The following is a 144,179-nucleotide window of genomic DNA, read 5'->3' as shown; positions in this document are numbered from 1 at the left end:
TGCCTATTAAGGCAACAGATGATGTAGAAGCGCGTAGTGTACTATATGTGAATGAGATTGTAAGATTGCATGGAGTTCCAGTAATCATTATCTTGGATAGGGATGCCAAGTTCACTTCGAAGTTTTGGGAAGAACTTCAAGCAGCGTTTGGCCTCACATTGCATCTTAGCACAACATTCCACCCACAGACGGACGGCCAGTCGGAGCATACCATCCAAATCTTAGAGGATATGCTTCAGGTATGTGTGCTTGACTTGGAAGGTAGTTGGGAGGATCACCTTCCACTTATTGAGTTTGCCTACAACAACAGTTATCAGGCAAGCATTGAGATGGCTCTATTTGAGGCGCTATATAGAAGACCTTGTAGGTTTCTAATCTGTTGGACTGAGGTGGGCAAGACACCTGCCTTAGGACCTGACATAGTACTCGAGACTACTGAAAAGATTAAGCTAATCAGACAAAGGTTGCTCACAACTCAGAGCCGACAGAAGAGCTATGCGGATAAGCGGAGGCGACCGTTATCTTTTGAAGTGGGAGACTACGTTTTTCTACGGGTTTTTCCACAAAAGGGATTGATGAGATTCGGGAAAAGTGACAAGTTGTCGCCATGATTCATTGGACCATTTGAGATTCTGGATCATGTAGGAGAGGTTACCTACAGACTTGTTTTGCCACCGCAGATGGATAGAGTTCATAATGTATTTCATATGTCGATGTTACGGAAGTATGAACTGAATCCATCACACGTTTTAGATTAGGTTGATGTGGACATTGACGAGGATGTCTCCTATGAAAAGGGATCAGTGCAGATCCCTAACACACGGCAGAAGGTATTAAGGGACAAGACGACACCGCTAGTAAAGGTTCCTTGGAGACACCATGGAGTCGAGGAGGCTACTTGGGAGCTTGAGCAAGAGGTTCGCTCCAAGTATCTAGAGTTGTTTTCTTCCCTAGGTATGGTTTGATTTCAGGGATAAAATCCTTTTTAAGTTGGGGAGATTGTGATGTTTCCAATTTTTGACATTTTTTATTTTTTCGGAATTTTTGTCGTTGCAAGGGCATTTTCATCTTTTGTTGTTTTAGGTACTGGACATTGCGGAGTGTACCGGTTGTATCCGAGAGTTGGTTGGGGTATTTCATTGAGTTCAAGACTCTTTGAAATACAAGGTTGGTCATTTTCACATTTTTCTGTCTTTCGGGCTGGACGGTCCCATATGGGACCCGTTATCGGAACTGTTGCTTACGGGGATTTTAGCCGGTCCATTAGCATTCCATTAGCATTCCATGTATTTTATTTAATGTATTTTATGTGGTTGTAAATTATTATGTGTATATGTGTAGATATGTTTATGTGTGGAGTAAAATGAGGGTAAAAGAAAAAGGGGAAAATAAAAGAAAAATAAAGTGGGACCTACACCACCTTAAAGAGGCCAAAGAGACCGCAAATGGTCTCACACTTCTCTCTCACTCCCGTAACTTTCTCCCTCACTCCTTCTTTCTTGAATTTTCTTTTTTTCTTTGGCCATAAATCATCAAACCTTGATTTTTCTCTCAATCTTTAGTATTTTTGAGTGCCGTTTACGGCAAATTGAAGCTCACAATGAGATCCATGATGAGATCAAACCTTCATTTGGCCACCACTTGGGGAATCTCTAAATTATAGGGTTTGAGGTGAATAATTGGGGGTTTTGCATAAAATTGAGGTAGGGGTCTCTAATACTCAAATTCTTGTTCCTTTGTGAGTTTTTATACTTTAATTGTTGTCAAACATGATTAAATTGAATTGATTGTTCCTTAGATGATTTAATTGAGTATATGAGGCATGTAATTATAAGTATTTGTTGATTTACTTGGAAAGTATGCTTAATGTGTTAATTTTTTATGCCTATGATACTTAATAAATTGTTAGAAATTTTATGTGGAAGCATGTTAATTGTCTGATAATAATTCTCTCCATTTGCATAGTATTAAAAAGACATGTGATATGCATACAAGTATTGGGGCATGAAAGAAAAGGGAAAGTGTTTTGAAATGAAATTGAAAAGGGGATTTTGGGGAGAAATTTGAGAAAATGGTTTTGAGAAAACCCGATCCCCGCAGAGTCACCAAAGGGCCGGTGTGTTAATGTAACCTAGAGTGAATGAGGGAGATTACCTTAGCGTGGTTAAACTATCTGGGCCCCAAATAACTCTGCGGAGGTACCAAAGGTCAGGGACAGTAACTAATCCTTCTCTCGTGCCGCTACGGAGTCACCAAAGGATGGGTTTATTAATAATTTGTGAAGTGATGGATGTTTTCTGAAAATAGGGAGTGACATGCATGAGATTGCACTCATGGCATGACATTCATTTGTTTTGAACTTGGAAATATATATTGTAATTTACCTCGACTTTGTATGACCCCATTCCCTATTGTCCTATTCATTGTCTGGATTTATGGGGCTACAAGAGGTGTGTCTTAGGCACTACCTACTGAGCAATTTACTCACCCCATTTTACTTAACATTTTTTAGGACCCGGGAAGGAAGTAGTTGATACTGACCCATCTCAAGCATGAGGAAGACTTGCAGTTTATTTTTTTTGTAACTTTTGTATTTTGTCACACTTTTGTAAAGTCTCAAACTATAGGAATGTGTATTTATTTTTTTGCTAACCATGGACGTGTATTTTGACTATGACATTTGATTGTAAATGAAGTAAATTTGAGACTAAGTAAACATTTCATGATGAATGAGAAGGGAACGTTGTATTATAAATCATTAATGATGCCCTTCAACTATGTATCACCATATTTTGTTGCCATGAACTTAGAAATAGGGTGTAACACAGGTTTGGTATAGGTTGAAAGTGTCATAGCACAACCAGGAAACTCATTCCAGTGAGCTGAATCCCAGAAATGCATGTTTCGGCCAACTAACCCTCATCATCAGTTGACCGAAACCCCATGTTCGGCCAACTGAGCCCCCATCTTCAGCCAACCGAAGCTTGTACAATGAAAGTCCTGAGAGCATTCATTTTTCCCCCTCGTTTTAGCCGACCGACCCTATAGGTCAGTTGGCCAATCCTGCTTTGTCAGCCGACCGATGAAGGCCCACCAGCCGGTGGATTATCCCTCTTTTGACCTATTATGCTTGACCAGTACTACAAGATTATTCCTTAAAGTATTTTTGGTTCTTAGATTGACTAGTATCATTGTTGTGGACACAGGAAATAAAGGTATGACCTAGTTGACCTCAGGTTCAGGAAAGGACCCGGTTAACGGTCCGGACCCACGGGTTTAGGTCGTTATAGATCTATTGTGATGCTTCACATGATGGGTTGGGTTGTGTGTTAATGTAGGAGCCTGGAGTAGTGGCTTATGGGTCTCGACAGTTGAAGACTCGCGAGCTTAACTACCCTACTCATGACTTAGAGTTGGCGGCAGTGGTGTTTGCTTTGAAGTGTTGGAGACACTACTTGTATGGTAAAAGATTCGAAGTGTTTTCGGATCACAAAAGTCTTAAGTACCTTTTCTCCTAGAAGGACTTGAACAACAGACAGAGGCGATGGGTTGAATTCTTGGACGACTACAACTTTGATTTGTAGTATCATTCGGGTAAGGCAAATGTGGTAGCTGACGCCTTAAGCCGAAAATCTCAGGGGACTTTGGCTAGTTTAGCCATATGGAAGTGGAAGATGCCTGAAGATTTGGCATAAATGGGATTGTATTACCTTGAAGATGATGATGGCAGTGAGTAAGCATTCTTGTTTAGTCTTGTGGCTCAGCCTACTCTTGTCGGGCAAGTGATTGAGTCACATAGACAGGATCCAGACTTGGTTGTTATTCACACTCTAATTTCTGATGGTGAGTCAGTGAAAGATTAGACCTTACACGCGGATGGAGGCCTATGGTTCATGGGTTTGTCTGTTGTTCCTACGGTTTATCGTGAAGAAGTCTTACGGGAGTTTCACACTTTCTGCTTTGCAGTTCCTCCAGGTGGTACCAAAATATATCACAATCTGAGACGTTAGTATTGGTGGAATGGAATGAAGAAGAACGTTGCACAGTTTATGGCTAAATGCCTTACCTGTCAGCATGTGAAGGCCGAGTACCAGAGACCAGCTAGTTTATTACAGCCCTTGCTGGTAACGCAGTGGAAATAGAAACAAATTTCCATGGATTTTGTGACAGGCCTTCCTAGGTCGCAGTGGGGGAATGAAGCTGAAGGGGTCATTATTGATAGATTAACCAAGATGGCTCACTTTTTGCCTATCAAGGTAACAAATGATGCAGGGGCACTCGGCGTGCTATATGTGAAAGAGATTGTAAGATTACATAGAGTTCCAATGTCTATTATTTCGGATAGGGATGCCAAGTTCACTTTGAAGTTATGGGAAGGACTTCATACAACGTTCGATTCACCATTACATTTTAGTACGGCATTCCATCCACAGACGGACGGCCAGTCCGAGCATACCATCCAGATATTAGAGGATATGCTTCAAACCTGTGTTCTTGATTTGGGAGGTAGTTGGGAGGATCACCTTTCACTTGTTGAGTTTTCCTACAACAACTATTATCAGGCGAGAATTCAGATGGCTCCATTTGAGGCATTGTATGACAGACCTTGTAGGTCTCCAGTTTGTTGGACTGAGGTAGGGGAAACAGCCGCTTTAGGACCTGACATTGTACTGGAGACTGCCGAGGTGATTAAGTTGATCAGGCAAAGGTTGCTCACAGCTCAGAGCCGACAGAAGAGTTATGCAGATAGGCGGAGACGATCGCTATCTTTTGAGGTGGGAGACCATATTTTTCTTCAGGTTTCTCCACGGAAGTAGTTGATGAGGTTCAGGAAGAGTGGCAAGTTATCGCCATGATTCATTGGACCTTTTGAGATCTTGGATAGGGTAAGAGAGGTTGCCTACCGGCTTGCTTTGCCACCACAGTTGGACAGGGTCCACAATGCCTTTCATGTATCGATTTTACGAAAGTATGAGCCAGATCCGTCCCACATTCTTGATTGGGTTGATGTGGTCATTGATAAGGATGTTTCCTACGAGGAGGGACCAGTTTAGATCCTTGACACACAGCAAAAAGTTTTCAGGGACAAGACGAGACTATTAGTAAAGGTTCTTTAGAGGTATTACAGAGTAGAGGAGTCTACTTGGGAGCTTAAATCGGAGGTTCGCTCCAAGTATCCAGCATTGTTTTATTTCTCAGGTATGATTTGATTTCGCGAACGAAATCCTTTTAAGTTGGTGAGATTGTAATGTTCCTGAATTTTGTCATTTTCTAATTTTTGGAATTTTTTTACTTTTGGGGGTATTTTTGTCTTTTTCTTGTTTTACGTGCCGGACACCGTGGGGTGTGGTGGGAGTGACAGAGAATTAGTTGGGATATTTCCTTGAGTTTTGGACACTTAGAAATGCAATGGTTACCATTTTGACATTTTTTCGTTTTCGGGTCGGAAGGTCTTGGGTGGGACCCACTATCATGATTTTTTTGTACGGGAGTTATGTAACAGGTCCATTTGTATCTCATTTATTTTCATTTAATGTGCTTTGTATGGATTTTATATAGTTGTGTGGATACATATATGTGGTGTAAAAGAAAAGTCAAAAGTGGATATTTTGCATAATGGTGGGGCCCACTCCCCACTTACATTTTTAGTGGTCATAAGGCCATTATTTAGCCTCATTTTCTCTCTCTATCTCCTGGCCAAACTCACTCTCTCTTCCTTCAACTTCTTTTTCTTCATAATCTTCAAGCCTTGATTGTGATCAAACCATTGGGAATTTAATAGCACTTCCTTCGGCAAAGTTATAGAGCTCGTCGAGGTCGTCGTTTTGATAGGAGTTGATCATCATTTGGAGCACTCTTGGGATTTCAAAATCAGGGTTTCTTGGGCTATTTTGGGGCTTCTTGGATTCTTAGTCTTCACTGAGGTAGGGGTTCCTTAATGCACCAAGTTTTATCTCCTTATTTGAGTAAATTTCTTACATTGTTGTTATATGTTTAAAATTGCAAACTTTGATATAGAATTAAGGATTTGGGAATGTTTTACTTGTTAAAGTATGAAGTTGTATGTATATATGTGTTGAAATTACTTATGAATGGTTCTTGTGCATACTATACTTGGGATGATGATGTCTTTATTGTGTCTAAATTCAAAAGTATGCTATGTTTTACTTGATTATTATAAGTGCCATGGTAATGTATTCTTGATATAAGGATGAAATTGAGATTTTGATGACAAGAGTTATCACATTGCATATCATGGCATAAGGGAAGGAATTTTGGAGAAAATTTGAAAGGAAAGGTTGTTTTTTTTTTTTTTTTTTTTTTTTTGAAAGTTGGGTTATCTTCTAAGGAAGGGAAATGTTTTCTTTAAAACAAATCAGATTTCACAAGTCCGAGGCTAGCCTGACCTAGAGGGAGCGCTGCCCGGTTTAGGGCGTGAAAATGTTGATACTAGGCCTTTAATGATTGCAGACATTGCCTAAATTGGAATCGGGACTAGTTATCAATCTTGCCTCGGTAAAGTCAGTTAGTGGATTTCCAAAAGTGTGGGTTGGGCCGGAATAGACCAGAATTGGGGATGGTGCATCACATTCCATTTCATATATTTCATTTGGTGTAATTGTGAGAAGTATTGAAATTGTTTTCTTGCTAAGTTTATTATAATGTATGAACCCTCCTTGAATGATCCCGGCATCTTTTCAATCCCCTTACGTGTTATTTGACTCAAGGGAGTTCAAAACTAACGCCTTAGGTAACTTCTACTGAGCTTTATGCTCACCCCAATATTTTAACATTTTTCAGGATTGGGAAAAGAGGTGGCAGATGATGTTCCACCACAGTTCTAGCTTGAACCATGGGATTATTTTGTATCTAAATTACATGAAGTCTAGTAAACTTCAACTTGTTGTATTTAGAAATGAGGCACATGAATGCTAGTTGATGTATTTTGCTGCATAGATTGCAACTTGATGTAATTATGATGTAATGCATGTAATTGAATTAGAATCCATGAAAAAGGGCATGTAAGTTTTATATTTTGACTATGTGGAATGTAATGTACCATTTTGTAGTGTTTTGAAATGAATTTGGGTCAGTTTTAAGGTCTCCATTGAGACCATTTTTCATTTCCATTCACATATCTGTTCAGGGCAAATTTTGTAGCTCGCAGGGCCATTTCGACCGACCGAAATGGGCACTTCGGTCAACCGATCATCCCAGTAAGTCCAGTTCTTATTAAGGTCACAACCAATCGACCGAAATGGCCATTTCAGTCGATCGGTACAGAGGTTGTTTCGGCCGGCCGAAGCTCCACTTCGGCCAACCGAAATGCTGCTGTTTTGTGAGCTTCGTCTCTTCTTCGGTTATCTTTAAGTTTAAGATTTGTTTAGGGTCCTTATGAATTACCATAGGGGGTTACATTAACAGTTTGAAAGTGATGATTCTGATTGTGAAAAAATGGGGAGCGACATCGGCATACATTGCATCTCCATCATATCTTATTATTTGTGTTGAGAAGGTTAACCTTGTTGTATTCTCCCCTATGTGGTATGACCCCAACTCTTATTGGCCTATTCTTTGTTTTGGATTCACGGGATCTCATGAGGTGCGTCTTAGGCGTCACCTACTGAGCAAATTGCTCACCCCACATACTTAATATTTTTCAGGTCTTAGGAAAGATCCGGTGGATGATAATCCACCTCAAAATTGAAAGTTGCTAGAAGACCATTTTTGCTACTTTGGTAATTTGTCATTCTCTTGTATATTCATAGACTTTTGGACATGTAACTATGTTGACACATTTGATCTTGTAGCCTAAGAGGAAGATTTAACTTCAAATGATGTAATTGGAAATAATGTAAGCATGATGTATGGCCTTATGTAATTGTAAGCAAATGTTGATTTACAGGATCAACGGTTAGTGTTTTGACCATGACTATGAAATGGCACATAACTTGATTGTATAGAATGAGTTCGGATCATCTTCAAGTCTCCATTCTAGCTTCTCTTCCATTCTCATAGGATAGTAAGTTGGCTTTGGAATCCAGGCTTGGGATCTCCATTTCGGTCGACCGAAATGGTGCATCGGTCGACCGAAATAAATTTGTTGGCTCTCGGAATCTCATGTTCGGATGATCGAAATGAGGTTCGGTCGACCGAACCTCTAGCTCACTCTCAACTTCTCCATTTCAGATGACCAAAGCTCCACTTCGGTCAACCGAAATGAAGCCTTGTGATCAAGCTTCCTTTTTCTCTTTGTTGCTCTCGGGATCTCTATTTCGGACTCGGTCATCCGAAATGAAACTCCTTAATCATCTTCCTTTTTCTTCCCAGAAATAGTTTAATTCAATGACGGATTGGACCTTAAGGCTTGCTGAGGGTGAAATTCAAGTGTTGTGGTGGTGTTAGACTTTTGAAGGATCCAGTTTGGCGTAGGAGACCTCGGGTTTGACCAAGGACCTGGTTAATGGTTCGGACCCCCATGTTCGGGACGTTACAATCTAGATGTCTCAATTCATTTTCCTTTAGCTTCTCTAGACAATTTAGGAGGCATGTTGTTTACAAAATTATTTACTTTGAAGCTTTGAAACTCGTTCAGGAATTTTATCAAACACTTAGTGTGCAACCCCAAAAGTGTTTGTAGAAACCCTTGTATTGCTCTTTACTTCTCCCCAAAATCAATCAACAAATACAAAGTAGTATTCCCTAAGTACAATCAAGCTTCAATCTCTTCAATCAACTCAAAACATTAACCAATCCTCTAAGTTCTAATCCCAACCTCCATAAAACTCATTGAAACCCATTTTACAATTTTCAACTTCCAATCTTCTTACAACTTCTTCAATCTTTGTTGTCAATCTCCAATTATCACTAAAAATCAATGTTATGGTATGGAATGATGACAAAGATGTAGTATATATGATGTATATATATGTGTATGTATGAAAGAGTGAGAGAGTGCAAGAGAGATGAAGTGATGTAGCAAATAAAGGAGGCCTGAAGCTTGTTTTAAAAACCAAATCCCGTGCTCTTGAACCGGTTCAGCCATCTTGAACCGGTTCAAGATGGATAGTGCACACTTGTGCATAAAAACTTGAACCGGTTTCAAAATCTTGAACCGGTTCAAGATGGACAGTCACTCTAGAATTGTCCTAGTGACAATCCTGAACCGGTTCAACTCCCAATGAATTGGTTCAAGACTTCCAGCCTTGAAACATCAGTGTATTTTTAAAAAACTTTCCCAATTCCAGAAACTTTTAACACATTGGTGATAACTAGCAACAAAAACAAACTAAAAACCTTAAAACCAAAATCTTTTCAAAATTTTCAATTTTTTCCTTATTTTTTTTTTTTAATATAACTAAAAACAAAGTCACTAATCATTAAAATCATCCAGTCAACACACGATTCATAACCCTTTCAGAGAATTTTAAGATTATCTCAGAGAACAAATATTTGACTCCACAGATTTTTCAAATAATTTCAAATCTCAGAAAGTAATCACAATATGACATCAAACTTGCAAAATTTACTGAAAAGTTTAGAAATTAATCTAGCAAGTTCATGTGTGTGTGTGAAATCCAATTTAATCCATCTTTAGTTGAATTTCAACAGATCATTGTCTAAACCTTATTGATCGAAAAACATCAGATAAAATTGTTTTGAGCAGAATTATTTTTAAGTAAGGCGGCTTTCACTTTGAAGAGTAGTCAGCAATTCCCCAACTTAACTTATCTCCACTTTTCGCTTTCATTCACAGTTTAATGGGAGCTTTTGATCAAATCTCAATAGGTAGCCTTTTCCTCAGCAATTTATTCAGTATTTTTTTTTTTTTTAAGCTGAATATTTTTTTCAATCTTTTTATTTTGCTTTTAGCTCCTATTTTTTTTTTTTTTTTTAAAACAATAACCTTTATAGCTTTTCTGAACAATAAACCCTAGTTAACAAATCAAAAGATTTTCAACCAAATTTATCAAAGATGGACTAGTGCACAAAAGATTATGAAATGCAAATCATCTTTCACTGTATAGATTACAGACCAAGAATATATTTTTATTCAAATTATCATGTGTCTCTATTTGCATTCAAAGATAGATCATAAATTCTTCAAAAGAATTTTCATAGGCATATTAAGAAGATTATGATCATAAAATCAATCCCTAACCAAACCTTAACAAGTGATCCATTGACCACAAAAAAAAAAAAAAAAAAAAAAAAAAAAAAAAAATTAAAAAAAAATTAAAAAAAAAAAAACACCAGCCATGATCACTGAATTTTGTAGGACTTAGTTTGAGGGTGAAGTCCTCTTGGAAACATGTTCCATGGACTCAACAGGCATATAATTGATCAAATCAGTCTTTTTGATCCACATAGTTCTCAATCTCACTTCCTGAAATTCTTTTTCTCTATTTACCTCTTGTTTAGGCAAAATTTCAGTTCTAGGAACCTTAGGTGTTAATTTCTTTTTCCCTTTAGAATGCACCTTGTTCTTAGCATGAGAATTTTGAGAATCAATTTTTAGAACACCTTTCTTTTTCCTGTGAAGGCATGAGTTATACTTATGTTTATTTTTTCCACAAAAAGTGCAATGCAACAATTTAGGCACATAAGACATAGCAGAATATGATGCATCAGGCAAACATGGTTTAGGTATAAAAGCAGGTTTAACAAACATTGTTTTACCTTGAGTACTAGAAGACCCTTTCACAAACCCTAACACTGTTTTATCATTCACATCCTTACCCATGTTGATTATCTTATTCAAACTGTTTTGACTCATATTGAACCCTTTCAGTTTATCTTTTTCAGATTTCAATTCAATTTCAAGATAATCATTTTTCAAAGCAAGACATTCCTTTAATGAGTTAGCAACACTTACCTTATCCTCAAGAATGATGATCTGTTTCTCAAGCTCAGTGATGACAGACTTGCTTTCAACAGCCTTCCTTTTGCCTTCATTAATCTATTTCTTTAGATCTTTATTCTCTCCTTTTGCTTGGATAATATCCTTTGCTAGCTTATTGATTGCCTGTTTGGTCTCAATGGTTTCTCTGACCATCTTCTTCAGTCTTTCATCGTCCTTTTTATCCTCTTCAACCTGTTCATCATGAACTTCACTGTCTTCGTTATCTAAACTATTAGAGTCAGATAAATGAACGACATGAGGACCCCTATCAAGAAAAGCAACATAAGAAAAATCATTAGTATCATCCTGAGGAGAATCGCTATCACTTAAAGTAGAATTTTCAATCATAGAGCTTTCATTGTTTTTCCTTTATTCCTATCCTTTTGTTCTTTCATAGGACTAGGACAAACATTGGATGTATGGCCTTTGCCACCACAATTCCAGCAAGAAAATTTAGTTTCTTTTGATTCTTCTACTTTTTTCTCATTAAACCTAAACTTTGATGTCTTATCAAAATTTTGAGGATTAGTCATGTTGCTATTCCTTCTTCTCTGTTGCCTTTGCAAAATCTGATTGAATTGCCTTGATAAGAATGCAATATCATCATTAGAGTCATCATTCACAGAATTCTCAACCTGTGTAGATTTTAAAGCAAGATTCTTCTCCTTTTGACTTGAATCAAAATTCTGCATCTCAAAAGTTTTTAATGAACCTACCATCTCATCAACTTAACAGGTAGTCAAATCCCAATGTTCAAAGATGGTTTCAACCCTAAAGACCTTAAGATTTTCTCACAGATTTTTTTATCACTAACTTTTTTCCCTAAGTGACGCAGTTCAGAAATTATTTCGAGAAGACTAGAATAAAAATTAGAAAATGATTCATCTTCTTTCATCACAATGTTGCCAAATTTATGAGAGAGCAACTGAATTTTAGACAACTTCACTTTTAAAGTTCCTTCATGAGTAACCTGCAAAATATCCCAAGCTTATTTAGCAGGTTTAAAATAAGAAATTCTAGCATATTTAGATGGAACAACAGAATTAATAATTGAATATAAAGCTTTGCCATTAGCATCATTACGCTGAGTTTCAATAACAGTAAAAGCAAAAGTATCTTTTAACTCTTTGACTATTTTACCATCCACAGTTGTATCTACTGTTGGAGGTGTATAGCCAGATTCAACTATTACCTAATTTTTACCACCAGAATTTTCTAAATAGGCTCTCATCTTTGATTCCCAAAAATTGTAATTATCTCCTTCAAATAAAGGACCACGCTGATTAGAACCGCCTTCTTTCAACGCATAAGACATGATTAAAACAATTTTTTGAAACAAAACTAAACTTTCCAACAAGGAACAACTCAATGTATAGAGATTGGCTCTGATACCAAATTGTGAGTTGTAAGCAGCGGAATGTATACAGGAAAGTTTTAGGTTTTGAAAAACAGATCTATGTCGTTACCAACTTTACTTATTTTAGCAGTTAGATAATTAATTGCATGCAGTAAAATAAAGCAAAGTATAAAGTTAGAGATGACACCAGGATTTTAGCGAGGAAACCCCAGTTGATAAAATACGTCAACTGTAATGGAAAAAACCTCATGGACTTATGCAGTCCAAAGTAAACCAATCCACTATGCTTGAAACAAAGTATACTGAACTTTGACTCTGGCTCACACCCTATCGTTCTACACCACACCAACCGCTGATGATCCTCTGGCTTTGCGACTCCCCGTCCAGCAACAACTCGACCTCAGACTTACACTTGATACTTGTAGAAGAGTAGCAGGTAGATCAGACAGCACTCTACAAATGCTCCAATCCTTTCAAAGTGTGACTGCATTTACTTCTGTCCTGCAATTGTCTGAATGATATCGAAGAAGATTTGCTTCGTCTGATCGATATTAATACGCCTGTATGATCTTGATCAGGATTCGAACACCACAACTCTAAACTCTGTGTTTATGTGTATGTGTTCTAGAAAGATATCAGAAAAATCAACTCTAATTTTCTGCAAAAATGATCTTCCTAAGGCTTTGAAGAATACTTGAATAATAATGTAAAAGCCATGAATAAACCAATGTATATGACATAGTTTATATAGATTATAGAATGACCTAATCCCTCTGAAAATAAGGTAAATTTCGTGCATAGGATTTGGTACAATTCTAGACCAACTGGGAAATATTTCAGAAAAAGAAAACTGAAATTGTACTGCAAATAGGACATCTTGAACCGGTTCAAGGAAGCTGAACCGGTTCAAGGTTAGCAGACTTGAATTTCGAGTTCTTACAGCCTTGTTTCATTCTACAAAAATTGTAGATCAACATGGTAAGTTTGAACTCCTTCCCAATTCTGTAGTCCCTGTCGAACTTGATGACTATTCGAACAAGTAACTTAAATTACAACTTAACTTGGACTGGTTATGTCAATGATAATTGCCAAAAATAATTAATATCTCACACAATTCACCAAGATTTTTCAAGTTTCTGACTTCTACAGGAAGGGAACCACTGAAATTGTTTTGAGAAAGATAAAGAAAGAGTGACAAGGACAAGATATTGAAAACATGTAGGGGTATGGTTCCACTCAGTTTGTTTTTAGAAACACTCAGTACCAACAAATTTTGGCATTTTTTAAAACTTGAAGGGACAATTCCTTGAAGATTATTTCGATAAACATATAACTCAATTAACACACTCAAATTTCCTAAAGAGGATGGAATGACTCTAGACAAATTGTTTACACCCAAACTCAATCTATGGAGTTTCTGAAGCTTTCCAATCTGAGTCGAAATGCTACATGTTAATTGGTTGTCCTACATATTTAGCCAATTCAAGTTGATGAGATTCCCAATTGTAGCAGGGATTCTTCCAAATATATGATTAAGAGATAGAGTTAAGATTTCAAGCTTAGTTGCCAACATATTGGGAAAGCATTCTTCCAAAATTGTTTACGTCTATAGACAATACCCTTAAATTGGTAGCATTGGTCAAAGAGGAGATAAAGCTCAAGTCACCAACTCCTCCACTTCCAAGATGATTCTGAAGGATGTTTACAAAATCAAGCTTATGTAGCCTTTCCGTGGTAGACACTCTTCCATTAAGATTGTTTTGAGCGATTAGTAACACTACAAGGTTAGTTGCATTGGAGATTGAAATAGGAATGCATCCAGTAAATTGGTTACCGCCAAGCCCGAGGTGTTGAAGACTTGGAAGAGTGATGCCAATGTTCGAGGGAAGTGTACCTGTGATTCGGTTATCAATCGCCTCAAAAATTATAAGTGATGAAAGATTGAAAATTGAGGGAGGAATGGTACCAGACAACATATTCAAACCCATTGAAATGAATTTTAGTTTTGTTAGTTGGCCAATAGCTTCAGGAACACTCCCACTAATATTATTTCCTGTCAATTTATGCCAAATGGACACGAACTTGAGCTTTGACAAGGAACCAAGTTCGTTAGGAATTGCCCCTACCAGTTTGTTATAATAAAAATAGAATTCAACGAGGTTAGTGCAACCAGATAAATTGACAGGAATGCTACCACTTATTGAGTTATTATGTAGGCCTAAATATTGTAGTTTTCGTAGACGGCCAACTTCTGGAGGGATTTCATTTTCAAAACTATTGTTTTTGAGATTTACTACTCTCACAAAGCTTAGATTCCCAATGTGTGGTGATATGGACCCAAACTGTGACGGTTCCAATTTTCACCATTTTCATTTTTTTTCAGAATTTCATTGATGCAAGGGCATTTCAGTCTTTTCACGTTTTGTGTTCAGGATTGTGGTTGGGTCCAATTGCATTTTGTGCATTTTAATTTGCATAAACTATATGGTAGTTGGATAAGGTGCATTTACATGTTGTGTGATGCAAAATGGAACAATAAAGAAAAAGAGAAAAGAAATTCAAAATTTGTGGGACCCACCACTAAGCCTTAAGTAGTCTAGAGACCACCCATTTTTCCTCACAAGCTTTCTCTCTCCCGTAACTCCTTCCTCTCTCAATTCTCTCTTTATTTTTATTTTTTTATTTTCTTTTCTTTGGAAACAAATCTTTGAAGCAAGATTCCTCTCTCATTTCTTGGAGGATTAAAGTGCCGTTTGAGGCAAAACGAAGCCCGCGATGAACTCTACGCGCTCATACAAGCAATTTTAGTTTTTGGTCTTCCTAGGGACTTCGAATTTAGAGACCCATTTTGAGGGTTTTCGCAAATTAAGAGGTAAGGGTTTCTAATCCTTGAAATTCTTGTTCCCTAGTGAATTATCCTCTTTTAATTGTAGCTTAACATGCTTATTGGTGTTGATTACCTCTAAAATGATTTGATTGTTGTATATGGACTACATGATTATATGTATAAGTGGCTTTTGTGTGAAAAAGCATGCTTAAATGCCAATTTTACATGCTTGTGTGCTTGATAACTTTTCAAAAACATACTATGTCAAATACATGTCTATATGTTGATTTCTTATGCCCATGATGTTAGTAATTTACTAGAAATTTTGCTAAAGGGAAGCATGCCAAATTGTGTAGTATATGAATCTCCTATTTATCATGGCATTGAGTAGTATGTATTGTTCATGCATGTCATTGGGCATGAAAACGGGGAAAAAGGTTTGAAAATGAGAAAGGGGATTTCAGGAAATAAGCTTTGGATAAAAAGAGTTTTGAGAAAACCCGGTCGCCGCGGAGTCACCAAAGGGCCGGTAGGTTAATGTAACTTAGAGGGAATTAGGGAGATTGCCCTAACGTGGTTGAGCTATCTGGGGCCCATAATGACGCTGCGGAGTTACCAACGGTCAAAGACAGTAGCCAATCCTTCTCTCGACGCTGAGAGGGTACCAAAGGGGGTTACATTAACAGTTTGAAAAGCGACAGATGGATGGTTTTGAAAACGGGGAGCGACATTGGCATGCATTGCATTTTATTGCACTATATTGCTAATGCTGAAATTGGATATGATGTTGTATTTTCCCAACAGAGTATGACCCGACTCCTATTGTTCTATTCTTTATTTGGGTTCACGGGGATACAAGAGGCGAGTCTTAAGCACCACCTACTGAGCAATTTTGCTCACCCCATTTATTTAACATTTTTTTTACAGGAAATGGGAAAGAAGTGGCGGATAACATTCTACCACAGACTTAGTATGGATTAGGAACTTATTTTGTTGTTTTTTGTACTTGGGTCACTCTATTTTTGTAAGACTAAGCATATTATATTTTGTACGATGACTTATGGACTTTGAATATTATAATTATACCTATGGGCGTGTAAAGCATAGACATTTGATCTTGATCTTGTATTTTAGGACTGTAATTATGATACTTGGTTGATATAGTATGTGGTTGTACCACCATGGAATGTATTAGATGTTATTGTGTTGGGACAGGTTAAAAAAAAAATGCTTTTAAACACGTTATTGTAGGACGATTTTTAGTGGGGGTCATGCCAAATTTTTTAAAAATTTTGGCATTAGTTAGGGTCGTTACAAAAAATGGTATCAGAGCGATGGTTCAAAAACCTTAGGACGACGAGTAGAGGCCTATGTAGGATTGCCTGGGAAGTTGTTTGCATTGCGTGTGAGATTATTTGTTACGTGTTTAGATATTTGAAGAAGCATGCTAAATCATTTACTTGCCTACATGGTAAAGTGTTTAAATGTTTGAGCAGCATGCCTACTTGTTTACTTGCTTACCTGTTTAATTGCCTACGTGTAAATTTGCTTACGTGATCACATGCTTAAATGTTATATGTGTGTAGCATTAAATTAAGTGATCCACGAGTAGGTGTTATGTTTTCATTGTGTAATTGTTTAGCAAACACGTTCTTATGTTGTATTAGCTCTGCGAGTTATCCTTTATAACGGAAAGGTGTCAGCATTGTGAGCAAGGGTGATGAGAATAACACGATCTTTTGAATTCGGTTTTATCTGAACGCATCGTTCCATTGGGGGTCTTCTTCCTAGAGACTAGTAACGGTGAGAAGGTTTGATCTTAGGCGTTTTCTGGGACGGAAGTCCTCATTTTCTTTGCACGGGCAAGGGTTTGTGTTGTGTTTCATCGGTGTAGCGAATGGACTCTTGGGATGATGGATTAGTAGAGTAGGGTGTGTGAGTCATGGGATTCTTTCACGTACGCAAAATTGATTTGTTGTCACAGGATGTGAGGTGGTATGTAGTGTATGACTTGTAAGGTTCAAGTGTTGTACGGGTTGAGTAAGGGTTGTATTTAGATTTTTATTTAGAAATCCACTGATGTTAAAGTAGAGAGTTTGTCTCTTAGACTGCCGTTTTGGGAGTAAGAATTGAGGTTAACTTTAAGTTAGTGACAAGATGAGTAGGTTGCACCTTTTTGTTTTGATTTCCAGTGAGGAAGGCAGAAACTAAGTATGATGTTGTTTGGTGATTATAGAGTGTTGGTCACAAATTGTGTTGAGTCAGGGCGAGGAGTGACCTCTTGGGCTTGGTAGCCTGTTCTATTTGATTTATTTGTTTTGTGGCCTTGTGGGCGGGTGTGTGTGAGCGTATGCAGGTGGCACCAGAAGGCTACCACACTGAGCGAGCTACGGGCACACAACTCAATTGAAATAGATGTCAACATTCCATTGTGTTGGATGGTAGTCATGGTTGTAGGTATAACCTGAGTGTCTAGTTAGATACCAATTAGAGACCATTGTTTTGTAGTTGTCGTCTACTTCAGTTTATGTGATTGACCATTTAGTGTAGTGTTGTTTTCCTCTTAAGGACTGTTTCTGTAATGTGCCACATATGATTCATTTTCTTGTTGCAGGTTGTTGACTATGGTGTAGGGTGTCATGAGTGATGTGTGTTTTCACGTCGGGTTGGTATCACTTTTGAATGAGCGATTGGTTAGTAGAGGCTTGTTGTTTTTAAGGAATTGGAGTTGTGCAGTTGTTTTGGGGAGGATGATCATAGGGGTATTAGTGTTTAAGGTTCTTGTATTATAGAGTAAGTTAGTTTAGGGGTAATCCCAGTATTCAAGAAGACAGTGGTGATTGATCGCATTATTTATGGTTTTGAGGAGACAGTTGGGTGTTGAGCATTTTGGATTTTTATGCTCATTTTTATTTTGAGGATTTGTCGGCATGGCATTGCAGTATGGATGTTCTTTTCAAATGGTAAATAGTGGTCGTTGTAGGAAGTATTGAGAGTGTGCTTATTTTATTGTTGTGATGATGTTACGTTAAGGATATTGAAAGAAGAATTGCATAGTAATGGCTTGATGGTTTGATGGGGTGATAAGCTTGAACCATTGACTTAAATGAATGGCAGCGAAGGTGTTATAACATGAGGTTCGACGTTGATGAGCAGGATGGTTTCAGGTACGATTCAGGGACGGATTAGGGATTGTGAATTATTTGTGGTGTGCTGTCAGATAGGTGATGGGTTTGTGTGTCAGTTGAAGTGATTGGGAATAGTTTCGTCTCTTGAACTAGTGAGAGCGGTATTACCCTATAGGCACCTTTTTCTTTTGAAGAGTCAGTGGGTTATTGTGACTGAGATCATGGGTCTTGCGTGTACAGTGATTGAGGCAGTGTAGACTTCAAAGGGTAGAGGTGGAACAAGTGATTTTATGTCGTAGTATTTCATAGAGTTTTTCATTGGGTGATTATCGGGTAGGATGGGACGCGATGTCCAACATACAGTGATGGTTCCTAGTGTTAGTATGTTAAGGGTGTCAATGCTTTTATCTGATTAGTTTGGTTAGCATAATGTTATGGAGAAGTGTGTGCAAGGTTTTTATGTTGATAGAGTGTGACAGTTTGTTTGTGGCGAGGTCGCCTAGATTGTGTTCGTAGTTCCGTATGTGTTTATAGTTGGTTTTCTCCTTGTGCGTAAGGAGTTCTTTTCGTCTCAGGTGAGATTGGGTGTCCATGGTTGGACGAACGATGAGTAGCGTGTGATAGCTTTTCGGGTGCATTTGAGCGCGAGTTGTCAGTCTCTTGTGAGAGCGAGGTTTATCACCCTTCCGTTTGTTCTAGTCTTGGCAAGGACATTGTTGTTGTGGGTCTTGTCTCTGTCTAGGAGTTGTGCGCATCCGTGGATGGACGGATTTGTGAATGGGTGTTGCGCTGTTAGAGTTCGTCGATTAAGGTTTTGATTAAAGGGGTCAACTTACTTCCACGGAGGGAGGTATAGCCTTTAGTTTTGTGGTGTTTGTTTTGAAGAATGGTTTTGACTAGTAGGACATGAGGTACAGGTTGTCGAATGGGGATTGTGTTTCTAATATTTGTTGGTTGCGATGGCGGCAAGGATATTATAGTGAATGAAAGGTTAACGATGAATAGGTGATGTGATGTGACTCATGTATTTAGATGTTTTTATAAGTAATTGATTCTAGCGATACCTTGAGGACAGGTGTTGGTATTGTTGAATGTTATGCATTTAGAGAGGGATTATGGAATTCCATTGGGGATAATAGGAATGATTGATCTTGGGTTTTAGACCTTAGGTATGAGATAGTTGCATTGTATATTTTGACGAGGTCAGAATTGGATTGGATGATATTATGGAATTGTTTACCCGGTATGAGTCTTATGAGAAAATTTGAGAGCTTTGATTTTGGTTAATGATTGGGACATTGGTGCCGCATTGTCGTGTTTATTATGGTTATGTGATTGTGTTATGATTGGGATTCTGAGGATAGGTATATGATAGTATAGTTATTGAGGTTATGTGTAACAATGGATGGATATTGAGTGGATATTATTGTTGTTTTGTGGACTGTGTAAGACTGTGTTCGAGGTTTGGACCTGAGGACAGGAACGATGTCTGTGTTGAGGTTGGATTAAGGATGGGAATGGCCTGGCCAACCATTTCACCTGAATCAATTCTTCTTTAACACGATATCGGGCCAAAGGTCAATAATTGTTTCAAGTTGTCATAAATAGTGAGAGTATGATTTTGGGTGTTATGTCAGTGTGTCAGTGTGGATCTAAAAAGTTGTCTTGGGTGACGAGGTATGTCAGGATGGACCAAGTGTCCGATAAAAGGATTATGGTACGATCATTGATTATTAAAGATCTTGTTTCGAGACATTGTGCCTTGGGTGCAGGATAGTATGCTTATTGATTTGGTGATAAATGTTTATGTGGTTATTGGAGGACTCATTGTTTGATCATGTTGAAGTTGTTAAGTATAATGATTGTTGTATAAGTATGATTAGTATTTGTTGGTACGGTTATGTGGTGGTGTAGCTACTTCTTGGATAGTAAGTGTTTAGTCTGTCAGGGACGTATAAACTAGAGTTGAGATGGATTGAGAGATGGACGGGATTCCTTGTTTGTGGTTTGGTGTGTGTTCTTTAGAGGATGAGTTGTGGTTAGATGTCGTCTTAATTGGTGATTTGGTGACCCTTTTTCTTTTGGGCTTGGAGCCTTTCGTGGCAGTGTTGAGTGGACCGATGTCTATTATGAGTCAGATGTATGGTTTAGTTGGTCTTGTATTATGATGTGGTGGGAATTGGGTAACCGCATTGGTTTTTGTGGCAGTATTGGTGGCATCCAATGTCAAAGGCAGTAAAGTCGGTGGGTTCATAATCTCGGGGTTTTGTGAGGTGTTCTTAGAGAGTTATGGCTGTGGACCTTCTTCTTAAGGAGGGTAGATTTCGAGGATGAAATTTCTTTAAGGAGGGTAGATTGTGACGGTTCCGATTTTCACCATTTTCAATTTTTTTCGGAATTTCATTGATGAAAGGGCATTTCGGTCTTTTCACGTTTTGTGTTCAGGATTGTGGTTGGGTCCAATTGTATTTTGTGCATTTTAATTTGCATGAACTATATGGTATTTGGATAAGGTACATTTACATGTTGTGTGATGTAAAATGGAAGAATAAAGAAAAAGAAAAATGAAATTCAAAATTTGTGGGACCTACCACTAAGCCTTAAGTGGTCTAGAGACCACCCATTTTCCTCACAAGCTTTCTCTCTCCCGTAACTCCTTCCTCTCTCAATTCTCTCTTTATTTTTATTTTTTTCTTTTCTTTTCTTTGGAAACAAATCTTTGAAGCAAGATTCCTCTCTCATTTCTTGGTGGATTAAGGTGTCGTTTGAGGCAAAACGAAGCCCACGATGAGCTCTACGCGCTCATACAAGCAATTTCAGTTTTTGGTCTTCCTAGGGACTTCGAATTTAGAGACCCATTTTGAGGGTTTTCGCAAATTAAGAGGTAAGGGTTTCTAATCCTTGAAATTCTTATTCCCTAGTGAATTATCCTCTGTTAATTGTAGCTTAACATGCTTATTGGTGTTGATTACCTCTAAAATGATTTGATTGTTATATATGGAGTACATAATTATGTGTATAAGTGGCTTTTGTGTGAAAAAACATGCTTAAATGCCAATTTTACATGCTTGTGTGCTTGATAACTTGTTAAAAACTTACTATGTGGAATACATGTCTATATGTTGATTTCTTATGCCCATGATGTTAGTAATTTACTAGAAATTTTGATAAAGGGAAGCATGCCAAATTGTGTAGTATATGAATCTCCCATTTATCATGGCATTGAGTAGTATGTATTGTTCATGCATGTCATTGGGCATAAAAACGGGGAAAAAGGTTTGAAAATGAGAAAGGGGATTTCGGGAAATAAGCTTTGGATAAAAAGAGTTTTGAGAAAACCTGGTCGCCGCGGAGTCACCAAAGGGCTGGTAGGTTAATGTAACTTAGAGGGAACTAGGGAGATTGCCCTAGCGTGGTTGAGCTATTTGGGCCCCATAATGACGCTGCGGAGTTACCAACGGTCAGGGACAGTAGCCAATCTTTCTCTCGGCGCTGAGGGGGTACCAAAGGGGGTTACATTAACAGTTTGAAAAGCGACAGATGGATGGTTTTGAAAACGGGAAGTGACATTGGCATGCATTGCATTTTATTGCACTATGTTGTTAATGCTGAAGTTGGATATGATATTGTATTTTCCCGACAGAGTATGACCCCGACTCCTATTGTTCTATTCTTTATTTGGGTTCACGGGGATACAAGAGGTGAGTCTTAGGCACCACCTACTGAGCAATTTTGCTCACCCCATTTATTTAACATTTTTTTTACAGGAAACGAGAAAGAAGTGGCGGATGACACTCTACCACAGACTTAGTATGGATTAGGAACTTATTTTGTTGTTTTTTGTACTTGGGTCACTCTATTTTTGTACGACTAAGCATAATGTATTTTGTACGATGACTTATGGACTTTGAATATTATAATTATACCTATGGGCTTGTAAAGCATAGACATTTGATCTTAATCTTGTATTTTGGGACTGTAATTATGATACTTGGATGATATAGTATGTGGTTGTACCACCATGGAATGTATTAGATGTTTATTGTGTTGGGACAGGTTAAAAAAAAAAAAAAAAAAAAGCTTTTAAACAGGTTATTGTAGGACGATTTTTAGCGAAGGTCATGCCAAAATTTTTTAAAAATTTTGGCATTAGTTAGGGTCGTTACACAAACATTTTTTGGGAACTTAGGTCTAACTTGGTAACCCTTTTGTGTCGTCGACCACACGTAACACCACGCCACTGACAGAAATGAATGGAACCATTTTGTTGGCCTAAGGATTTTTATCTAAAGGTCAAGCTTATTTTTGATGATTACAAACCATTAATGATGTTTATGTACTAATATTTTCATTGAGTTATATATAGTTCATATCTTATATGATGAGCTAGATGAGCCATTTCAAGCATTCAAGTACTCAAGCTATGGACTCAATGAAGCCTCAAAGATTACAAAAAATCAAAGAAAGACTCAAACTTCAAAGATCAATCAAACAATTTCAAGGAAGAAAGCAAGTCTTCATCAAGCTCAAAAGATCATGGTCAGGGAATGGAGAAAAGGGTAGATAGGATGGTGAGAGCTTTAGATTTAAATGTTAAAGCATATTTGAATATCTTCTGAAGCTCAAGTTTTTAGGTTCATGCATATTTTCTCTAAAAATCAGTTTTTAGAAGGCCTAAAATCTTTCCATGAACTTTACTTATGCATGCTCTCATAATAGGAAGTGCACAGAACAAGATGTGTTTCATTCTTAGTCTTACACAAGGATTGGAGCCGCCTCCCAAATGTAGGAGCCTGCTCTTTGCACTCCAGTAGCTAAATTGTGTGTCGTAGAATGCATTTTGTGAATTGGAGCCGCCTCCCAATTATTGGAGCCGCCTCCCATTTATTGGAGCCTCCTCCAATTTTTTGTAGAGCCGGCTCTTCTAAGTTATTTGAATCTACAACGGCACTTTTCTGCATTTAAGTCTTCCAACTACTTCTAACAAACATATTAAGCTACGGTTGTCTATATAAGGAAGGCTCATTTACTGAAGTAGAGACACCACTGAATAATACATTCAAGAGAGCATTCAATAAGCTATTTAATTTCTTCTCTGAGCTTTCACTTTCAACCATCACTACATTCTCTCATCTTAGAACTTGAGCTTCATTAATATTCTGATATTCTCTAGTTGTGAGCTTACACTTGTATATCTATTGAGAGAGATTCTTGTATTTCATTTACAAACTTTGCTACAATCGTGTAAGGGTTGGTTTGACCCAAAAGAAGCTTAGGAGAAGGGTGTTCTCCTAGCAAGGAAAAGAAGCAAGGTCTTGCTTCAAATTTGAAGGTTTGCTCTCCACCATTAAGGAGAAGCTCTAGTGAATTTGGGAAGTCTCAAGGGGGATCTTGAGCCGAGGAGTAGGAGTTTCCGAACCTCGCTAAATCACCGAGTTCATTGTTTGCATCTTCCTATCTCTATCTCTTCTTTACTTGTGCTATATATTGCTTATTTTTTCCAATTAATCATTGCATAATAGTTGTTGTAAAACAAATTTCATAAATTGCGAAAATTGGCCATTGACTCTATTCACCCCCCCCCCCCCCTCTAGAGTCAATTAGTGGTTAACAATTGGTATCAGAGCCTAATCTCTAGAAAAAGATTAATCATCTTAGAGAACGATCATGGCCAATACAAACTTTCATCAAGAAGGTCAATCTAACAATAGACCCCCTTGGTTTGATGGAAGTGACTACAACTATTGGAAAATCAAAATGAGAGCATTCTTAAGAGGCATAGATTTAGATGTTTGGAAAGCCATAGAAAAAGGAGACCATGTTCCAACCAAGATAGTAGAGGGTGAAAATGTTCCAACACCCGATATTGAATGGACCCTAAATGACCGTAGGCTTATACAATGTAATGTCAAGGCTATCACTAATCTCTATTGTGCCTTAAGCAAAGACGAATTCAATAGAATTTCGGATTGCGAAACGGCTAAAAAAATTTGGGATAAACTTGAAGTTACCTATATAGGTACTAGTCATGTTAAGGAATCCAAAATGAATATGCTTGTCCATAAATATGAACTTTTTACCATGAATAACAAAGAAACTATTAGTGAAATGTACTCTCGTTTTACTATTATTGTTAATCCTTTGAAAGCTCTTGGAAGAAAATATACATCATCCGACAATGTAAGAAAAATCCTTAGATCTTTGCCAAAGAATTGGGAAGCAAAGAAGACCGCCATCCAAGAAGCCAAAGATCTTAACACACTTCCCATTGACGAACTCATTGGTTCATTAATGGCTTACGAGCTAGAAATGAATGATAGAGATGAAGAAACTCAAAAGAAGGATATAGCTCTACAAGCTACTACCAAAGAAGTTGCAATTGATAAGGCTCCTCATGATGATGAAGAAGAAGAAGTTGCTCTCATTACCAAAACCGTGAGAAGAATCCTTCAAATGAAGAAGTTCCAAAAGAGCAACAACTTCAAAAGAAATGGGTCATCTAGTGAGCAAGGAAAAAGAGAAGCACCTACTTGCTTCCATTGTGGAAAACCGGGGCATTTCAAATCCGATTGCTATGCCTATAAAAATGAAAAGGAAAGGAAAAAGAAAGGAAAGGCCATGCAAGCTACATGGGAGGATGATGATTCAAATGGATCCGAAAGTAACGATGAACTCAATGAATTGGTTAATCTTTGCCTCATGGCCGATGACGATGAGGTAATTTCTAATCATGACTCATTTAATTTGGAAACTACTTATGATGAATTGGTTGATGCACACAATTACTTGCTAGATGCCTTTAGAGAATTGCATGATGAATTAGGCAAAATGGTTCAAAAATGTGCTACTTTAAAAAGGGAAAAGAATATCATCTCTCAAAACCTTGAAAAATTTCAACTTGAAAATGAAGCTTTGAAAAAGGAAAAAGAATTAGCTAAAGAATCGGTTTCAATAGATTTAATTTCTGAAAATAAATCATTAAAAATTATGATTGAAGATCAAATTGAGACTTTAGCAAAATTCATAAAAGGTAGAGAAAATTTGGGTCTCATACTTGGAAAGCAAAGAAATGCTTATGCCAAGGATGGACTTGAATTTGATTCTCACAACAAAAATTCTTGTTTATTGAAAAAAAGAGAACCTTTGAACAATTACTTTGTTAAAAATTCCTCTTTTAGTCCACAATGTAATTATTGTAAAAAAATAGGACATAAGATCAATCATTGTCCTATTAGGCCATGTAGGACAAAAGAAGTTTGGGTTATTAAAGGGACTTATACACCTCTTCCTAACTCTCATGGACCCAAGAGAATGTGGGTACCAAAAGAAGATTATTCAAATTCCTTTTGTAGGTTTGCTTGAAGTTTCCATATTTATCCAAGGACAAATGGTTTCTTGATAGCGGATGTTCAAGGCATATGACGGGAGATCAATCAAAATTTCACTCCATCAAACCTCATAAAGGAGGAAGCGTCACATTCGGTGACAACTCAAAAGGCAAGGTCATTGGCATTGGAACTATTGGTATCTCCTCCTCCTTATCTATTGATGATGTGTTACTTGTTAAGGGCTTAAAACATAACCTATTTAGTATTAGCCAATTATGTGATAAAGGATATGATGTTTTGTTTAAATTGGACAAATGCATTGTCAAAAAGGATAATGTTGAAGTTTTCCATGCTCTAAGAAATGGTAATGTATATTCTTTGCTTTTATGTGAACTACACGATCAAGATGTCAAGTGTCTTGTATCCTCAAATGAGGATAGTTGGTTGTGGCATAGAAGGTTAGGTCATGCTAATATGGATTTGATTTCAAAACTATCTAAGAATGAATTGGTCAAAGGCCTCCCAAAGACTAATTTTTCTAAAGATAAAACTTGTAGCGCATGCCAAATAGGCAAGCAAATCAAGTCATCATTTAAAAGGAAAAAGGATATAACAACTTCAAGACCACTAGAATTAATTCATATGGACTTATTCAGTCTGGAGAGAATTGCTAGTCTTGGTGGAAAACTCTATGCATTTGTCATTATGGATGACTTCTCTAGATTCACTTAGGTATTTTTCCTTACACATAAAAATGAGGTTCATACAATCTTTACTAAATTTTGTAAGAGAGTCGAAAACGAAAAAGAATGTAAGATCAAGTCCATTAGAAGTGATAGAGGTAGAGAGTTCGACAACCAAGATGTGGAAAGATTTTGTGATGAAAATGGATACAATCATAATCTTTCGGCTCCTAGAACTCCTCAACAAAATGGAGTTGTTGAAAGGAAAAATAGGTCTCTCCAAGAAATGGCTAGGACTATGTTAAATGAACATAATTCTCCTAGATCTCTATGGGCCGAAGCTGTTAGTACCTTATGCTATGTCATAAATAGAGTCATCATTAGAAAACTCCTTAATAAGACTCCTTGTGATCTTTGGAACAAAAGGAAACCAAATATTGGATACTTTAAAGTCTTTGGGTGTAAATGCTTCGTGTTAAATGACAAAGATAATCTAGGAAAATTTGAACCTAAATCAGATGAAGGTATTTTCCTAGGATACTCTTCTCGTAGCAAAGCATTTAGAGTGTTTAACAAAAGAACACGAGTGGTTGTGGAATCAATACATGTTGTATTTGATGAATCACCATTATCCCCTCTTAGATGCTCATTGGATAAAAATGAAGATGTGATTGAGATTGAAAAGAATGTTGAAAATCTTGATTTAAATGGTCCTTCTCATAAAGATCTCTCCAAAGATGTTCCAAAAGAAAGTCACTCTCATGAAGACACTCCTCCTAAGGCTTGGAAGCAAGTGCTTAATCATCCAATAAATCAAATTATCGATGATCCATCTAAAGGTGTAAGAACTAGATCTCAAATGAGTAATATTTGCAATTATGTAGCTTTTGTTTCCCAACTTGAACCAAAAAATATTCATGAAGCCGAAAATGATGAATCTTGGCTTTTGGCCATGCAAGAAGAACTTAACCAATTCGAAAGAAATAAAGTTTGACTTTTGGTTCCAAGGCCTAAAGACAAAACTATCATTGGCACAAAATGGGTATTTAGGAACAAAAAGGATGAATCGGGAATCATAGTAAGAAACAAGGCAAGGCTTGTTGCTCAAGGATATAATCAAGAAGAAGGAATTGATTATGAGGAATCCTTTGCCCCCGTAGCTAGACTTGAAGCTATAAGAATGCTCCTTGCTTTTGCATCCCATAAGAACTTCAAGTTATATCAAATGGATGTAAAAAGTGCTTTCTTAAATGGTATCATTGAAGAAGAAGTATATGTTGATCAACCACCGGGCTTTGAAAGCTATAATTACCTAAACCATGTTTTCAAATTATCAAAAGCCTTGTATGGTTTAAAACAAGCTCCAAGAGCTTGGTATGAAAGACTAAGTGGTTTTCTACTCGTTAATGGTTTTATTAGAGGTAAAATTGATAATACTCTTTTCACTAAAACCATCGATAACAACTTATTGGTCATTCAAATTTACGTTGATGATATTATCTTTGGATCAACCAATAGTGTGATATGTGAAAAGTTTGCTTCTAGTATGCAGAATGAATTCGAAATGAGCATGATAGGTGAACTTACTTTTTTCCTAGGATTGCAAATCAAACAAACACTTGATGGCATTTTTGTTTGCCAATCTAAGTATGTTAAAGATTTGCTAAAGAAATTTGGCTTGGAGGAAGTCAAACATGCCCATACTCCAATGAGCTCATCTTTAAAACTTGATAAAGATGAAAAAGGCACTGATGTAGATATTAAAAAATACAGAGGTATGATTGGTAGTCTCTTATATTTAACCGTAAGTAGACCGGATATCATGTTTAGTGTATGTTTATGTGCTCGTTTTCAATCTTGTCCTAAAGAATCTCATTTATGTGCCGTTAAACGAATCTTTCGCTATTTGAGCTATACCACATTCTTGGGACTTTGGTATCCTAGACATACATCATTTGACCTTGTTGGTTACTCGGACGCTGATTTTGGTGGATGCAAAGTTGATAGAAAAAGTACTAGCGGGACTTGTCACTTCATTGGACAATCATTAGTATCTTGGTCTTGCAAGAAACAAAATTCCATAGCTCTATCAACGGCGGAAGCCGAGTATATTACAGCCGGTAGTTGTTGTGCTCAAACACTTTACATTAAACAACAACTAGAAGACTTTGGACTCTATTTTGATCACATTCCTATTATGTGTGATAATACAAGTGCAATATGCATCTCTAAAAATCCTATTCAGCATTTAAGAACAAAGCATATAGAAATTAGATACCATTTTCTTAGGGATCATGTTTCTAAGGGTGATATTGATCTTATATTTGTGACTACTGAAAAGCAATTAGCTGACATCTTCACAAAACCACTCCAAGAGGAGAGATTCTGTCTACTCAGAAGAGAAATTGGAATGATCACAGAGCAGAATGTCATGCAGTGAAGTAGCAGCAGCAGAGCCGGCTCCAATCTAAATAAGAGCCGCCTCTATAGAAAACAAGAGCCGGATCATCTCATTCAAGAGCCGCCTCTCTAACCTGCATCCAAGAAAATCACAAATCCTAACTCTTGGTATCTCTAGAGCCGAATCACAAAATTTCATGAGCCGGCTCCCCAAAACCTGCATCCATGTCCAAACTCTCGGGATCTCTCAAAACTCATCAAGAGCCGGCTCCAAAAATCAAGAGACGGCTCCAAAAATCAAGAGCCGGCTCCAAAAAGCTCTTGAGCCGGCTCCAATTTCCCATGAGCCGGATCCAATCAAGTGTCTCTTTGTTTATTACCTCGGGCAGTAGTCATTTTGAAACAATCCACCATTCCAGAGAGCATGAACCGTGAAAGCTTCTTCACCATGAGTATGGGTGCTTCCACTTATAAGGTTTCACAATGATTCCATCCATCATGTAAATGTCTAGTGGCTTTCATTCTGCATCTTGACTTATTCTCCTCTCACTGTTGTGCGAAAATTTCTCCATCTCAGGTAAAAACTTCAACCTCATTTGTTCTCCTTTCTTCATTATTTCATCTATCATATATATGTATTGATCCATGCTTTGATGTAATACTCCATGAATTGCTTTAAACTCATCTTAAATTGAATTTTGTTGCATGAATTCCTTTCAATTTTGAACAAAATTTTGGTTTAATCTCCTTTATATTACATGTTCAAACCCTAGAAATGTCATATTTTGATCCAAAATTTTGGTCTTGCTTCATGAATCTAAGCATTCTCTTGTGGATTATGTTGAATTTCCCTCTTGGGTTTACATTTCCATAATCTTTTACCAATTCCACATGAATTGTCATAATTGATTCAACATTTCTCAAGACTTAATTTTCTATCAAACCCTAGAAAATTAATACTTTCAGCAAATTTTTTTTGGGGGTTGCCTTGTGAATTCATTTCTTTTTAATTTTATTCCATTAAAATTCCATTTTAAGTCTACATTTCAAAATTCATTTTTTTTTGAAATCCAACGACAATCACATTGTTGCTCACAATTTTTTTTGGGGTTTTCAAACATAGTTTATTTTATTGTTTTGTTCTCCAAATTGTCTAGATATGAAAAATTTTGTTCAAAGTTTTTTGAAAATGCCTCTATATCTTTCAAAATTAATATAAGTTTAGTTTTTAAATTGTGACTTGTTTATGTCCCTACTGAGTTTCCATGGCATCATCCTCCCGTAGAAGGAATCCTTCTCGTGGCAAAACTAGGATCACTCAATCTCATGACTCTATCCCAAATGAACAAACTCCTCCTCCAAGTCCAATTCAAATTTCTGCCACAAAGTTATATAGAACTCCTACTCACAAGAGGCTATATGAGAAAGAATTTCTTCATCAGAAAGTGGCCAAAGGAAAGGTTCTGTCACACACAATTTGTGATGCCCTCAACCTCAACACCTACAAACTCTTTAATGCTATTGGCCTTGGGTCATTTGTTGGGATGAAAAACAAGTATTATCCAAGACTTGTTCAGTTATTCTACACCCACCTTGAGAAAATGCCTGGTGTAGAGAAGTTACAATGCTATGTGGCTGGAGTGGAATTCGATCTTGATGTTAAAAGCATTTCCAAAATCTTTCATTTTATGGATGATGGTATTCAATTCTACTCTCCTCAAAAATGGTTCACTGGGAAAGATTTTGACAAACTAGCAGCCATTCGCCAAATGAGCTATGATTCCCGCACTACCAATATCAAAGAAGTCAAATCCAAACAATTGACTATGGAAGCTCGATTGATCCATAAAATTATTGCATACTCCATTCTTCCTAAAACCGGCAGTCGCTCAAAAGTCTCTCGCATGGAAATCTTTTTGATTTGGTGTGTCTTAAATGGAAAAGATTTTGACTTGGCCTACATTATCTTTCATCACATGTTGGCATGCAAGAAAAAGAAAAAAACTCCACTCCACTATGCCATAGTTCTCACTCACATTTTCATGGCTAACAAAATTCCACTTGATAAAAGTGAATCAGCCAAACTAGGCCCAAGAGATATCCTTGATGCTTTCAATCTAGACACAATGGGGCTAAAAAGGGATACCGATGGTATGTGGTTTTATCCTAGGCAGAGAAGATTCGAAGAGGCTAGAGCTCGTGGAGAAGAGATTGAGGATGTTGATGATGGGGATGAGGAAGAACATGAAAGCAATGACAGTGCTGAAGATGAGGATGTTCCAGTTGCACATCGCTCAAATCATGATCTTTTATTGGAACTTCTAAATGTTTCTCGTCAAAATCAAGCTACTCTTCAAGAACAACAAACCACTCTTGAACACCAACAACAACAACTTGACGAAGTGCTTATGACCGTCACTCATATTAGTGAAGACTTTGAAGCCTTTCGAAAAGGCCTTGAACCCCCTCCTCCTTCTACTTAGAACAATATCACCTCGTCTAAAAACTCTTTTTGTGCACTCACTTGTTTTATCTGCTTTGAAGAAGCCTCTTTTAGCTATGTTTTTACTTATGTCATTTTTCTTTTGAAGTCTTTATCATGATCTATGCTTTTGTCTAACATCTACTAGTTATGTTCATATTTTCCTTATCTACTGTTTTGACTTCTGTCATCTATAAAATGACATATTTCCTATTTTATTGCCCTTTAAATTCTCATTCTCTAATAGTTCATGAATTGGCATGTATTTTCTCTTTCATAGAAGTAGACTTTTTGAGATGACAAAGGGGGAGAAAGATGTGTTATTATGCTATGTGTCTACTATGCTATGTGTCTACTCTACTTTTTATATATATCTTGATTGATGCATATTGATAAGGGGAGACTTATAAAAATATCTGTAAAAAGTCAAATGAAATCAAGCATGATATGATACTTTAGATATGCTTATTGATAGGGGGAGCTCTCTTTTAAATACAACTCTACTTTGTCAATAAACACATCAATGTTTTGTCATCATCAAAAAGGGGGAGATTGTTGGCCTAAGGATTTTTATCTAAAGGTCAAGCTTATTTTTGATGATTACAAACCATTAATGATGTTTATGTACTAATATTTTCATTAAGTTATATATAGTTCATATCTTATATGATGAGCTAGATGAGCCATTTCAAGCATTCAAGTACTCAAGCTATGGACTCAATGAAGCCTCAAAGATTGCAAGAAATCAAAGAAAGACTCAAACTTCAAAGATCAATCAAACAATTTCAAGGAAGAAAGCAAGTCTTCATCAAGCTCAAAAGATCATGGTCAGGGAATGGAGAAAAGGGTAGATAGGATGGTGAGAGCTTTAGATTTAAATGTTAAAGCATATTTGAATATCTTCTGAAGCTCAAGTTTTTAGGTTCATGCATATTTTCTCTAAAAATCAGTTTTTAGAAGGCCTAAAATCTTTCCATGAACTTTACTTATGCATGCTCTCATAATAGGAAGTGCACAGAACAAGATGTGTTTCATTCTTAGTCTTACACAAGGATTGGAGCCGCCTCCCAAATGTAGGAGCCTGCTCTTTGCACTCCAGTAGCCAAATTGTGTGTCGTAGAATGCATTTTGTGAATTGGAGCGGCCTCCCAGTTATTGGAGCCGCCTCCCATTTATTGGAGCCTCCTCCAATTTTTTGTAGAGCCGGCTCTTCTAAGTTATTTGAATCTACAACGGCACTTTTCTGCATTTAAGTCTTCCAACTACTTCTAACAGACATATTAAGCTACGGTTGTCTATATAAGGAAGGCTCATTTACTGAAGTAGAGACACCACTGAATAATACATTCAAGAGAGCATTTAATAAGCTATTTAATTTCTTCTCTGAGCTTTCACTTTCAACCATCACTACATTCTCTCATCCTAAAACTTGAGCTTCATTAATATTCTAATATTCTCTAGTTGTGAGCTTACACTTGTATATCTATTGAGAGAGATTCTTGTATTTCATTTACAAACTTTGCTACAATCTTGTAAGGGTTGGTGTGACCCAAAAGAAGCTTAGGAGAAGGGTGTTCTCCTAGTAAGGAAAAGAAGCAAGGTCTTGCTTCAAATTTGAAGGTTTGCTCTCCACCATTAAGGAGAAGCTCTAGTGAATTTGGGAAGTCTCAAGGGGGATCCTGAGCCGAGGAGTAGGAGTTTCCGAACCTCGCTAAATCACCGAGTTCATTGTTTGCATCTTCCTATCTCTATCTCTTCTTTACTTGTGCTATATATTGCTTATTTTTTCCAATTAATCATTGCATAATAGTTGTTGTAAAACAAATTTCATAAATTGCGAAAATTGGCCATTGACTCTATTCACCCCCCCTCTAGAGTCAATTAGTGGTTAACACATTCCATGAACTCATAACCTTGAAAGGATCATTGGTTATATTGGCCTTAAATGCCAATAGGGCAAGTCGATCGGTCTCATTCCCTCCCAGTGTGGAGGTGGCTACAGTGGTAGGAAAGCTTGCATTCATCAAGCACAAGTAGCAACATGCAACTATAACATGTATGAAAACATTGTAAAATGACCTTGATATGCTTAAGCTCGTGCCAGCTGAAAGTCCCACTTAAGTACTACTTCAGTCCCTGCACAACAATAAATAAATAAATAAATACAAAATTTGAGGAGAAGAATTATGCATGGTAGTTGCAATTGTGTCTAGCACTACTCTAAAGAACAATAGATTGTTGAAGTATTGTACCTGTGGAACTTGAAGTGTTTATCTTAGTGAAAAAGAATGATCACTTGGCGATTTGGCTTGAGGATTTTAATCCGCGGGCTTGATATATAAATACATAGGAGTACTATTTTTGCCCCGTCAAAGAGGGTCAAAACAGAGTTTATAGTGGGAATACTTTAGGGTTTTGGGACTCTGATTTAATGAAATTAATCGAAGTGTTTGGTTTTGCTGAGACTACACGCAAAAGATTTTATGAAAGAGAAAGAGAAGTCAAGACACTGTGGAAAGAGTTACTTGACAATTGAAAAACGTATTGGGCACGAATTGAGTTCCCACCTGCTATAAATAAATTGCACTTCTTCCATGGATTCCATTCTCATCTACCATCAATATATTATAACACATATATACTACTAATAGAATTATAAGTTCTATATATATATATTACTAACTGGCTGTTGCCATTAATCTTGCATGATTATGGCAAAATGTTTTCTTTTCTTCTTCTTTTTTTAAAGTCTGTTGTACAATCATTTCATTTCATACAAAGTACATAGTAGCAATATTTTTTTATTTTTGCGTCCGGAATTATTTCGAAACAAAAATATGTTACGTAATTAAATTTGTTGAGTATGTTTCAAGGTAAACATAATAAATATATATATATATATATATATGATACTAAGTATATAGAATATTTACATAATATTGGATTTTTTAAATAAAGTACCATACCTAAGTTAATGAAATAATAGAAATTCACTGATGTATAGTATAATTTATAAATGAGGTGGACTAACATTCATCACATATGTGAGCTAAGTTTTTATAAGTGTTACACGTGTCAGGAGACGAGGAATGATTTTTTAAACTAAATGGAAAATAAAATAAAATAAAATATATATATATATAAGTGGAACTAATTTCGCTATTATATAATTGAATACATGTAGTGAACCATATGCATGCATCTGGATGGTCAAAACATCTTTGTGGCTTTGTCTGTGTGATGACTTCCAAGTCTATGAGGTCTGATTGATTCCACGAGCTTCTAACTTGAACATGCCAGCTTAAGAATTAAAATGTGTATATATATATATATATATATATATATATATATATACACATTTTAATTCTTAAGCTGGCATGTTCAAGTTATATATATATATATATATTAAAATTTTAAAAACATTAAAATATTATACTTTTGAAGAGCGAAAACGCATCATTGGAGCACATACATTAGCTAAAATTTGAAAAGTGCAAAATGCTGACATGACTCTTAAAAAGGCTTATGTAGCTTTTGAAAAATACTGACGTGGATCGGATGGATTGCCAAATTTTGGCAATGCCATTGGAGTTGCTCTAAACCAAATTGCGAAAAATGCTCATTGTAAAGGATTTTGATCCCTTTGGGATGGATTTTTCATTCTCAATTTTTTTTTTTTGTTTGGAAATAAAAAAACCCTTTCAATCACTATTCTTTTGAATTTATAGTTATAAGATAAATCTGAGATGTGTGTAATCATTCACAAATCACACCTATTATTTAAATTCAGATATTTTTGCACCCGGTGATAATCTAACCCGGATTGTTTTGCGTTAACATATATACATGTCTGAGACTTTTAAGTTTCAACCTAGCCCGGATTGATTTGGGTTAATATATATATATATATATATATATATATATATATATATGTTTGAGACTTTAAGTTTCAACCTTTGATTATGGTCCAAGAGAATTGATAGAGGTCACTTCATCATGTAACACATGTAGTGTCATCACATTCTTTGAACATTTGCTTTCTGTTATTGGTTTGGTTCAGATGGATATGACTTTGATAAAGGTCACTTCATCATGTAACACATGTACTGTCATCAAATTAATTGAATACATGTGTTCTGAAATCTAGATTGATGAAGCTTCTGATATTTATTAAGGAATGACAGATAAATACAACCCAGCCATGTATGGATAGAAAACTTTCCAAGTTCCAGGCCTCTACCTTGTTTGTTCCCTACAGTATAAATGGACACTATTGAGGATACCAACTTGTTTGGCATGAGCTGTATTGTGTCCAACAGTGCAAGAACAATTTGCAAGAATGGGCCAATTTCCGGAACAAAAAATCGGTGTTTCAAATTGTACCCAAAATAAAGCCGGCCCACTATTCACTGTAGAGCTTGGAACAGCAACCCAAACTTGGAGCATTCTGAGAACACGTATAAATTGAATCGGTGGAACATTTCTAGGGTTCAAGCCAGACGATTCACAGAGGCGATTCATCCCATGCAGAACCCATTTTTTTAATTTATTATTATTATTTTGTGAATACGAATAATCAATCCACTCATTAGTCACTTTGAATTCTCGAATGATTTGTAAACTCCAATTACACACAATTAGAGATGCACAAAGAATTGGTGAAACCGTTAAGAACAAAAATTGGTGCTTCGATTCCGGTTCTTAACAGTTTCAATTCCTTTTCCAAAATTTTAGAACCATTAAAAATGGTTCCAATTCCAGAACCACCCTAATAATTATATATATTAGTTTTTTACTATATAATTAATAATATATATCTATATTTACCGAATATATATATATATATATATATATATATATGCGTGTTTGACCGTAAATGTGGCCCAAGATATTGTTAAAAATAAATAATAAAAAAAGGAGAACTGGAACCGAAACCAAGGAACCGGTTCGATTCGGTTCCAATTCCATGTCCCAACGGTTCCGGTTCCAATTTTTTTGAATTGTACCGAACCGGACCGTGTGCACCCCTATACGCAATCCACTTGCATCATTTAAACCTAAGTATGATAAATCCTAGTAACTGTTGCACCTGATTACCTGAAGCTTGACTCTATGCTGGATAAATAAACAACTACATATACAAATTAAGACTAAAAAAATCGACACTATATGGGAAAGATTAAAAAAAAAAAATGGTGTAAGCTCCTCATTTACACCATTTCACAGCAAAACAACTAGTTTTACAGCAGAAATGGAAAGAGACAGAAAATAAATATATAAATCTAGATTACATCTTGGTAGGAAGCAAAGGCATGATTACATCTTGGTGCATAGCAAGTAAATGTTGTAACGTTTTCGGTTTTCAGCATTTTTCAATTTTCTGAAATTTTGTTGATGCAAGGGTGATTCTATCTTTTCACATGTTGCATACAGGATTGTGGTTGGGTCCATTTGCATTTCGTGCGATTTAATTAAGTGGATTATGTAGCATTTAAGTGGTGATGCATATACATGTGTATGTGGGGTAAATTTCAAGTAAAAGAAAAAGGGAAAAGAAAAGAATTAGTGGCAGGACCCACCACTAACACAAATATGGTTTAGAGACCACATTTTTGGGTCTCTCATTTCTCTCTTCCCGTCATTTTTCTCTCTTCCTCTCTTTCTTCTTCATTTTCTTTTCAATTGTTGCACCAACTTTGAATTAAGATAACTTCTTCAATTCTTGGAGTTTTTGAGTGACGTTTGAGGCGAAACGGAGAGCATGACGAGCTCTACGCGTGAGTACCATCAATTTCATATTTGGATCTCCCTAGCAACTTCGAAAATCTAGGCCATTTTGAGGGCTTTGCGTAATTAAGAGGTAGGGGCTCTTAATCCATGAGTTCTTGTACTTTTGTGAGTTAATCTCTCTTAAATGATTGTTTAGCATGCTCAATTTGTATAGTTTCTAGCCAATTGATTAGTTGTGATGTATACTTGTCAATTTTGTACAATTATGTGTGATAAATGGTCTATGTGAAGAGCATACCTATATGTTGATTCTTTATATGCCTATCATGCTAGATGCTATTGTATGAAAGTATGTTGTAGCTTCCTTATAAATTCTTATGAATTGTGTTTTGCCAATTAAATTTGAGCTAATTGTAAAATGATGAATATTGGCATGACAGAAATGCATCTATGCATTTACATTGGTCAAGAAATGGGAAGAATTGATTTTGAAATGAAAAAAAGGGAGTTTTGGGAAAGTATGTTGATGAATTATTTTGATAAAACCCGGTCGTTGCGGAGTCACCGACGGGCCGGTAGGTTAATGTAACCTAGAGGGAACTAGGGAGATTGCCCTAGCGTAGTAGCCAATCCTTCTCTCGGCGCTGCGGAGTCACCAAAGGGGGTTACATTAACAGTTTGAAAGAGATGGTTTTGAGAAAAGAAAGCGGGGAGTGACATTGGCATGCATTTGCATTCCGTGGCATTGCATTGTTTGTATTAGAGTTTGGTTGGAATGTTATAGTACCCCGACATTGTATGATCCCCATTCCCATTGATCTATTCTATGTTTGGATTCACGGGGCACAAGAAGCGTGTCTTAAGTGTCACCTACTGAGCAATTTGCTCACCCCACATAACGAATTTTTTTCAGGTCATGGCAAGGAAACAGTAGATGACAATCCTCCGCAAATTTGAAAGTTGTTAAGAGACCGTTTTATTATTTTGTATTTGACTATTCTATGTACATTCGTCGTTTTGGGAATGTAATCAAGTTAGCACCCATGGCCTTGTAACTTAAGGAGGAACCTTATGTTTTATTTGGTGTAATTGGAGTCAATGTAGTTATTGTATATAATTAAATGTAATTAAGTTTTACTCACTCAAAACCAGTTTGTGTATTTTAAGTAACGTGTGGCAAATTACGTTAACAACGTAGTTGTTGTATTTGTATTAGATGTTAAAATGTGAATAAAATTGCACGTGATTGTAGTGGCGTGGGTGGTTGAATTACCAAAAATTGGTGTATATGAGTTTCCATTTGACAGTGGTAAGGAGAATTGAAAATTTCCCAGAACCGGTCGACGTATAGCTTCCCATACGTCGACTGGTATCTTCACAGTGGGTTATTTGGCACACGTCCTAAACCAGTCGACGTATGGCTTCCCATACGTCGACCGGTATCACGTCCCAAACCAGTCGATATATGGCTTCCCATACGTCGACCGGTATCACGTCCCAAACCAGTCGACGTATGATTTCCTATACGTCGACCGGTATCTCGGCAGTGGGTATTATTACTGTTCATAACCCAAACCAGTCGACGTATGACGCATATACGTCGACCGGTTTATGTCACGTATGTAATTGCTATTTAAATTCTTAAATTACACTTTGTCACCCAAGTGATGTTACATGTAATTATTTTATGACCCACCAAAATGCAATAATTATGTTTTGACCACCGAAGGGACTATATTGGCCCGAACCTTATTTTGTTTATTATGGATTGCAAGCAAATGACTGTTATACCCTTTGAGTCTCAAAATATTGAATTGTGGTAAATTACCATTTTGCCCTTTTCGGACCTTGATATTTAAATTTAGTGTGAAATGACTGTATTACCCTTGGATGTTTTTGGGTTGGGGAAGGACCCGTTTTATGATCTGGATCCATGAGGATTTGGGTCATTACAAATGTCCAATAGAAATTTCGAAGAAACACTTTACAAATTGCAGCAAAATGACGATGAATAACCTCATGTAAGATCCACAACTAAAGAGGAATTAGTGTTAGTGTACAAATGTACAGAACCTGACTGTAAACGAAAGACCAAAAAGAAGCCTTCCGTTACTATGCAATATCGAAAGTGGTCAGTCAGATTGCGGCAACAAGAAGCTGAAGCCTGAGTCCTCGTGAACTGGTGGTGGTTCAATATCAGAGATGTCTATTTGTTCCATCGACTTTGATATGTCATCCACCGAAAATGGAATGCTGCATTACGAATCATTATGAGACATCAATAATCACTACACAGAGCAGGAATAGGGGGGCAGGTTCTCTGGACATCAGAAATTATGGAAATCCTACACATCTACACAAGACTGGTTTCATCCATAAATCTCTATCCATTTGGACCACTCTTCAATTTCTTATTTTCTTTTTCCGATTCAATACATGTATATTTGTATGTGAAAATAAGCTCCAGGTAACTCTTCAATTAAGTTCCAATGACGTGAAACATGAAATCTGAAACAAAAAGGCAAGGAAAGAAAAGGTAGAAGAGATCATCAAGTGGAAGCATGTCAATGCTAACCTCGAATCATCATCTAATAAAAAAGAATTGCTAACTGCACTGTGCGAGTCTTCAGTCATCAACACCCTCATGCTGGATATAACCTGAATGCCAAATCTTATTATGGTTAGTGTTGTCAAAAATGTATGTGGTATGGAATTTCTCTCTTGTGACGAAGATGTCTCAAACCTAGTTTGAATAATCGCATTCATAAAAACTTACATCTGGGGACACACTATGAGTGCCATACTTGTCATCCCAGTACATTGTACTGATCCGATATAGCTGCTGTATGCTAAGCACCCGAGGAAAGAAAAATAAAATAAGTAAAACGCTAGTTGATACCTAGGGAAGATGTGAAGGTAGAAATGACTGTATCTCCTGTTATTTCTGGGAAAAGAAAATGTGTCTCTCACAGGGCACAGGTCACGGCTTATTTCATTCAGTGATTTCTTTGGTTTCTGATGTATAACCTGAATTAGAAGACGTAATGTTTCAGCGGTTTTGCCACTTTTCTTTCAAGATGGAATTCAAATATGAATAGCGAAAAGATGAGATTACCAGAAATTTTATTGCCTGTCTGATATGCTTGAGCTCATCAAAAAGGTAATTTCACTGCAAATAATTAATAAACACAAATATCATAATACCGGAAAACAATTCCAATGAAAGCTCAATAATACACTGCATAAAAGGTAATTAATTTCCCTAGTACTGCTGGAATTGGTTTGGGGGCTTGAGCCACAACAGTATCAAGAAGAAAGACTACTATAGCCAATCTTCCTAACATCCGAGTATTGGGGGAAAAAAAAAAAGGAATAACATAAAGATGGAACAAAAACAACAAAACTTTCACTAACATGATTTTCTTGCGAAGTGTTCAAAAAATTTCCAAGGCTCGTCACAATCCCTTGCCAATGACCAATCAAAGCTTGCTGGGCCGCAGTGTTTGCAACTGAACGTAAACAATCAGTGCCATACCAACGGGCCAGTGGTCTAGCAATATCAGTCTTTTACTTCTCAAAAGAAGGTGAATGGTTCAAGTCTCATAAGAAACAAGTATGTGTGAGCACTAAAAAAAAAAAAACAGTGCCATTAATTGGTTCGTTAATTACTCCACCATTGATGCCAGGTAATTACTCTTCTGCATCATCCCTCGAATAACAGTTATATAGCATCAACGGCAATGAGGACTGTGACTACCCATGGCCTGCATTGAAGACCCATCAGTAGCTGGAACTCCTACATTGAATCAGACCAGCAAAAACCGATGAGACCTACCGTCTAGACTAGGAAGTGTGTTCATCGTGAATATCAGAGAGAGCTACAACTTCCTTCATCAACGTGAACAGGTCCGGCTGGCTTCTCCTTCATAGACCCACGAGCTCCAGCGAAGTTGCAGAGACGGAACTCCGGCGACAATGGCAAAACGGTGAAAGTCTCTTTTTTCCAGCAACAACATCGGTGAGACACTTGAGCTCTTGACGGCCAACTGCAGTGACAAAATCAGCGAGACGCCGAGACCCAATAGTAGCACTAGTTCCGGAGATTCCTATGAACAGAGATATAGCTTCGACAAACTAACAGAAAGTGTTGTAATCAACAATTAGCTTCATCTCGACAACATAGATTCAACAAACCTTCGATTTGGTTAGTGAAACAAATAAAACTGAACCCTGCGTTTTCTCACTTTAAATCACAGAAGGAGAGAGATTGTGATTTCCATTAGGGTTGATGGTTCGATTGGGCACAATTGGGGTTTTATTGTGTTGTTATCAACACATTAACAGTAAGGGTATGATTGCCATGTAAGGGTATGATTGCCATTTTAATTATGGCCAAACACTTACCGGAATAGTGTCATCTGTTTTTTTTTTTTTTTTTTTAAGAAAGTGATGATGTGTGTGTGTGTATATATATATGAGAGTAAAGTACAAAATATTCCTATACTATGATATTAGTACCATATACACTCCTTTGAGCATTTTTTAAAAATAAAAGGGTAAAATTGGTATTACAACACCAAATTTATGTCATATTTATGATTGAAAGGTGTTTTTGCATAATGTGAAAAAAATATGGGTAGTTTTGCATACTTTTTCAAATAGGGGTAAATGTACTGCACTGAGTATAGGGAGTTTTCAGCACTGCTCTCACTTATTATATATAAATCTGTATGGATAGATCAAGAGAGGAGAAAAAATAAATTCGTCTAAAAAAATAATGTTTTTAAAGCCCCAAGGAACATTATGGAGAGCTCTCCATCTAATGAGATCTTCTCTCAAGATAAAGCTCTCTACTTCGCAAAAGCAGAGTAGGTTCTTTGCTCACATTCATTCTCTGCTTTGGTTGGTGGAGAAGCAGCAAAAGGTACATACACTTGTTGTCTTGTTCTTCAATAAATTCATGAGCATGATCATAAATGATTCTACCTGAATTGAATTGCCCCTACTGCGCAAGATTATAGAGGATGATGTGATATCAAAATTGTTTGCTTTATTTTATTATTGAAAATAAGAGATTTTTCACTAATTGCAAATTTGAAATCTGAACCAGTTAGGCTGTAAAACACCTATATTTGGAGACAACCCATCTTCTCCTTTTACCCATAATTATTGTTCCTTGTATTATTCAAAGCTCTGTATTATTCATGTTGATGCAAAGTGAAATGGTTGATTCATTCAAAATGATGTTATGAGAATAAGGGGCACATGTCTAATTGACCATGTGCATGTACCATTGTGATGTCTATTGTAGCTTATGGGACATTTTTGATCCTCTAATTTTAAGCATGCTAGTCTTGTTAAGCTCTTTGTAGTTATTATGTGCTAGTATTTTTCGAGCTTGTTAGTTTATGCCTTTTCAAAAAAAAAATTCCCCTTTCTATTCTTTAGTATGTTCTCAATAAGGTTGTATTCTTATTCAATTTCAACTAGCTGTGTATTTCATTTTCATAAGTAATTTGTATTAACTTTGCTGTTCATGTGATTCATTTATATTTTTCCTTCGTTAAAAAACACATTTTTGTGTCTTGTTTGAAAGAAATGAACCTTGCAGATAAGGTGCACCTCATTTGAGTGTTTTATTTTTTATTTTTTATTTTTTCTTCTGGTAAAGCACTGATATGAAGACCAATTGTTTAGGGGTTGAATAAAGTTTTTTATTGTGATTACAGAATATACTTATATTGTTCCACTTCTATATTTTCCCCTTTTATTTGACTGGCAAAAACAATGAAATTTCTTTTTGTGTAGAAGATAATAGTCATTTCTCAATGCTAGCACATAGATTTGAATGTTTGATTCATTGTGCATATATTTTGTTGGAGAATTATTATGAAAGTTTGTTGACCATATTTACTCTGCTTCTCTTATATCCTTTGCAGGAAATGTCATTCTTGAAACACTTTTGGGGTGACATAAAGTCTTGTCTTTTCGTATATGAGTTGCATGGATTTGCATCCTTTTCAGGTCTAAACTAAACCTAGAGTGATACTTCATCCCCGTCCTTCCATTGTGGTAGCTTGTTAGATTACATCACAGGGAGATAGTGATTTACTTTATCTGGCGAAAATGACAGAAATCTTCAGCTACACAGCTTGCAGACAGTAATTGCAAATGTTATCGGCCATAGTCTTCTTTCACGTTTCTGAATACCTTCTAGCCATTGCCATTCATGGAAGATCAAATGTATCTCTCAGTTCCCTTTTGGTCAGCAAAAGCTATCTTCTTCCAATGATCTGTTCATTGCTAGAGTATTTTCTTGACATTTATTTTTTTTCCCTGGGTTGAAGGCATACTGGTGGATAAGCAACTTTGGCCTTGGAATGGTTGTAATTGGAGAAATCATACGAAAGATAGCAATTATAACAGCTGGTCGGTCCTTCACTCATCGTATTAAGATTTATCATGAGGAGCATCACAAGTTGGTGACTCATGGAGTGTATAAATTTGTCCGCCATCCAGGATACTGTGGTTTTTTCATTTGGTCAGTAGGCACTCAGATAATGCTTTGTAATCCGTTGTCAACAATTGCATTTGCTATTGTTGTTTGGAGCTTCTTTTCAAAAAGGATACCATATGAGGAGTACTTTTTGAGGCAGTTTTTTGGGCCACAATATGACGAATATGCCCGTTTGGTTCCTTCTGGTGTTCCATTTGTGAAGTAATGATTTATGCATTTGTGAATGGGGCTTCCTCACTTTTGTTATATCCATCTCTCTCCATCAAGACAGCTTTACAATAGATTTCATCAAGGCATTCCTGGCTTATAGCTTCACAATAGTTTTCATGAAAACATTCCAGGCTTATTTGATGTTGAACAAATTTTAAAGCTGTTCGGAGTGACTCAAATTGATCTTCTTGGTACATGGAATATCAACTAGATTTATCGGAGGCCATTGTAATACTCAACTGTAAGATTTTTATTCTCGACTTGTAATACTTGTTTATACTCACTTGTGTATGGCTTGGATTTTTATATTGATTTGGTGCATGTCTGTTTTGTGTAGCATTCATTTTCCATTAATTATGACCTGAATATACAGACTGATTTCAGAGATCTGTCCATTTGTTTTCTTATTCTTCTTAAAAGACCCTAATCCCTGTCCATGAACATAAGGAAATAATTTAGATAGATTGAGAATTCCTTTAGGGTGTGACTTGGTCCATCTAAATTCCATTTCTTCACTTATTTCCTTCATCACCATCTTTCTTAGTTTTCTATGTACACACACAGGACAAGAACAGCGTCCGTAGTTCTTATAATATTTTTCTAGTGTACATTTTTTTCCTCTCTCGGTAAGGAGTTTGCATTATATCTTGTAACTTCAGTAGTTATTAATCCTATAAATGTGTAGTTGCTTTCTAATTTTTTTTAGGCACTGTATCAGTAAATATAGAAAACTAATCAATCTCTTCGAGAAATTATAGCAACATACACATTATTTGTACTTCAACTGTTATCATGGAATAAAAGAACTGGAAATAATCTCCTTTTCTATTTTCCTTTTGGCTGAAAAAATTCCCCCCCCCCCCCCCCCACCCCCAACTCAGTTGAGTGTGAGCCAAACAAATAATACCCTTCTTGTGAGGTTCAAAAGAAAGAGAGCACAGAAGAAATTACAGTGGATCTGAAAGTGAAATACATTTGCAGTCTGTCTTGGTTACATCCCATGAAGGAATGAACAGTGATTGGGAGCTTAGAGGAAGAGGACAATGAAGATAGAGAAGGGTGATTAGGGGCTTAGAGGGACAGTACGGAGAAAAGATAGAAGCGGGGAAGAGAGACACTGATTGATACACACACAAAATTGTAGGAACAAAATATGCATAAAATGAGTGGTAGAAATGAAATATTGAGATGAATTTGCTGTTGGACAATAAATGAATTGAACACAATTGTGAAATGGTTGAAGAAACACTGATTGAAGATAAAATGAGAAAATTGATAAAGATGATTTGGACATATATATAAAGAATACCATTACGGGCACCAGTTTAGAAGAGTGCCACATCAAGAACAATGTCAGAAAAAAAAAAAATATATATATATATATATATACGGAACATTGAGACTATAACCTTTGATAGAACAAAATAGAAAAATAAATTTCTTGTAGCCAAACTCAGATAGTTGAGAAAAAGCTTTGCTAAATGGAGTTGAATTAATGTGTTAGTTGGTAGGAAATCAAGGCATTCACATGTGAATAAGTGATAGAATTAAATGTTTTTGTTTGCCTAGGAAAATTATTGAGTTGAATTAATGTGTTAGTTGATAAAGATGGTTTGGACCTACATACTATCATGAGTAACGAACGATTATAGGATAAGTGTGGTGTGGTGGCTGATCACATGCTTTTCTTTTTCTCTATGTTTTATTGGGCCAGCTGGCAACACCACACGGATAGTCCACAACAAGTGTTAAAATAATCTACTTATTTACGTGCCAATCATAACCCTTATGCGGATTTTTTTTATACATAAATTATAAATGATCAACGGTAATAGAATCGTACTAGGTTGATCTAGATCTAATCTTAAAGGTCAGATTATCAACAAATTGGACGGCTCAGATTTTCCGTCAAAGACATGGGCGGTTGGGATGCTTTGAGGCTGAAAGAGAAGTGAGGTCATATCCTCTAATGCAACCATTGCATTGGCATTGGGGTCAGGTGGGGCCCTGGGGGCAGGACCAAGACTTGCAGTTATCAACGTGGTCAGGTTAGGGACGGCAGCAGCCGGTTTGGGGTGGGAATCCCAATCCCCCATCCCCACCTCGTTTAATTTCCTTACCCCATAACTGTTCCACAACTAATTACAAAATCTCCCCTCCGCCCCCTCCCTTCCCTCATCCACCCTGCCCCAAATTGGCCGCTGTTAGAAGTGTATCATATTCGGTCCGAATGGGAAGTGAAATGAGTATATATAGGTTGGATGTTAGTTCCACCAAATGGCTTAAGCTTTTGGATCGAACCGGGAAGCATTTGGCCCGTTACACCCGCTCTGTTTAAATCCCTAACTATACTAAGAATCAAACCACTGAATGTCAAACCTTCAGTATTTTTTGTTAATGCCTTGAAAATCCTTTTTTATTCATCACCAAAACAAGGCATAGATACTAGTACTACACCAAAACCCACGTAACACAAAGCCATTTACAGAACTACTCCATATCCATAACCAATGCCATAAAGAAAAACAGGAAAAAAGTAAGAGAGAAACTCAAAATCTCCTTCACGGCTTGAGCAATACATATATTGATTTGTATAGTGAGAGGGAGGGGGAGAGAGAAACAGAGAGCTGATCTCGATCTCCTTCACAGCTTTACCTCGAACTGAAGCACCGATCGAAGATAGAGTCACGGAGACAGCGAGGAGAGCGGAGAGGAGTCGTCGTGAGAAATGATTTATGCATTTCTCAATGGGGCTTCCTCACTTTTGCTATATCCATTTCTCTCCATCATGACAGCTCCACAATAGTTTTGATGAAGACATTCCAGGCTTCTTTGATGTTGAACAAATTTTGAGGTTGTTTGGAGTGACTCAAATTGTTCTTCTTAGTACATGGAATATCAACTAGATTGATCCCGAGCCATTATTATACTCACCTGTAAGATTTTTATCCTTGACGTGCAATAGTTGTTTATACTCACTTGTGTATCGTTTGGATTGCCATATTGATACGTTGCATGTCAGTTTTGTGTACCATCCATTTTCCATTATTTATGACCCGTCCATTTGTTTTTTTCTTCTTCTTAAAAGACCCTAATTCGTTTTCATACATATGGAGAGAATTAGAGAGATTGACAAACCCTTTAGGGTATGACTTAGTGCATCTAAATCCCATTTGTTCACTTATTTCCTTCATAACCATCTTTCTTACTTTTCCATTTACACACACAGATCACGACAGAGGCCATAGTTTTTGTATTATTTTTCTAGTGTACATTTTTTTCCCTCTCTCGGTTGGAGTATACATAATATCATGTAACTTCAGTACTTAAGCTATGAATGTATAGCTACTTTATAATTTTTTAGGCATTGTGCTAGTAAATTTAGAAAACAGAACGTTGATCACTTGGAGAAATGATAGGGAGATGCACACTATTTGTACTTCAAGTGGTTGTCTATTGTTTGTGAAACTATTCTGTCACTGTATCATTGAATAAAGGAACTTGGAATAATCTCTTTTTCTATTTTTCTTTTAGCTGAGGTAGCGGAGGATTTGTTTTTCTTTATATTTATTTTTTATTTTATTTTTTCTTCTCCTCGGGGGAGAGTGAGCTAAACAAATAAAAATGTCACAATAACTGTCAACACATTAATTGAATACATGTGTTCTGAAATCTAGATTGATGAAGCTTCTGGTAACTGTTGCACCTGATTACCCGAAGCTTGAGTCTATGCAAAAAAATGGACAGTATATGAAGAAAAAAATATATATAATAATAATAATGGTGTAAGCTCCTCATTTACACCATTTCACAGCAAAATTAGTTTGACAGCAGAAACAAAAAAAGAGAGAGAATAAAAACATAAATCTAGATTACATCTTGGTAGGAAGCAAAGGCATGATTACATCTTGGTGCATAGCAAGTAAATGTCCAATAGAAATTTCGAAGAAACACTTTACAAATTGCAGCAAAATGGCGATGAATAACCTCATGTAAGATCCACAACTAAAGAGGAATTAGTGTTAGTGTACAAATGTACAGAACCTGACTGTAAACGAAAGACAAAAAAGAAGCCTTCTGTTACTATGCAATATCGAAAGTGGTCAGTCAGATTGCGGCAACAAGAAGCTGAAGCCTGAGTCCTCGCGAACAAGAGGTGGTGGTTCAATATCAGAGATGTCTATTTGTTCCATCGACTTTGATATGTCATCCACCGAAAATGGAATGCTGCATTACGAATCATTACAAGACATCAGTGATCACTACACACACAGCAGGAATAGCGGGGCAGGTTCTCTGAACATCAGAAATTATGGGAATCCTACACATCTACACAAGATTGGTTTCATTCATAAATCTCTATCCATTTGGACCACTCTTCAATTTTTTATTTTCTTTTTCTGATTCAATATATATATATATATATAAATGTCACAATAAGTTCAAAGTAACATTAAGCTCCAGGTAAATCTTCAATTAAGTTCCAATGAGATGCAACGTGAAATATGAAACAAAAGGGCAAGAAAAGGAAGGTAGAAGAGATCATCCAGTGGAAGCATGTTGATGCTAACCTCGAATCATCATCTAATAAAAAAGAATTGCTAACTGCACTGTGTGAGTCTTCAGTCATCAACACCCTCATGCTGGATATAACCTGAATGCCAAATCTTATTGTGGTTAGTATTGTCAAAAATGCATGTGGTATGGAATTTCTCTCTTGTGACGAAGATGTCTTGAACCTAGTTTGAATAATCGCATTCATAAAAACTTACATCTGGGGAAACACTATGAGTGCCATACTTGTCATCCCAGTACATTGTACTGATCCGATATAGCTGCTGTATGCTAAGCACCTGAGGAAAGAAAAATAAAACAAGTAAAACGCTAGTTGATACCTGGGGAAGATGTGAAGGTAGAAATGACTGTATCTCCTGTTATTTCTGGGAAGAGAAAATGTCTCTCACCGGGCACAGGTCACGGCTTATTTCATTCAGTGATTTCTTTGGTTTCTGATGTATAACCTGAATTAGAAAACGTAATGTTTCAGCAGTTTTGCCACTTTTCTTTCAAGATGGAATTCAAATATGAATAGCGCAAAGATGAGATTACCAGAAATCCTATTGCCTGTCTGATATGCTTGAGCTCATCCCACGCTGAACCTGCATACTGCAACAAATTTTTTTTTTTTTAATTCATTTTTTTCCCGGGTCAAATAATACAATCACTAAGTGAAGTGACAGTAAATCCAAGGTACCTCATCGGTTGCCTTGTAACACCAATTTTCCAATTCAGCCAGTCCTGCTTTAACATATTCACCATTACTAAACGAACAGCATTCTCGCCTTAATAGAAGGCTGCAACCAGAAGCAGTGTATGCAGAACCATAAGAAAATACTACACCCACAGTATAACAACTCAAAAGCATCCAAACAGAAGGCATATGACAATACCTGTTGAATAGTTGAACATTGATGAAAGAAAATATTTGTGTGAAAACCTTACGAACTAAAAATGGGGGCACCTGAAAAAGATAAAAGAAGAAAATAAATAAAATTAAAATTAAAATTAAAGAAACAGAAACAGTTAAGCAAAAAGGTAATTTCACTGCAAATAATTAAAAAACACAAATACCATAATGCCGGAAAACATTTCCAATGAAAGCTCAATAATACACTGCATAAAAGGTAATTAATTTCCGAAGTCTGCACTGCTGGAATTGGCTTGGGCACTTGAGCCACAACAGTATCAAGAAGAAAGACTACTATAGCCAATCTTCCTAACATCCAAGTATTGGGGGAAAAAAAAAAGGAATAACATAAAGATGGAACAAAAACAACAAAACTTTCACTAACATGATTTTCTTGCAAAGTGTTCAAAAAATTTCCAAGGCTCTTCACAATCCCTTGCCAATGACCAATCAAAGCTTGCTGGGCCGCAGTGTTTGCAACTGAACGTGGTGAACCCTTAACTAAGCTTGCTCTGGAAGTTCTTGGAGCCTGATTATCAGATCCAAACATAAACAGCTAAATGTTTATAATTCAGAAGGAGCAAAGTTAGAAATATGAAGTAAATGGAGCATCACCTTTTTATATTAGTCGCTGATTAGTTAAGTAACAGAATTACTTATAAAAGAATAATAATAAATAAATAAAAATAAAAATAAAAATAAAAAATTTAGTTAAGTAACAGAATTAGTTACCTGGATGCACAACCCAAGCAATGGAGAAATCTCTTTTTTAAGATTATCTCGGATCATTCCATAAATCTTCTCTACATATGCTGTAAGTTGCTGCTTGAAAAGCAAAGCCGGGTACTTGGCTTCAACTTGGTGTAAAGTTCCTACTCCAACAGTAACGCCACCATTTACAAAGGAGAGACTAACTCCTTGCGGAGTTCCACGGAAACTCTAAAAGAAAAGGACAAACTGAAGTTACTAAAGCACTAAAACTTTGCTAAATGGAAGAAAATCATTTGGTTCAACTTAAAAATTTTGGTTACCTGCGTCATCCTCCCAAACAGACTAACTGAAGATCGACGACGTTGAGGAGCCATTCCAGCTGCACCACTGGCTTTTAGTGTACGCTGAAGTAGCAGCAAAAGAGTTGAGGAATTGGATAACCAATAGGCCAAGGCATCATTGTTATCCTGGGTTTTCTGTTCAAATGATAATGTTTGAGTCAAAACAGGCTTCTGATGTTTAAAAAAAAAAGAGGGTGGTATAAAGTATTTAATAGTTCAAACCTCAATAGCATGGCCTATGGTTTGAATGATTCTATCGAACACACTAGTTCGCTCAACTTCAAAAGATCTCCATTGCAGAAGGCATTTATAAATGGTACACGCAGCAATTGGTCTATTTCCCGTGAAACCTAGGTCTTGTGCAATACATCGAATGAGTAACTCCTGATTCTCCTGCTGTTTCTCATTTAGTGATTTTTGTGGTTTTTCCTCCACTTCAGAAAAATCCCTCTGGTTCATTGAAGAGCTATGCAGATCCTAATGCAATTTTACAGGTGATCAGCAAAATGCATAGTTATAGAGATAAATAAATAAGTTCAGTAACACAAATATTGAGTTTAAACAGTCAATTTACCAGTTCCATCTTTCTATCCCCAAAAATATGACCACTTTCAGCACCCCTCTGACAGTTAAAAAAACAAGAAAATGTAAATATCATCAGAATTATAAAGTTATTTTCCTAATTTGACATATAAGGTTCATTTCTTCGAGTACCTGAACAATTGACCTAGAACGTCCTGAGAGGAATTTATTAGGTGCCAAAGTCACAGCCTGTTGTCGGAGAACCTTATTCTCTGATTCTATATTGGTGAGCTTCTCTTCTAACCTAATTGCAATTTAAATGTTAAATTAACCACATCCAATAAGACAAAAGCAGTGGTGTTGAGTCAGTTGACTACTTTCAAGATACAAAGGTGTAGATAAAGGCTCTATAATGCAGTCGGTGGACTATGCCTGATCAAGAACATCTGACACTTATCCAATTATATCCATAGAACAAAAACTTAAAAAAAATAAAAAATAAAAAAAGGCTGGACTCAGCATTCCTTGTGGGAAAGCAATGCATTTATTAGACTAGAAATATAAAAATAAGAAAAATGAGATAATTGTGTAAAGGCTTGAATAAGATGAATCACTCATTCACAGCTCTAGTATTTATAGATAAAAAGAGCACATGCTCATATTACAAGAAAGGAAACTAAATCAACTCTAATTCAAATCATAACATATTCTAAAGCATATTATATGGCATATTCTATAGCATAATCAAATCTCTGCTAATATGGTAAGTTATTCCATAAATCGTGACTTCATATATGCTAACACTCCCCCTCAAGTTGGTGCGTGGATATCTGAAACGCCCAACTTAAACAATGCATTCTCAAACACAATCTTGTGGATATCTGCAAGCTGTTGAGAGCTTGTGACACATGGCCTGCAAATTTGACCAGAGATGATCTTCTCTCGAATGAAGTGACGATCAACAAATCAAAAATGTCTCCTCATACCATAAACAATTAACAATGTTTCCTCAAACCATAAACAACCAATTATGTCTCATCAGACCATAAACAACCAACAATGTCTCCTCAGACCATTTCCTTTCCTACACATGTTTAAAACATGTAGATGGAAGAATCAACAATGTCTCCTCAGAACATTCCGCTTCATACATATGTTTAAACAATGTACATGAAATAATCAACAATGTCTCCTCAGACTATTAAAAGAAACAAATTTGTCTCCTCAGACCATTTCTGAATAGGTGGTGCCAAACTCGCAATGCCCTCATTGAGGTCGGAACACCCTGCCAACCTGACACCTCCCGGATGGGCGATGTCACCTTAGACCATTCCCGAATACAGAAGAAAAATTGAGAAAATTGTGTAAAAACTTGAATGAGATGAATCACTCATTCACAGCTCTACTATAGATAAGAAGAGCACATGCTCATATTACAAGAAAGGAAACTAAATCAAATCTAATTCAAATCACAACATATTCTAAAGCATATTATATGGCATATTCTATAGCATAATCAAATCTCTACTAATATGGTAAGTCATTCCATAAATCGTGGCTATCATATATGCTAACAATTAGCAATCATTTGGTAGTGCAGCTACAGTACAAGGTGCTAGAATTGCACAAAGATGTGGAACAGCGTGTCGTGGTCTTTGAATTTCAATTAGCTTCATAGCCATGGAAAGGAAGATGGTGGAAAAGTTATACTCTGATCAGTCATTATACAGCATGTAAAGGATATCTTATATCTACAAACTTACCATACGTAATTCTCCAGCATCTAGTCATTAGGATAGTAATTTATACAATTATAAACTTAACTCAAATGTATATTGTTATAAAACTGGATACATGTAAAAACAACAGATATGTTGCGCTTGATCCTTGGCTCAATCCCTCACTGACTCCATCTACGGTTTACCCATATGAAAGGAGAAGTTTCTTGCATACATATTTTATTCCCTGTAGCTCACTCTTAATCCTTTGTCTATCTTGTATGCACAAGGATGAGAATAAGCAGCCTGATTCTTGCTTTTTATTCTTTTAAAAGTAATCTTTGTTTGTGCTTTGAAAGAGAAGATGGACATTACATATGAACTCATGTTTTGATTAGCAGGTAGTATGTGCATAGGAATAAATCTAGTGAAAAATATATCAAACACATTCAAAGATGAGATTTGTTAAGAAAAAAAAATGAATAATGTCGGGATAATAGATGTTAATCGGTCGTACTACCTGCTTAATGAATCCTGAAGTTGTAGAACTTTTCTATCTGTTTCATCCAACTTTTTACGTCTTTCTTCACTAGATTCTTCAGACTCAGCGTATTTCCTCCCCAAATCATCATTTTTGTCCTTTTCTGACTGCAGCAAGGCCTGGGGAACATGAAACAGAGGTCAAAAAAAAAAAAAAAATTCAAAAAAAAAAAAGGAAGGAAAAACTCAATGGTATTTTTTTACTAGCTGAACAGAAACATGTCTATACAAGCAACACGCCATGAGAATCCAAATATAAGTGGAATTCAAGTTGGCAAATTCTCAACAACATTGAAATTTTGAAAGTGTCAATCACATGAGGCGAGCTCACGTTTGAGGTGAAATGAATAAAGAAATACTAGAGTAACAGAATGTCTCTCTTTTTTTCTTTTCTTTTTTTCTTTTTTTTCCCCTCCCTGTTAGAAATATTTAGGCCACTGGTTTTTAATGTAAATTTATAATGCCTATATCAAGTATTTATCTAAGGTATTTGTTAAGGGAAAGAAGTTCTGAGTAATTATAGAAAAGCAATGGACTCAAGAATTAAAGCAAATAGAATATATAACTTTTTTTCGAAAGGTAAATATAATATATAACTTTATATTGCATGTTATACTCCATAAGCATGTTATGTCTGTTTTCTCCTTACATTATCTATAATGTAGAACAAGGATTGCACCAATTTTTCAAAAACTTTTTAATTCATTATGCCAGATCATGTTTAATATTCTTGTTTTCTGTCCAAGTGAAAAAACTCAAAGTAGTTACATGAGCAATCTCATTCCGGGAAAAAATCCTTGTGTCCCTCATTTTGTTAAGGCAGACAGGAACTTAGGCAGAATTCATACAACAAATATTCTATGGCGCTGAGGGTTGATCCATGTGAATGCTAGGAGATGTAATCCAAGTATAGACCTAACCTTATAGCATTATTTGAATAAAGTAGCTGCCCTCATACTTGAACTCACATTCTCACACTTTGCAAAGAGTGGGTGCTCTATTGTATCAGAGAAAAATAGCCAAAGAGACAGATTGTTTCTTGAGCAAGAGATGCAAAAATTTTAAAGCAAATGAGTGTGGCATTCTTGTTTATTATTAGAAACAATTTTTCATATGCTATTCAATGCAACAGAAGTAGAATGTATATTAGTATAAATCTGAACAATTAAAATACAAGATTCCATGTATCTGATATGACGGAACATAAATTGTATACTATCCAGTGCTTTATTCATTACTACCTCTAATCTCTCCAATTTTGCAGTTAGCGATTGAATTTTTTCGGTATCTTCAACAATAATTGGGGTCTCCTTGATAACAGGTGGTGCTTCTTCAATTGCCTTCCTTGCAGCATCTCGTTCCTTGACAACCAATGCATTTGTTTCATCAATTCTTTTTTGTGTATCTCGCAAAGAATTCTGCAATTTGGCGATCTCTTGCACTTTTGCTTCTTCCAAGTCAGTCTGAAACATGATTTCAAACTTTGGCATGAGGATATATATACATATATGTATATGTATATATATATACTTTGTGTGTGCATGTGTGTGTGAGTGTGTGTGTGTGTGTGGGTATAGATTTTAAGTTCTTGAAATGGTGCAGAATCGAGGAAGTAATTTAATGACATTGAAGTCAAACATTTCTCTGTAAGATTAACTGACTGACAGTCCACCCAATAATTCTGTAATAACTCAAGATTTCGTTGCAATGTATCAGTCTAGTATATCAACTTCCCATAGAAGATGTAAGCAACTGAAATTAGCGTTATTCTTCATAAATATAATGTCTTTTTGAAGAATGTAGCATTACCCTTAATCGTTTTTCCAACTGTACACGCCATGTGAGTTCCTCCACTTGTTTTTCAAGCTTATCCTTTGCTTCTTTAAGGGCACCTGTTTCCCTTGCGGCCTGCAGAGGGTTGGAGTTGGAGGTTAGTATTCAAATTTTAACAGGAAAAATTTTATTACATGCTATACATGCTATGCATAGAGATTCAACATAAAGTCCTTATATGCCAAGAAATTGTATGCAATCCATGTAGGTCTAAGTAAGGTTCAAGAGGAGAGCATCTGACCCCGCACACCCTTTAAATTTCATGTATGCAGATTACCCGTCACTGTACGAATATTAATCATGGATTTTCTGATACCAATGGCATATCAGTTCCTAGAATATGATAATATGCAACTTAAATAGAAAAATGTCAGCAATGTTGACCATTTTGAGATTCCGTAGCTCCCTCCTGGCAACTCTTCCCCTCCATCTGCATTGTGTAACTATTGATCCTCTCTTGAGCTTCTTGTAGTATGAGAAAGCTCTATAGCAACGCCACCCGGCCTGCATAACAATAGCATTTATTTGAGAGCCTAATTCACTATAAAATGAATCTTCCAAGCTTTACAATATCATAAAGCATCAACCTGAATAATAATTGCAGCTTTAGTCTGCTTCCTAAATCTGAATTCTTTTCGAGCATCCATAGCACGCAAACCAGTTTGCAGGGCAAGCACCGAAACCCAGAGTTTTCTATAGGCTTTTCTGGCTTGGTATCTACGTGTGTGCTTCTGGATATTCAGAGAAGCTGCCTCCCTTCTCATATTCTCATAAAGTTTGAAAGCCAGTCTACCTAAAAGTCATATAAAAATATGTGAAAAAGGAAAATGCTTAAGTAGTCAACCTACGCCCTATGGTGCAAGCTGCAAGGAGAAAGAGAAAGACAGAGAGGGAGGTGGAGAAAGAGTGAGTGAGAGAGAGATAGAGAGAGAGAGAGAGGAGAAATTGGTACGGAATAGACTAAGGACTGAAGTGATAGTTCCTAAGAACAGATCATGTGGCAGACAAAGTGATTTAAGCTTCAAGGATTTTCATATGGCTCACCTCTACATAGGGATTGCACACAAATGGCAGCCTTCCGCAATGCTATGAAACGTTTACGAGCATTATGAGTTCGTACGCGCCATTGTATGGTTTTCGCTGCATTACTAAGTACCTCTGCCCTTCGTGCATCTAATTCAGCCATCTGACCAGCTCTCAAAAAAACCTTTGTTTTGCCAATCTGCAAAAGCATTTGGTAGTCAATTATATTGATGCCTCCAGAAAAAGATTAGTGGCTCAATCCCTTTAGCTCAAAAATAATTTCATTTACAAATCATCATCATCAACTTTGCCTTTGTCCCATATGGATGGGATCAGCCACATGAATTCTTTCGTTCCATTCTTTCCTATTATATTCCATGTCTTCTCTTGGATTTAATTTTTTAAACGTTCTTTATTATTTCATCCCATGTAAGTTTTGGTCGGCCTCTTTGTCGCCTTCCTTCTAGATAAACAATTCTTCCTCTGCTAACCGGAATCGCATTTACAGATATATATATATGTGTTTGTGTGTGTGTTTGAAATAATTGAAATGATATCTACATACTTAGACCCGTAGATGCACCAATAAAGAAGATTAGTTTACATAGAAGGTAAGAGACAAACCAAAACTAAAATGGGATGAAGTTATTATAACTTCAAAAATTCAATATAGGAGAAATGGCTTATAATAGAAAAGAAAGAAAAATAGAATTCATGTAGTCAATCTAATTCATATGAGAGATAAGGCAAGAATGATGATGATTATGTCTCAAATAGTTGAACTGTAATTATCATACAGATTAGAGTTATACGGTTACAGTAATATGCGGATATTTAGAATAGCTGGTGAAGCTTTAAAATTTTATATAAGATTAAAGAGAATGGAGTATCAGAAAACAATATGATCATTATATTAGTGATTAACAGCAGTTATAACAAGAAAAGAGACCACTGTACTATTACCTGGAACCCTTGAAGACCCTTCTTTTCCAGAATTTTTCTGCATGTGATTTTTTCATCGTAGCTGATCATAGATGCATTACATTCAGAAAGAACGTTCAGAGCTATTCAAGTAAGAATACTCCAGCAGCAGATGTAAAATTGGTCAGGAACCATAAAGATAAATCAGATTATAACAATGTCACCTTTCATGCAGCAATTCAAGCTAAAAGAGGGTACTTACTTCCCTTCCAAAAACTCCGGAGCAAGAAGTCCAAATCGATTTATGAATTCAAAAAAAGCACGGCGAGTAGGATATCCAGCACAACTGATTCTGATCGCCTCTAAAACACCCTACAAAGACAAGAATTAACTACATCAACTGTGCAAAAGAAATAAAATGTTAGATAAGCCCATTTAAAATAACAAAAAGAAAAAAAAAAATAGAAAGAAAGAAAAAAGAAAAGCGCAAAACCACATATATCAAATGTACTCACACCACAACGCAACTGTTGCATGATGTTGTCATTTTCAAAAATGGCAGGTTTCAGAAGATTATTTGGCTTTACACATCTAATGTAATGAGGCTCTGTAGCATTTAATGTTTCCATCAACTGTTGTAGTTGTAGCTGCACCATTAGATTGTAATAACATTGGTTGTCAAAAAATTTTATTTTGGCAGGTTATATTAGCTATCAACTTCTTGCTATGAAAAAAGTCAAAGATCAATTTATTGAGACTGACATGATGTGGTACTTTATTTATTAAATCAGCTATTGTTTATTCAAGGTTAATTAACAAACATTACACCAAAACAACAGAAGTGAATATACCTTAAAACGAGAACCAATTGAAGAAAATTTTGAAGATTTGGTAGTTTCTTCAGGGATTGGAGGGAAAAGGCCTGTTACAAAAGAACATTTGGAAGTACCCAACAAATCCTGATATTCAGGAACCACATAGTCTTTGTTTTTGTCCAGAAATTGGTCAGATTGATATTGAACCTGGAAATAAAAGGAATAGAGAAAATATCTAAATGCAACAAAAACCCACAGTACATAGAAATCACGCATAGTAACTGAACATACCTCTCCAGCATAATGTGAAATTGTGAAATCTGTTCGAGAGAGTTTTGGCTTGATGAAGCGCTTGTGATTTTTAAATGTCTGATAAAGCTTATTCGAAAATGTTTCATGTGTTGACTTCGGAAACATACTGAAAATAAAGATGCATGGTAAACAAGAATAAGAAATTACCAATTTATGATTTAGTGAAAACCTTGGATCTGAAATTTCTTTGCAGATTGATAAAAACAACTACATTTAGAAGATTTTGCTACCCACAGAGGGAAAAGGGAAAAGAGAAGAAGAGATAAAGGAATTTGTAAGATAATAATTCTAAAAGATCATGAAGAGCTTCTTTTGAGAATGAAACAGAAAAGAATCAAAGCAAAAGTGAAGGAAAATCAGAGTACCAGGCTTCGTCAAGGAGCGCGACGATTCCACCCGGTTTCTGCAATAAGAAGTACCACAAGTTATAAAATTATAATGGAAGACATATTATGACAACAGTGTTCAAATAGATGAATGAGCATTTAGCCCATGAATGTAAAATAAAAAATACTCAAGGGACACATGCCCATCTTCATGGAAATGATTTTTAGATAAAATAAAACAAGTTCATATTATTTTACATTTAGCCCATGAATGTAAAATAAAAAATACTCAAGGGACACATGCCCATCTTCATGGAAATGATTTTAGATAAAATAAAAAAAGTTCATATTCTAGGATCATTTATTGTTTACACATTCCTCTGTCCTCTTTCCTTTTGCTTGATAAAGAGCCCATAAAATTAGAAATTTCTAAGCCTAATTTACGTGCATAATCAAGTGATATATAGGAGACACAATATTTACATTTTTGGTTACGTAGAAGTGTCAAAATATCAATATTAGAATCTCCATTCCACAAAAAATATATGAAAAATAAAGGAAAAAATGAAAATGTAAATAAACTAATAGAAATAAGAAGAAAAATGTGATGTTCTGGCCCGAATTTGGCGCCGAGTCACATTGCGAACGATTTATGACCTGACGACCCATTGGAAAAAAAAATTACCCATTTTTTCCTTGTGGGTCGTGGACCCTAATTAGTACTCTCTCGTAACCTGATATATAAGGATGTTTAGGGTTTGGAATGGGACATAGAGAGAATGAAAATACAGAAAAAGAGAGTTATAACGAGAGCTAGGGTTTGGGGCTGAAACTTGTAATCTCCATATTTTTGCATGGTGAAAACTTTTGCCGGATCTTCAACATGGATGTAGGCTTTGCCGAACCACGGTAAATCTTTGTGTTCTTTGTGTATGGTGTGTTTATTTTCTGTCGTGTTTTGTAATTGTTGCTTGGGTTCGCTAGGTTTATAATACAAACTGATTACATTTGTGATTGTTGCTTAGGTTCGCTGCATTTGTCGTAACAAAAAAATAAGCACAAATGTTCTGAAAATAACATTAACAAATACACACATATAATCACCACATTGTGAACCAAGAGACAACATATAGTTTTTGTTGTCAGGGGCTTATTTGTTATTATTTTTATAATGTTGGGGCTTATGTGTAATTTCTTAAACTTGTTATTATAAATAGAATGTGGTGGAAGGATGAAAATATTTTTTTCATTCTTTCTCTCTTTCCCCATCTCTCTCTCTTTTTCTCTCATCCGCTTTCTTCTGTTTTTCTTCTTCTTTATCACTTACTCTTGATTTGATTATATCTTGAAGTCAACATGGTATCAGAGCATGATTTGTAAAGTTCTAGGTATGTAGTTGAAACCTATGTAACATGGACTCAGGTACGGGTGTCGGACACCCGTATGTATCCATGTGCTGGACGTGTCAAATCTCCAAATAGAAGGACACATGGACACGGCTAAATATTCATTTTATTAATTATTTTATTTTATTTTCTAGAGTAAAATAATATTTTTATCTAATATAATGTTCAATATAGGCATTTAACTCATTTAAAAGTAATAATATAATGTAATTGAATGATTGGATATGCTTTTTAAGTACATGTCTAACCAAAAGTGTTGGGCACATATCACATACCCATTTCCGAGGGATATGTGTCCGACATGGGTACTTCACTGCTTTTGAAGAGTCCATGTAACAAAGGTTGAGACCCTAGGGCAAGTTTGTGTAAACCCTAGTGGGTGTGAAGGGTTTTGAAGAGATTCCAAGATGGGATTTGTTTGCAAGGAAGTAGTGTTATTCACATCCACACATACCGCGGATCCAACTTTTTGGACCTGTTTTTTATCTATTACAGTCTCAATTGGGTTTTTTTTTTTTTTATGTTCGCGAGGTTCTGCAACTGCAGCTTTTTCTTCGTCGTTCGTTATTCTGGTATGGTCTACTTTGTTGCTTTCTAGGGTTTCTGTGGTGACTATGTGGTCGCTTTTTTATGTAGCTCAGAATACAGTAATCTTTCTAGTTGAAGTTTGTGTGTTAGAGGTGTGGTTCTCTACGTATTTTGTTGCTACTTTTGTTTTTGAGTGTGAGGACCAAGTATTTTTTTTTTCTTTTTATATTTATTTTTAATTGCATTACCATCATTCATGAAATTATAGTGTTTATATTATGCTTGTAAGCATTATTTTTATTTGTGGGACATTATTGCATTTTGTTATGTTGTGGGGCCTATGGTTGACTAATTGGTAAGATATGTGTGGATAAGAATGTGTGTGATATGTATATGTGTGTTTGTATAAAGAGAGAAAGTGGAAGACAAGCCAAAACCCTCTCATTCTCCCACTCCACCAACACTCTCTCTTTTCTCTCCCATTCTTTTCTTTTTCACTTTACTTCAACCATTTCTCCACCATTTCACCTCCAACCTTTGAGATTTTGAGCTTGCCATAGAAGGGAAAGTTGACGGGGACTACAAGAGGGTTTATGTAGTGACTGTGTGGTCGCTTTTTTATATATATCTCAGAAGACAGTAATCTTTCTAGTTGAAGTTTGTGTATTAGAGAAGTGGTTCTCTACGTATTTTGTTACTGCTTTTATTTTTGAGTGTGAGGACCAAGTATTTTTTTTTCTTTTTATATTTATTTTTAATTGCATTACCATCATTCATGAAATTATAGTGTTTATATTATGCTTGTAAGCATTATTTTTATTTGTGGGACATTATTGCATTTTGTTATGTTGTGGGGCCTATGGGTGACTAATTGGTGAGATATGTATGAATAAGAATGTGTTTGATATGTATATATGAGTTTGTATAGAGAGAGAAAGTAGAAGACAAGCCAAAACCCTCTCATTCTCCCACTCCACCGACACTCTCTCTTCTCTCTCCCATTCTTTTCTTTTTCATTTTACTTCAACCATTTCACCTCCAACCTTTGATATTTTGACCTTGCCATAGAAGGGAAAGTTGATGGGGACTACGAGAGGAACAAAACCCCTCAATCAATTTCGGATTTGGAGTACATTCTTCTTTTGGAATAACTAGGGTTTGCTCTTAACTTGAGGTAGGGGTGTATTGTGGTTATAACCTGGGAGTTCGTAGAATTTTATTACCATTGTGTGAGTTATGCATACACTTGTGTGTGTGGGTTGGATTAGAGAGCTTATTTAATGATTTAATTGCATGTCCATAATGTTTTATTGAGTTCTTATGTTAATTTTCATGTGTAACATATTATTTGTTTCATTTTTGATATTATTGATGTTTATTAAAATGTTAGATTTTAGTGTGTACAATTACTTGTAATTAAAGTGTCTTATATGTTGTAATTGTTCATGGAATTATCATGTATTTGTTATCTTGTAAGGGTTAACTTTGAAGATGTGACATTAAACTTTTACATACTTGAAATTTAATATAATAATAACATGAAATCAGATGACTTTAAAATATTCAATTTGTTGACATTGCATCAAAGAGTATGCCATTATAGTGATTTGGACCATAGGACATGGATTGTGTGATTAGTATAATTTATGTGCGCTTGTAAAGTGCAATTTGGGCATATCATAGCATATGGATTATTTTGTGGACTTGTTTGTTGATTTTGGGAGATACTCGGGGGTTGTTACTTTGAGAATGCGAGGGCTTGGCGCTCGAGGGTGAAACATGAGTTTCTCCACTTTATATTGGCCAATCGGTTGGTTTCCAGCGGACTAGTAATCCGAGAACGACTATTTATATTTAAGCGCATAGCATGGCTATGTGACAGGGAGTGTGAGTGTGTTCCCAATTATTCTATTAATTGATTTCGACTTTTATTTTCAAGTTGGCATTTATGTGTTATTGCAACTTGTGGATTTATATACATTACACTATATTGTTTATGTCTGTCTTGATGAATAGATTAATATTATTTATGCTAGACTAGGATGATCCTATTTAGGTTTTCCTTGAGACTAGACGTTAGGAAGCATGTTCCTTGTATTGTATGGCCATGCCATGTTTATAGAATTTTGAGAAACCTAGTTTATATTCATGAGACATTCCTACAGAGCAATTTGTTGCTCACCCCGTTAATTCTTATATTTTTCAGGAAAGGGCATTACCCAATAGGAGGTTCCTCATCCATAGCTTGGTTGGCACATTGACAACGTTTTTGAGCTACTTGTGATAATTGTGACATCCATTGTGTAGCTTACTTTTGGACTTGTATTTTGACTCAAGGTTTATTTAGATAATATATTTGGTGACACATGTATGTATTCTTTTGGAGGAAGGAAATGACTTAGGAACTCACCCATCCATTTTTTGGAGTTCTTATGGAATTTCCTCTCTTATCTCTATTCATGTAATTCCATAAAATTATTTATCACCTTATGGTTTGTAATGAGGCCATGGTGGCAATGACTTATGTGGTGGGATTGAACATGTGGGTTCATTTGGAGAGTCTAATACAAATGGTTAATTAAACATGCTATTATTTATTTTTATGAAACTATTATTATTATTATTATTATTATACTTGTGTGCTTATGCATAAATATGCTGAACCCAGGTCTTTTGCCAAAGCATGTGTACTGCTTTGTTTCTATGTAATATATATATATATATATATATATATATATATATATATATATACAGTAGTGTTCAATTGCTCTCCGGTGAGCAAGAAAAAGTATGTTCACTTTCAATTATAGCCTTAGGATCTAATCCTATGGTTAATATAATCCTTACACTATTTTAGGAGACTGATATTATTTGAATTAGTAATTAATTACAATTAAGGTAAAATGACAATAATAGTCAGCATAAAGGAAATAAATCAATTTTGTTGGATACAACTTTTTAAGATTTGGTTGATTAACTGTGAATGGAAGAATATTATTTTCATCGAAATCATATATGAAAACTTTTTTTTGAAAGATAAGAAGTTAAGGAAGAATATAACAAGAAAATTTTTATTTTTTTATTTTTTTGCTAATCTTATTTTACCCTATCAATTAAATATGTCTTCATATTCTGGCCAATAAATAAATTTCTTGTTATATATTCTTCCTTAACTTGTTATTTTTAAAAAAAATAAAAAAATTTCATGTGGTGCTAATTAGGTTGTAAATTCATTTAGGATTTGAAGACGTGTTTAATTGATAGAGAAAAATAAAATTAGCAAATGTAAAAAAATAAAAAATAAAAATAAAAAAATTATTTGATTTCAATGGAAGAGATATATTCACGGTTACTCAACCAAATCTTAAAACGTTTTTTTTTTTTTTTCTTTTTATGAAGTCTATTATAGTATCACTTCCCTAAAACAGTGCAAGGATTATATTAGCCGTAGGATTAGATCCTACGACTATAATTGAAAGTGAGCACACTTTTCCTTGCTCACCGGAGAGCAATTGAACACTACTGTATATATATATATATATATTTTGGTCACGAGGAATTATGTATGTTCAGGTTGGCATCATTACTGATTTGTTGTCCAGATTAGTCCACCTTACATTGATTTGTTGACATTTGTATGCACACTGATATTTGGCTCATCATTTTTACCATGTAATGGCCCCACGTATGTGATTTATATGTTAGTTGACAAATGATATAATGTCCCAATATAGAAGTACTACAGACTTGCCATCCTGATTAGTCAATTTGATAGCCCACTGTTTTGCCGACCTTCAACTATTATTTTCTTTTTAAAATTATTATTATTATTATTATTGTTGTTGTTGTTTATGCGATGAATGACACCGGTTTTTCTCAAATTAGCTATTTATCTAATTAATTGTTTATTTACTCAAGTGAATCTATTTATTTATTTATTTTTATTTAATTATTTTTCTTCCTTTTTTTTTTCGCGACCCGAGTCATGGGATTCGGGGCGTGGCATTGAGGATTGTATACCCAGAAACTGTTTAATAAAATGTCTGGCTTAGAGGTGACTTTAAAAGAAGCTGGTCTTTTCCTAATCTGACTCCAGTATTGGGAGGTAGTAGTGATCACCATCCAGGCCTTTGTATTGTTAGGCTGGATGAGACGAACTATATGGAGTGGGCTCAATCTGCTCATATGCATATCACTAGTCGTAGGATGATCGACCATATCAAAGGGACTGTCACGTATCCCTCCAAGAGCGATCCTGAATTCAAAGAGTGGAGTGCAAATAATGCACTAGTTATAACGTGGTTGTATGAACTCCAACAACAAATTTCAAGATTTAAGCAGGAAGACCAAACTCTTGCTACATATTACCACATTTTACGTTGTAAATGAGAAGAGTTAGATCACTACCAAGACTTCATACTTGTGTGTGCAGCTGATGTTAAAGCATTTCATGCTATGGTAGAAAGGAATCAAATCTATGAGTTCTTGGGTGGTCTGCATCTGAGATACGAGCATGCCACTGTACATATGTTAGGTAGGTATCCAACCCCTACTTCTGTTAGAGATGTGTTTTCGTATATCCAGGCTGAGGAGAGTAGAATGAAGGCTATGTCTGCACTTGTATACACTAAGCCTGAGCCAGAAGTACCATTGTCAGAAAGGTCTTCTCTTGCCACACAACTTCTCTTGCCACACAACAATGGAACAAGCCCAATCCTCCAAAAGGAGGGAAGCAGGATGACGAGAGCAAGTTGAGGTGTGATCACTGTGGGAGCCACACTAGGGAAACATGTTGGAATCTACACAGTCGCCCTACTCATCTCCTGCTCATGTGAATGCTAGGCCAAATCCTGGTCCATTAAGGGGGTTATTTACGACACATGCTGCAAAGCGTGAGACTGCTTTTACTGGCCATGCCTCCTCAGGGCCACTGAGTTCTTTGTCCAGGGCTGAACTTGATGCTCTCTGACATCTACTAGCACAACATTCATCCATTTCCACCTCTAACTTCGCCCAAACAGGCACCTCTCATTTGGCACATTAGGATTCCACATTATCTGGTGGGCCACCCTCTATTATTGATTCAGGAGCCACTAATCACATGAATGGTATGACATCTGATTTTTCTTCGTACAGTTCATATTCTGGTAAGGATAAGGTTAGAGTGGCTAATGGCACCTTCACCTCCATTGCGGGGAAGAGCATTGTTTCTGCCTCTCCTAATCTACCTTATCCTCTATTCTTCATGTCCCAAAGTGTACCAATAACCTCCTTTTTGTCAGTCACATTACAAACGGCTTGAATTGTAGTGTAACCTTTTTTCCATCTCAGTGTGTGTACACGGGGAAGACGATTAGAAGTGGACGTGAGGGCAATGGCTTGTATTTGCTGAACGCTAGGCCAACTTATTATTATGTTGCAAATCAATCTAGTGTTAGGAATAGTAATGTCAATAAATATCTGTTAACGTGATGGCATAATAGACTAGGTCATTTACAACTTCCTGTTTTGAAGCATGTGCTTCCCCAGTTTGCTTATGTTGAATCTTTCAAGTTAAATAATGAAACATGTGTTCTTGCCAATGTCGGGTTTCTTATCCTACTAGTATTAATAAAAGTACAGCTCCTTTGCAACTTGTTCATTCTGATGTGTGGGGTCCTAAATGTACAACTTCATTACTTGGTTTTCTTTACTTTGTTGTGTTTGTTGATGACTTTAGTCCATATACTCGGCTTTATCTTATGAAAACCAAGGATGAAGTTCATTTTATTTTTAGAACCTTTCATATAATGGTATGTACTCAGTTTGGTTATCCTCTCAAAATCCTTCGATCTGATAATGGAGGAGAGTTATGTATGGTGGACTTGCCTCCTTTTTTGCTGATAATAGGATTTTCCATCAAACCTCTTGTGTCGATACACCACAATAGAACGGTGTAGCTGAAAGAGAAACCGTCATATTAGGAAGGTGATCCGTTATCTTCTAATTAGGATGGGAATGCCTAAAAGTTATTGGGTTGATGCAACCTTAACAGCTACATACCTTATCAATCTCATGCCTTCTAAGGTTCTTGGTTATCAATCCCCCTTCTCTATCTTACACCATAACACTGCCTTACTTACTGTCCCTCCGAAAGTGCTTAGTTGTGTTTGTTATGTTCACATTGTTACGGAATAAGAATCGAATAAGAGTTTATAAAAACAAGCAAAAAATAAATGACAAGAAAATTAAATAGCACACACACAAACGAGACAAGGATTTACGTGGTTTGGCTATACCTACGTCCACGGGGAGAAGACGGAACAATATTTCACTATAAAAATAAAGAGATACAAGACAAAGTGGCTCACACTCACTCAACCGATACTAATACAAACCCAATAGCATAAGGTTCATTCGCTATTTATAGCCAAAGAATTGTGAGAAATACTTATGTCCAAGTATTACAAAAGCTGTCAATCAGCTTTCTTTACAAGCCAATATTGACGGTGCACAATCTTCATCACAACCGCAAAATGGGCCAATCAAAATTGCTTCCTTCTCTTGTAAGTGTCATTCACTTACAAGTAATGCACAACTTCTCTTGTAAGCATGATACAGCTGTCCAGTTGATATAAAGCCGCAAGAAACTTCTGTTGCAGTTGACTAATAAGAAACAATTCAAGATGCATGAATGAGAGAGAAAGTGATGTCACACTTTTGCTGGTGCATGTTTCCAAAAGATGGGCAGAAGTATTCAATATGAATACTATTTGAAGATTTAATGGAGAAATCAGTAGAGGAAAATCTTTCAGTAATTGATGTTTCCTATTATTGAAGATTTGGTGTTGCTAGAGGAATCAGTGGAGAAAAATCTTCCTTATTTCCTATTTTCTAATTCTTTCCATTCTCATAATTTCTTCTCCTACATAATGGAGTCTCCATCATTGTATTGTTATGAAAAGAGAGATTATTATAATAAAAGATATGTAGCCCTTTGGACTTTGTGTACCGTGAATGTAAGCCCTAGAGTAGCTGAACCACGTAATATATGTGTGTTCTACTTATTTTATTTCTCTCTTCGCTTCCGTTTTATGCTTTACAACATGGGATCAGAGCCTAATTTCTCTTCCTAGGTTTGGACCCCTATTTTGGGATATTCCCTTAGCATCTGAAAACTCGCTAAGGGTTTCTCGGTGCTATTTGTGACTTGTTTGGGCTGCCGGTTTGTTCGGCAGTAATGTTCTTTGCCTTTGCCTCCGGCAGTTTTTATTGACTTGTTTGGGCTACCGGTGTATTAGGTATCATTGTCTTCGTCTATGCCGTGTCTCCGACAATTTTTATCGACTTGTTTGGGCTGCCGGTGTGTTTTGTAGCATTGTCCTCACCTTTGCCGTGTCTCCGACAGTTTTTGGTTGACTTGTTTGGGCTTTCGATGTGTTCGGTAGCATTATTCTTTGTCGGTGTGTTCAGTAGCATTGTTTTTTGTTTTCTCTCTTCTCTCTTCATCTTCTCAATGGCAAGTTGGGCATTCATGCTCCAACTTGAGGGGAATATTGAAGATTTAATGGAGAAATCAGTGAAAGAAAATATTTCAGTAATTGATGTTTCCTATTATTGAAGATTTGGTGTTACTAGAGGAATCAGTGGAGAAAAATCTCTTTATTTCCTATTTTCTAATTCTTTCCATTCTCGTAATTTCTTCTCCTATATAATGGAGTCTCCACCATTGTACTGTATATGAAAAGAGAGATTATTATAATAAAAGATATGTAGACCTTTGGACTTTGTGTACCGTGGATGTAAGCCCTAGAGTAGTTTAACCACGTAATATATGTGTGTTCTACTTGTTTTATTTCTCTCTTTCACTTCCGTTTTATACTTTACAACAAATACCATATACTTGATCGCCACGAAAAGCTAACCGGTGCATGCAAGTTATCTGATCCAAATTTGAGCCATAAATTACTCCACAAATCTCTACCTTGGTAAAAATTTCGAATGAGCCACTGTTTCTCTGTCAAACAAACTCTCTTCTCCACAAAACAAATTAATAATAAAATTTAGTTAAGTTTGAGTCATCCTCAAACTTAACCCTTGGGCTCTCATTCTTCAACCCATGCATGTCTTGCGCTGCCACAAGCATACCTCAAGTATTTCTATCAAACTCGAAGCGCTTACCAAAAACATTCTCAGAAACTCTAAGTTTGACATCTCCTTCAGCAAGCTTCTCCAACCGCCCACTAACCACCGGTTAGTAATGAAAGTCATCTTCTCACCCTTATGGAGAATAGGACATCCTTGACTTTTCCTCATATCTCTATTGTGACCAACTACTTGCCTCCCATGCTTCTTAATGGCACTCGAATGGACTATCTCATTGCCACCAAGATTATTGCAAGTCAATATCACACCTGTCTTCATGGGTCTGCCTCCCTATAAGGACTGCTGTAATTTCAGTTGCCATTTGAAAACAGATTTCATTCTCCCATCACGTTGTGTAGTCCCTTCACAACCTTTTTAAGAACTAAGATTGTCACTCCTCTTTCTAACTCCTCCTTTGCAAAGATCTGAATGCAAATTTCTGCGAACTGTAGAAGATTCTGTAGTAGCTCCACCTGCTACTGTATTCCCTTAAAGACGATACAAATTTTTTACCTTGGTGCCCTGTAGCACCACAAAAGAATCCATCACGACCATCATTGTTCCACCCTCTGTTACAACCTTGCAACCTTTAGAGCCTAGCTCACCTACTGAAATAAGATTCATCTTCAGATCCGGTACATGTCGTACATCTGACAATGTTCTCACCAACCCATTATGCGTCTTGATCTTGACTATTCCAATTCCCAAAATTTTGAAAGCTTTCCTGTCCGCTGTCAAAATTGAACCACCGTTCACCTCTTTATAAAAGGAGAAAGAATCCTTACTAGGACATATATGAACAGAACAACTAGAATCAAGAATCTAACTGTCATTAAATGACGTACCTAAGAACAAGGTTGTCATGAGAACATATTCATCACTTTTCGAATCACTCATTGTAGCAGCTGCCACAAAAGCTGCTTCTTGAACCTTCTCTTTGCCATTCCCATTCTTTGCCTTTAGTTTGGGACAATGCTTGATGATGTGCCCTATCTCGTGACAGTAGTAACATTCCAAATTTTTATGAGATTTAGATTTGCCCCTACTACCAAACCCTTTGTCTCACTTTTGGCTCTTACAAATAGACCATCAGCCTATTCATCTCTAATATTCCCAGACACCTTTTCCTCAACTCCTGAGAGTTCAATGAGGATTTAATATCCTCCATACTAATAGTGTCTTTTCTATAGAGAAATGTGGTAACAAAATGCTCATAGGAAGGAGGCAAAGAACACAACAAAATAAGGGCTTGATCCTCGTCATCAATTTTAATATCAGTATTTTTCAAATCCATAATAATAGAATTGAAATTATCAATGTGCTCCTTAAGAGGCGTACCTTCCTTCATACAAAGGGTATAGAGTCTCTGTTTCAGGTAGAGTCAGTTGGTGAGAGACTTCATCATATACAGACTCTCCAACTTCAGCCACAACTTTGCCACCGTGTCTTCATCAATAACTTTACGCAGCACCTCATCAGCTAGATTCAAAAGAATCGCACTGCGCGCCTTTTCATCGACCTCCTCCTTGTCTTCATTGGACATAATTGTTGGCAACTTGTCCTTCCCGAACAACACCTTCTTTAAATCTTACTGAGTCAGCAAGGCCTGCATCTTAATGCGCCAAAGACTGAAGCTAATCTTGACATCAAATTTCTCAATCTCGTATTTTGTGGACGTCTCAAAAAAAAACTCCCCAAATATCTCTGATACCAGTTTGTTATGAAATATGGAACAATATCCCCAAAAAAAAACTCCATGGAAGGAATCCATGGAAGAAAGTCATGCTTGAAGAAATGAAGGCCCTTGAGAAGAATGGTACTTGGGATATTGTTCCATTACCTAGGGGTAAGAAACTAGTAGGCTGCAAATGGGTCTACATAATAAAGTATCATGTAAACGGAACAATTGAGAGATATAAAGCTTGATTAGTTGCAAAGGGCTTCACTCAGACCTATGGAATTGATTATCTGGAAACATTTGCTCCAGTTGCCAAGATGAACTCTATACGTGTTCCTCTTTCTTTGGCAGCTAATTTGAATTGGCCCTTACATCAGTTGGATGTAAAGAATGTTTTCCTTCTTGGTGACTTAGAGGAAGAGGTGTCTATGACTATACCCACCAGGATTTAAGCTTACCAATGGTCAGAATTTAGTGTGCAAGCTAAATAAAGCCTTGTATAGGTTAAAGCAATCGCCACGTGCTTGGTTTGAGTGGTTCAGCACTGCTGTGAAAAGAGTAGGGTACACACAGAGTCGAGCAGATCATACTCTCTTCATCAAGATGCACAAGGGCTGCACCACTGCCTTTATTGTATATGTTGATGATATTGTTATCACTGGAAATGATCCAAAAGAGATTTGTCAAATGAAGTCATTCTTGGGGATAGAGTTCGAGGTTAAAGACCTCGGATCATTGAGATACTTTCTTCGTTTTTTTTTATAAGTAGATCATTGAGATACTTTCTTGGCATCGAGTTGTGCAGATCGAAGAAAGGGATGTTCATTTCTCAAAGGAAGTATGTGTTAGATTTGTTGGTTGAAAGTTGAAACAGGCAAGCTTGGAGCTAAACCTATTGATATTCCCATCAGAACCATAGGCTTAATGATGAAGATGGAGACCCATTAGATGATGTGGGAAGATTTCAGCGATTGGTTGGGAGACTGATTTACTTATCTCTCACGCGCCCGAATATTGCCTACACTGTTAGTGTGATTAGTCAGTTTATGCATGCTCCACGTACACCTCACCTTGAAGCAGCATGTTCTTCGTTACCTCAAGGGTTCACCTGGTAAGGGGATATTGTTTGGCAGTCATGGCCACTTATGTGTTGTAGCCTATATTGATGCTGATTGGGCAAGGTCTGCGACAGATCGACGATCTACTTCGGGACACTGCAAAATTGTTTGAGGTAATCTTGTTTCATAGCGAAGCAAGAAACAATCTGCAATAGCTAGATCCAGTGCAGAGGCTGAGTTCAGATCCATGGCACAAGGAGTTTGTGAGTTGTTAGAGTATCTCCAATGCAATGCTATAAGGGCTGCCATTTCTAAAATATACCAGGAGATGGTAAAAATGGGCTCTCCAATGCAATGCTATATGAGCTGCCAAATTTTACTTTACCAAAAGTTATGCCAATTGTAGCACAAGAAATAGCTACTGCTATTTCAGAAAAAGAGAATGGCAGAGAGATAGAAAGGGGGGGGGGGGGGGGGCGGGCGATGGAAACTGAAAGATATGGGTTTTGATTTTTTGAACAATCTGAAATGATATATATATATATATATAAAAGATCATAAAAAATTTCACCAAATAGGATTTAGTTTGCAAAACAAGAATTACAGACCTTGATTAGTTGATTTAGAAAAAAAAAAAATTAAAACAAAACCCATACGTACAAGTTAGCAGTTACAGAGAGAGAGGGGGGCAAGCTTGAGAGTTGAGAGACAACGGCTGAAGCTTGCGAACGGCAAACCCGAACTGGAGCAGCGGGCGATGGAAACTGAAAGATATGGGTTTTGAACTTCTCATTCATGTTGATTTTGTAGTTTGCAGTTGCACAAAGAGAGAGAGGGGGGGGCAATTTTAGAGTTGAGAACGAGAATAGAGATGGAGGCGATTGGGGAGGCTGAAATGATTTGCCCTAAAAATATATATATTTTTAATAATAATATAATCAAATATATATAATATATATAAATTTTCGAAAAAGAAAAAAAAAATTATATAAAAAAATTAATTCATAAATAGTGGTAATGGAATTTCATGTACTCCATATTAGAATTTTCTAGAATTCCTTTAATAGATTTTGAAATTTTTTATCACATTAATTTTATTTTCTTTTATATCATTTTGGTCCTTTTTTGACCAGATATTTTAGATTTTTGCTTCTTTTTAATTAAGTTTAATTTTAGTTTCCTTCTAATGTCTACAACTTGACTTGGAATGTGCCTAATATTAATCTTACTTATGCAAATATGAATAGTGGGAATGGTAGTTGAAAAAGAATGGTGGTTGTGTCAAAAAATAGCATTTTGCATGAAATGCACCATTGGAGCAGAATTGCTAAAATGTAGCATTTTGACACTGTAGCACCTGTCAAAATATAGATTTGGCATATGAAAATAGCTTTTAGCATTGGAGATACTCTTATGGCTACGTACACTGTTGGGTGAGTTGCAGTTATCCTATTCGTGAGTCAATAAAGTTGTATTGTGACAACAAGGCTGCTATTAGCATTGCCCACAATCCAGTTCAACATGACAAGACAAAGCACATTGAAGTCAATCAACACTTCATCAAGGAAAAGTTTCGTCTTGGGCTGATTTGTACTCTATACGTCAAGACACATGATCAGGTTGCTGATGTTTTGACTAAGGGTGTGAGCAAGACTTGCTTGCAAAATATGTTAGTCAAGCTGGGCATGATAGATATCTTTGCACCAGCTTGAGGGGGAGTGTTGTCAGGGGCTTATTTGTTATTATTTATATAATGTTGGGGCTTCTGTGTAATTTCTGAAACTTGTTATTATAAATAGAATGTGGTGGAAGGATGAAAATATATTTTTTCATTATTTCTCTCTTTCCCCATCTCTCTCTCTTTTTCTCTCATCCGCTTTCTTCTCTTTTTCTTCTTCTTCTTCTTTATCACTTACTCTTGATTTGATTATATCTTAAAGTCAACAGTTTTTGTTGTTTGGACTTGCCAAATTAAAGTGAGCAACCCAGGTGTTTGGACTTGTCAACCAGTAGTTTTTGTTGTTTTGTCTAGTCTATTCCAAACTAGAAGTTTCAAGTTCATTGAAAGTCACTCAGCCTAAATAAAGATTGGATGACACAATTTACACAGAGAGGCAGCTGAATTGAAGCTCTTAGAGTGCTTATTATAATGTATTGATGGGACTGCATAATCAACCTGCAACCTTTAAGACTATGAGGTTCCAATCTCTAATATTCCATCAGATCCTTGTAACTAATGGGCCTCTTTTTATAATATCCATTCAGATGAGAGCTATTCAAATGAGAATAAAAAAAAAAACGCATAAACAAACAGAAAATTTTAAATTACATATATGCAGATATACTCACAAATCAACACCATATATCTATGATGTCACTGTTATACTATCGACCAGGTGATTTGGGGGTCTGTGAAGGTGACAGTCCATTTGCATTTATTAGTATGTGTTGAAGGATATAAATATTAAAGTTGCACCCTCTCTAACAGCTTAAGCTTTTGGAGTAGATGGTTGTTAACAGTATGATACAAGGTTAATTATCCTAAAGCAGTAATTATTGGTGCAAAATAAAATGGAAAACCTTTTCAATGAGATCCAAAACATCTTGATTATCAACAAATTCGATGTAGCTCCAATCAATGTCCTCTTTCGTGTATTCTTCTTGTTCCATTTTGAATACGTGCTGAAAGTCATCATTGGACACTTCAGTAACAAGATAAAACTAGACTAATGCTTACATGATAAATATTATCTGAGAGCTACCTGATTAAAATGTTGTTGCAGTTTCTCATTTGTGAAATTAATGCAAAACTGTTCAAAACTGCATACCATGATACACGGAATTAAGATATAAGAAATGAGAATGCCCATAGAAAGCATTTGCATGCATTATTCTTTAAGTTAATCTAAAATCTAAATATCTACTTTCTTTTTTTTTCTTTTGCTTTTTTTATTATCAGTTGCTACCTGTTGTTCTTAAAGCTTTCAAAACCATAGATGTCAAGGACCCCAATCAGATTTTTTGAGTTAGGATCTTGTCCAATCGAGACATTAATTTTATCCACCAACCTGCATATGATGAAAAGTACCTTTAGCATTATATCAGTTTCTCATTCCAGTTTTCACACAGAAACCGCAGAATATCTTCATTGATAAAATTCTTCCCAAAATCTAGTTCCTTACCAATCAAATAATCGAGAATATACTGTCTTAGCCAAACCATCCCTGCTAACTGCTGCACTAAGAGGATCAAGACTTCGCTTTATAACTTCTTCAGGGGTGACCATCACACGTTTACATAATGCATCTTCCAAGGCCACAGGATCACACCTGGAAAAAAGAAAAAGACGATAAAATCAACATTTACCATTTAAAAAAGGAAACATAGATCCTATTAACTCTGATAGTGATATTGGGAAACCATTCATACATAAGAAGTTCAGCTGTCATATTAAGATGGAATTTGGACTTGTCATCCTTTGGAGCTGATGAATCCATTTCCTTTCCCTTCGCAAAATCGATATTGCCAAGGTGAAGAATTGCAGCAACAACTCTGAAAATTGCTTCCTATGAGAGAGAGAGAGAGAGAAAGAGAGAGTAAGAGAGAATGCTCTTCCCTAATTCTGTTCCAAAAGAAGTTGAGAAAATATAGTGAACAACTTTGCAAGGTTATACCTGATCCTTTCCACTTATTCCAACAATATCCATAGCTCTCCTAGTGGCAAGATAGTCATGGGCATCACTTACACCAACCAGCTCGTAACACTTTGACTGGTTAAGATAGTGAAATGATTTGGGACTTCCCAACTTATATTTCTCAATTTCCTGGCATAATGAAGAATGTTAGCCCCAAGTAGTAAAGGATTTTTAATCATCACATTATATTCTACAAGTTCACATCACAGTATTCATTTCAGTAGAGAGTTACCTCCTGTGGTGCGGCACAAAGAAGGTAAAAGCAATGGTAATTGCGCTCCGGATCTGAAATTTGGCAAACCCGAGATCTCTCTAGAAGATAAGTCCTGATAGCTGCTCCTGATATTCTTCCAAGCTTATCAAACTGGATCTCAACAAATTTACCAAATCGGCTGACAATATTATAGTGAGAGGATATCAATGCCTTGAATAACAAATATAGAATCAGAAATTTTGATGTCTCAACACATATTGTATACTAATATTGGAAAATTTGTAATTTAAGTCAGTGAGATTTGAAAGAAATCAGCAGTCCATTCACCAACTATTCTCGTGTTGCATTGAATCAATAATTAATGTAGTTTGTGATAAAAAGTCAAATAAATCAAAGCTTCTTAATTACTTATAAATTGGTTGCCAAGGGAATAGAAAAAACGTAATATTTCATTGCACAATCATGAGAGCACCACACCTGGAATTGTTATTTCTAACAGTTTTAGCGTTGCCAAATGCTTCAAGAACTGGATTAGACTGCGCTCAAATCAGTTAGTGCAAAAGTTCTGTGATACTTACTATAAAAATCAATAAAACGGAAGCAGTAGAAGATAACGAGAGTAATCGAAACATTATCTGAATAACAATTAAAGCTATGTCATCAAACATACTTCAAGAACTTGTTGTTCAACTGTGCGTCCTTCAGTAGCTGCCCGACCACCCAAAAAGGCTAGGTACCGCATAAGCATTTTTGTGGTCTCAGTTTTACCTGCTCCACTTTCACCACTGACAAGAATTGAATTGCTTTTTCCCTCATTTATCATAGCTCTGTTTGCAAGGGACATGTTGAGAGTTGCGTTATGCGGGGAGGGATTTGTACATAAAGAAGTGATATTTTAAATAGAATGGGCCTCACCTGAAAGCAACATCACCAACTGCAAAAACATGAGGGCTTAGTTCTCCAAATGGTGCACCCTTGTATTGTTGCATCATGTGAGCATCATAAAGATGAGGCAACCTTTGGAATGGATTAATTGCAATAAGAATATTTCCAGTGTAAGTCTGTCATGAATCATGATATTGAACATTCAGAGACAAGTATTAATGCATGGATGAAATAACTAAAGACTTTTCCCTTATAGCAGCGAGAAGAAAAGCTTACATAGATTTCATTAAGTTCATATCTAATTTTAAGATTCTCCATGACTCCAGGCTCATGCAAATAAGATAGTTTTGTCATGTCGTCAACTCCACAAGCAGGAGCTTCCATATCCTTAGGGTAAATATTTGATAACTTTGCAACAACCTGATAGGTAAGTCAGATTAGACTGCTACATGAATATAAGTATAAAAATCAATGCAAACATGAGATTTGAACAGAGGTTTCCAGCTGTCAAGTTGCAAACTGTTATCCCATTACACTTAATGAAACTGACCTCAGAACACTGTAACAAAACAGAATAAATTATTCTAGATACAGAATAAAAGTAGTTCGTACAGTTTACCAGAAGAGTAAGAGACGTGTCAACCATAAATATTTATATGCATATAAAAAGCTTCATCAGTTGAAAAAGAAAATGAGAACTATAAAGCATCATATAAAATATTGTTGGCCTGTTGGGTCAGCGGAAGAGTGTGAATAACAAAGATCCAATGATAGGCAACAAAGCAATCACACATAAACACAAGATATACATGGTTCAGCCAAAACCGGCCTACGTCCATGGATAAACATGTACGTGGTGTTGGTGCTCTGTTGTAGTAATATCTCTACGAATCATAGTGGAATCTCTTCTCATCCATGGACGTAGGCTAGTTTTGGCTGAACCATGTATATGTTGTGTTTTGTGTGATTGCTTTGTTGCCTATCATTGGATCTTCGTTATTCACGCTCTTCTGCTGACCGAACAAATTGGTATCAGAGCCAAAGGTGAAGGACATCCAGAAACCACAAGAAGTCTCAACATGTGCTACAACGTGCTTCAGTTGTAGGTGGAGTCAATTGGCTTGGTTACATGGCATAGAGCTCGAGTAGTCAAGGTGGAGCCTTGGAGGTTTGACTGATCAAGCAACATATAATGTAGATAATCGGAGTTTTGCAGGAGTAACATCAAGATTGAAGCTGCAAAAGAATTGTCCTGATCAATGCCGTAGAAGCGATAATTGGCTGGATAGAATTTTAACTAAGGTGGAGATTGTTGGAAATTGTATCTCAAATTCCTATTATAATTAGGTTTCTATTTTAGAGTTGTATTTTGTTAGGAAATTTCTTGTCAAGTAAGTCTTGGGCTCTAAGAAATTGTAATCCTTGTCCGACAAGGAATTGTGTTTGTAAGTCTATAAATAGATACCTAGGTTTTGGGTTGAGACTTATGAGATTGAGAGAGATGTAGTCTCATGATGGAGTTGATGGGTAAAGGTAGTATGCGGATTGGTAGAGTAGGAAAAACACCGGTGACACTGGTAGCGAGGAGATAGGCTAGTGGAGTGGTACATGGTGAAAAGACACGTACGTGGTGTTGGTACTCTATTGTTGTAATATCTCTACGAATCATAGTGGAATCTCTTCTCATCCATGGACGTAGGCCGGTTTTGGCTGAACCATGTATATCTTGTTTTTTTGTGTGATTGCTTTGTTGCCTATCATTGGATCTTCGTTACTTGCGCTCTTCCGCTGACCCAACAAATATAAATACAACTTAAAAGCTCCTTTATTAGCAGAAGGAAAAAAAGAGAAGGGAAATCAGAAATCAGCACTGATAAATGCAAATATGGAAATATGGAAGAACATCATAATTAAATCCAAAAAACAAGTGATTGACAGCTAGGAACTTCCTAAACACGTGGAAATTTAGAACCAGAAAATGGCAATATATATGGACGGGTATAGTAAAGGAGAATCCAAGAAGGTTACCACAAACCATGAAATCAGTAAAAACTAATCCTCTAAGATATTAAACAACAAAATATCAGCTGTTGAAATACAAAATTCGGAAGGAAGGCATTAACTTGTTTTGGTTTCACACAAAAAAGACAGTGAGTAAATGTACTTGTTTTCCATGAACATGATGGTGAAACAACTACCATTTTAATTTTCTGTGGAAAATAATTAAATATTTATGAATTAAAATTACAAAATATTAAAAATAAATTGTGACTTCAGATCATGGTTGATCCACCTACCTTCTTCCCATTTCTAGTCTGAATCTCAGCTTCTGCCCCATTAATTTTTAATACCTGTCCATCAATCCAAGCTAGTGCTGGGTCCTCGACCCAGACATGGGAACCTGCGATAATGTTCACTGGAGTGCCCTGCAGCCAGTGATGATTGATACTGATATCAGAGAACAAAATTGTCGCTGTAAACAGTGTATCTATGAAATATACATCTAGGCATAAAACAAATATATATATATATATATATATATATATATATATATATATATATATATATTATTTATATATGGTTGCACACAAGGAAAGTTTTTGTCTCAACGAATCACACGAATGAAAAGTATGTGGATTGTGTCAAAGAGCTCAAACTGGTGCTTTACATATTAGTTTTTTACCACATTTTTGGGTTACTAAAAATATCCACCTGTGTCAGAAAATTTAAACTAGACATGAGATCTTAGCAAATTGAGGGTTCCACAAACCATGAATTTAACTATTATATTACCTGATAAAAATAAAATAAACAAATAAATCCAACACAGTTTTACCTCGACATGTTCAAGAGTCATCTTGTAACCTCCTGAACACCTTTGCTTTAAATTGATGAATTCTTATATATGAAAATCATGACAGTTCAACTTGTAGTTATGTATATAATTATTCTTATCTATATCTAGTAACTCTTAGTCATTCCAACATGTTTATGCAGGTGCAGCCACCTTCTATTGAACCTAACAAAGACTCCAATCACTTCAGTACTTCAGACATGGCGGTTCGTGTTTGATGGTACTTACTTTTTCACAACAACCAGTGCTTCGCACAGTTCGGCAGTCTTGACTGTCCAAAGCATTCCTCTTTTGTGATTCCTCATAAGACTAATATTATGTCTTTCCAAGTCAATGTCTTTATAATATTATAATTTGTGCATGAATGTCTCCCACCGAAAAACAAAATTATAGCAAGAGAAGAAGAAAGTGGGTTGATGAGAAAAGGTTGGCAATTGGAAAAAATGAAGGGGGAAGAGGGGAGGAAAGTTTTTACTTGTATATTCTTCCTAACATACATAACCATCTCACAATGTCTGATAAGTTTCCTTTTGTGATGTTATTGCTACTTTAAATTGCCATATGTTATTTCCCCCTTTTTTTCTTTTTCTTTTTTTTATTTTTTTTTTCAATCTTTTGGCACTAAATTTTCTGAACAGGCAAGCATAAACCTATTACTCAATTTTTCTTTAGTAAAAAGAACACAGAAGTAATAGACAATTGGTAATGTATATGAAAGTAATTCCACCCAACAAGGGCATCATAATAAGCTCATTTTCCGACTTTATCTCAATTACATGCAATATATGGAGTAATCTATTTACACACACATACATACACGAGACTCCCGTCATTGCAGGGTCTAGGGAGGATCAAATGTATGCAGCCTTACCTGCACATGGAGAGGCTGTTTCCGGTTTCGAACCTGTGACCTCTCCAAGTCACAATGAAGCAACCATCCTCATTCACACATACATATATACAAACACAGCACAGGCGCACACATAGGATTCGTACAAACAAAATCATCACAAAAAATAACAGTACTAAACACTAAACATATTCAACCTAATCTCAATCAATCACGTACCATGGTCCAAAGCTCAGCTTCTCAAAGATTTCCTCTGTTCTATTTGACGTAAGTACTTCTCATAGATTCAAATCTGGGGCATTCGGCTTTCTCTCTGGATCACACAAACCCTGTTCTCTGGAATAACAACGTACCATTTGTCTACAACATATACGTGTACAATACAGAAATTTAATGAAGGAGGAGGGGGAATGGATTGAAGAAGTTGGGTTTTTGAATGATTCTCGAGAAAATTGGTGAGAAAACTGAAATGTGTAATATAGGAATTTATTGAGGAATGACTGCGAATGGATTGAAGAAGTTGGGTTTTTGAATGATTCTCGGGAAAATGGGCGAGAAAGGGATGGGAATTGAAAGAGAAAGGGAAAGAAATCAAAGTGTGAGTGTATTTCCTTTTTTTCTTGCTCATCTTCATGTCTTTTGGTTCGTGGAAGTGAAATTGTTCAAGAGACCCTGTTAAATCGGATCCTCACTGTCTTTCTCTCTGATGTTTCATCTCTCAAGAACTCCCGCCAATTTGTCGGAGATTTCTTGGCCATAAACTCACACACACACACTCTCTCGCACACGGACACACACACATGGAGTCTCTTATATCGTAATGTAAGGAGGCCTTTTTTTTTCGCTTTTTTAAATATTATGCCAATATTTTTTCTCATTTAAAATAAATAAATAAATAAAAATAAATTTTGTTTGATGATAGTCTTTGTGGATCATGATCTTCAAGGGTTCCGTCAAATATATATATATATATCAAACAAGAAAATACTCATTATGCATTTAAATTCAGAACCTATCAATATAAAATCATTAATGTAATAATTTTTGAATTCGCGATTAAATGATATTGCAACATTTGCAACATCAGCAATGTGACATAGTGTTATTTTTAAAATACACAATACACATGATAGGCACAAAATAGTAACAAGCAGTTCATTATTTATATTATCATTTGTAATTCCGGTATAATATCTAATAAATTCATCACAGTGGTCGATATTGAAGAATTTTGTATTTATAGTTATCTATTTTTTACACATAAAATCATCCATCATTTTAAGGCGAACCAATGTTATTATCAAACTAGAATGCACTAAAATAGAAGAAAAATTTATCTAAGTTATAAAAATCGATTTTAAGTAAGGCAAAACTATCATAATTAATAAACCATGCATTTAGATAAAAATAATAATAATTATAATTAAAAAAAGAAAAAGAAAAAAGCTCAGTTCACAAAATCGAATCAATCCAAGTCTAATTGGTTAAATTAGTTCGAGTTAGGGAGTTTCATTGGTTCAATTTGATTCCAATTTTGTTGTAACCAAACCATGTGAACCTCTAATTGAAGAATCTTAGTTGTTTAGGAACAAGTAGAGAGTTAAATTTCATCCCCCCCAAATTTGTACCATTAGTTATTAAAATGTATTCATGTTTATTCATTTTTAGAGCTCGTTTTTGTTGCATTTTATTTTTAAATTTCTAGCTCCATTGTTAGATAAATTTATGGAAATGATTGTTAGTTATTTATCTACCATTTTGATTTTTCTTTTTTCTTTTTTAAATAAATAGTTTACCTTGAATTTTTTTAGAATTTATTTTTTCAAAATTACAGAGCAAAGTATTGTTCAAGTTCCCAACCCCACCCCGTGTCAGGACCAAATAAGATAATGTATGCCCTTTCTAAATTCGTCTTATTGTCATCCCTACTTAAGAAATTCTGTAATAAAACAATAAAACACCACACTCATTATTATAATAAAACAAAAAATGTCACACTCATTTTGCCATAATAAAACAATAAAATGCCACAATCATTTTGCCATAGCATGACAATTGTTTCGGTTAGAAAGAGGGAACCTTCATATATCAAACAAGAAAATACTCTCCCCTGCATTTGCACTCTGGTAAGTGGTAACTCTCTCTCTTTATATGCCAAACAATAGAATCTCTCTCTCTCTCTCTCTCTCTAGGCTACTGTAACTCCATCCCAACAGAAACATCATTGGAGCCAATCAATGGAACTAGGTTTGATCTGCTTCATGGTCATCAAGATTTCATTTATTAAGAACGTGTTTGTTTACTAGTATTAACATTTTACAGTTTTGTTTTCTGACTACAGACGGAAATCAACACAATAAAGAAATGGTGTTTCATGTCCATCCAGATGAAGAGAGTTTCTCTCCTCTGGGACCGGCAACCTCAGAATTCTCCGGCCACCTCTACGACAAGCCACTGTCTTGCTTTGGTTGTGGGATTGGATGGTTCTCGTGAGTTTCGATTCTTCTCTCTTGTTTCAATCCTCCTCTTTTTTGCTTGTCAAATGTGGTTCGTGATTCGTTAACACGAATGTTTTCCACAGGTTCATCTTCGGATTCGTGTTTCCACCAATCTGGTACTATGCCACGGTTCTTTACTTCTTGAAGTGTCGGTACAAGGACCCCAGAGAACGGCCTGGCCTTGCAGCATCTGCCATTGCTGTGAGTTGATTCACTGTTTCGAGTTTTCGTCTGTGTCGTCTTCTCTTTGATGGTTGTCTGGAAAACCTTCAAAACCAGAAATCATTCTCATCACTGAAATTTTGCTTGCAGGCTTTAATTTGCTCGGTCACTATCCTGATTTCCCTGCTTGTGGCGTTCTCTTGACAGTCCTTGATTGTAATTGTGGTTAATCAAAATTGAATGTGCCACAAATCAGTTCCCTAGTCATTCAAATCTCAAGAAATGTTCCCACTGAGATTGTATTGTTCAACACACACACAAATTTGATGCAATTCTAAACATTTGTAAACACACTCTAAAGGTACATTTTATGAGGACTGGACTATTCTGCTTTTTGCTTGTTTCAAGGATGTGTGTGTGTGTGTGTGTGTGTGTGTGTTTAATGTACCTTCAGTCTCCAAAGAATTAACAACAAAAAACAGAATGGAAGGAACACCAAGAAACTAGATCACAGCAAATATGGCAATGTTGTGACAAAACTCTCCATTGTATACTATAGGAAATGCTTTCGTAGAAAAAGTATGGAATATCCAATAAAAATACTGGAAACAATAGATTGGAGGGAAAGAGATATTACATGGGTTAGAAATAAAGACATTTCACCTGAATTCAATAGAAGCAACAAAATGTGGAAAAGGGGAGAAGGAACATAAATGTTTTCTCGAGAGAACTCTCGTCACAAAGTACATACCGGATTCTACGCTAAAGAAATCTAGGTTAATCCAATGTGCATAATGTTAATACCATTCATCAGTGAAGGGCCTGGAGGCTTTTGTTTTGTGTAACTTGGTAGTAGTTCTTTATACATTTCTCCTTCATAACTCGTCTTTGGGGGCTTCCGCGTCAATAGTCTCCTTGGAAGATGCCATGGTGTGCGAGTTCTTAAATTCCTCTAGCTGCAAGACAATATAGATGGGTAAAATACAAAAGATGAAGTTTTGTGCTGATACAGTCTAGAAAAGTCAGTGCCAAAGGTGAAAACAACTAATAAAACAAGAAACCCCCAACAGAAGGAAAAACAAAATAATTGTTTGCACTACTATAACTTGAAAAGCTTCGTGTGTTACTCCGGTCAGCCCATCTCCGAAACTTATTTTTGTTTTGCAGGTGAACAACATAATCCAGACTAACTTAAAAATGCTCCGTTTTGTTAGCATGAAGACGGAAGAGGGGAATAAAACATTGATTCTTATATCTATCCCAACCTTAAATGGTCTTAAAACTTCATTTTTTTATTTTCTCCCCATGTACCTGCCATTCTCAGCAGCCAACAGTTTTTTAATGTAAAATGTAACCAAAGACGGCATTGATTTCGTTAATTGAGGTGGCCACTAGTTGGTTAAAATCTAAATGGTGTTACATCCTTCCCTTCCCGTGGCCAGTTTACAAAGAACGGGAAAAAAAAATTATTATGAAACTAAAGAGAAAGAAACCATATGAACAAACATAACAAGCAACACTACATAAAAAATAAATAAATAAAAATAAATAAATAAATAATCCAACAACAACAACAACAAAGGCAGTTTAAGCTAGCAACGACAAAAACCAGTATCAGTTTTGGTATTTGACCAATATATGGTTCTGATCTAACCCAAACAAGCAAAGATTATTAGTACAGTACTACCCTCTATATAAGACAAAAGAAAGAGTAAAAAATTGATTAAATTATTCCATTATTCACATAAAAAAGAAACTATTAGACACTGAAATAATTCACATCAAAATCACAACATAACATCCATTCGGAATTTGAGGGAATCATTCTTTTTTGGGAATCATACTGAACTAATTCATTTTCATTCTCTGTCCCCATTTATAACAAATTTGTTATTGAAGAAGTTAGTAAATATATTTATTGTAAATCAAGAAAAATAGCAAAATATTATTCAGATTACCAGCAAATGCTATGCGACTGTCTAATAGAAATGTGAGCTCAAGTGCTTATGTGAGAGTTATATTTAGGCATTCATTCGACAACACTAATGTCTACACATTCTAGTCAGTTTATATGGTACAACTATCCTTACACCTGTTAATCAACTGTACTACTGAAATGAAGCACCAAGTACAGCCAATGCTTGATCAGACAATATATGACCAATCTGACACAACTCGACAAATTTGGGGAACAAACCCTACTACTATTACCTTTCGGGAAAAGAAAAAAACCTCACTACTATTAATTATACTAGATACTGTTGCCCAAAAAAGTGGGCATTGAGGACCAAGCCTTTTGCATATGCAAAGTGGTTCTCCGTAAATATGCTAGACTATATAAAATTTCCCAAAAAGAAATACTTACTATAAAAAATCACAAAAAAGAGATACAATTATTTCTTATATTTTATTAATTTTCATGTAATTATGGTTATGCAGGAAATTGGTGCATACACCCTCAAGTGTCAGTTTGGACCATAACATTTTGACAAACATGACCTTGCATGCCAACTTCTCAATATCAAGGTCATTCTCGACCAACATCATCTTTTCATCATGGTGAAATGTTTCTTATCTAACCCAATATCAACACCAATCTTTCTTAGATTTGCATGATTAATCACTAATGATCCTTCTGCAGACACCATTAATTTCCTTCAAGAAAATAACCAGATGAAAAATATAATATATTGGTCCAAATATTATATGTAGGCACCATGTGGTTAGTGTTTCTGATGGTGTTCAAACAACAAAGGAAATGAGGAGCGTAACCAATTAAAGCAACATCATATACAATGGAGATGTCTACTGGTCATTGCTAACCAATTCATTTAAGTTCTTCATTGAGAATTCCCCTTACTTGACTAGGTAATTTACATTCTCATCCATACAATTTTAAGATATACTCTCAAAAGAAACAATGATGAAACCCATAACAAACATCAATTTGTTCTTTAATGTGCGAAAAGGTTTTAGATATGATTTCATATAATCAAGGAATGCTGATACCATTTGTTCCTTACAATCAGCCCACATAAATTCGAGCAGTTAATTTGAAGAAGTAACATAGCCACAAATCTACTTTAAAATATTTCTTTTACCAATGTACCCAAGAGAAAAACTGTTATGAGCATATGAAACTTCTAACATTCCATCGAAGGAAGATATTGAGGACCCTCATTACTTCAATTCTATTTACTTGATCGAATGAAAGAAGCTTTATGCTAGCAAATGTGGTGAAAACGGGATCAGAAACTCATATCTGAAGGCATTGAACATTACACGTATTTACTTCCTCCCAAATATTACACTTACATTGATCTCTAAATCATACATCTTTGAAATTCATGAACATAAACTTCATCATAAGTTGTTTGCATTCTGGGGTAGTTTAATAATATTATATTACTGCTACTAATAAGTTTATTTTTGGTTATTATTAGGGTAAATTGCATTAAAAAAAATCCAAACTATCAACGGATTCCAAATAACCCTCCTGAACTACAAACCTACCCCCTGAACCAACGGAAATACATACTTTAAGGACACGGCGTCAAACGGCCATTGACGGAAAATTGAATTTACCGGTTTGCCCTTAAATTGAACGATGTTGTTTCATGTGATATCCAACTTTAGCGGCTGACATGTCCAATGTAATTTCCATGCCCAACAAGAAATCGACAGCTCATCAAAACCTTATCACAATGCATTCGGTTATATCGATTTCTGCTAAACTCATGCCAAACAAACCTTCAATTGAACAAAACTCAGTCTCTAACCCACTCAAACCTATCTCTCAAACCCTAAGCTTCCACACTCCTTACAGATTATATATACATATATAAACGATTATTCTTCTCCCCTGCAACCAACTCCATCTGTTGACGGCCACCGTCTCTCTCTCCCTCTCTCCACAGCACCAGCATCTCCACCACCATCACCTCTCCTCATACACCATCAAAACAGGTTCCATCAAAAGGGGTTTAATCTCCAAGCCAAAATTGATCCCATCAAAATGGTTTAAATCTCCAAAACCAAAAGTGATCTCCAAATCTTCAAAATGGATTTACTCTTATGTAAAATATATACACTGGATTTTGGTATCTTTGCTTGGAGCAACGATTGAGGCTACTGATCTCCAGAACTTCAAAATGGGTTTATTCTTATTTTGGGATGAAGGTGAAGGCGATGACGACTATGAAGATAGATATGATTGATGATGAAGATCTGTTGGTCTCTCTCCCTCACTCCTGGAGCACACACAAGTATACATATAGTATATATACACTGGGAAAGTTGAAAGTGGGAATTCTGATGATTGGCCTATCTTTAAGGGCAGTACTGTCATTTCAAAAGTATAGGTGGATCACGTGACAAGCTCAAGGTGCATTACCATTTATTTGGGCTAAAATGTCATTTCAACAGCAGTTAAACGGTGGGGTGGGTTTTGTGAAAAAGGGGATAGTTTAAGGGGTTAACTGTCTAAATAGTAGTTCAAGGGGGTATCTTGGAAGAGAAAATAATTCAAGGGGTTTTATGCAAATTACCCTTGCTACTATTATTATTTTGTGAAAGACATTTTTCTTATTCTTTTGTTCTTTCACAAACACATGTTATATATTATAGCACCAAATAAACAAAGTGTGAGCATGATATAACACTTATTCCTTTGTCTACTATGTATTTAAATGAACTTTTCTGGTTGTTCCCTAGCTATACTTGATGATTCCAATGTTTTCATAACTATTTTCCTTCTTTGTTCTGACATGCTTCAATATTTTGACTGATTAGAACTCACCTACGATCCAAATTTGAACTACACTCACTACAAAGGAGCTTAAATCTGTAATACTACCCACTTAAAACTAAACATCCCAACCATTATGCCATACTTGAACAGCCACAGAGATGATCCCTCATGCTGCATAGTCCCCTGTGTGTAACTACATATAGGCAGTGAGAACAGAGGTTCTGAAAAACATATGAAATTGTCTTTCTGTATTAAACTCAAATGAAATGCTATGTTTGCATCATAGCCATATAACACAGGTGGATTATCACCTCGTCCAAATCCAAGGATCTCTTAAGCCCATGGTCATACTAATTGCTGCTAGCGGCATAACATTGGTCATTGGTGTAATCAGTGAAGTTTTATTATATTAAATTAATTACATATTGCAATAATATGCAACTATCTTGTCCCAGCAGTCCACTTTGCAACCAATTCATATTTGAACTAAAGAAATACGGGAAAAAAGGGAAGAAATGAATCAAGTCATACCTCCTTGCATTTTTCTCGGTGTGCTGCCAAAAGCTCGTTATATTTTTTTTGCAAATCTGACATTTCAGTTTGTAGGTTTTCATACTCGAGCACAGTTGGACCACCTAACTTTTGCTGGACGAACCTGTCAAAATACTTACATATGATTTCTAAGATAATTCAAGCTGTTAAGAATATTTATGACAATGATAAATGTTATCCTAAAGAAAAATGAAGGGCATCTAAGAAATGCTTATGATAAGATATGTTTGATTGCTGGCCGCAGGGTTATTTCAATCCAATGACAAGTTTGATTGAACCTAGTCCAGTGCAGAGCCTGATCCGATCCTGTAAAACTTAGGTTTTTCAAAAGAAAAAGATGTTTCTATGCATTCCTACAACTTTATGGATCTAAACCTATATGCAATGCAATCTAACAAAAATAATGAGATAATGCATAAACAAAAACACAATTGGTGAGTTTGATCATCTTTGCTTATTAGACCTTAAAAAAAATGGCTACATAATTCTTTTTCTTTTTAGGTTTTTGAGTAGACTGGAGATATCTGATTATCTGTACCCCTCATCCCGTGCCTAATCTGATGGTTTTACCTACCAACGGTAGCTTTTCTCCTGTCCTTATTCCACATCCAAGTTCTGGATAGGATAAGGTTGGTCAAATCCAGCTGGGTTTTCAGGGCAGATAAATGTGCCTAAAAGCTCCAGTTAGCAAAGCCATGCAATGAACTTCCCAAACCAATCTTTTCAATAATCTTAGATATGGACAATCAATATATCATAATCAGAAAGCTAGAAAAATATGTAAAGAAATTGAATATGATATATGCCCTCAACTAAACATGATAAACCATGAAAATAACTTACTCAACAGCAGAAGAAGGTTTGTCGTTCTGCTCATATAGTGCAACAAGAACTACACAATGGAAAAAAAATAAAAAAAGTATGCATTCAGAACATACAAGTTAATAAACTGGGTATTGCTAAGTTACAGATTTTGTGATATAAGGAAAGTAAACAGAACTAGAACAGGTAAAACCTTTGGTCAGAGCATCAAGAACTCCACTAGACTCCAGATACTTCCTAAAAGCTTCCTTCTTTGCTTCCTTTTCCTAACAAAGACAAAAAAGTATACTAACAATGAGAATAAAGAAATACAAAACCTATATTCAAAGGGACTGTTTATTACCATATTGAATAATTCACTGTCCCAAATCATAGATGAAAACATGAACCAGGGGAAGCACAAGCATTCCTCTGCAATGGAACTAGCAAGTATAATAGGCTTAAGCTATAACTTTTTCAATTGACAAGCACCAAGTAGGCAGTTGATTACATTACATTTTCCTTGTTTCAGTTTAGACTTTGTTGTCTTCTCTGGGAATACAACATTCAGCAACTACCTGTCTCCAATTTCAACCCCCAGGTCAAGAATTATCACAGCTCATGGGCATGCAATTACCTCAGAAGCTCACCATCAATAATAAGGATCCCATGACTCCATTAATGCAAGTTGGTTATGGGTTTAAAGATCTAGAATCAACTCCTCAATATTCTTCAAGGATAACTAACTCCAACCGACTCAGTTAAAATTTCTAAATACCATATCGTATTTTTATACCATTAATAATAAATATGCTTATTGGAACTTACCCTGTCACATGTCATCTATGTGAATATTTTAACCAGTGCCTCTTCGGCCATGTCAATGGAATCTGACGAATAGCTTCCATGTGAACACATCCCATAAACAAATGGCCCAATAACCTAGCAACACCTGTTCTACCTCCATATTAGCCACCCCCTCGGGGTGTGCATATTCCCTTCCCTTGAGGAGGCCAACACAAGTGGTCCCCATCCGGGCCATCCCTTGGCTCACCAGGACTTACTGCTCTGATAAGATTGAATTTGGTCCTGAGACTGTCACCACCACCTCGGGGCGTCTCACCTATTCCGCCTCTAGAATCATGCTCCAAAATGAATTTTTACAACACTATTTCCAGTGCCCGAAGGGCTTGTTGAGCTTGATAAACTGCCAAGGTGTGGACTCTGGATTGAGTTGTGGTCCTTTGCATTGGACTATGGTCCTTAATGCATCCCCATTTTACTTCGATTTTAGGAGTTTCATGACTTTGTGGCTGAAGTCAAGAACTTATTAAGGTACAAAAGTTGTTGCGTCTGAGAAAAGTGGGGAGAGAGACACTGCATGTAAAACAGGAATGATGTTCACCATATGTCAACTCGGCAAGTTTCCACCTCACTTCCAGCAATCATATTCAGCACTGATTTCTCCTTCATATTTTACATGCAACACTTATTTGAAAAATAAATAAATAAATAAATTTAAAAATCTGGTGATGCTTTGATAAGCAAACAAAATTTAAACTAAAGGTGTAAACTTGTTCTAACAATTAACTTTCAAAGTAATTAAATCATATCGCAAGTGTTTACTGTTTTCTTTTCCTATACATTGTTTTAACAATAAAATTGCACACTTTATTCAGAATAGGAGAACAAAAACTACAAAGGGAGGAAAGATGAGGAATTTTTCAAGAAAAAAAACTGGATAGGCAAACAAAATACGAGACCATAGGAGGCAAAAAAAAAAAAATTGAGCTCAACCCACTCAAGACAACATCATTGTGATCGATGGTAGTGCTCCTAAAAAAACAACAAACCTTTTTGGCTTAAAGTCTCACCATCCTCTTTAGGAGCTACCAGGGTCCCACGAACTCCTTAATAGAAGATAAGTACATGCTCATTCTCATGAGTGACTGTAAAGCCACGATCCAAGTCATTTTGTTCTCAACCGACAAACAACCACATCAAAGTCCCCCTTCAACCTTGCAATGGTGAAAATTGACAGAAAAGATTCCCCTAAACCTTCCGATATTAGTTGGAATCTTTACCTTTTGTGCATCCTATTCCCGCTAGCTTAGAGAAAGCAAGTGATGCAGGACAAGTAGTAACCAGAAAAAAAAAAGATGGGGATAAGAATGAGAAAATGAGATGAGACTACAAGAAGGGGGTGAGAAGACATATTGAAGGGGGTAGACTTAAGAGATTGAGGGACTGAGAAAAGCAAGAACACGCGGGAGAAGAAGACACAGGGGGAGTTCGCAAACTCACGATAATATTCAATATTCCAAAGCTGAATACTTTTAGTTACATAGAAGACTTTCTATAGGCAAAACATGAACCAAACCCTAAAACATGGAAATACCCAAATAACCTTAAAATTCAACCATTACCAAAAATAACCAAAAACAATTAAATTAAACCTAATTGTATCAAATCCCGAATCCTATCTAACATTTCCCCTTCTTCTAAAGTAGAGGCGGAACACGTACAGCTCATCCATGAAAATCATAACTCGTTATCCATCAGTAAGGATAGTGCTTCATCCTTGGTCTCTTACAGCTTTCATATGCTTAATTGTCTAGAACTTGTGTCTGCGATTAATCAAATCTTAACGCTCACTTACTCAGCAAGAGTTATGTGACCTTGTCTGATCTAGATGGCAAAACCATGAAAACTATATATTAAAGCACCTAACAGCTTGTAAAATTTGATGAAGACAATGGGGCCTGGTAGAGCCTATTGGGCTCAATTATTAGAAGTGACTAGACAGTCTAGACTATATCTTCACAACTTCTTGCACTTAAACTACTGTAGCAAACAAAGCACACACTATATGCATGTTAAATTAATGGTGAATGCAAGTATTGTGGGGAGGCAGTGGCAGTGCAAAGCGGCATGGAAGCAACACCGGCGACATGTACGGGTAAAGGATGGCGGTATGACTACAATTGATTGGTTTTCCTGTTGTAAAGTTCAATAATCTAATGAATGGTAGTGCATTTAATTCATTATCGTTACATTACTAATTGTTCATTAAGAAACAAAGGACATAAAATCAAATTGGAAAATTAATGAGCAAATCTTTCACTTTATACAATATTGTAAAAGGAAAGACTCGCTGAAAAATTTACTTCGATGCTTTTAGAAAGAAAAAAAAAATGGGATTTAACCTGCTTTGAATTATAATGGAATTATCAAAAGGAACTTTGACAAGGTCACCACCTTATCATTGACTATGTTTTAAGATGTGTAATGATATAAAAAGGCTTGTCCTTTTCTCCTCTCTTCTAATACTATTTCTTTTTCTAACATGTTATCAGAGCCACCATCAATTATTGTTATTTTTTTACTCTCCATTGTGCTGACATTTTTCACCACCCCCAATCTGTGCCACCATGACTCCCATCACTGCCACTAGTCACCTCTGTCAAACTCACACCGTCTCAGCCAAACTAGTCTACTGCCCACAAAATTTTGATATGTATCAAAAGCTTTGATCACACCGAATGAATCATTGGAGCCAAAAATTTCCAACGTCGGCAACCAGAGATTCATCTGGTGTCCCACGCTGCCCGCGTGTCATGTTCTACATCAGCCCTGCCACGTCACATGAACTTTTTTCGACCTTTGAGATTATTTACTGCTTACTGTAGACAAAATTGAGGTTGCTCAACCAATACACACCATATTGGTGGGAGCTATACAAGACAATTAGGGTTGGTGGAAGTTATACATGGCAACTAGGGTTGGTGCCATCCAGATTACTCCTAATGAATTTTTCACGAACACACCAAACATATTGAGTTTGATGGTCATATTCATCTACTCCAAGGTACTCCAGACTAGTTTCCTTTAGTTCCGCTACTCAAACTATTAATATTTTCACCAAAACGCATCCACTTGGATGTTTTCATGACTTGGTTTCCATATCCAGTTGGTGCCTGCTCTTCCACTTTGAATTTGAGGGGGGATGTTAATGTAATATTCTAATGTAAATATTACCCTAGTTACCTTGTCTAGCAATGTAATATTACCCTAGTTAACTTGTCTAGCACCTACAAACCATAGTTTCCTTGTATAGCTCCCACCAACTCTACTTACCTTGTATAGCTCTCTAAGCCTCTCCTATAAATAAGCCCTATGTTACCCGGACTAGGGTACGGTTGTCGGATACGGGTACGTGTCTAGAGGTCCGATGCGGCATTCTCTTGAATTATTGGACACGGGGACTCGGCTAAAAAGTGTCCAAAAATTGGACACGGACACTCGGATACACTAAAAAATTTACATGTAATCTTTTTTTACTTATAAGATGCCATGTACATTTATATACTAAATGTTAAAAAATTGTAAAAGTCTGGATGTTTTATTTTACTCTTCCACTATCTTTTAAATCACGTGTCAAAGTTCCCTTACACTATTTGTTTTATTTTACTCTTCCACTTTCTTTTAAATACATTAAATACAAAGTAAATAAAAATATGATTAACTTTTAAAACAACAGCTGTCATTAACGTATAACAGTTGTTGAAGTCCAAAAATCTCCATTATATACAAGTGGAGACTCACGTGGCAGCAACACATCCTTTCAACAAAACAACTGATCCAGTGAGTGAAAAGTACTCTTGGCTTATACAAATATCCATGCAAAGGCAATGCGTGAAACACAATCATCTTCAACTTTCAGCAAGACGCTATTTTTGAACTAGAGAACCTCCAAACAAGTAGAAGGGCAACCGATCTATGAAGAAACAAACAAAAAAAATATCAAACTTTCACAAGCATCATCCGATCCAAATGATCTACAAGTTTTCTTCACCAACCGTCATGTCCGATCGCACAAAGGAGTGTCTGACCTATATCAAGAGTCGGTGTCCGTGTCGTGTCATATCGCGGGGGGCAGCGGAAGCGCGCTTACACAAATAAGATCCAAGGAAAGCCAGCAAAGCAATCACACATAAACACAAGATATAACGTGGTTCAGCCAAAATATTGCAACAATAAAGTACCAACACCACGTACATGTCTTTTCACCATGTACCACTCCAAGAGCTTATCTCCTTGTTACCAGTGCCACTGGTGTTTTTCCTTCTCTACCAACCCAAAAACTACTTGTACCATCAACTTCCTCACGAGATTACATCTCTTTCAATCTCATAAGTCTCAACCCTAGATACATATTTATAGAGTTCCAAACTTAATTCCTTGAAGCCCAAGACTTGTCTAACAAGAAATTACCTAGCAAAATACAACTCTAAAATAGAAACCTAATTAAATTAGAAATTTGAGACACAATTTCCAACAATCTCCACCTTGGCTCAAATTCCATTCAGTCAATCATTCGTTTTGCACAGCATTGATCAGAACAATTCATTGCAGCTTCAATATTGACAGTCATCCTACAAAACTCCAATTGTCCACACTGTACGTTGCTCCATCAGTGAAACCTCCAAGGCTCAGCCATAACTACCCAAGCTTAACCCATTACGATTTTCTGACCATCGTGACCAACCAAGCCGATTGAGTCCACCTGCAACTGAAACCCATTGCAGCACCTGTTGAGACTCCTTATTTTTTCTGGATCACCTTCACCTTCAACTCTAATACCAATTTTTTAGGGTAGCGTAAACGTGCGAACAACAAGATCCAATAAAAGCTAATAAAGCAATCACACACAAACAAAAGATATAACGTGGTTCAGTCAAAACGGTCTTACATCCACGAATGAGAAGAAATTTCACTATAATTTCTGTAAAGATGTTATAAGAAAAGAGAACCAACACCATATACATGTCTTTTTACCATATACCACTCCACGAGCCTATCTCCTCGCTACCAGTGCCAACAGTGTTTTTCCTCTTCTACCAACCTGGACTTTTCATGGGAGGCCAAGGTGCCTGTGTCAACACGACACGACACGACACGGACACCAACTATTGATATGGGTCGGACACTCCTTTGTGCGATCGGACAAGGCGGTTGGTGAAGAAAACTTACAAATCATTTGGATTAGTTGATGCTTGTGAAAGTTTGATATTTTTTTTTGGTTTGTTTCTTCATATAGATCGGTTTCCCTTTTACTTGTTTGGAGGTTCTCTGATTCAAAAATGGGGTCTTTGTTGAAGTTGAAGAAGACTATGTTTCACGTGCTGCCTTTGCATGGATATTTGTATAAGCCAAGAGTATTTTTCACGCACTGGATCAGTTGTTTTGTTGAAAGGTTGTGTTGCTACCATGTGAGTCCCCACTTGTATATAATGGAGACTTTTGGACTTCGTTATACATTAATGATAGTAGTTGTTTTGAAAAGTTGCTCATTTTTTATTTACTATGTATTTAATGTATTTAAAAGTTGGTGCACGAGTAAAAATAAAACAAATAGTGAAAGGGACCTTCGACACGTGATTTAAAAGATAGTGGAAGAGTAAAATAAAACATCCAGACTTTTACAATTTTTTAACTTTTAGTATATAAATGTACATAGCATCTTATAAGTAAAAAAAAAGTTCACATTTGAATTTTTCAGTGTGTCCGCGTCCAATTGTTGGCCATTTTTTAGCCGAGTCCCCGTGTCCAATAATTCAAGAGAATGCCAAATCTGACCTCTAGACACAAACCCGTGACAGACTTTTTAGCCTAGTCCCCGTGTCCAATAATTCAAGAGAATGCCGAATCTGACCTCTAGACAAGTACCCGTATCCGACACCCGTTCCGGAGTCCGTGTAACATAGCTACCAACCCATAAACTATCTCTACCCATCAACTCTCTCGTGAGACTAAATCTCTTTCAATCTCATCAGTCTCAACCCATAACCTAGGTACCTATTTATAGTGTTCCAAACCCAATACTTTGTTGGACAAGGATTATAATTCCTTCAAGCACTTGCCAAACAAGAAATTACCAAATAAGATACAATTCTAAAATAGAAACCTAATTAGAATATGAATTTGCAACACAATTTTCAATACCTTATATAGCTTCCATCAACTTGTTCCGTTGTATAGCTCTCTAACCCTCTCCTATAAAATATCCTCTATTGTAGTTTTAAGTTGTGTAATGATATACAAAGGTTTGGCCTTTTCTCCTCCCTTCTAGTACTATTTCTTTTTCTAATGGACTAGAACATTGCAAAATCTTTCCCCAGGTTTGCCCATTATTTTATGTCTACTAATCTTACTTGATATACATTAATTGATTTTTACTGAATTGATTTTAATATGTGTAAATATACAACCGTCACAATGGTGCTCAAGCCTCTTATCTAAGCAAAATGTATATATGCTGTTTATATACACAACTAATATGTTTTCATATAAGGAGACGGAATGGACTGATCAGACAAATATGCATCAAAATTGCAATAAACATAAATAAATGAAACACTGAGAATTGAAAAGAACACACATAATTTACCAAAAATAGAAAAGAACACGCATTATATAATCAAATTGGGTATACACGAAAATGCAAGGAGATGAAAACACAGTTCAAATCACAAATTTAAACTATTTTAAAGAACCCTAAATCGCCAAATGGGTTTCTCACAACATAGCAAATGAATTAGATCTGGAGAAACAGAAGAAAGGGAAGGGTATTTTGCAGAAACTAACCATTTTTCACTGCATCTGTGAAAAAAAACCCAATTCACTTCAGCTCGGAAGAGACCCAATTTGAAAATGTTACCTGTATGAAACAGAAAAAGGGATTCTAGAGAGAGAGTATGTAGGAAATCACTCAAATCAGTTGTAAACAGTGGAATGTAAAGGTGGGCAGTTCGATTCAGTTTGAGACGTAAGGACCGTAAGGTTATATAACAAACCCTTCAACTATAACACATTTACACTTATTCCCTCCCTAACAAAAAAACATGGACAAAGCAACCCCTTAGTCCTAATTTGCAACCCGGTTGAGTTCAACCCGACCCATATGAAAGGATAATAAAGTATTGACAAAAAGGTTTTGTGAGTTACTTTTAAGAGAATGTGAGATAAGAAAATCATGTCACATTAGCTCATGATCGAGTTCAACAAAGAATAATATTATGAGTATTTATGTATTTTAATTTTTGAAAATTAAAGTACATAAATAAGACATATTTGGTCTATTTTTGTAAAAAGGGTTTGGTTCTATTAGGAGTAAGTTTGAAAATGAGATTCAAAATTCATTTCATTTCGAACCTATCTTATTTTAGTTCTAAATTAAACTGTATATATATATATATATATATAATTTTTTGCATTTGTTCTTTTCATTATATTTCATGATATTTTTTATTCGTTACAAAAAATAAAAATAAAAAATTATGATTATATTTGTGAAATATTTTATTATATTTAGGCTCCGTAAAATATTTTTCTCAAAAAATTTTCTTTTTTTTCAGGTAAAATATTTTCTTTTATTTTTATTTTTCGGTGTTTAGCAAAGTCTAGGTCGAGTCCATCGAGTGGGATGTGTAAAATAATTTGTCAAAAATTAATGGATAAGTTATTTTTGTTAAATTTAATAAAAAAAAAAATTTCATAAATATTTTACAACAACTAAACACCAGAGAACACAGAAAATATTTTTTTAAAAATATTTTACACTCAAACAAACATAATAATCCTAATTTCTTTGTAAAAACTTCTATCTTGAATGTGTCTAAAATTTTACTTTGCTATTTAAAATTAAGAATAGTGAGATGGTGTGAACATGTCCCAATTTTGAAATGATATAAACATAGGTTATTAATTTTTCGCTAAACAAAATGGGTTGAGAATCATTCTTGAATAAAAAATATAGATCAGATCTAAAATTATACTCCCTTCGTTCTAATTTAAGTGCCTATTTTTTTTTTTTTTTTGAGAATTTAGCTTTTTAAGAAGTAATTTTTAATATATTTTTTTGTTTCAAGTGATGGATAATGTTTTGTTTTTATCAATTCAATGTAAGAAGCGTAAATTAAGAATGGTACAAAAATAATAAACTATTCTTTTGATTTCGACAACTATTTTGGAACAACCAAATAAAAAAGAATAAAGATACAAAAATAAATAAAATACTATAAAAAAATACTTATTATGTGACCGAAGGAATATTAAATATACTGCATGCTACTAAAATGACACGTACGGCCGCCACCTTCAATATTTGATCCTTTTTCAGTTTCTCACTTATTACCCGTATCCTAAATAATTTAAATATAGGTCAAGACTCATATTTAACCCGTTCAAAACAGGTTAAAAATGGACGGGTTAAAAATGGGCAGGATCAACCCCTTATGATAAGTGAATTCATTAATTATTATTTTTTATTTTTTAATTTTTATCTCAAAAAAAATATTAAATAGTAGTATATATATATAGATATATATATATATATATATATATATGTATATTATCGTTGAGATCTGCATCTGTGTACTGTAAGCCGATGCTGTGGAATCTGGAATATAAGAATGAAGGAAGCATGGTAATGTGCACAAAGAATGAAGAGTCATCATGTTTACCCCCTCCGATGCTTCTAGCCTTTTGATTTGGGGGCCTGGATCAAACCTACATTTTTTTTTTTTCAAATTAGTTATATGTTGGTACTAAACATATGTTTGTTTGTATGCATCTGATTATTTATGTTTTTGTGATTAAATATTAATTTTTTGTCAAAATATTATATACATATTTTTATTATGTGTTCATGATCTATGAATTTAAGTTTTGGGTCTTCTAGTAGACATTATTTTTTATCGTAGTTAATATGATATACTTTTCTTGCGATTTTTTAATTAATTTTTATTTAAAATCGAACTTTAGATGTAGGTTTAGATTTTGTTTCCAATTTTTTTTTCCGGATCTGAGTTTTAATGAAAAAATTAAGTGAAATAAGTAAAACGCTGGGGCATATGGATAGCCATTGAATTTTGATTTTTTCTTTTTTTAAATTTCTCTATTCAGAGATACTGGTATCCCTTTTTAATTTTTTTTAAATTTTTATTTATTTTTTACTTATTTAAATTTTTTTTTATTCTTAAATTTTTAAAATTTTTAAAAAATTATTTAAAATTTTTTAATTTTTAATTTTTTTTAAGGTTTTAAAATTTTAAATTATTTTAATTTTTAATTTTTAATTAATTAATTTTTTTAGAAGAAATTTATAGAGAGAGAAACTTAGAGAGAGAGATTGATAAGAGACAAATTTAGAAATAGATAATTGTGAGTGAGAGAATTTTAGAAAGAGAAATGAGTTAAGTGTAATATAGAATAAATGTATTTTGTGGGCTTATTATGTGATGGGTGAAATATGGGTTGAATATGATTAACCATATTCAACCCATCTTGACCCTCAAATTAAATGGTTAAAAATTACCCAAGTTATCTTAATCCTCAAATCAAATATGGTTCATCTATAACTATTAAAAAGGGAACGAATATAAGTGAATTGATAGTTCCTGACCCATTTTGTCACCTCTATCTAAACTTTACAAATTTTGGTATAGAACATATATATATATATATATATATATATATATATATATATATATATATATATATACACAATGCAATTGTAATTGAGATTATAATAATTAAATGAACACCTCACGTATATGGGCCTCCACAAACATTTGCAATCACTGACGTGTGACATTACTTTCGAATCTGACATTTTTACCTCTAGGGACCCAAATCCTTTTTATTTATGTGTTTGAAAGAACACACCACGTAACTGTGTTAAATTCAAGAGTGTTAAATTCATAATATATATACCACTATTAAAATAAAAAATGCAATAACCATATAAATGTCTTGTTATCTGAATTTAAGCGTTTCAATGTTGTATTTTAATATAATATGTTACGTGTGTGAGTGTTTTGTTTCAAATAAAAATATGTTATTTTAGTGTTGCATTCTTGATACGGTGTATTAGTTTTTTTTATTTAATAATACATGTGATAGTTTATATCTATATTTATATATTCTACCAAAAAGAGTTGTTAGATCATAATTAGTGTAAGATTCTCATGCTACCATGTCCAAGTCCAAAGTGGTGAATTCTTACACTAATTATGATCTAAGAACAATGTATAAACACTAAAATATATAAATATGGCGCCGTATGGGTATAAATCACTAATTTTATAACATTATCATCCTCTCCGATTCACTGCATGATTAATCTCACATTTCAATTTAATTTAATTTTTTTCTGAATGTTTAGATTTTTTTTTTTCTTTTTGGCATGACTACAATTAATGGATAGAGTCTAACAAGAACAATTGTCCATATTTTTAAAATAATTAAATATAAATAAATAAATATATATATATATATATATATATATATATATATTTATATATACACATCTCAATCATCCATTACCATAACAAATACCTATGGTCAAGTTTATCGTTTTTTTTTTTAATCCAATTCTAATAACACGTACAATACAATTAACTATTGGATTGACAATAATATAATTCAACATGCCCACTTAATCCCCAATCTAAATTATAATATTTCTGAATTGGCTAACTAAATTTTTTCATCTGAAATTTTTTCCTAATTGATATTTTGCATTCTACCCAAATTATAAGTTCATTGGATTTTCGCAAGTATATATAGAGTTATACACACGTATACGCGTGTGCATACAGATAATATTATAATATATCTGAAATTTGGTTCAATTTGAGCCGTCAATCGTTATTTGCCGTACAAGTAGCTATTCAATGATAGGTGTTGCTGATTGTATATTGTTGAAAGGAAAACTAGATCATCATGGTCTAAATTTTTTTTTTTTGAATAGGTAAGGATCAAATTTATTATTAAAAAGCTTAATTATCTTATTAATCACTATCACTTGAACATGAAAAGATTTAAAGCGAATTAAACGAATCAATGGACCATGAAAAGATGGTGAATACTAACTAACTAAGAGGAGAACTTGTAGCATTTAAACTCATAATTAATAAGCTGTTGAAAATGAGCATGTAAAGGTGATGGATAACTACCAGCCTACAATATAGGACAAAGAGTGAATAAATTCACTTCTGATATGGAGCTTAGTAAGTTCAAGGTCTGAGATTCAAGTCTCGCTGGGTATTTTTTGTAATTAGTCTTCGTTATTCCTATTCTGCTTGGGTGAGGAGGCGTCCTTCCGAAGTTTCGGAGATTAGTCGGTTTGTTAACGGACCTAAAAATACGCGCCATCCCGAACACTCCGGATTAATAAATTAAAAAAAAAAAAAAAGTGAATAAATTATATTATATCTCTCATATCTTGTATACATTGAATGCAATAATTAATCACCTTTTTAGTGCTTCTAAAGTTCTAAATTCATGTAGAGTGATGGTAAAAGTAACATAATTAATGAAGTAATTATAGTTTAGTAAAGATATAGGATAATTAAAAGAAAAAGTTTACTTTTCTGGTGAAGATTGGCCGGTAATTATTAACATCTTCTACCATTCCACTTGTCAATGCTTTTGTAGTCTAATAGTTGAATTGCAATCCGTTCTTCTTGAAAGTCCAACTTCGGGACTTTATATTTATAACTTTTGATCTAACATTCTTGTGTTGAAAGGGAAAAGAAACCATTCGGTAATATAGTTTTCTAACAAAATCCTTTTTTGTATTAAATGGAAATGACGTGGAGGTTGTTAGGAGAAGGCTTAATTTGGACCATTTTAAATTGCAATATGGAGATCATTAGTTTGTACAATCCCAAAATCTTTGTGGTGGGGGTACAATAAGAGTTAAAGTAAGCAAAAAAGACCTTGTTTTTATGTATTGTAAAAAAAAATAAAAAATAAAAAAAATAAAAAAAAACCCTTGTATTGGCAAAATTTAAAAATGTCACATCAAGAGAAGTAACACCAGGCAATTTAATTGGGAAATAATCATGTGTGTCACATATCTTGGTGCAACATTTTGCTCCCATTTTTATTTGCATCGAAATTGTGTTTTAGTGGATAATGATCTCCTTGTGAAATATAAGTTCTGTAAGTGGTTAATTTCGTTGTCAAAACTTATCCAATTGAATTGTAGTCTTTGTTTTATTTTGAGTTTCTTTTTTTTTTTTTTACTTTTTAGTTTTTTTTAGCGTGAAAACGATATCATATATCATTTCAAAGACACAAAGGTCAAGCCAGCAGCAGTACAGAGGCAAAAGCCAAGCCAGAAAAAGCATACAAATCATGAAGCAAAACAATAAAATGAATTACATGCTCCAGATCTATGGAGAAAACAGAGCCTAAAACTCTACAACGGAATCACTATGGGAGAAACGCATCAAACTGGAGTGACCCAAAGCTCAGGCGATCATCAAAGCAACAGCTCCAAAGTTATAGCCACAAGGCGCTCCGACACCCAAGAAACCCCGCACAAGATCAAATCAAGGAGAAAAAGATCAAATCTAGGCGGGAGAAAACCAAAATCGACCTAGACCGGAGATCTAGTCGGAGAAAACAACAGATTCGCCCATGTAATCCGAAAACGAACCCAACATGAACAGATCTAGCTGAACAAAACAAAAATGGCGTAAAAAAAAAAACCCATGAAGCGCACTTATTGAAATACGCCGAGTTTATTGTAACCGTGAGAGGCAGCCATCATCTTCCCACTCCCATGAAAAGGAATAGGGAGGCACATAGTGAAGAAGACGAAAGGGGTTAGATAGAGAAAGTTAGAGAGAGGTGGGAGAGAAAACATCATTTTAGTTAAGACGAGCAGGTACAGACCTATTGCCCCCTCCTAATTTTTTTTTCCCAATAATATACCCTTAGTAATTTATTTTCTTCAATTATATACCTTTAAAAATTACTATTACTCCCCAAGTATCCTAGATCCGTCCCTAACGGTGAGTTAGGATACACATTGCACATTTATATATAAGCCGGATTATGTTGCAATCGAAATATTTGACTTAATTTTTTTTCAAATTGAAAATTGTCAATGGCTGACCTGTCCAACGCCTTTTCCACTAGTCGCACTTGGACATAGCTCAAGAAACAAAATTTTGAATTTGTGGGATTGCAACGTCCGATTGGTCCTAATTTGTGGGATTGCACTTTACGGGATTTAAAAGGAAACTTCAAGTTTTTGTAAAATTGATCTTTCTTTCTTTTATTAAATCCTTTAGAGAAGTCCTTGAACGACTTTAAATGATTTTACAAGTTAGATTAGGACTCTCTAGTTTTTAAATAAACAATTTTTCTCTCATAATTCTATATGGCTTTTGAAATCAATTTTCAGTAATTATAGAAAGCCCTTTTGAGTGCTTTTCACAAAAAAAAAAAAAAAAATTGTTCTGATTCTTCTGTGTAGTTTTCTATTTTGAGAATACACAATATTTTCACACAAGTGATATTAGGTTGGTACGTGTTTTCTTTTTAACGAATTCGAGCAATCTGAAGATTCGAACAGATTCTGTTCAATGAAAAATGGGGTTTCTTTTTACCTTTCTAAATTTAGATTTAAAGAAAGGAGGATTCAGTCATTCTACGAAGGGGATAAAACATTCATGAAGTGTTCGTGTTTTACTAGCAATTTTTATTTTATTATTTTATTATTTTTATTTTACAATGATTGAGAAGTAAGCTTGAAATTAAGAGCGTTTGGATGGGGAGTCACAAAGTTAGAAGCGTTCAACAACTAGTTCATGGTAGAGTGATTGGGTGTGAGCCTAAATCAGAGTCTTTTGTACTTTGTTTTGAGATAGTGCATTGTTAATTCGCTTGAGACTGCAAAACTCTTTGTGGTTTTCATCTTGGTTGATCGAATTTATTCCAACTAGGATTTTTACGTTCAAAACCCGGTGTAACATTAAAATCTAGTTTATTTACTTGCTTTATATTTTTGTTATAATTTTAATTGTGTGGATAAAATTAAAATTTGGATAAAGGAGCAATGTACACTTATTCGGTCCATTCCCCTAAGTAATTTTGAAACTGATATAATACTACCATTTCGCATGGCGCATATCACACTACTTTTTGCATGTTTATATGATTTTAATGATAAAAATCCGATTTGACTATTTTAGAAGCCTTTAAAATGGATGGTCTTGAGAACTCCTTTCAAGATCGAACAATAAAAGTAACCCAATTAAATGGCAATTTAAGGTTAAATGACTTGAATTTTACCATGAAAATGCAATTTGAGGTTTTGAAATTGGAAAGATGGTGATTTTAAAAATCGGGAATTGTTGCTTACGATTGGACAACTTCGATGGCACCCTTATATGATTCAATGGAGGAAATTGTCCGATTGAAAGAGGATTTTGAGGGTTTTTAGGCAAAATAGTCTAAATTTTATAGTGAAAGTGTTAATTTGGGAATCTTTATGCGATATCTCAAATTTGGACTTATCAAGTACTGACCTGTTTGAAATCAAAAGTTAAAATTGGATTGATTGTGATCCAAAATTATGTTTTGAACCCTTTGATTTGGTTCGATAGGATTATGACCTCCTAGCGTTGATCAATATATAAATTAGTGTACCAAAAAAACCTTAATTGAGGCAACAATTATCCTTCCAAATGCACCATACTTAATTCAACTTAAAGGGAAAAAAAACCCTAATTGAGGCTCAATTTGAAGTCAATTTCACAATCGAATGGTGAAATGACTTGAAATCTTAAATATTGGCGAAATATCATATTTGGGTTGAATTTAGAGTCTTTTTTAGAACTATTGATATTGAGCGAAATCAAAAATGCTGAAAATCCCAATCGGCCGAGTCCCAATTTTGGGTTAATTTCACAGTTTGATGGTGAAATCGATTGGAAAGGTTTGAAGGGATAAAATTTCACCCTTAGGAAGGCTTTGGAGTCTCTGAAACTCCTTGATCAACCATGTCAATTGATAAAGTCGGAATGGTGAAAATTGTCGAAAATAAAAGATGAGGCAAGACATGGCACCCACGGGTAGAGATGCAAGTTTTCACCCACTTAACAAACCCCCAAGGAAAATTCATGAACATAAATTTCAATGAACAAATTCCAAGTTAGAGAGTCATAAACTGTCCTAATTAATATCAACTTTGAGGGTGCATCAAGTTGAGAATTGTCTTTATGGAATCCCCTTGTAAGCTCTTGAATTAACACGATATTGTGATTAAAATGAGATTAATTACCAACAAGCCTGTGGCCTAGTGGTATAAGGCTCCTAACTTTAGTGGAGACAGTGTGTGTAAGTTCCAACTAGGAAAAAAAAAAAAAAAAAGAGATTAACTGCCTTGGATAAAAGCTGATTAATAAAGGAAGGAATTAGATCGAATTAGCTTAAGTTTGTTACTAATTAATGTTGTGCTTGGTGTGCATAAGCCATTCCAACCATTCATTTGTTTGGTATGTAATTTAAAGTGGAAATGTTCATTCCATTGGAATGAAAATCCATTCCACAACTAAACTTATGAAATGACCATTCCATTCCCAAGTAATTTTTTTTATAAAAAAAAAAAAAAAAATCAAGTTCACAAAATATCCTCATTTTCTAAGTTCAAAAACCACCACTACGTACCTTCCATCACAACCACTTTTGCCTTTCACCACCACCACCACCACCAATTTCCACCACTACCACCGTCTTCCACCACCATCATCGCTATCAACTTTCACCACCACCCACCGCTTTCGCCATCGCCTTTCACCATCGCCTTTCACCACCGCCACCACTTTTACCACCGTCGCCGCCATCACCTTTCACCACAGCCACCAGCTTCCATCACCACTTTCACCACCACTACCTTCCACCACCACCTTCACCACCTCTACCTTCCACCGCCACCACCATCGATCTCCATTACCTTCTACCACCACCATTGCCTTTCACCATCACCACCACCATTGCCTTCCACCACTGCCACCGCCTTCCACTATTGTCACCACCTTCCACCACCACCACAGTCACCTCTATTGGCTTCTACCACCATCATCGACACCACTATCTCTTTCCACCACTACCACCACACTACTACCACGGCCTTCCACCAACATCATTGCCACTTTCCACCACCACCGCCGCCTCCGCCTTTCACCACTACCGATTTCCACCTCCACCACTATCCACCACCGCCACTACCATCATTTATTTTAAAAAACTTTATAGAAGAATGTCATTTTATTAATTTAATTTATTCACCAACACCACTACCGGTTTCCACCTCCACTACTATCCACCACCACCGCCGCCACCATTTATTTTAAAAAAAATTATAGAAGAATGTCATTTTGTTAATTTAATTTATTTGTTACTAAGAGAGATATTTTGGAGAACTCAATTTGAAATTTATTCTATTTTAAATTTTAAATTGGTCCAACCAAATACTAAAATGGTTATTATCATTCCATTCTTACACATTTTATATTTACAACCAAATAATAAAATACCAATGACAATTCCATTCTATTCACATTCTCATTCAATTCCTATTCTTATTCTATTTCCACTCACATTTCATTTTATTTATGCACATCGAACATAACATAAGAGTTTATAAATACACTTATCTATAAGGTTGTGATAATAAATAAGTCTAAACACATCAAGATAAGGGCAATGTAAGTGAAATTCAACTCCATAATTATCAACTTGTCACTAGTAAAGATTGAACTACCTTGTATTTGAAAAGGATGGGTGAGAAAAAAGAAATAATTATTTATATTATCATTTTTCCTTTCCCAAAATTGGGAGTTTTAATGATATTGCAAAATTGGATTTACCTAAACAAAAGAAGTATGGACTTACCACTAATACTCCCAAGCCCCAAAACCTCCTGTAGTCTTGTGCATATGCTGATATCTGTCGTGCACCCCACTTTCTCACGCGCACGCGACCCCACACACAATAACCCTAATTTCCAAGACCTTAGTCTCTCTTCTCTCTCTTCCCTTTTGATTATAGCAGAGAGACAGAGAGAGAAACATTTTAGTCTGAGAAAATTAAGAAAAACAAAGAGCTGCCCAAGACCTTTGACACTCACACACCACCAAAACCTAAAAGAACTCTCCCCCATAAAAACCCAACAAATCGAGAGAGAGAAACCTCTTTCTAAGCTCAGCTATTCTCTAGCTTCCTCAACAATATCATCATCATTTGTTTAAACTCTTAGTTCTCTCTTACACAAATTTACACTTTTTTCTGTGCTAGCTCAAGTACTTATGGCTGTCTCTAGCTCTAAAGAGGGCTAGCTTATTATAAACATCTTTTCTTTGTTGTTTGAGCTCAAATCATTATTGGTTTCAAATCTTTGATCCATATATATATATATATATATATAAGAACCCTACTTTTCCCTTTGCTTCTTTAGCAACACTCAACCAAGATCTAGCTCAAACCATCATATATTCTCCACCTATTAGTTTAATTAATTTCTTTGAATTAATTCCGAACATGGCGAACCGGTGGTGGACCGGGCAGGTGGGTCTTCCGGGAGTCGAGTCATCGTCTGCCACTTCGCCGGCGATGAACAAGAAGCCAGATCTAGGTATATCCATGAACCAGAACGGCGGAAATGGCAGCGGCAGCGGTGGAGGAGACGAAGATCAAGATGAGAGAGAGAACAGCGACGAGCCGAGAGAGGGCGCCATAGAGGTGGCGATGCGGCGGCCTAGAGGGCGTCCACCGGGGTCCAAAAACAAGCCGAAGCCGCCGATATTCGTGACCCGGGATAGCCCTAACGCGCTCCGGAGCCATGTCATGGAGGTGGGGAATGGGTCGGATGTAATCGAAAGCATAGCCCAATTTGCCAGAAGAAGGCAAAGAGGAGTGTGTGTGCTGAGTGCAAGTGGGACAGTAACAAACGTAACGCTTAGACAACCCTCTGCAGCTGCAGCAGTTATGGCACTACACGGCCGGTTCGAGATTCTCTCTCTAACCGGCTCGTTCCTGCCCGGTCCAGCCCCGCCCGGGTCGGCGGGACTGGCTATATACCTGGCCGGTGGGCAGGGGCAGGTGGTGGGTGGGAGTGTGGTGGGGTCACTGGTGGCTGCTGGACCGGTCATGGTGATAGCAGCCACCTTTTCGAATGCTACTTACGAGAGGCTGCCGCTGGAGGAGGAGGAGGAGACGGGTGGAGGTGCAGGGCAGGTGGGTGGTGGTGGTGGTTCGCCGCCGGGGATGGGTGGTGGTGGAGGGCAGCAGCAGAGTGGCTTACCGGACCCCTCGGCCATGCCGGTTTATAATTTGGGACCAAATTTGATGCCTAATGGTGGTGGACAGTTGAGCCATGATGCATTTGGTAATTGGGCTCATGCTAGACCTCCTTACTAGATCAAGGTGAGAATATATAAATACATGAGGCCTCTTGAACTATCTGTTGAATACTATATTGTAGTGAGAGAGAGAGAGAGAGTTGGAGATAAAGATGAGAACTTTGAGGTTTATTTATACATATTTGTATAGTTTCTCTGTGATTTTGGTTCCTCTTCATCTGCAATACAATAATTGATCGATGTCTAGTTTCTGCTGTTTCTAATTTTTTTGATCGACTCTATTATTATTTTACAATTAAGTTATTTTTTTCTTATCTAAATTAATTATAGCAATATAACTGAAATTTTCCTATTTTGGGATCTTAGTAAAGGATTTTGGCCTTAGTTATTCAAAATCAAATGAAAAAAATATAGGGGAAGAAAATATAAAAGAAGAATGAAAAGATATTCCTATATATGTTGTTCTTACTTTCTTTCTTCCTTTCTTTTTCCCATTTATGAGGTGTACAAATTACTAGTTTTTCATATATACACACACATATGGGTGTGTGTTTCTTCCATCTCCTCCTTCCTCCTCCTCCTCCTTTCTTCACTTCTATTTCCTACTTTAATTTAAATGGATGGGTTAGTTTTTTTTTAGGAAATTATGGGTTATTTGAGGTTCAAAGATCATCATGGAGAATCATTATTTTTTATTATTTATTTATTTTTTGTCAATCTCAAACTTAGTGTTTTAGGACTTCGACCATTTCTGTAGAAATTAAGGAAACGTTGTTTACCCAGAAATTTAAGTATCTTAACCAGTTAAAACTAAAATTAGAAAATTGTTGTAAATTGGGTGGTAAAATTCGAAAATCATTGTATATATATCATATAGGTGATACTGATTCATACAATTCATCAAATATTCATATTTTTATTATATTCGTTTTTATATAAATATGATGTGAGTGTGTGTGTGTATATATATATACCAATCCCTAAAATCTGGAGTAAAAGACCAATTAATTAAGCTGCTTTTATTTATTTATTTATTTTTGGGGTTAATTAGATGACCAAGCTCTACCTAGACAGCTTTAATTCCATCAATTTCTGTCATATCCGGGTGAAAGAAAATGTTGGGGATGCCAAACTCTTAATTTGGCACCATTTGACAAGGTTTTCCCATGTTTCTTCTCTCAGTATCTGATCGAAGCAATTTATTTGAGATGTGATAATGGGAATCCGTTTCCTGGGATGCCAAAAACATAGATGAAGAACTCTTTTGATGTGTTCGATTGATGCCCTGAAATTGAAATTCGAGAAAAATTAACACTTTCAAACTTTAAATTAATTTTTTTTTTAATTTTAATTTTAAATCGCTAATTCCCTACCACCGAACAAAGCATTAGTTGTATTCATTATTTGTATACGTACAAAAATGTGTGTTGCATCGGAGCTCAAAATGTGTCGATGCACATGCTGTTTTTATTTTATTTTTTGACAAATAACTTATTCACGTTTTCGAAGTAAAAACATGAACTCTTAGGCTATTTGGTTCGTATTTTGTTTTTTATATTTATGCTTTTGTCGGGACTGTAGCAATGAACATAAAAAAAAATGTTTTGTTTTGTACATTGCCAAAATGTTTCGTAAATAGTAGCCAAAAGTCGAAACACCAATTTGATATTTTTACATGTTTCAGCACTGTAGCAATGAGTACTATAGCGATGAACAGTAAAAAATAAAGTAATTAAAATAATTTAAAAAAAAACTCTTAAATGACATTTTTAAACTAATCATTATATTTCTCAAAAGAAAATCTATAAACACAGACTTCCCCAAAAGATTCATTGCAATAGGGAAATGTCGAGACTCTCAAGTCTTTGGCCTCGCTCCCTTGGTGTCATGAAGGAAGTCCCCAAAGTTTCAAGGAACTTAATTTTCAAAAGATTCGCTTGTCATGAGGTCGGAAGATGCCAACCAATTAACTAAGTTCGGAAACATCATCTAGTTCAATTTTCATGCCGGTAATGGTGACCAACTCCACCACGCTTGAAGAATAACTTGCAACTATAGCTTATGCTATTGAGAAGTTTACCAATACTATTGAGGATAAATACATGCAAATTGCTTTATCACGAACAAGCTTCAAGCTTAAAAAATTGGCGAGTCAGGTCAATAACTCCTGCACCCACCTAGTTTTACACCACAAGGAATAGTGGTACGTAGACAAGGCTCATCATGTATCCACGTTTGAGCAGGGGGCAAACAAAACTAATCTTGCACCCTCTATTGCTTCATTGTCCATCTAACACCTTCAAGACATGATCATTAGTGCGATCAATTAATAATATGGTGGCAACATTCCTCAAAATACTCACACATATGCAAAACCTTATACAACACGTACGAATAAATAACATGAGGATGTCAGTTGGGTATCAACCTCCCAAGTTCCTACAATTTGACGGAAGAGGCAATCCGAAGCAACACATCGCCCACTTCGTTGAAACCTGCAATGGTACCGGCACAGAAGAGGATCTCTTAGTCAAGCAGTTCGTTCGCTCCCTGAAAGGAAATGCTTTCGATTGACACACAGACATAACATATGGAACCACTGATACTTGGGAGCAAATGGAATGAGATCGAATTCTTAAATCGCTTCTATAACATTCGTCGTACTGTAAGTATACTGGAGCTTACAAGCACAAAACGATTGAAGGATGAACCTGTGATTGGCTATGTCAACCGTTGGCGAGCTCTAAGTCTAGATTGCAAAGATCGTCTCACTGAGATCTCCACAGTTGAAATGTGCATGCAAGGCATGCATTGAGGCTCCTCTATATCCTTCAAAGGATTAAGCCTCGTACATTCGAAGAGCTTGCTACTTGAGGCCGTGACATGGAACCCAGTATAGCAAGTCACGGAGTTAAATGTACTTTTTGTGTAGAAAACAAATAGTAACTTAATACGAATACTGCTATGGTCCCCCCTGACTTCAATGTTTGTGCCCACTGATAACATTTAGAAATCAGCTGCGGCTGGGTTGTTTTCCTCTAAAATAACATAATCCAAGTGATCATAGCATCACCTACAAGGTTTACGAGGGGTTAAAGTGTCATAGAGTTGTTTGTCCCACATTGAATTCAAATGAAAAAAAAAAAATTTGAGTATATATGAGCGGGTATGCAGTACCACCCAATAATTTAAAATTTTTAGTTATAGGGCATATGTCCAACCTATTACATAAAGCCAAACAAGAGAGAGAATTGGAAGTAAATTTACATTCAACTTTTTTTAATAGAGTATATTTTTTATAAGGAATTCATTTTTTTTTCTTTTCTTTTCTTGTAAATGTCTGAAATGTCTAGCATAAGGTGTTTCAAAACATAAGATTAGTCACTTTTTGTAAAAATAAAAAATAAAAATAAAAAAATCAAAGATTTAGGTTTATATTCAGTCTGCTCCTTCCAACACCTTCAATTAACAGAGATTACGTAAATTAAGTAATAACCCTTTTAGAAAAAAATGATTTGAGTAAATCAAAGAGAGAGAGAGAGAGAGAGAGAGAAGAAAACAAAAGCATACAATGAAAAGACATATGAACAAATTATATCATGAGGCATTTGAGGGTACGTTTAGATGTCTGATTTTAGTTTTGCCAAAATGTGACTAGGTTTAAATAACGAACGTCATTTGAGAGCGATTGTATACATTCAAAGTACTTTACAAATCATTAAAAAATTCAAAGTAACTTATGGATGGGTTGAATCTTTGTGAGTAATGCTCTCACGAGAGCTCTCTTATGAGAAAAGTAATGAGCTCTTCAAATTTAACCATTGTATTAAGATACTGTTTTGAGATTTGTAAAAATTTAAATGAATCATTTTAATACATATTTCAATTAATTGGTTAAAATGAAAAGTTCATTGTGAGGTTGCTCTCTTGAGAGCTATTCAGTTGTGACTCAAATTCTTGTGAAGAATTGCATTATGGAAAAGTGGAACCAGTTGCACTTTAAGTGGAATCGATTGCACTTGGCCAGTAACGAATTCCTAAAAAGTACAAGTAGTTGCACTTTATTGGAATCGATTGCACTTGCCTAATATGTGCAAGAGACATGCATTTTCTTTTTATATTTTTGAAGTCCGAAGATTTGTGGATCAGGGGTGGAGATTTGGGAAGGATATCGTGGCATATTAGGCTATTATTTTAGTTTTGTGATAGATATGTTAACTCCTAATTGAAAGGCAAGTTGTCCAAAAGGAATTGGGTTTGAAGAATCTATAAATACAAATGGGTTTGGCTGAAGAGAAAGATAGATGAAAGGTGTAGATCTAAAAAGGTGAGTGTTATGATAAGAATTAATGGAGAGTGTATATAATTGTTGTAAATGTAACCTAAGAAGAAAATAGTGAAAAAGTGTGTATAAGGTTTTGACATCTATGATTGTTTATTCTCTTTCTTGATACATAATAGTTTCTCTATGAACATAACTTTAGAGTTGGGTAAACTATGTAAAATATTGTGTTGTGTTTGAATATGTTGATTGTTGTTGATACAAGATTTCGCAGCGATCCGAAATGATGTCGTACCTGAGAAAGGTGATCGTGAAAACACCGGTGTACATGGTACCGGCCTAAGAGTCTCCGGTGATCAACCCAATGCTAAATCGGGAGGATGGAAAGAAGGTAAAACGATTCTCTTGGGGATTTGTGTCGTACCTTTTCTGTTGACTCGAATCTCCTCTTTATAGAGGTATCAAGTTGCATCCAAGTAGGAGATCGAGTTATACCTTTCACTTCTCCCACACGGATGAAGAGCCTTTATAATATTTACATTCTCTAAGTTTAATATGCAAACAAGAAAATGGGGGACAACTGATAGGGAGTCTTCACTAAGGAAGTTTGACCATCATACGAAAGGATATAAAGTCGGAGGCTCTTAGGTTGGTACCATGTCGGTGCCTTCCCGATCACCTTAATTTCTCTTTCTTTTTCAGGTACAACGTTGTTCCAGGTCGCCATAAAATCTTGCATCAACAATTGTTATCTTTTATATGATGTGATGTGATGTGATGATAATATTTTCATAAAAGAGAGATTTAATTTTTAACAACAACTAGTGATTGAAGGGAATTAATAATATCCCAATAAAGAGCATTACTCATTCTTTGTTAATATATGCACACATAATGAAGCTTATGCAGTTTTTTGTGCCAACAACATCTCAAATCACCTTAATGAAGGTTAAACCTAATCTAAGCACCTTTTTTGACTTGTGTTAATAAGATAAGATTTTGGTGCTGCTATGGTTCCCCTTAATACCATAAAGAAGGTTAAACCTAATCTAGGTACTTTTTTGACTTGTGTGAGTAAGATAAGATTTTGGTGCTGCTATGGTTCCCTTAATTAAGTTCACTAGCCCATTACCCAGCCTCTTATATCGAAGCATTTATAATTAATTAATTAAGACACTCAAGTTGAGTGGTGCATGCATGTCTTCTTCATTTTTTTTTCTCCCCATTCATCAAACTTAGACCAACACCATTGGCGGGTGACATATATACCCTTTTGTTAATGACATTTGTATATTCATAATCTGGGCAAGGTTCATGCGGACTAATTAACAATTAAATAACTTAACAGAAAATTTCATTCAACCATTGAATATTATTCAATGACTTGTATACAAACACCTAACCAATGACAGTTTATTCCTAGGTTAAAAAGTTGGTGAAACTTGCAATTATTGATGACAAAGATTTTTTTATTAAGTGAGAGAGAGGTGTAACTGGTAGAGGTTAATTAATTAGTACCTATAAAAAAATGTCAATTTATGGATGTCACAACTTACTAGTGGCAGATAGTTATGCGGGCCTCACAATTATTTTATTATATATGCCACTTTGATTTCCTCATACTGTTTGGTTCTCAGAAACTGTATAGAAAATGAAAGAAAATTGCAAAATGGAAAAGAAACGAAAATTATTTTGATCAGGTCCCCAGGAAACAGCTAGGAAGAATGGTATTCTTAATAATTTCTTTTCCTTTCCCTATTGGTTTCTGTGAACCAAACAAAACCAATAATTTGCTAAATGTAGACACGTTTAAAGCATTCAATAAGGAAGAATTTAGAAACTATATATATATTGGGAGTGAGATCAATTTTTTTTTGTTATGTTTATTCTATATTTTTTTAGTAAGTGAGATAAATTTTATTAATCCAAATAAAAAAAAAAAAAAAAAAAAAAAACAATCTTTCAATTTATTTGTTCAACAAAAATTTTGCCGTTATTTGTCCCCAACTGCCTCGTTTTTGTATCCGGCCTTTGTTACATGGAAGAGTTAATATATATATATATATAGTTATGAATTTTCTATATACTTAATTAGTTTGCACGTTTGTGATGCAATTGTTTTTTATGTAAGCAGGTGTTAACTGCCCATTAAATTAAACAAGTAAAAAATGGTGGATTTTTCTGAAGTTACAAAACAACTATTTCTGTCAAAGTTATTTTGGAGCTGGTGCAAAATATTAAGTCTAAGGTTCAACCTTCGTTGAGTGTAAACAATTTCTTAAAGTAGTGCTCATGGATGTATGAAGGGAGCATTTTGTACCGTGTCCCCGGAATTTAATCGAGTAGGACTCCCAGATATCCCAATTACTTAAAAAAATAAAAACTATTTCTTTGAAAGTCACTATGGTTTCTCCCGTACCCTTTTACTTTATAACCCTAGGCATTACAACATTTAAAAAAAAAAAAAAAAAAAAAATAGTCACAAGAATTCTATTTTGGGGGGGGGTGCGCAACTGAAGAATTCTTTCACAAATGGGGAAACAACTGAAGAATTCTTTCACAAATGAATTGCCCTAGTCACAAGAATCAATTCTATCATGCAATGTTCTTGCTATTCAAGATTTCTCAAAGGAAAATACAATCAAGAGATCCCTCTCATGATAAGACATAATAGTTATAATAACCATAAATTTAATAAGGCAAATAATAATTATTTAAAGGGTGACTTTATGTAATTAGATTTTTAAAACTTGGATTTTGTTTAATTTTTCTGGAAATTAGTTAAATTACTATAGATTGACATGAGACTTTTGAGACAGCAAGTTGAGACCAATTATTATTGAATTGATTTTGTTTCTTATGAATGTTTATTGCGTTTTAGTCATGCATTTGTTGAGTGAAAGGTTAAGATTTTCTTGATCTCCACTTGAGGCGTGACAAGAACTCTCTTTATTAATGTTAAAAAAAAAGTAATTAATTTATTATAAGATTGCTCTGACTATGTTCTTTTTATTCGTATATCTCAAAAATCAAGAATAGAACAAACCTTATGCTTTTATATTATTTTGTAAAAGTTGACCATCTTAAGCAAAATATAAACTAACGAGATTTTCTCTCTCTATAATGTTTTGGCCAAATAATCAAAACTAAAATCGTGGAAGACAAGTTTTCCATAGAAAATTAATGATCTCAAATTGTTCTAAAATGACAAAGATTCACACACACACACACACACACACAGATTGATCTTGTTTTTTGCAGCAAATGAGCAAACATAAGGAGGGTTAGTAAAATATATTAATGGAGCTATCACAACAACCACAGTTGAAACCTAAAACAAATATGTCTAATGTGGTAGTATTGTAAAGTAGTTAGTGCAAATTAATCTATGCAAAGTAATTAAAAGTAATAATATTTTAGATGTATGCAACATGATAAAAATAAAAAATAAAAAACATATAATGGAGCTAATCATTTTGATATGACATTAAAAGAAGTGAATAATTTTCAAGATATAGTGGTGTTTGCATGCAGAATACTGCTCAAAACAAAGTGTGGATATATATATAATACAAGAATCCAACCATTCAGTTGTACAACATATTCATCATACAAGAATCCAACCATCTAAATATGTAATCTGAGATTGATTGTAATTGTACTTTTCAGTTTTGCTTGTCATCTCTTTTCTTTGTTTGTGTAACTTAGCTTTTTAGCTAGACAGTGAGATTTACTTTTCATTATATGTTAGCTTAACAGTGTGAATTTTTTTTTTTTTTTTTTTTTTTTTTTCAATGTGTAAATCACATAAACACCTATTTTTATACACATATATATGTATCCTCTTATTCTTGTTTCAGATTTTTTTTTTTAATAAAAAAGGATACCACAATTATCGGCGTAATTAGTTCTTATTTAAACCAGTAGTTATCCTCATTAGTGCCCAAAAAGGATGTTTACATCGACACTCAAAGGATCCTAGGGTTTTAGCAACATGGAGGACCCTCTTCACATGGATTCACGTGTCATAGGCAATAAACCCTAATTTTATAATTACTTGCATACAGCATTCCAATAGTAAAGCAGCAATGCCAATGGAGCCCCCTAGAGTTTAATAAATTAAACTCATTGATTATAATAATCTTCAACTAAGACATTCAACAACTGGCTTCTAATTCTTTGGACCACCTGTCTTTCTAAGTGTAAATTCACCTACATTTACAAACCCTAGCTCTTTTAAAAAGTCTAACGAGCCAATGAACTCAAACACTTGGAAAGGAATCCGAACAACCTGCATTAAGGAAATGTGGACAACACAATAAAGTCTAAATTAATCTAATATTACAGATTAAAAAAATGGATTAGGAGGATGTTTAGCTTTTTTTAGTGGGGAATCATGCATCAGCAATGGAAATTTAGGAACATGTTTCGCTTTCCAAGTCCTCGATGGATGCTGGAAAAAATACTCGATTCGATCAAGAACTTGCCGTGGATTACACGTTGTCTCGGGTTGAACAAGGTGCTTTTTGACCTAATTTTCAGTACATGTTTGGCTCATCTTCCATTATATGACCTTTAGTTTTTTTTACCTTGATGCTGATCACAATGTTGTCTCTCAAAAAGATGAGGGCAATGTGATTATATTCTGAAAAGGAAGTGCATATGCTTTAGTTTATATAAATCACTAGCTTAATTGTTTAATATTTTACATTGAAATGGCATCAACACCTATATATACACACACACACACACACACACATACATACATATATTGAAAAGCAGTACTGCAATATATGATAGGACAATTGAAGACAAGTTAAATGGATTTAGAAATCAGATTTGAAAGATGAGTTTGACCTAAGAAACTGCCAATTAAAAGAAAACATAATCCTTGTATGTGTTTAAAAGTTTTGTTGGCTGATGATTTTTTGTTAGCATGAATTGCAATGTAAGGAAGTATTTTATATTTCATTTCATGCACATTTTTTTATATATATATTTATATGTCAAAGACCAAGCTTATTTAAAGAGTACGTTTAGAAATTGATGAGAATTTTTTTAAGCTTAAGATGACTATAAAAAATCAGTTTGGAATAAAGTGTCAATAAAGGAATAAAAACATGAAGTGGGGACATTCAACATCCAACTTTCTGATTTTCTTTATCCCCTTATTTACACAAGTTGGAGTAGTTAATTATGAAATCTTGATTTTCTTAACGTGTATAGAGGCCTCAAAACAATAACTCGAGGATAGGAATATATATATATATCATATATTACAAGTTTTCAATAGTGTAAGAGCTCACAATTGCTGCCATTAATCGTACCTCATGGACCTCATGGTATCATTTGACAAAATAGATCAATTTTTAATTTATTTATCGTTTGTTTTTTTTTCTTTGCTAGGTCAAATTAGCTCAGTATTATATTGATGAAATTGAATTTTAGAGATACGTTAGTTACAAGTTTTTTTGACCATTTGATTATAAGTTTGTAATATATAAGAATTGTCAATTCAATGCTATCTGTTTCTGTTTATAGAATTAAAAAAGGGAAAATTACATATAAATGGAGTTAAAGTTCCATATTTACTTAGAGACTGAGTCAAAATTTCATATTTCTCTAAAATGGATTGCTGAGGTGGCACATGGTTTTTTACTGTTTAGAAAATTGTGGTGCCTAAAATGCCCTTCCCTAACAAAAAAGTAATACCTTCAGTTCAAAAAAGTAGTACCTTCAGTTCAAAAAAGTAGTACCTTCGGAGAAAAAGTAGTACCTTCGCGAGTGTTTAAAAAACATGGTACCTGGACACCAAAAAGTAGTACCTTCAGTTCAAAAAAGTAGTACCTTCGAAGAAAAAGTAGTACCTTCGCGGAAGGGTATTTTAGGCACCACAATTTCTAAACAGTAAAAAACCATGTGCTACCTCAGCAATCCATTTTAGAGAAATATGGAACTTTGACTCAACCTTTAAGTAAATATGGAACTTTGACTCCATTTATATGTAATTTTCCCATTAAAAAATTGTGATAAACTTTTCTTTGATCATATTCTTCTCCGAATCTGGATTTTCACAAAGCAGTATATATAGCTGCAGTTTACAGGATCTACCTCCATTTTTTATTTTTTATTCTTTGGAAAAATGAGTTGGTTGACATTTTTAGAACAGATTTCGAAATTTTGTTTCATGCAAAATGAGTTAAGAAAATGTCTAAAAATAAAAAAAAATAAAAAAACATTACTTTTCTCTGGAAAAAAAAAGAAAAAAAGAAAAAACGTGTTCTTTCCAAAAAGCTGAACTTAATAGACTCTATTTCTGTGGTTCAGTGCAAGACAAACAAAATAAAATTATTTTCCCTGTTTGTGTTCAAACAACATTAAATGCATAGTTTATCCAGGTTTCAATTTCAATTTTGGGATAAACAGTCTAGTGATTCAAAAAAATAAAAAATCCTTATGCAATATGTTATGCCTTTAATGGACTTGAATTTCAACAAAACTAGAAATCATGTGAAACAACATCTCAAATCAAGTTCTGTAACTTTCAATTAAACCATATAAAAATGTCAGATCGATTGTATCATATATAAGGAATTATACAATTGGATGTATTTATAAATATACAAATTAGTACGTGTGTATGTATAAAGAAATGCATAAGCATGCGCGCGCGCACACACACATACGTGTGTTTGTTTGGGGAATTCTTTTCTTGGCTGGTTTGGGTACCTCAATCATGGGCCTGATCTAGTCCCTCATTTGGGTTTTTGGGCCTGATTGACCTTTTTTTTCTTCTTCTTATATTTGGTTTTTTTTTTTTGTTTCAGGCTCATGGGCCTACTTTTATTGCACACTTCCCTATTGTGTAATAAATTATTAATTTACCCAAAAAAAAAAAAAACACTTCCCTTCAATACCTGCAATCACTCCAAACCACATACATTGCCTAAACTCAGCGGAAAGGTTTTGAATTACCTGCAATTATCCCAAATCACGAATATCACAATCGGGGCTATGATTGCCGCGGCGCCCGCGCGCGGGCCGGGGGGGCGGGGGAGTAACCTACTGAAGATGAACTTAAATTATTGAAGATGAACCTGTTTGGGATTTTAGATATTTTTATACAATCTTATTTTTAATTTCATTCACGTAATCATATTAAAATGTTACACTTATATATTCATATCACAATATAAACATAACACAATATATTTAGTATAAATAAAACAATATACTGAAATAATAAGCCAGTAAAATATATAAAATCAATAAAAGAAGAATAAAGAAAAGTCTGGCCTGTGTAATGGAGAGGCACGCAATTTGCGCTATTCTAAAGCCTTCACAGCCTCCCTATGTGCAGGTTGTGACGACTATGAAAGGCTCCAAAATACAACTCCAATGTCCTCTATGTGCACGTTCACAAAGTGACGATCACTAAGTCTTGTAGTGTCATATTGCCCATAAATTCAAATATATAATTGAATATATATATAATATAGTATTTGGTTGAAGAAGGAATGAGTTTTTAGAAAAAGATACTGAAAAAGAGAAGTAATAACCATATATTTATAACCTATTTTTATACCCTTAGCCAATAGACACAACTAGTCATAAGGGTCACACCTCTTCAAAAATAAGAAGTTTTACAAACTTTTACATTTTATTCAAAAAACCTAACAATCCCCCACAAGTTTTTAAAATTTCAAACTTCAAAATATCATATAAAGATATAAATATAGATATATGGAAAAATAAAATAACTTGGCAACTGCATACTATGCAATTGGTGCAAGAGTCTTCCGGACTTGAACTTGCACTTAGTGTTACTGTCTCCATTTGAGGAACCCGAGAGACTAGGTCTTGAACTCGGCCCCTTGAATCAGACTTCAGCATATAGCACACAAAGTATTGACTGAAGACTTGATTAGCGGTGTAGCGCTATTAATGGCCATGCGCTGGTATCTTGATTCTCATGAGAGTTACTAGAGAATATCCCAATTCTTATAGTCGCGGCCTAGGTCTTGAACTCGGCCCCTTGAATCAGACTTCAGCATATAGCACACAAAGTATTGACTTAAGACTTGGTTAGCGGTGTAGCGCTATTAATGGCCATGCGTTGGTATCTTGATTCTTATGAGAGTTACTAGAGAATATCCCAATTCTTATAGTCGCGGCCTCACGACTACTCTCACTTAGGTGAATCCTCCAAAGGTATATGTGACCAATACCTTGCAAGAGTTTGCTTACCTTGGGCTCATTCAGGGCAAAGCCCATCCTAATATCACATTAAATAGCACTGGTGCCATAGGGATGGGTAAGAGTGGATCTTCTTGAGAAACCTTGCTCTAAATAAGTCATGCAGTACGGATTGTTTTTTACCCGTTGAACCTAATTCATGGGATCTCCTATCACAAACGACGGGTTACTTCCGAAGGTGACTCCCTTGCGCCTTAAGCTCATCCCCCTCGACACTTCTAGGACTACACTCCTAGAAAAATAAGATATCATCAGTCTCATTATTATTTTCTTTCTCTAGAGAGTTCTAGGACTGTACTCCTAGAAAGAAAAGACACTTGGTCCTTCTATTTTAATTCGTCTTTGAAGTGCATGCATCTTCCAATTTGTATCAATGCCACTGAGTTGTCAAATTAGATTATTAGCCTGTATCACAGACTAAAACAAGTGTAGTTGTTAACTTACATATAAAATTTTCCTTTGAAATATTATAAAGAAGTGTAATTGCATATTTATACGCTGCAAGTAATTCTAAATTCTCAGCTCCATCACTTTTACTACATAAAATAAGACTGAAAAATGTCTCCAATTTGTGCCACGAAAATGCATTCTCAAATAAATTTGTTTTAACTAATAATGAAACACAGAATTGTTGAAAATAAACAAATTTTCAACTTTAAATTCAACTTCATCTAAATTTACCCCCACATTTCAATATTTAAAAAAAAAATTTACCATCACATTTCAATATTATAAAATCAAGATACTCTCACATGACTATTTAAAATTAAGATGGTAATCACAAAAATTAGCATGTAGTGAAAATAGTAAACTCAGTAAGTCAATTCTCTCAACAAAATTCACTAGCTTGCAAAGTCCTTTTATTTAATACGTAAAATCTTATGCAAAAATTAGAATATAACGATAACACTTGCAAATACTGTATGTCAATTTAAGAAGAGCATCATAGTCCAACATTTTTGTCTTCTTTAAATCATTAGTGTTATCTAGTTAATAAAAGAAATATGATATTCAGAAGCTAATCAAAGCAGAGAATATAACCGAAGCAAAGAAGATAACGAAAAATGATTTTGATTCCAACAACTACTTTGAGGACCAAATAGCATGTCCGGTACAAAGGTATATAAAGAATGTATATACTCTGTTTATCATGCTCTAAACATGTTATGTATTTATTTATTTTTATTAAATCTAAACCCACTGGTATTAAATATAAATGTGCCTTGCACTAACAGTCCTAAGTCTCATATTTAATATAATTCAAAATAAGAAAAAGTTCATACACGTACACTAAGGGCCCGTTTGGATCGCGATAACGTTATATGTTATGGTTTGGTATGATATGAAAACAATCGTTTTGGTATTGGTATGTTTTTAGTAGAAATCGGATCCATGTTTGATAACGAGTGTTTTGTTTTTGTTAATTGTATATCAAAAACATGAAAACACGTTTGGCAATGTTGTGCGTTTTAAAGAATTCGAAAACAAAATACGTTTGGGAAGTTTGTTTTGTTTTCAAAAATTCTGAACCAATAACAGAATACATGTTTGGTAAAGACTGTTTTGTTTTTGTTTTGAATAATTATATATATGAATACAATTATAAGTTTACATGTAATAGTCCATTTTCTTTATGATTTGAGATAATTTGTTAAAATAAAAAAATAAAAATATTTTGCATTAAAGAGTTGGGAAAAAAAATTATGAATAAGTTTACATGTATAAATAAGATCATGTGGGATGTTTATGAGGCATAGACATGATTAGTGGCAACCAAAGTACAAATCTAATTTTGTTATAATCTTTCAATGAGAGCAGATCTTTGCACTCTATTTATCTTTTTCTTTTGGTTTGCGCTCCATTTAACTTTGTTTTATTTCATATATATATATATAAATTCATTATGAATGATAGAGAGAGATCCTTGTAGTTGAAACTAATAAGAAGTAAAGCCAAAACGTTGATCTTCTTGAATTGGTCAGAGTTGAGGCTTGGTGGACATTGAAGCTTGTGAATGGGTTTACTTCACTGAAATTAGTTTGAAATTTTGTGTTGGAGATCCTTCAAAGTGTTAATATTTTTATTATTAACTCCTGAGACCATTTCTCCTTTTTCTAAGTATTTATTTTGATAACCAACTTCTGAATATTTCATACAATCTCCAATCATAATTAGAAATGATAAATAGGAATATTATTAGAAGCAAGCAATCAAGGAAGCTAGACATCACAAGCTAGACATGAAATGACAAGTTTTTTTGGTACATCACAAACTTAATAAATTGTTGTTGCACCATTCACATATATACTTGCACGTATAGGGAGCTGGACATTCCTTAAAATTAGTATGTGTGTACATATACACTTCATTATACTTACATAAAATGTACACATCTACATCTAGAAATCACTTAAATTCATTCCGTAAAATGTACACACACTTCTTTATACTTGCATAAGCCTCCATTTGCTTAAGTTAGAAATCACCAGCTTCCTGGAGTTGCAACAACTGGAGAATGCTTCTTATAAATCCCACCGGTGCCACTGCCCACAACTTACTACGATGTCCTTCAACTCCACCACGAAACAGCTGCATTCTACTAAGCTTGAAAAATTGTTATATGTTTCACAGTTATATATTTCACATTTTTCTACTGTTATATATTTCAAAAATTCATTTCAAGTTTAAAAAATCAACCACATGCCTTTTTGGAATCAAAGTTTAAATTCCTCTTCTTTTTTTTTTTGAAAATCCGGCATGGTTTCCCCTTAAAAATAGACATTTTCAAAATTGAACCTATCACAATAAACACAAGGGACAACGTCCACAAAATTATTTCAACAAGGGACACCGCTCACAAAATTCATTCAATCAATTTAATAAGGGACACCACCCACAAAATTAATCCACAAATCCAACTAAAATTGCGTATTTTCCTCTTAAACTATTCCAACAACCACAAGATATATCTAACATTTTTTCAGGCTAAGTTGCAAATTTGGAGTGTAAATAACCTCATGCAAAACCAAACACATGAACAACATTAGAGATAAACAAAATAACACATGGTAGAAATGAAGTAATTTAACAGTACTAAGCAAAATATATCTAACCTTTTTTCAGGCTATGTTGCAAATTTGGAGTGTAAATGACCTCATACAAAACCAAACACGTGAACAACATACAGTAATCACGATCCAAACCTACATTGTTCTTAAATTTTCTACCTTCAAATTACACAGACGAGAATTATTATATTACATCTGTCAAAGTATATGATTTCAAATCTTAAAACTCTCTCAACGTATCAGATTCAAGGTAATGCAACTTATTCAAGGTAATGCAACTTATAATCTCACATTTTATTGTGCCTGGTAATTGCATAAAATATGAGGATACAAAAATCTCACATCTAATTACAATACAATAAGGCCGGATAGGGATTGTATGACATTAAGTTAGGTATTTTATTTTTAATCTCATGCTTATTTCTAATTTATTAATTTAATTGAATCAGACAATTTATATTTCTAAACATATCATATGATCTCAGTTACTAACAAAGGCTAAATTTCCAAATAATTTGTTTGAATGATACTTTATAAATTTTCATAAGTTGCTAAAATAGGCTTTATTTTTTAGCTATAAAATTAAAATTGAGTTATGAAATTATGCACTCCCATTTCTATATACACAGAATTATTCATCACTTTGCAGAGAATAAAACTATATCTAAATCTGGATTATGCTACTGTATTTGCTACTGAAAGAATATGGAATTGTGGAACTATAGTTATGGAATTAAATCTGGAATTTTGTTATTGTATATATATATATAGAGAGGGAGAGAAAGAGCACCTGAAAGAATCTCCCTTGACGAAATCGATACACAGAATGTATGACCAACAGAAATTTCCAGAGAAGAAGCGTCGATCTATGGTTGCGAAAAACTCTAGGGTTTCAGATTCGGGTCACACTCCATTTAACAGAGAGACCGATTGAGTTGAAAACCAAGTACGGGAGGATTGATCGATCTGTAGCCTAGCAACGAAGGTGTAATGAAAACGAAGAACAATCGGCTTCAGAAATTGCCTCCAAAGGAGTTGCGTGATGAGAGAGAAAATGATGATGAAGAACAATCTAGGGTTTCAGATTCGGGTCACACAAATACATAACAGAGAGACGATTGAGCTGAAAACCAAGTATGGGAGGATTGATTGATCTGTAGCCTAGGAACGAAGGTGTAACGAAAACGAAGAACAATCGCCCATGAAATCGCCTCCAAAGGAGCTGCGCGATGAGAGAGAAAATGACGATGAAAAATGGCTCGGTTCTGATATGCGATTTTTTATACTTAATATCACCGCTACAGTTAAATGAGGGTTGATATGGTTTTGGTTTGGGTTGGTATGGCTGCTACAGTAAACCATATCACCCAATATCACCAATTCTTTGATATGGGTTTTGGCCCAAATCTCATAATGTTTTTACACTGTTCAATACCACATCAACCCACTCCAAACATGATATTGGCCCAAAAATGAAACCAAAATATGAAAACAATAACAGATATGGGCCTCCGAATAGGCCCTAAGAAGACAATGTAAAGAGATATCATGATACGGTTCATGTGAAACTAGTTTAATTATAGAATAACATGAATTTCAAATATGGACAAAATAGAGTACATGATGAAGCCAGTTGGATTAACCATAAATGTCATTTCAATCGATAGATGATACGGAAGACACTTAGTTATCACAAACACATTATCATAAAATTAACAATTAAGTTTTTACTAATTAACAAATAAAATTCTATTTGATTTTTAATAGCTATAAAATAAGAATTTTAAAATTTCAACACACCTTTTGGCTAAAAGACGGGACCTTTTTTAGATGATGAAAAGAAACACAGTTATCCTATTTACCAAGGTTTTCTTTGAAAGTTTTTTTCAAACCAAGTACTCGATCTCTTATTATGAATCCCAAAGCATTAATTCATCTTATTTAAAGATTTCTTGGTCATTTGTTCAAAGAGACATGAGCAATAAAGTATGGATTGAAACTTTTTTATTTCTTGGCCTTTTTCATCCATTCGTAATAAAATTTATAATAATAATATTATATGATGACTTCCCAAACGTGTGCACAAAATAATGCACAACACTTTGAGTTTGGAAATTAGTGTCAAGTGGGCATCATAATTTAAATTTATAAACCACTTAACACCTATATTATGAAGTATGAATGAGAAGAGATCGTCCCAAGGGATTGAGGGTCGTATTAGGTTGATGAATCAAGATTAGGGTTAGTAGGTCGAGTGATCAAAATAGTGGTTAGTGGGTTGAATTAAACTAGATGCAAATTAAACTAAAGTAAACAATAATGCAATAAAGAGAATGAAAGAGAGAGAGAGATCTTGTGATTTAGAGATCACCACTAAGTATATTTTTCTACACATTTAATGAATGATTAATGAGGGAAAAAACATGTATTGCAACAAAGTGTGTGTGTGTGGTTGTTCCAACAAGTATGGATGACAAATTAAGAATATATTGTCTAAGCAACATGGTAGATAGCACAACATATCAAATTAAGCCATTAATCCCTCACAACCAAACACATCACAAGGTTAGAGATACATGTTACTTGTTTTTATAAGTATGGAACATCAATAACAAGTATGGATTGTTCTCTCATTTAACAACTACACTACTACTAAGCTAATGACATAAAATTAAACTAATTAAACTAAGGGAAAGGTACAATCCATCAAGAAATGAGTATAAACCATCAAATAAATCACAAGAACATGCCATTAAGCACTATGTCTTGACAATCTCTAGATCTATAGCATTAATACACATAGACATGCATTAATAACACAAGAATAGAGACAAACACATGAACATCGATTCTAGCATACATAGACATATGGATCGAATGAAATGATCAATTGGAAGCATTAAACCATACAAATCATTAAATAAACAAGATCTATATATATGAAAGTGTCAAAACATGTATCACAATACAAATTCCCTCAAAAATACATAAATCAAGAAGTAGAAAGCATGCTTAGGGCTAACTCTAGCCCCAAGAGGATGTCTAGCCACTTATGGATGATGTCCTCCAACCCTCAAGGGCAAGCTTCATGGAAGAAATCTGCTCCTTGGTTGATGAAGAGTCTCCAATGGTGTCTCTAGCCTAGCCTCCTCTCCTTTTCTTCATTACTAAGTATTATCTTCTCTAAGTATGTGTATATGTGTAAAAGTAGCTCATATTCCTTATATAGGTAGGTCAAAAATCACCCCAAATGAGCTGGGCTCGTACACCAATAATCCTCTAATGATTGGATATGAGACAATTTTTAATGAGCTGGAATTTGGATTTTTCTTGGGATTTGGGAAGTTCGATCGATCAAACTTGAGGTGAGATCGATCGAATATGGCTGAGATCTATCGAATTGAAGCTGGATCGATCCTCAATGGCGGCGCCTTTTTGGATAAAAACAAATCTGAGATATTTTGAAGATATTTTTGGGAAAAGAACAAAAGTGGTTGGTAGGGTGGTACAGCTGGATAAGATTTGGCATGTGGATAAGGACAAGAAAGTTCAATCGATTAGAGAATGATGTTAGATCAATCGAACTTTTGGGATCTCTGAAGTTGACATCATGGCTTGGATCTATCTTGGAGTGCTGAGATCGATAAAAGTTGGATCGATCGAACTTTTCTTGAGATTGATCGAAGCTGCTGAAATTCCACCTTTTGCTTCTTTTTACTCTACTTTGCTCCTTTTTTTGGTTCATCCCAGAATTGTTTCAATTATGCTCTTATTTAGCTGAGTTAACTTATTTTGGGAATAAGTACCTGAAAATGGAAATAACACGAAATCAATCTAAAGTGGGAAAATAAGATAGACGTTCTAGAATACCTAAGCTTAATGGGTTTAAATACGCACTTTTCAGTGCTCATCATCATATATTCAAAATGAAAAAGTGTTTTCATTTCGACATATGACCTCTACTAAAAGAGGTGACTTTTCAGTAAGATAAACGATAAATATAACCATCTCGAATAAAGTCCTTACTTATTCAAAATTAACAAATGTTATTTTAACAAATGCTTCCTATTTAAAACTAATACGTTTTCTAAGTAACTTTTGCGTAGTAGAAACAGTGATCTTGATCCTAATATATTATGTATGAAAATTTAAAATACTTGTAGTTGGAAATGGTGTCATGATTTCTCAGTAAGCGAGATAGATATATATATATATGTGTGTGTGTGTGTGTGTGTATATATATATAACTTAGCCAGCCATTCTTCATAACAGGGACATTTTAAATTTCTAATATATTATATTAATACTTCAACTTATTTGATGTTAAAAGAAATTCATTCATAGCAGTATTCTTTTCTTCTTAAAATTCTTAACACGCCATACACTTCAAGCATTAAAAAAAATAACAAAACAACTAAACTGCACTTATATAATATGACAAGAAAATTAATAGCGGACTTTTCTACGGCAAACGTTAAATAGAGAATTGCACTACATTTGTTGGGATGTGACTATGTTATTCGCCGTAACTGTGTCGTTCCTCATTAAACTACACAAAATCAGTTACTATTTCTATTCTTAATAGAACACTTTTCTTTTGAACAGAATTAAAAACAAAAACCGCATGGTTCACTCTCAAACATTTTTCTTTCTATCCAATAACGTAAACCAATAAACTAAACAAAAGCATTATTTTTTTTTTATTTCAAAATAACCGATAGAAGTTAAATAATTATTGTATTATATCTATTTTAATTTTTCATGACTTCACAGTAATCATCTAAAACTACTTCAACACAAGAACATGAATATTGTGCATGAAATATAAGTAAAAATGATTAATATATAAATATAAAAGCCATGAAAAACATAACTTACACTCAGGTGTATGACAGGACATAATATATAACACATTAGAGAAATTATAAAGGCTTTAGTTTGTTGGGGATTTTAGATATTTTTATACAATCTTATTTTTAAGTTCATTCACGTAATCATATTAAAATGTTACACTTATATATTCCTAACACAATATAAACATAACACAATATATATAGTATAAATAAAACAATATACTGAAATAATAGGCCAGTAAAATATATAAAATCAATAAGAGAAGAATAAAGAAAAGTCTGGTCTGTGTAATGGAGAGGCACGCAATATGCGTTGTCCTAAAGCCTTTACAGCCTCCCTATGTGCAGGTTGTGACCACTATAAAAGGCTTCAAGACACAACTCCAATGTCCTCTATGTGCACGTTCACAGAGTGACGATCACCAAGTCTTGTAGTGTCATGTTGTCCATAAATTCAAATATATAATTGAATATATATATATATATATATAGTATTTGGTTGAAGAAGGAATGAGTTTTTAGAAAAAGATACTGAAAAAGAGAAGTAATAACCATATATTTATAACCTATTTTCACACCCTTAGCCAATAGACACAACTAGTCATAAGGGTCACACCTCTTAAAAAATAAGAAATTTTGAAAACTTTTATGTTTTATTCAAAAAACCTAACAGAACCCTCCGATCTTTAAGAGAGTCAAATTCATTAACTACTGAATCTATATCAATATCTTCAATAAGTTCTCTTTCAATGTTGAGAATCATGCACTCTGCAAGAAATTCATCAGTCATCTTGTTGCGAAGTTTAGTTTTGACATGCTTCATTGCAGAAAAAGTTCGTTATGTTGTTGCTGTAGAAACAAAAAGAGTCAATATGAGACGAATTAATCTATTAATTAGATAATAAGTTCCTCTCTTTTTTGTTTCAGCAAGCATTTTGCATAAATCAGAAATGGTGGACAAATTCTGAAAACTCAGATGATGGAGTACATCAATCTTATAACGCTCCAACTGGTTTCTCAAAGCACGCATCTCATCTTGAAAATCCTTAGGATAAATTTTCCTTGCAAGATCGCAAATATCATCAACTTTAAATGATCTATAAGCATCTTTAGGATCAAAAGCTGTGCCAAGAATAAGGAGTTCCATTGCACTTTGAGAGAATCTCTAATTAAACTCCATCAATTAAAAATCTACAGCAGCATTGAAAATGTCAACTTGATAGCGATGATTAAATGTAATACTATCATTTTGTTGACAGGAACGACTTGTACCCACCATATAAGAAACACTTATATCAGGTACTACAATGTCATACTCTTTACAAAATGATTCCACATTTTGAATGAAAGTATGCCACCCATTTTCTCTCAAATTTTGAAGTAGTGCATTCGTACTTGAAAAAAGGTTTATACCATTTACAATGTCTTGAGTTTTTTGTTGCAATGCTTGACAAAGTATATAAGTAATTCCCATTATCTCACGTAACAAATACAAGATAAATACAAATTCAAATGATAACATTGCAAGATAAACACCTTTTGCTTCCCAACGTATAGAATTAGTTGGTCCATTGTTTGAAAGATTTTCAATAATTACATGAGATGGACCAAATAAGTCTATTAACCTACTAACAGAACCAAAATGAGAGCTCCATCGAGTGGCACCTGCTCGTTGCAAAGTCTTAACCTAATTAGCTTCTTTACCACTCTCAAGTTCACCAGTAGCCACTTATTATCGGATAAAATCACTTAAGTTGATTGTAATTCGCTGTGACGCTTATGAGAAGTATTGACAAGATTGACAATAGAATTTAACTTAGAAAAGAATAGCCCTATATCTTGAACATGCTTGGATGCAGCAACTAATGCTCGTTATAGTTAGTGAGCAAAGCAATGTACATAATATGCATATAGACATTCTTTAAGAAACAACCCTTGCAATCCATTCCATGCCTTGCGCATATTACTCGTTCCATCATACCCTTGGCCTCGCATGTTATCAATTTGGAGCTCATAAAGAGTAAGGACATCTAATATTTCTTTTTTAAGAGTTAAGGTAGTAGTGTTTTTAACGCCTGTAATTCCAAAAAATTGTTCTCTAAGCAAACCATTCTTATCAAAAAATCTCAATACAATGGCCATTTGCTCTGTATAAGACAAATTTTGTGCTTCATCAACCAAAATACAAAATTTTGCATCCCCAGCTTCTTCACGAATCTTACACCTCACCTTATTGCCAAGAATATGTAAAACCTCTTTTTGAACCATTGGCGAGAGGCACTTTGCATTTTTTGGTGCATTCTCTAAGACAACTTCAACAATTTTATCATTTAACTTTATTGAATGCTTTATGAATTTAATAAAGTTGCCACGATTTAAAGATTCAACGGATTCATCATGACCTCTAAATGCACATGTTTGGAATACAAGCCACCAAACACTTTCAACTGTTGTCTTGAGGCGTAATCGATTCTTTTCCACTACATCTCTAGATGATACATTTAACCCTGTCAATATGTTGCAAATGATTTATTAAAGCATCTAAAGCTCTTACGGCACACAAGTGAAATGAATTAGGACCTCCCACATGTTGCAAAAGAGCACACCTAGATCCATCATTAACCCTTTTCCAACTATTAAACCCCTCGATAGTAAAAGCAGGACGGGATGGTGGATTAGTTTCAAAGAGAAAACATGGCAAACAATATGCTTTATTTTTCTTAGGATAATACTCAACCCAAGTGAATTTTTCATACCAACTACTTTGAAATCGATGAGATTGAGTTCTATCATGAGTGGAAGGAAACACAAGGAGATTTGGTTGATAAGATCCCCTTAATATATAATTTCGTCGAAGCTCATCACGTTCATTAACGGGGTGTTTCCATATTTGAAAACACAAGCCAGGATCTTGTATAAAAGACATATCATTAACCTCCGTTTGCTCAACTCTTGGAATTTTTTAAGGAGGCTCTTGTTGCTGCTCATTAGAGCTTGTAGTCTTAGGACTGGTACTCGTACTCATAGAAACTGCCCCAATTTCTGATTTATCATCTTTCTGTTTATAAAACGAAACAAATTTTTTATCTTGAGTGTGAAAATTTTCTACCTTGTAGTACTTCAACAAACAAAAATAAAAGACATACCTATTTACCTATCACCTGTAGAGCTGACAGCAGGAAGAATAAAAAGAAAAATTAGTGTGCCACTCTAAGTATATATAATTTCGAAATGCCTCGAAAACTAAAGTTGTTAAGCCTATTAAGGAATGAACCCAACATATATATGTGTGTGTGTGTGTGTGTGTGAATCTAGAGCAATCCAAAACCTTTTCAGTTATTGCATAAATTCTTTTGGTTTCCATCTAAAGCTATCTTTCCAGATAAATTAATTTGGAGTTGCTTCAAATTTCATCAACAACTAGTTACTTGTAACTAGTCAATTCATTAACCTTTCAAAAAAAAAAACTAATCAATTCATGCACCGCAGCACCAATACCATAAACAATAAAATTATAAAACAATCATAAACCAAATTTTTTTAAACCCCATTAAGACTAGTAATATATTATTCCCATTAAATTTAAACTCTAGCTTTCTAATCCAATCAATTTGCAGATCAAAAGGCAATATCCAAAAACATACATTAACGATCATAAACAAAGGCAAGGCAAAACAATGAAAATAAAAAAATTAAATTAAAATACTGAGATGTGAGGGTTTTATCTACATACCTTCAATTGTTCACCGTTGGTTTGCTGTAAATGAAGGAGTGAATAGAGTATCATGAGTGAAGCGTTTTCAACTTTTCAGATAGATGGGAAATTGGGAATTAGGGGCAGAACTCTCAGGAATCGCGAATAGTTAGGTCTTTACTCTTTTTGACTAATTGGTTAATTGGTTTGCTGGGCTGTAGCTTTGGTTAATAGGTAATTAATTCACTGGGTTGTAGCTTTGGTTAATTGGTTTGCTAGGCCATAGGTTTGGTTAATTGGCAATTGGTTTGCTGGCTTATAGCTTTGGTTTACTTTAGTTAAGTAGGCTTGTAGCTTTGGTTTGTTGGGCTGGTCATTTATCATTTATGTTTTATTGTGAATTGGGCTACTTGGGCTGGGTTATGGCTGATAGGAAGTATTAATACTAAAAAAAAAAAAAAAAATTGGACCTGGGCTATGTCCCAGGTTAACCCATAGTGAGCTCCGCCCCAGTATAGGTTTACCATATAGTGTTTAGATTTCTTGCTTTCCACACATCTCATCACCTATATAAACCCCTATGTATCTTCATATCCCATACATCAATACAATATACAGTTTTTCTCTTTTATATTTAACATGGTATCAGAGCCAATTCTCTGTTTTCTTTATTTTAATTTTAATTTTATTGTTATTTTTTTTTCTATGGTTTCTAATAAGTTTTTCAATCATACATTCTGTTAGGTGTTCGAATTTGATCTTTAGCAAGTCATTTTCGCAATTCTGAGCATACCAGGCGAAAGTTCAGACTCAGATCATCCTGATGTCACCAAAAATAGTCGAAAATCATCACGCGCACACCCCCACGCGCTACCAGAAGGTTCTGCAACTTTTTTCCGTCAGGCACGTGCCTCTACGCTGTACCACTTGTCAGGCCACGTGTCAGATCCACGCTGCACCACGTGTCAGGCCACGTCAGCATTTGCCACGTTGACACTGCCACGTTAGCAGTTGCTACCTAAGTCACATAGAGCGAGAGCGAAAGCACGATAGCAGCATATCCCAAAAAATCTTAAAGCGGGAGCGCCGCATTATAAACATATAAAATATTCATTTATAATAGTGAATCAAATATAAGTCCATTACAACCACTATAACCTGCTTAATTTATAAAAATGCATAAATTAACAAGGGTTAATTTCACTGACACCCTATCAGGTTTGGCCAAATATCTCATTGAAACATCTTTCGAAAATAACTATCACTCACATTACAAACGTTTGTTCCGTTTTTCACTTACACATCAAAAGTTACTTTTTAGGTGTATCAGATACCTTTTTGTATGCAAAATGATATTACTACCCGTCTAACTATATGTTAACTTAAAAAAGTGTTGAAATGACTTGAATATCCTTTGACTTTTATTATATAAACTTATAATTATTCTTTATATATATATATATCATCATCATTTACACCCACCAATTTAAAATTATTATTTTTAATTATATATATATATATATATATATATATATATATATATATATCATCATCATCATCATCATCATCATCATCATCATCATCATCATGTACCCCACCAGTTTTCTTCACCTTTTCTATATCTTTATCTTTTTCTTTTTTAATTTTCTAATTTCCTTTTCTTCTTAATTACTACCTGCAAAAAAAATTTCTTTTTCTTTTTCCTTTTTTATTTTATTTTGTTTTCTTCTTATTCATTACACCTTTAGTTTAAGCCCTTCAGAAGACGAAGCCAATCTATATTTGCAAACAGAGGCCTGGGGGCATTGACTCGGTCCTCTACTCAACACTAAAGTGTCAACACTAAAGCGCCCAATTCACTAGCTGCCTCACCTGCTCTTATATTCTTTTTTGAAGAGGAAGCTTTAAAACTCATTTTTGATCTTCTATTTCCTTGAATAGATAGGGCTAAAAATAATGCATGATTGGACTTCAAAATCAACTATTATTTGACCTTTTTCAAAGGTCTCATCTCGGAGTTGTTCACGAACTGACTAAGATAATTAGGGTTTGTAGTAAGAGTAAGGGGAGTGTGAAATTTGGGGTAAGGGCATTTTAGTCCTTTCAATTTTTTGATATTTTACAATAAAAGTCATTAAAAAAATTAGGGGTAAAATTGTATTTTCAAGCATTTTTAACAGTGCCATTGACGGAAAAGTTATTTGGGGTCTGACTGATAGTAATTTTCTGTAACGACCCGCTCCACCATATGGTATGATATTGTCCGCTTTGGGCCTGAGCTCGCACGGTTTTGCTCTTGGGCTTTATCCCAAAAAGCCTCATACCAATTGGAGATGACACACTTACATATAAGCACTTCACCTTTCCTCTACCCAGGCGATGTGGGACTTGTGCACCTATAGCTCGCCAGTGTGGTAGCCTGGCAGTGTCTCCGCACCCGCCCACGGCACACCCGCCCACAAGGTCATCACAATCCACCCCCCTTGGAGGCCCGACGTCCCCGTCGGCACACTTCCGGCTGGGTCAGGCTCTGATACCATTTGCAACGACCCGCTCCACCACATGGTATGATATTGTCTGCTTTGGGCCTGAGACCGCACGGTTTTGCTCTTGGGCTTTATCCCAAAAGGCCTCATACCAATTGGAGATGACACACTTACATATAAGCACTTCACCTTTCCTCTACCCAGGCGATGTGGGACTTGTGCACCTATAGCTCGCCAGTGTGGTAGCTTGGCAGTGTCTCCGCACCCGCCCACGGCACACCCTCCCACAAGGTCATTACATTTTCAAAAGACGTTTCTATGTGATATTTGGTCAAACCTGAGGGGATGTCAGTGAAATTATCCCAATTAACAGATATGACAATCAAACAAGCTACTTTATAAAAATATAAACGTAATAGTGAATAGGGCATAACAAAAAAAAAAAAAAGCAATGTTCAAAAGCATCATCTTTTTTACATTTAACCTGCTTTAAGCTCTCAAGATGACAATCATTGTCTTAGAAATAGCAATGTTCAAAAGCAAAAGAGAAAGACCACAATACTTCAGTTTGCAAATTCTACTGCTAAACTTTAAAACAGACATGAAATACCCAAACTTCCAAACCCAAAAGCAAAATGAGACTACAAAAACAAAATATTAAAGACTACTTTGCTGCAATCTAGTTGATTTGTGGCCTCTTGCCTCGAGATATTTCCTCTATACGGCTTGTTTGAGACATGTTAGCCCTTTTAGTGGATGGCAAAAAAGTACTAGATGTTGCATTATATAAAGAAGCACTTGAAGCCTCAATCTCACCAGCATAAAGTGTAGTCTGCTTCCTTTTATCGGTACTTTCTAAATCATTATCCAAATCATCTTCATAAGCAAAATCATCCCAGTTCTTGTAAGACTTCTCATAGTCTTCTCTATATCTTGTCAACAGTATGTTGTTGTAATGAACATAAACTAATGACTTAGCACGACCAACATTCAATTTATTTCTTTTGACACTATGGATATACCAGTAAGTACTACATACTCTCTCTGCACAAGATGTGTTTACAGTTTGAGATAACACCTTAATTGCTAAAGCATAAAGTTCGAGAGCTGCAACACTATATAAGTTCTACTAAGCTACCGTACTCATCATTTTTCTATCTTCAATTGATTGATGTTGAGCAAAAACACCTTCATCACTTGTGAAATCACTAAGTTATTGTCGAATAAAGGTGCATCTCAAGGATCTCTCACAAGTCTATCAACAAAATTTAAATAGGAACCTTGCACAAATAAAGTAGCAGGAGGCTTCATCCTTTCCTTTCCATTTGGACCTACACTTGTCAACTAAAAGTTAGAATAATAAAAAGGAGTAAGCACATAAACAAGTGTATGTAAAGGAAGATTCATCATTCCCCATCGTGTGATAACTAGAGCTTTCACTTCTGTACACAACTCAAATTTGTTAGATAATGACGCTTCGATATGTCACAGCATATCCTCCATTCTTTGGTAAACCTCTCCAATAACTGCTCTATCGAAGTCACAAAAATGAATCATGTTCCAAATTGGTTTTGTAAATGACAAAACAAATTTTAGATCTTTTCAGAACTCATCATCTAGCACAATTTTTTTAATCTGATCATGTTCTAGCCTTGACCTTGAGGTTCCTTTCTTAAGTGCTTCCCACTCTTCAAATAAAACTGTACTTATCAAAGCATTTCACACCCAAAAAAGACGATCTAGCACAATAAAATGATGGACAAATCTAGTTTTCTTCACTTAAATTACTTCCAAAGCAAAAAAAAGTCCTGAAAATGTACAAATCAAAACTGTGATTTTTTATATAATTCACCATCCCTTTTGCCTTGGCATAACAAGTACCAACCAAAGTTAATAACGGGTTTGTTGAGTTTGCAATATATTTCATGAGAAGACTTAATGTGAGCCATACAACCATACCAAAGAATATGAGAATTGTATCTCCAGCAGCCTTGCAAGCAGATGCATTATCAGTTACGACTTGCACAACACTATATGTTCCCACTGTTTCAATAACCTTGAACAAAATCTCAGAAACATATTGTGCAGTTTTTTCATCCCCAGAGTAATCAATTGCAGTAACAAATACAGGCCTACCTCTTGAGACAGCCAAGACATTAATAAGTGGTTGATTCTTACAATTAAACAAACCATCAGATACAATTGAAGCCCCATACTTAGGCCAGTTTTGTTTGATGGGTATCAATGCATTATCAATTTTGGTCATCTCTTTATTAAGCAATATGGTTCTTATTTTCTCAGAACTTGGTGCTCTGTATGCTCTTGGAGCTTTATTAATGGCTCTTACTGCATCCGTCCAAAGAGGGGATCTTGCTACATTAAAAGAAATTCCACAACTATAATAGTACCTTGCAACTATACTATCTGTTTCATCTCTAGAGGATAATTTGAACAAGTTACCAATATTTTGTGTGCCAAGTTCCCCTACTGAATTTGCAGTGGAAGAAGGTGGAACAATTGGTAAACTAGGAAGAGGAGGCTTGCGTGAATTACTTCCATAAAGACTTTTAGCTGCAAGTTCTTCCTTTTTTCATTTTTTCCCTCTCGTCTTTTTTCACTTTAGAATAAATTGCAACTCCTTGTTTTTTTTTGTTCTGGAAACAATCCAATTAAATGGGCTCAAACACGAGAACAAGTTCCAAAATAAGGTTCAGATCTACAACCAAAATCGCATTTCCATTTTTTATTTTTTTTTAGTTCCAACCATTGTTACATACCTTCTTAATGGGGTAGAAGTTATGTCATCCAATGATTGATGCTCTTCACCAACTGAATTGTCCATGGAAATAGAATCCAAGCCCTCTGCTCCATCAACTTCAGTCATTATAATCCTACAAAGTAAATAAAAAATTAGAGAGTGCAAAATAGTACATTAAAAGCTTAATAAAAAAATAAAAATAAAAATTGTTAGAACTTAGAACTTAGAACTAAATGAAAACAACTAGTCTGATAGAAAGAAAAACCCAAAATATATGGAGGGAGAATAAAAAATACAGAGCGAAAATCAAACCAAATAACAACGGAAAAAAAAAGCTATACATAGAGAAGGAAAAATAGTGAGTTAATCGGCCATCCTTTTTCCTTACTCCTTACCTGTTATTGCTCTTTGAGAAATCAAAGACTTTGTTCCAATCCTTCCTTCAGTTTAAAGAGCCGTAAACGTAATAGCAAAGAGAATATGAAATGTTGGAACGAGAATAAAAGTCAATCAAGAATTAATTACTCAAGAGTCAAGACTTCCTTCTCTCCATTCAAAGAAGGAAGTGAATGAAGTTCAAGAACCCTACGCTTAATAGCAGAGAGAAATTAGAGATTTAGAAATTTAGAATCAGAATATGAAAATTTATTCATTCATTTATTTCTTTACTAATAAAAATTGTCTATTGAAGGTAAGTATTATTAAATATTAAGTTATTAACTATATTATTATATTATTTGACCTATAAAGGACAGGGTGTACTTAATTAAATTAATTTGATTACTTTTTAACATAATTAACCTTATTTGGTCTGTTTAAGTTGGGGGTAAAACTGAAACTTCTCAAGATTTACACTAAATTCGTGAATTTATTGTCCAAAGTCATCAAATTCTTGAACAAAATACGCGATTTTACCTTACACAATTCGTTGAAATGAATTTAAAAAACAATCAAATTCTTAAATTGAATTCGCGAATTCAAAAACATGAGAGCGTGAATTTTTGGTGAATTTGCTCTTAAAACGCCAATTTTGCACGGGGAGTGATGGAGCACTAGTGGTTTGAGCAAATTATGTGACTTAGGTTGCCGTATTAGCAGTTACCACATCACATCTACCACTTCGGCGCTACCTCGGTAGTGTAAGATTTTTTCCCTAAAAACACCAATTCAGCCTAGTTTTTCGCTCTGATTCTGAATTTGCGGTCCATTTTTGCATTTAGGATTTCTAAATTGCACAAAACGAGGTAACTCATTCTATTTTAGTTATTTTTAATGGTGACAATTACTCATTTTGGAATTAATCTATGCGCAGCTTTCTGAAAGGTCACAAGTTATGGTCCTATGTCACTAGAGGTCATACAAACCTACTCAAGCCAAAGAAAAGACATCAGATGCCTATGTAACACGTGTTGAAGACTGGGACAGTAACAATCACAAGATCATCACATGGTTACGCAATACGTCTAATTCTTCCATTGGTATGGACTTTGGGAGTTAGGAAACAGCCAAGGAAATCTCAGACATGCTTGCCTCTCGCTACTTTGGTTCTGATGAGGCTCACCAATTTCAATTAATGGTTCAACTTTCCACTCTTAAACAAGAATTAGGTCAGCAAATTAATAAATTTTTCTCTCAAATGAAATGTTTACGGGATCAGTAGGTCTTTCCAAACCATCATGGGAACATTCTTCTGAAGCAAATAAATTTATCGAGTAGCGCAACCAGATTCGACTAAATCAGTTTTTATGAGTCTTCATGATGATTTTGAACCAGTACGCAGTTAACTTCTTTATCGCTTACCTCTTCCATCATTTGATCAAGCTCTGAATGAACTTGTTCGAGAAAAGACACATTTGCAGACTCGTCATTCCCAGAATCATCTCAATGTCTTAGCCACACCATCTTCTGCTCCTTAGTTAGTGCCATCTCAGTCAGCACCATATTGCCTCGCCTCATTTTTTCGACAAAATGGACATAACAATAACAATCAGTCTAGCTCCAATGGACGCAATAATAGCAATCAATCTGGCTCTAATGTACGTAACAATAACAATCAATCTGGCTCTCAGCAATCTAACACCAAAATGGACCGTTCATCTCTTTATTGTATTTTTTGTCGGCTTCCAGGGCATAGCATTGACTTTTGTCGTACTCATGCTCGACTCTCCACTGCAGCTGTGGCTAAAACAGAATATATATCACTACCATCTTCAACACCGGTCAACAACTCTTCTGGCAAATCTACATCTGCATCATCTGTTTTCTTTACAACTGTGATACCCCTCGGATCCGAGACACGGGTTGATCAGGCCCAGGCCCAAACCCGAGGGAAATATCATACAATTAATATTTAACGAACACAGAATATAAAGTGAAATACGAAATAATTTAATAAGCTGAAAGAAACTAAAAAGAAACTCTTGTATCATAATTAAACAAATCCGATAATTCAAAACTCCATAAGTTCACTCAGGAATCCATCCATTGGACCCCTTATTAAAATTCTCAAACCAAAACTGAAGTAATAGAAATAAAATCCAAAACTATCATAGAGAAGATTCCTACATAGTCGGAGGAATGAATATCTGTATTTGCTCTGCACGTCCAAACTCTAACCCTGGAACTGACGAACACCTGAAAAATAAAGGAGTGGGTCAGGCCCATATGCAAGTGCTGATCTAGTACAATCCAACAGTAATCCGATACGCAGATACATCCTAGGAAGACTCAACAATAGCTAGAGTAGTCCATATATGTATATAGTACACACTATAGGACGTTCGCTAGTCCAGTAGGTCTGTCTCAGCCTGAATAGAAGGCAACATGCAAACGCACCCTAAGGTAGGCATGAGTACCTAGACCTACCGGGGAACAACACCTATATTCAGTTATCCATCCTAGGCAATATACGCGCCTTAACCATGGTCATGAGACTCAAGCTCATACCACAGCACCATATAATATATATATATAAAGTCCGTACTCCTCTTAATACAAAATACCATCCATTTGTGTAGTGGTCTGATATATGTATAACAAATCCATTCTGAAACCATAGTAGGTTATTCGATTCTCAATTGATACGACACAAGTAGGTGATGGACTTAACCTATATGATTAATCCATACATTAATCCAAGTTAGGTAGAACTTAGTGTTTGAACAAGTCCATACCCAGTATGTCACCGTCCCATACCGGTACATACAATCCTCCAGTTAACGAAGTTGACAAAAACAGGAATAAGTATTTATCAACCATACTCCAGAATTAGCATAAATATAGTTTAACATGTATATAACCAACTTATGCATTCAATATAAGATTTAGAATCCCAATTACAGTCCGTTAAATTGATAAAGTAGAATTACACAATCTACCTCTCCAAACAGTACCATAACTGATGCAATGTAAAACAGATTTTAACACCAGTTGATCCCAACTAAGTATACATATAACTAAACAACAGTATGCTTATAACATAGCTGCAAAACATGATTTATAAATCCAAGTCATGCAGAGAAATAAAATTCCAAAAATAGTAAACAATATAAATTAATTTTCAAATCATCCACCCACGGGTTCACTGTTTAATCTTAGATTAATTCTGTTCTTAGCTCCTACTTGTAATCATGCTTTCCAACATTTTTACAAGTCTTAAATATTAAATTACAACATCCAGTAGCCTTTAAATAATTTTTGAAAATCCAATTTTAGCCAAAAAGTCCCTAAAACTCAGTTTTGTGCGTTTTAAGATGGAGCAGGCTCTTTAAAAACTTTGAGCCTGCTCAAAACCATTTGGAGCCTGCTCTAAAACATTTAGAGCCTATTCTAAATCACTTAGAGCCGGCTCCAACTCTTTGGGAGCCGGCTCTAAGGGTTTTGGGAGCCTGTTCTCCCTCCCTTAGCAGCCGTTGTCCGTTCCAGCTTCATCTTCTCTGATTCCGGTGATTACCAGAGCCTCTGTAACATGTTTTAATTTTTATTCTAGGTCCAATCTCAGTCCTAGGTACATATTAAACCACTAATATTCAATCACAAAACCTTAGTCTGAAACTTTAAGCAACCCACAACAGATTAATTTGGTGAAATTTAATACTGTGTTAATTACGTATTCAAGGGTTCGTTTAATGTCTTAGACCAACCCTCAAACATAAATATATATTCACAACAAGAATTTAACACAAGATTTAAAAACAATCCGCAATAAGATTTCAGTTAGCACTTTTAAACGACACTAAAACAGATTAATTCAATGGAACTAAAAACTGATTTAAGCATGCATATTAGATGAATTATAAAATTCGCTTCATCTATTTTAATCTTTGATTAATCCCTGGAGTCTTAACTAGGCATGCACAGAACACGAATTAACGGGAGAGAGAAGAACAAGACTTACTTGTAGTTTCAGATTTTGAAACTGTAATCCACCGTCTCTAAAGTTTCCGACAACGTCCTAGACTGTCGTTCCACTCCTCCGGTGCTCTTGGTTCAACCTAGAAGCACTCCACTCCTTCCACCTTAAGCCTCTCTGTAAATTACTCAAACTCCCTCTTTGTTTCTCTGCCCTCACAACTTTTTGTAACGTGAAAAGAGTTTATGTGTTTTGTTTTCTAAAACCCTAAACCCACATAAAGAGTATATTTATAGGCTCAACACTCCAACCCTAATCCTTGTATAATTAGAGCCCTAATGAAACCCTTAGTCGACCCAAGAAAACCTAAGTTTTAACCTATGCCGGCTAAACATACATAAATCCTCTAACTTAATTGAACTACAATTTAATTTAAACAAATAAAAATACAAGTAATTAAACTAAAACACAATTAAATAAATAATTCAATAATACTACAATTAAATCAATTAATTCAAATAATCAAGCAAATAATTAATTAATCAAAACAAGCAAATAAATGTATTAAAAATGCCTCCAAATACGTAAGGCAAAGACCACAGTTGTCAACTCCAAATCATGTGTTGGATAATTAAGCTCATGAGGCTTCAGCTTCCGAGATCCATACGAAATTGGTCGCTCCTCTTGCATCAAAACACATCTAAGACCCTGCAATGAAGCATCCGTGTAGACCAGATACTCTATCCCGCTCTATGGGGTAGACAAAACCGGTGCAGAAGTCAACTTAGTCTTCAGCTCATCAAAAGCTTTCTGACAATGTTCATCCCACACGAATCGTACACCCTTCTTAGTCAGATGAGTGAGTGGTCCTGCTATTTTTGAGAACCCCTGGATGAACCTCCTGTAATACCCTGCCTGTAACGACCCTCACCCTGGCCAGACACAATATTGTCCGCTTTTGGCTCACCCAGACCAGAAGCTTCCCAGAGGGTCACCTATCCTGGTACTACTGCAAGTTAAGCACGCTTAACTACAGAGTTCTGATGGGTTCACGGCCATCACGGCTTTAAAACGCGTTGTGTCATAGAAGGGTGTTGAATCTACATATAGCACTTACCCCATCCACACCCAGACGATGTGGGATTGTGCACCTGTAGCTCGCCCAGTGTAGTAGCCTACTGGTGCCCCCTGCACACGCTTACACACACCCGCCCACAAGGTCGCCACAATCACCCCCCCTTGGGGGCCCAACGTCCTCGTTGGCCACACTTCCGGCTGGGTCAGGCTCTGATACCATTTGTAACGACCCTCACCCTGACCAGACACAATATTGTCCGCTTTTGGCTCACCCAGACCAGACACTTCCCAGGGGGTCACCCATCCTGGTACTACTCCAAGTTAAGCACGCTTAACTACAGAGTTCTGATTGGTTCACGGCCATCACGGCTTTAAAACGCGTTGTGTCATAGAAGGGTGTTGAATCTACATATAGCACTTGCCCCATCCACACCCAGACGATGTGGGATTGTGCACCTGTAGCTCGCCCAGTGTAGTAGCCTACTGGTGCCCCCTGCACACGCTCACACACACCCGCCCACAAGGTCGCCACACTGCCAGACCGAGAAAACTCCGAATCTCGGTAGGTGATGTAGGCTGTCCCCACTCAACCACTGCGAAAACCTTAGCTGGATCCATCGCTATTCCTTTTTCTGACACCACGTGACCCAGAAACTTCACTTCCCGCTGCCAAAATTCACATTTCTTGAACTTGGCATACAATTGGTGCTCACGAAGCGTCTGCAACACCATCCGAAGATGTCTCGCATGATCGTTCTCAGACCTAGAATAGATCAAGATATCATCAATGAAAACAATGACAAACTGATTCAAATAAGCCCTGAAGACCCTGTTCATTAAGTCCATGAACATTGCTGGTGCGTTAGTTGTCCCAAACGGCATGACACGGAACTCATAAGAACCATATCTCGTGAGAAACGCAGTCTTAGGAACATCCTGCTCCCTAACTCTCAGCTGATGATAACCAGAACGCAGATCAATCTTGGAGAAGTACGTGGCTCCCCTTAACTGATCAAACAAATCATCAATACTAGGTAAAGGGTACTTGTTACGAATCGTAACCTTGTTCAACTCCCTGTAATCTATACACAGGCAGAGCGAACCATCCTTCTTTTTCACAAATAATATTGGCATTCCCCAGGGTGAAGTATTCCGGCGAATGAAACCCTGGCTAAGTAGCTGCTGAATCTGATCCCTCAGCTCGCGCATCTCCACTGGTGCCATCCTATAAGGTGCCTTAGCAATAGGCGCAGTGCCTAGAACTAAGTCTATCACAAAATCGATCTCGCGACTAGGTGGTAACCCTGGAATCTCCTGAAATATATTCGGGAAATCCTGTACAATCGATATGTTATCCAATGATACAGTAGTCCCCTCCTCCGTTTCCTCCTCCACATGAAACAAATAGGTGCTACCGACCCCGCTAGAACATGGCATAGCGACGACATACATGTCGAGACGAGGTATGGTAAACACAATAGACCTATTAAAACAATTAACTTGGGCATAGTGGTGAGACAATCAATCCATCCCAAGTATCACATCATAAGTGTGCATGTCCAGGACCAATAGGTTAGATAGAAATCTGAGTTTGCCAATATTTAGTGTCACAGGCCCATCACTCTTATGTATAATAGCTGTATCGCCCAATGGTGTAGAAATACCCTGAGGTCTAGTGCATACCTTCGTCCTCATTTAAGATAAAACAACAAAAGTTCTAGCTACAAATGAGTGTGTAGCACCCGTATCAAATAAAACACGTCCATGAAAATCATGTATAGGAAACTTACCCTCAACAGCCTGAGGTGCCTGCATATCCTGTGGTTTGGGGTTGTACACCCTGCCATAATGTAACTGTTGCGGTACCTGTCCCTGAGGCTGCGGCAGTGCTGGTAAAGCCGGATAAGTCTGTCCCTGAATCCTTGGAACCTGTGGAGCTGGTAAAGGTACTGGCGCCCTCTGCCCCTGCTGCACATGATGTC

The 144,179-nt window shown here is 35.4% G+C and overlaps 3 protein-coding genes and 2 pseudogenes across 4 annotated transcripts; 3 read left to right on the top strand and 2 right to left on the bottom strand.

Annotated features, from left to right (window-relative positions):
- The first annotated feature begins 41,645 nt into the window (after nucleotides 1-41,645).
- LOC132314889 (protein-S-isoprenylcysteine O-methyltransferase A-like) lies at nucleotides 41,646-43,845 on the top strand (annotated as a pseudogene).
- A 3,565-nt stretch (nucleotides 43,846-47,410) lies between these two features.
- LOC132311728 (myosin-11-like) lies at nucleotides 47,411-80,179 on the bottom strand. 2 transcript variants are annotated; one of them, XM_059809790.1, is made up of 38 exons: nucleotides 79,606-80,179; nucleotides 77,980-78,108; nucleotides 75,959-76,102; nucleotides 75,713-75,858; nucleotides 75,468-75,624; nucleotides 75,275-75,333; nucleotides 74,816-74,975; nucleotides 74,563-74,712; nucleotides 74,318-74,454; nucleotides 74,071-74,217; nucleotides 73,855-73,956; nucleotides 73,651-73,708; nucleotides 73,469-73,570; nucleotides 58,134-58,171; nucleotides 57,748-57,874; nucleotides 57,493-57,663; nucleotides 57,157-57,288; nucleotides 56,904-57,013; nucleotides 56,684-56,744; nucleotides 55,742-55,919; nucleotides 55,285-55,490; nucleotides 55,082-55,201; nucleotides 54,674-54,772; nucleotides 54,106-54,327; nucleotides 52,845-52,984; nucleotides 50,799-50,910; nucleotides 50,659-50,706; nucleotides 50,307-50,561; nucleotides 50,064-50,219; nucleotides 49,765-49,971; nucleotides 49,418-49,561; nucleotides 49,016-49,086; nucleotides 48,820-48,919; nucleotides 48,675-48,731; nucleotides 48,530-48,586; nucleotides 48,338-48,418; nucleotides 48,137-48,219; nucleotides 47,411-47,792 (listed from the first exon to the last, which is right to left on the bottom strand). In XM_059809790.1, the coding sequence occupies exons 1-38, from the start codon at nucleotides 79,606-79,608 to the stop codon at nucleotides 47,669-47,671; spliced, it is 4,593 nt and encodes a 1,530-aa protein (XP_059665773.1). In that variant the 5' UTR covers nucleotides 79,609-80,179; the 3' UTR covers nucleotides 47,411-47,668. The 2 variants fall into 2 exon arrangements, with proteins under 2 accessions (XP_059665773.1, XP_059665774.1); XM_059809791.1 differs by lacking the exon at nucleotides 57,157-57,288.
- Nucleotides 80,180-82,564: 2,385 nt separating this feature from the next.
- Nucleotides 82,565-95,982, bottom strand: LOC132311727 (uncharacterized). Its single transcript, XM_059809789.1, has 5 exons — nucleotides 95,797-95,982; nucleotides 88,364-88,436; nucleotides 88,192-88,240; nucleotides 87,328-87,451; nucleotides 82,565-83,002 (listed from the first exon to the last, which is right to left on the bottom strand). The coding sequence occupies exons 1-5, from the start codon at nucleotides 95,797-95,799 to the stop codon at nucleotides 82,922-82,924; spliced, it is 330 nt and encodes a 109-aa protein (XP_059665772.1). The 5' UTR covers nucleotides 95,800-95,982; the 3' UTR covers nucleotides 82,565-82,921.
- A 1,638-nt stretch (nucleotides 95,983-97,620) lies between these two features.
- On the top strand, nucleotides 97,621-97,727 carry LOC132315517 (small nucleolar RNA snoR100; annotated as a pseudogene).
- An 8,824-nt stretch (nucleotides 97,728-106,551) lies between these two features.
- LOC132314888 (AT-hook motif nuclear-localized protein 20-like) lies at nucleotides 106,552-107,430 on the top strand. The gene has a single exon (XM_059813664.1). It carries the CDS (start codon nucleotides 106,552-106,554, stop codon nucleotides 107,428-107,430), a length of 879 nt encoding a protein of 292 aa, XP_059669647.1.
- Nucleotides 107,431-144,179: the final 36,749 nt, after the last annotated feature.

This window comes from Cornus florida, unplaced genomic scaffold (genome assembly GCF_030987335.1).
Source record: "Cornus florida cultivar Cherokee Brave unplaced genomic scaffold, ASM3098733v1 CherokeeBrave_3.0.0_Hap2_Chr06, whole genome shotgun sequence".
NCBI lineage: Eukaryota > Viridiplantae > Streptophyta > Magnoliopsida > Cornales > Cornaceae > Cornus > Cornus florida.
The sequence above is the reverse complement of the archived record's forward strand: the minus strand, read 5'-3'. Positions and strand labels throughout refer to the sequence as shown.

Excerpts from the sequence above, each read along its gene's own strand:
- LOC132314888 (XM_059813664.1), top strand. The coding sequence starts at position 106,552 with ATGGCGAACCGGTGGTGGACCGGGCAGGTGGGTCTTCCGGGAGTCGAG.
- LOC132311728 (XM_059809790.1), bottom strand. Across the intron at positions 52,985-54,105 it reads CAAAATTGGAGAGATTAGAG|GCCTTGCTGCAGTCAGAAAA; the intron begins GTAGTAATGAAT and ends CATGTTCCCCAG. Across the intron at positions 50,562-50,658 it reads GGGATAGAAAGATGGAACTG|GATCTGCATAGCTCTTCAAT; the intron begins GTAAATTGACTG and ends AAATTGCATTAG.
- LOC132311727 (XM_059809789.1), bottom strand. Across the intron at positions 88,241-88,363 it reads TCTTGATGCTCTGACCAAAG|TTCTTGTTGCACTATATGAG; the intron begins GTTTTACCTGTT and ends TCCATTGTGTAG. Across the intron at positions 87,452-88,191 it reads AAACCTTCTTCTGCTGTTGA|GTTCGTCCAGCAAAAGTTAG; the intron begins GTAAGTTATTTT and ends GTATTTTGACAG.